General features: G+C 39.4%; 1 protein-coding gene across 1 annotated transcript; it reads left to right on the top strand.

The window, feature by feature from the left end:
• Window positions 1–2,373: 2,373 nt before the first annotated feature.
• Window positions 2,374–67,660, top strand: WT1 (WT1 transcription factor). Its single transcript, XM_070762262.1, has 8 exons — window positions 2,374–3,371; window positions 13,454–13,576; window positions 17,703–17,805; window positions 56,167–56,269; window positions 56,974–57,124; window positions 60,810–60,899; window positions 63,771–63,863; window positions 66,417–67,660. Exons 1-8 carry the CDS (start codon window positions 3,032–3,034, stop codon window positions 66,536–66,538), a joined length of 1,125 nt encoding a protein of 374 aa, XP_070618363.1. The 5' UTR covers window positions 2,374–3,031; the 3' UTR covers window positions 66,539–67,660.
• The last annotated feature ends 54,236 nt before the right edge of the window (window positions 67,661–121,896 follow it).

The following is a 121,896-nucleotide window of genomic DNA, read 5'->3' as shown; positions in this document are numbered from 1 at the left end:
CTACCCTATCCTGCTCTACTCTACTGAAGAGCATGTTTATGTAATAATGATGGCTAATGGCCAGCCATAAAGCCCTTATGCTTCTGTAGGCCTGCAGCAGATGGCAACATCTCCCACTTGAAGGCTAACAAAAAAGAAGAAGGTTGGACCAGATTAATCCGGGATAGAAGACCACCAGGAGTTCTTATAGCTAAAGACTAAAGAACAGGCCAAGATGGATGGATGGATGGATGGATGGATGGATGGATAGATAGATAGATAGATAGATAGATAGATAGATAGATAGATAGATCACACACTCACACACCACACCACATACACACAAACAGGAAAAAAAAAGCTAAATTGCTTTCGTGCTGTCACCAAGTAAAATGTGTGGGTGTTTCCATAGAATCACTAGGGATCAAGTTTGATTCCAGCTAGAATAACACTCCTTTGTGTGTATGGGGGTGGAAGGGTTGAAAGCAAGAGGAAAGACCAGATGGAAGAAAAAGTGGGATGAGATTAAGATTTTGTTGGTCGGATCTCTCCTGGTGTTCCAGGGAATTCGCCGAGAAAGTATTTTGACCCCGAGTTCTAACTAATTCCAGAACTAACCTGCCAGCCCACCACCCCGTTATTGGAGGAAGGGTCCTTATGCACTCAGGGGCGGGAGAGCCAAAAAGATTTCGGGTCAGCTCAGCTGCTTGGCAGAAGGTGAGCCAACCTAGTTCCTTTCTTACCAGCAAAAACTTTCACCAACCAGCAAATACTTTCACCAACCAACTCGAAACTGAGGTCCCACCACCCTGGCAGCTGAGGTGGAAGAATTTACGTGGATCCGGGTTCCTTTTACCGAGGTGGTGAAGTGAAGTTCGGGATGGGGCCTTGGCCGACAGAATGGTGGCACATTTCAGAAAGTATACTGCTCAAAGAAATAAAGGAAACACTCAAAGAACACATCCTAGATCTGAATGAACGAAATATTCTCATTGAATACTTCGTTCTGTACGAAGTTGAATGTGCACAACAGCATGTGAAATTGATTGTCAATAAGTGGACAGTTTGATTTCACAGAAGTTTGATTTGCTTGCAGTTATACTGTGTTGTTTAAGTGTTCCCTTTATTTATTTATCTTTTGAGCGGTGTATTTGGAAAGTGGGTTAATCTTTGCTTCCTTATTTCAATCTGGCTACATTTCAAACACGGGTGCCTGACCAAAGTTAGGCGCCCATCTTCAGCGTCGGTAAGCAAAGGAGAGATGGTGGTAACCCCTCTCTCCTCCCCTTTAGAAGCCCCTTGCCAGAAGCCAGTCACTCCTGGGGAATTCCTTCTCCATCCTCACCTTTCCCGCCTCAGAATCCCCGAACCTCCGAAGATCAGAAAGCACCAGAAGGCAAGGGAAAAAAAGAGAAACGGGATGGAAACTAATCTAGGAGAGAAGCAACGTGGGATTAAGGAGAACCCTCCTAACGCCGAAGACAATTGACCAGTTGGAACAGCTTTGCCTTCTACGTACACTGAGAGCATATGCACCGAAGACAAATCCCTTGTGTGTCCAATCACACTTGGCCAATAAAAAATTATATTCAAAAGTTGTGGGTGCTCCATCACTGGAGGTTTATTTTATTTTTTTAAAGAAGTGACCAGATGGCCCCCTGTCTGAAACGGTCTAGGGCAGAGGTCTTGGCAACTTTGAAGATTTGTGGACTTCAGCTCCCAGAACTCTCCAACATATCATAGCTGGCTGGAGAATTCTGGATAGTTGAAGTCCACAAGTCTTCAAAGTTGCCAAATTTGAGGACCCCTGTATCGAGTCTCCTGTTTTGGGGGTGGTGATGGTTAAAAGTTTTTTATTATTTTTCCCCACTTTAAATTCCTACAAATGTCAATGCATATATTTCACACATATCTCAAAAGGACATACATAATTACATATTTATGAACTAGTCTCTTTTATATTCATATTATTTATTAAATTATTATAATTTATATGCCGCCCCTCTCAGAAGACTCATATCAATACCCGTATGATCTAGTTAATACGTTTTCCGTCTGCATTCATGTTACTCTTTCTCCCTCCCTCCATCTCTTCCATCTCCCTTCCTTCCACTCAGCACCCCACATCTCTACCTTCTCGAAACCTACTTCCTCTCCCACCCTCTTGTCCTACTTTTGAGTGACTTTAGGGTTTTTTGGTTGAACAGAGGGTTAGACTAGAAGACCTCCCATGGTCCCCTTTCCAGCTCTGTTCTGAAGGAAGAGGGCTGTGCCAGGCCAGGAGCCGGTGGGCGAGGCTTAGCCTTTCCACCCCTGCGCCCCTGCCACGCTCCTTGGCCTGTGTGTGTGTGTGTGGGGGAAGCGGGTCCTCCGCCCCTCCTGCTCTTCTCTCCCCCCTCCAAGTCGCTGAGCGCCCCGGGGGGAGCCGCCTTGCTGCGGGAAGTGTGAATGCAGCGGCCGCGCGCGGCTGACTCCTCCTCCGTCTCGCGCCGCCGGTCCTTCTCAATTAGCTCAGCTTCGGGGGGCCGGAGGGTTAAAGCGGAGACCGAAGGGAGAAAGTTCAAGTGCGGCTTTTCCCATCGCTCCTGCGGGGCCTCCTCTTCCTCGTCCTCCGTCCGTGCGCCTTTTGGAGAGCCAGCCAGCCAAGGAAGGGAGCGATCGGGCGGCTCGGGGCTTCTTCCACTCCAGGGCTTCGAACCTGTTTTATTTCCTTTCCCCAGCGGCCAAAAGGGCGATCCTGGAGACCAACCTGGCCCTCTCGCTTCTGCCGGCGGCGGCGGGGCTGGAGCCCTCCGCTTGCCTCCCGCCCGCCGACACGGCCTCGCCGAAAGGCTTCAACTCGGCCGCCTGGTGTCTCCAGCCAGACCCGAGCCGGCCCCCTCCAAGCGCCTGGAACAAGTGCGCCGGAGCCGGCGGGGCCCGCGAGTGGTTCCCGGCGCCGCGGAGGAAAATCTGCGCCGGCGATCAGCTGGGCTCCGACGTCCGGGACCTCAACGCCCTGCTGTCCTCGCCGCCGTCGGTGCCTCCCTTGCCGGCCAACGGGAGCTGCTCCATGCCGGTCGGCGGCGCGACCCAGTGGGCTCCGGTGCTGGATTTCCCCGCGGCGGCGGCCTCGTACGGCTCGCTGGCCCCGCCGCCCTCGGCCTTCATCAAGCAGGAGCCGGCCTGGAGCTCCGGCGAGCCGTCGCACGAGGACCAGTGCCTGAGCGCCTTCACCGTCCACTTCTCCGGCCAGTTCACCGGCACGGCCGGCGCCTGCCGCTACGGGCCCTTCGCGCCCCCGCCGCCGCCGCCGCCGTCCAATCAAGCGCCCTCCGGCCAGGCGCGCATGTTCCCCAACGGCCCCTATCTGCCCAACTGCCTCGAGAGCCAGCAAGCCATCCGCAACCAAGGTAAGTCCAGGGGAAGGGAAGAGGGGAAGCCTCGGATTTTTGGGGGGAAGGGTGGGCACCCAGAGATGGGCTGCTAAGGTGGAACGGTGAGGGGTGCTCGCCCCCGGGGCTCTTCGGAGTGCTAGCGGAGCCCAGCCCAATTCTGTTACTGCACCTGGACTGGTAGCGAAATCGTGCGCGGACACGCAGGTGCGCCCATGGCGAAGAAGAAGAGGAAGAGGAAGAAGAAGAGGAAGAGGAAGTATTTCAAGAAGAAGAAGAAGAAGAAGTCTGGTCTAATAGTGTAAGGCGGGTAAAATAGTTTAAGTGAGCGATTTCACCACCTACCCAGGTGCAGTAGCAGAATTACGCTGGGCTCCGCTAGCACTCAGAGCCACGGGGCGAGCAGACGTCGCCGATCCACCTTAGCAGTCCATCTCTGGGGCCACCCGATGGCTTTCCGCCAGCCCGGGGCTCCCGCTCGCTTTCCGGGTGCCCGCCAGCAAGATGGGTAGGTGAGAGACTGTAAGAGATTTTCCAAGCCATCTCTGGCCAAACTCCTGAGCCTGAATGATGATCGCAATAACAATAGCATTTAGACTTCTATCCCGGTTTAACAACCCTCTCTGAGAGGTTGACAGAGTCAGCCCATCGCCCCCAATAATCTGGGGTCTCATTTTACCCTCCTCGGAAAGATGGAAGGCTGAGTCAACCTTCAGCCGGTGGTGAGATTTGAACTGCTGAACTACGGTGGCAAGCCTGGCGGAGGCGGAGGAGGGATGGGGCGGGGAACCTATGGGCCGATCTTGAGAAATCTTTTTTTAAAAAAAAATATTTAAGCCACCAAAGTAAGGAAGCAATTATAAAAGGGAAAAGGATAACTTCCAAAGGCGGCAAATTGGTTTAAGACCACTGTAATTAACCCTAAACCCTGGTGGCTAGGACGGCGGTTAATAAAGGGTGCCCCCCCCCCCCCAAAAAAAAACATTGCAACTATCTGAGACTAGGAATCAATCGTCGGTCCTTAAATATCCCTCTAGAAAACCGAACCGGAGTTAAAAGTTTTTCAATGCACGTGGCGTAGGGTTAGCACACCCGGAACGTTACTTTTCAGAGTACCGTAAAGGCTAAATCAATTGATCGGTTTGAATAGGCTTGCAAGTTAATGCTTCAGAGTTGGTCTTGGACTAAGCGGGTGGAGGAGATGAACATACAGTACTTCCCCGACCTTTGTGAAGTAAACCTGTGGATTAAAGTGTAAAGTTGCGAAAATGCTCCCATTCAATTTAATAAACCTGGGTTCCAAATAGATTTATTCAGGGATGCGCCATCTATTTACAATTTATGTTATAGGTTCCCATTGGACAGAGAGAGATATACATGTAGCAAACTCTTACGCTGATTAGCTTGTGTATTATAGTGTGCGTGTGTATTTCAGATATTTACTGCTGGGTTTGCTGCTTCTAAACACAACTCTCCCCGTGGAAATCCCTGATAAAACTACACTGCTAAAAAAAATAAAGGGAACACTTAAACAACACAATAGAACTCCAAGTAAATCAAACTTCTATCAAATCAAAGTGTCCACTTAGGAAGCAATACTGATTGACAATAAATTTCACTTGCTGTTGTGCACATTCAACTTTGTACAGAACAAAGTATTTAATGAGAATATTTCATTCATTCAGATCTAGGATGTGTTATTTGAGTGTTCCCTTTATTATTATTTTTGAGCAGTATATTTTGAAGAAAAAAAAAAGGATTAAGGACTGAAAGAGCCTTTTCTGTTCATATTCATTCCAACGAGTATGCAAGGGTTTACTGTATGTCTCTCCTATGTGGTAACACCCTTTTGTAACATTATGATTACTGGGTTTTCAAGCATTGAATGAATCATACCATCGCTCCACCTTCTCCTTTCGTAGTGGTATCTATTTGCTTCACAGCGAAATTCAGCCAAGCTTCAGGAAAAGAAACCCTTAACATTTGCAACTCTCAATTAAATGGGACTCGCTTCATTCCAGAATTAAAACCAGGAGTACACACACAACTATTAAAAGTACATTGTCTTCCACCAGGAGTATCAACAGCTCTAAACCTAATTTAGCAACCCGAATATTCTCCCTTAGCCATTAAAAGAACCCATTGAGTAACATGCTCCAGATTTCTGCTTAAAAGTGCAGGGATTATGTACTCAGGTAGTTGCTATTACAACTTTAATGTGTATGGAGTTTACTTTTAATAATTGTTTCACATATGGACTTTCCTGTTAGTTTCTGTTTATTTGTTAATGTCTTTGTGTATTGAACTTGATATTCTTTTGCAGATGTTACTTTAAGAAAGCAGGTACTACTGTTTGTTTATAACTGGGCTGAAGATAAAAAAAGCCATTTAAAAAAATTGAATCTAACAGTTCAGTTCATGTTAGTGCAACCAACTGTTGGAATAATTTATTTCAACAGGATGAAAGAATTGATTCCTGTGGAAATAAAATTTCAAGACGTTAGGGTGCATAGGTATTTGCATATAGCAATTAATGCTAAATGGATATTGATGGGGGTGGGAATATTAATAATTAAGATCTAATATGGCTTTTAATGCAATAAATGTACAGTGAAGGAGCACAGTCAAGACGGTATGTTAGCCCACCTATATATTTTAGGAAACTAAAACTACACAGTTGGAGTTAAATTGAAAAGAAGAAGGGGACGTTGTTCCCTGGATATAATTTTTTAACCCACAGAAGTTGCAAAAATCACATGCCAACATTGTTTTCTGAAATACTGTAATTTGGCTCAGTGAGAACTGTGCTGCAATCTGAGAATGAATGGCATTGATCTCAGTAAACCTAGGCTGGCATGTAACACCGCTACATTTTCAGAATTCTTTCCCAATAAACCAAAATCTTTTATGTTTGACACTTAGCATCACCATGCATTAAGCAAGTCTATGCAAAAACCCACTGGTGTGTGCTTCTTAGACTGTAATGGGACATTGCGCAAACAAAGTTCTGAATTCCTAGAGTAGCACCTTCTTAAAGAAACGACCGTAGAATAGAATAGAGTAGAACATAACGGAACAGAACAGAATAGAATTCTTTATTGGCCAAATATGATTGGACACAAAAGAACTTTGTCTTGGTGCATATGCTCTCAGTGTACATAAAAGAAAATATAGATTTGTCATTGCTGGATAAACATATGGTGAAATCATATTGCTTATTCCTACATAATGGAGGCAACTTGAGAGAGTTGTATCTCAATACTTTTGGTGTGAACCATAAAGGAATAATTTTGTGAAATTCATGAAACCACAAAATAACTGATCCTAGTAAAAATAATCTTACAAATTAAAAACAAATGATCCTTTTTTGATGGCGCATGTGCAAAAGAATAATATCATTAGAATATAATTCAGGCAATAATTTATTTCAGCAGATATATACCTAGTATTATTAGGGAGAAAACAGTCAATGATAACTTCCATAATTATTTGCATTTAATTTTTAGTTAAGCCTGTTGCAGCAGTTACAGGTAGATTCTGTACTGTTTTGGAGGGGCATAGTTGTGGGGAACAGTTTAGAGCAATAGAGAGAATAAGACATTTAAATAGCACATTGGTTTTAATTATTCTTAATGCTGCGCTTTAATATTCTTTCCATGATTTTCAATTCTTTAAACAATTTTTTAAATTAAACTTTAATGATTCTACAGATAATTTTTAATTGCATCTAAAATAGTGAAATGGTCGGTGTTTTTCAATACATTTACCTTTATTTAGCAAGTTACTAAATTGTGAAGGCAATTTCTTATTGGGAACACTATTTCAGAATTTAATTCCATTCACTAAATGGCCTTTTGCCTTCTTAATCCCATTGATTCCTTGCATTTGGTTAATGGTATTATTTTTTAAACCAACACATTCTAGGAATTCTGGAATGTAGCTGTAGACTCAGCTTATATTTAAAACAATGAAATATCTTTATTTCAGATGATGAGGATGCTGAATAAAAATTCATGTGTTTTTATAGCGTGGGACAAGAGGCGAGATCCCACTTCAATGCAAAACTATCAAACCTCTAAACTGTAATTGGAAGATTTTTGATATCATTAACTGAGTTGAATACAGTGAAGTCTCAAGGATTTTCTCTTATAATTCTCATGAAATTTTATTTATTGAATTATTTATTAATTAGATTTATAGGCCTCCCTTCTTGCGGACTCATTTTGTTTGTGTATATGTGTGTGTAGCACACTGCTCAGCTCTTCCAAATGTATATATATGATTTATTGACAATCTCATATTTGCATATGTGAGGGGCTACCTCACAGAGTTGCTTTGCATTTTATTTTATACTTATGCATAAGACTTTTCAAATTCTTTTGTGTTACCTTATCTCTTGATTGTTCTAATGATGGAGAAAGTAGCAAATAAAACAAAAGAAAAGAAAACCCCCAACATTTGCGTTTTCTTAACACAAGAAAATGCAGATTTTCTTATGTTGAGAAAAATCTTGGCTTGGCAGTTGTTCCCAAAGTTGAACTTTAATCAGAAGACTTAGAGATTTAGTTGCTGACATATATGCTGGTGTCATCGAAGAGCTGGGACTTAGCTTGATTTTAAGTTTGAAAACTTGGTCTTTCAAATTTTCTTACTCCAAAATCAAAGGGAAAATCTCCCACGTTCTTGATTTTAAATGGGTGGACTGAGAAATCCTTCAGCTCCTGTTGTGCGGACTTGTGCCTAACCAAACATTAGCGCTTTAGAGTTAGGCTTAAAGAGCGGAGAAAGAATCGTTTTTTAATTGCCACTTCGAAAGAGTAGCAATGGGTGAGAAGCAGGTATAATTTTAAAAGTCGTGAAAAAATGTCCTGATGGTTCCAAACCAAATACCGGGGAGGGGGAACGGGAGGAGAGGGAAAATACCGGGTACCCTATCTAGCGCGCACATACACACACACACACACACCCGCCCAAAAAAGAAATAAAAAGACCGAATTTGGGGATGTTGAGAAGTTTGAGTAATGAATATATATAACGTTCCCTGCTTTGAGTTAACCAAGGTTGAATGTTCGGTTTGAGGCGATTTGTACACTGCTAAAAAAAAAATAAAGGGAACTCTCAAATAACTCATCTTCGATCTGAATGAATGAAATATTCTCATTGAATACTTTGTTCTGTACAAAGGTGAATGTGCACAACAGCATGTGAAATTGATTGTCAGTCAGTGTTGCTTCCTAAGCGGACAGTTTGATTTCACAGAAGTTTGATTTACTTGCAGTTATATTGTGTTGTTTGAGCGTTCCCTTTATTTTTTGTGCAGTATATTTTCTCCCCCCACCGTGGGAAAGAAGTTACCTTGGCGTTTTTGCCAAGTCTTCTCCGGGAGAAAGAAGTCTTCTGCTTTGAACTTTTTTTTGCTAGGCTTCCTCGTCCCGTCTCCATCTCTCCTCTCTCCCTCCCTCCCCGCTAGGCAGCTGGATTCCCCTAACAATTGCACCCCTTCAGAAAAGTTGGCCAGATGTCCACGTTTCAATTATTTCCAGCACATTTTAATCAGCTCGGCCTCCGATAAAGCCCTAATTAAAGCGACCTCGCTATCAAAGGGGCCGGTTCAGCACGCCAACCCTCCTTATCGCATTCTTGAAGCTTTGGGTCATGCAACGCCGGGGAAATGGGGCCAAAACACCCGTTCTTGCTCCGGGCACCTTTTTGAAGGGCCACTGAATTGCCCGGGGGGGGGGGGTGTTAAAAAAGAGCTCCGGATCAAGAGCTTTAGCGCAATCGAGGAGCGTTGGGAGAGCAAAGAGGAGGAGAAGGAGGAGGAGAAAGAGGAGGAGGAGGAAGAGGAGAAGGAAGAGAAAGAGGAGGAGGAGGAAGAGGAGAAGGAGGAAGAGGAGAAGGAGGAAGAAGAGGAGAAGGAGGAGGAAGAGGAGGAAGAGGAAGATGAGGAGGAGGAGGGTGTGGAGGAGGAGGAGGAGGAAGAGGAGGAGAAGGGGGAGCCTTGGCTATGTGTGTGCGCGCGTTATGAGCGGAGATAGGGCAGTTTCGGAGTGCAGCTTGATGCCTGGAAGTGCAGGGGTTGGGCACCGGCCTGTCATCACTGTTCGCGGCCGAAGAGACAGGGGACGCTTAGCGCTAGAACGCGCCTGGCGCACGCTGCAGCTTTTCAAAGGCTCAAGGCCTCGCCAGCTCCTTGCTCCCTGCCAAATGCGCGACGGGTGGGAGGGAAAGAGGGAGGGAAGAGGGACGACAACAATCTCCTGGGCAAGGTGTTGCTAGCCCCCCCTTCTCCTTTACCCTCAGGGCAACGCGCTGGAAACTCCACTCCGTGGAAGGCGGAAAGGCAGAAAAACCTGAACTTTGTTTCCACTCTCTTCTGCGGACGCCAAAATAAAAGAGCCCATTGGATTTGGGGTTTTTGTTTTTTGGAAACGACCTGTTATGACCTGAAGCCCGTTTCCTCCTAGGCTTTTGGAAAGTGTTGAGTTACAGCAGCCCAATCTTAGATGCGCACTTTCCAAGGTTCACACGTTTCCCAGGCCACTTCGGCACAGTGGCTCGGCTTTGGTAGCAAAGGAAAAGACTCGGAGATTGAATTCCCCTTTCTTTGACAGCAGGGTCCCCTGAACTCGACAGGACTTCAGGGCAGACAGGTTTGAAAGAAATGCCCCCCCTCCCGGCGCGCAAAAAAAGAGGTCAGGGTAAATACACTTCAGATCAGAGGTGCTGACTTGAAAAAACTGAATGGCGAAATATCTATTTGGAAAAGTGAAGCGTGGTGCCTTGAACCCTGCTATATTCTAGGGTAGCAATGAAGCTGCGGAATGTAGGGGGATCCCCAGTGTTTTTGGATCAGGCTTTGCACGAATCCCCAAACGCCATAAACTCCACAGAATCCAAAAACATTTGGGAGAAGAATTACAAATGATGAGCCAAGCAACTTAACCTGAAAATAAAATAAAATAAATGAATCTATCGAAACGAGCAGATTTCTATTTTCAACTTTCCTTTCCTTTTAGAAATACTGTATCTGCAGATTTGCAGATTAGGTTCACTCCGGTGTGTTGAAATTCATAGGGGGAGGCCCAGACGTGGGGAAAAAAGTGAGGTAGACAAAAACGGTTTAGAGATTTCAGACAATGGAATTCAGCAGCCTTTACTTTTAAAAGTTAAGGAAGTTACATTGGAAGCGCCGCCCCGGTACTTCTCAATAAATATAAAGACCTTTAAGGAAAAGTGAGCTGATGAATTGAGGAGGTCCATAGCTTTCTTTTACCACCCTGCGTCTGGCAGCTAACGTCCCCTGCCAAAATTCAGACAGGATTACAAAACCAGAATAAAACAAAATTGCGAAAGGTTTCTATTCCTGCTGTCACCCGTTAAAAGATTTGCACGGGTTTTTTCTCCGGAAGTTTTGGTTCATTAGAAAAGTAAAAATAAAGACATTGGCGTCCCCAAGATGAGAATACTAGGACTAGTAACATATGAGGAAGAGGGGGACGTTTGAATTGAAGGGGGGCTGTTGATGAATTAAGAAGCGCAAGTCTACGTCTTTTAGCAAAACTCTCCTTTAGTTTTGAGAAGCTGGTGAACTAAATTGCATCCCGTGGGCATTTAGCGACGCAGTTATGCGAGGGATCCCCAATTCCTCTCCGCGCCCGACCCCCCCAAGTTCTCTTCTATTTTTTCAGTTTTGTCAAAAGTCCGATCCCTTTTTTAAAGAAGCTAAACGGCTTTTTTTTGGGGGGGGGGGGGGGGCGTGAGTGTTTGTCCGGAAAAGCAGGTTGTAGGGTTGCTATGGGGGGGGGGAAGCATTTCTCTCCCACCACCACCAGCAAAGCTACGACTTATTTGCTCCTCTGAAAAGCAACTATGGTGTATTTTGAATGTGCAAACCTATTCTCTAAAAGAGTAGCGACTTTTAAAAGTAACTGTGGAGTAACTAAACGTTCCGGAAGCGAAGCTGCCATAAAATGATTATTTACTTTTAAAACAAGCGTTCTGGGGCGGTGTTGGGAAAGTCAGGGGAGATTTCACAGGGGCTACGCTAAACAGTTCCCGGTCTTAGGGCAAAATGCTGATGCGCTGAGAAGTCTTAAAGATAATATTACTTTGTAATTACTTTTTAGCCGAAGTTGTTTAACTGGCTCCGCGTAATTAATGAAAGTTGGTGTCTAAGCGCTTGATTTACGATTCGCTCTCACCTTGAGGTCACATTGGGCGATTTTTTTTTGGTCTCCCTCCAGCCATCTGAATTCGCTCCTTACTTTTTCTTTTTAAAATAAGCTGTTTATTATTATTTGAGCGAGTGATTTTCGTCTAAAGTAGGAGGTTATTTTTCTCTCTCTCATTTAATGGGCTCTTCAGAAAGTTCGCCTTACAAAACAAGCGAGAAAAGCCAGCGAGAATGAGATTAAAGGGTAGCGTTTAACGTGTGGAATGGCAGGCAAGTTTGTCGAACAGATCGGTAACCGTCCCCCCGTCCCCCCCCACTTGTAGATGGAGGACTATTAATGGAAACGTTGCTTACGGGTTAAGGATTGGGGGGGAAACGGCCGACCCGGGCTTTTAAAAGACAGCCAAACCCCACGTGGATTCCGAACCTGGGGAAAAGACCTTGGAGACTTGTTGCTCCAAACTCTTGCAGGAACCAAAAAAAGTTTTAAAAACAATGGGATCAACATCACATACGCTCCGGATCCAGCAGTTTCTGCAGCTTTATCAAAGGAAGGCAGAGGCACTCGCAAACCCCAATTCCACGCTCGGAGTCATACTTTTATTGGAAAAATTAAAAAATTAGAAAGTTAAGAAAATTGTGTTTTTCGACTTTCCTAGAACATACATACATACATGCGTACGTACATACGTACGTACATTTATTTATTTATTCATTCATTCATTCATTCATTCATTCATTCATTCATTCAACTTCTATGCCGCCCAACCCCGAAGGACTCAGGGCGGCTTACAAAATAATAATACAAAAACAAAAAACAAAAACAAAAAAAAGAGCAGTGGAAGTGTGCCTTCCGTCCCCTGTCCTATTGTCTCTCCTATATCGCCTATATCTTTTCTTCTATTCCTATATCCTTTATCTATTCTTTCATTGATACATTTTATTCCTATATCTTATTCCTATATCCTATATCTTTATTCCTATATTTTATTCCTATATCTCTTCTATTCTTTTTCTGATATATTTTACTACGAATATATATGCAATATATATGTAAGGGGCGTGCATAAGTGCCCCAGTGTGCCTTTCGTCCCCTGTCCAATTGTCTCTCCTTTATCTCATATATCTTTTCTTCCTTTCATATATCTTCTCCTCTATTTTATCTTTTCTTCTATCCTTTTCTTTATATATATTACTACATGTCTATTCTCTTCAATGTGTATTGTGTATTGGACAAATAAATAAACAAAAAATATCCTCTATAACCTTCATTGTACATTGGACAAAATAAATAAATAAAAATATAACTTAATATCTAAAACTAACCCCATGATAAAAACCCGTTTATTATAAAAAGATATAATCACATGCATACACACCATTCATACAGTTTCGCCATGGAACTGGGGGGAGAGTTCTGGACAACTGGAAAAACTTTTTCCCTATCATCCTGGGGTGGGTTTGCTTGTAATTTATTACTTTTTAAAATAAAATAAGAAATGTATTTATACATATGAATGTGGACTTCGCGGCTGGTTGTTTGAAGAGGCGCCCATGCTTTGAAGGGACATCTTATCATCCACTTTTGATCTTTTTAAATGGGCAGTAACAGCGTCCTTTGCCCGGGCTGAGTTCGGATGTAAAAGGTAGGAGGCACTGCAGAAAAACAAGCCCGCCCTCGATTCAATGAGAACCCTGCCGTCCAGGCAGAGAGGGGTCCCAGGTGGGTGATTCTGAGTTCAGGGTTTTGGCCCCCTTTCCTTTTTTCTTTTTTGCAGAAAGAAGCCATCTGCTGCCGTTGCAGAGCGGAGCCTTCCTATTTCTGGCAACTCCTCGCCTCCTGCCTGTCTTGGAGGGACGTTGTTTGCAGGAAGGGCAATTCAAGGCCAGGCGATTCACAGCCCCTCTGTTGTTCTCTTGGCAGGTTACGGCCCGATGGCGTTTGATGGAGCTCCAAGTTACGGCCACACGCCCTCTCACCCTGGGGCGCAGTTTACGAACCACGCCTTCAAGCACGAGGACCCCATCAGCCAGCAGACGCCTTTAGGTAACGGGAGCGGAAAACATCTGGGCGAAGGAGAACCCATCCGGGTGGGAGAGAGAGGGGGAAGCTTGTTTACTACTCTCTCTCCCCCTCCCTCCCCTTTCTCTCTCCCCCTCCCTTTTTTCTCTTTTAGAATATAATAGAATAGAATTCTATTATTGTCCAAGTGTGATTGGACACACAAGGAAATTGTCCTTGGTGTATATGCTCTCAGTGTACATAAAGGAAAAGATACGTTTGTCAAGAATCATGGGGTACAACACTTAATGATTGTCATAGGAGGTCAAATAAGCAATGAGGAAACAATCAATATTAATAAAAAATCTTAAGGATACAAGCAACAAATTACAGTCATACAGTCATAAGTGGGAGGAAATGGGTGATAGGAATGGAGAGAAAAAACTAGCAGTAATAGTAGTAAATTACTACTTAGTAGTAATTTAAAGACTTAGTAAATAGTTTACTAATTACTAATTGTAAATTACAGACTTAGCAAATAGTTTGACAGTGTTGGCGGAATTATTTGTTTAGCAGAGTGATGGCATTCTGGAAAAAACGTTCTTGTGTCTAGTTGTCTTGGTGTGCAGTGCTCTGTAGCAACATTTTGAGGGTAGGAGTTGAAACAGTTTATGTGCAGGATGCGAGGGGTCAGTAGATATTTTCACTGCCCTCTTCCTCAATGGAAGGCAGGTTGGCAGCAATTGTTTTTTCTGCGGTTCTGATTATCTTCTGAAGTCTGTGAAGAGTCTTGTTGGGTTGCAGCACCAAACCAGACAGTTATAGAGGTGCAGATGACAGACTCAATGATTCCTCTGTAGAACTGTATCGGCAGCTCCATGGGCACTTTGAGCTTCCTGAGTTGGCGCAGAAGGAACTTTGACATTGGGGCCGTGCCTGTACTAACAGTTTATTTATTTAATTGGATTCATATGCCACCCCTCTCCGAGGACTCAGGGCAGCTCACAACATATACAAAAACAGAACAATAATATAAATCCAATTAAAAACAACCATTAAATCCAATTATTTATTTATTTATTTATTTGTTGGACTTGTATGCCGCCCCTCTCCGAAGACTCGGGGCGGCTCACAACATGTAAAAACAGTCACAACAATCCAATTAATTAAAATTTAACGATTTAAGAAAAGAAACCCCATATGATAACAGACACACACACAAGCATACCATGCATAAATTGACGTGCCCAGGGGAGATGTTTAGTTTCCCCATGCCTGACGACAAAGGTGGGTTTTGAGGAGTTTTCGGAAGGCAGGAAGAGTAGGGGCAGTTCTAATCTCTGGGGGGAGCTGGTTCCAGAGAGCCGGTGCCGCCACAGAGAAGGCTCTTCCCCTGGGACCCGCCAACCGGCATTGTTTGGTTGACGGGACCCGGAGAAGGCCCACCATTAAAAATTCAATTGAGCGGATTCAGCATGTCTGCGCACCTAATCTGGTTCATTCCTAATGGCAAAGAGCAGTTGGATAAATTGGACAGGGACAGGGACCGGATGTCAATAAAAGTGTAAGAATTGCAAGAGGCTTTGAAATCTCCCTGGGAATATTCTAATGCTGGGTTTTACCCCCTCGGTTGAGCCAGCAGAGTAACTTCACTGGCACTGAAGAGACCTTGCTCTCCCAGCATAAACTGCTGGTAGTCAAATGCAACCTGTGGATTGTTGAGTCAGTAATCTTTCATCAGTTGATTCAGCCTTCCACCCTTCTGAGGTTGGTAAAACGAGGACCCATATTGTTGGGGGCAATATGCTGATTAGCTTAGAGAGGGCTGTAAAAGCACCATGAAGTGGCATATAAGTCTCAGTGCAATTACTATCAGCAGATGAGTCCAATTTCCCTCAATATGATCCTCTCCAGGTTTTCTATTGGGACTTTCGGCTCCCAGAGTTTCTAGTCAGTATTGATAAGGAAGGGCCAAGGATGGCAGGAAAATACACTGCTCAAAAAAATAAAGGGAATACTTAAACAACACAATATAACTCCAAATAAATCAAACTTCTGTGGAATCAAACTGTCCACTTAGGAAGCAACACTGATTGACAATCAATTTGTGCACATTCAACTTTGCACAGAACAAAGTATTCAATGAGAACATTTCATTCATTCAGATCTAGGATGTGTTATTTGAGTGGGGCGGCATACAAATCCAAATAATTAATAAATTAATAAATAATTTTGGGGGGCATTATATATATTGGCATGGCATCAGAATGTGAAAGGAAGATTGGATTAAGTTAAACCAGTGCAAATGAGCTCTTATCTACCCAGAATTAGGACATCTACCATTGTATTCTAAAACTTTGAAACTCACATCCCTTATAGTAATCTCTTTACCTCTGGGTGAATCTACTTAAGAATCTTCCCTCTAACTTTGTTGCTTGTATATTTACAATTTATACTGACTGGTTCCTAAAATGATTGGATTGCTTAGTTGTACCCGGACTATCATTAAGTATTGTATCTTATGATACTTGATGAATTTATCTTTTCTTTTATGTACAATGAGAACATGTGCACCAAGACAAATTCCTTGTGTCTAATCACACTTGGCCAATTTAAAAAATCTAATCTATTCTGTTGGTGAATGTATCCTTTCTTTTATGTACACTGAGAGCATGTGCACTAATGATAAATTCCTTATGTGTCCAAACACACTTGCCAATAAATAGTTCTATTCTATCTACTTAAGTCCACTAAGTGCATTTCAATGAAATGACAATGACAATATCTCCAAAAAGTCTTTAGAGTTTCTAAAGTGTAGATCTAAGAAAACTCATAATTATGTAAGAATATTGTTGGTTTTGACATTGCTACTTTATTATATTTATAATCCAGCCTTTCTAATTTAAGGCAGTAACATAATGTTATTTTTTAATGTTACTGCTAAATAATTTGGGCACAGGTCTAAAGATTAAGTGTCAGTTTTAAGTACCATCAAAAGCAAAAGGGATTTCAACGGTATGTTAGCTCACCCATTCAGGAGCTTTCTGGTTTGCAGGATGCTTTGAAGCAAGGGGTAACTAACTGCATTGGGAATGGCTGTGTTCACATAGCACATTGAGTAAAACATGGTAATTCAGTGTGACATGGAAACCCAGCTATGGGGAAGGGTGCATTTGCTATGCTTGGTGCTCAGGATTTTTTTCCAAAGGGGGGAAAAACCTGCTTTGAGGCAGCTTTACAAAATTAGTTACGAATATCACTGCCCCCATATTAAAAACAGGAAACAAGTAATTGGGGGAAATAATTTTTAAAAATGGATTTATTTATTCACTCACTCACTCACTCACTCACTCACTCACTCACTCACTCACTCATTTATTTATTTATTGGATTTGTATGCCGCCCTCTCCATAGACTCAGGGCGGCTAACAACAATAATAAAAACAGCATATAAATCCAATATTAAAACAACTAAAAAACCCTTATTTTAAAACCAATCATACATACAAACAAACAAACAAACAAACAAACAAACAAACAAACAAACATACCATGCATAAATTGTAAAGGCCTAGGGGGAAAGAGTATCTCAGTTCCCCCATGCTTGACTGCAGAGGTGGGTTTTAAGGAGCTTACGAAAGGCGAGGAGGGTGGGGGCAATTCTAATCTCCAGGGGGAGTTGAGGGCCGGGGCCGCCACAGGGCTCTTCCCCTGGGTGGGGCCCAGGCTCTTCCCCTGGGCCCCACCAAACAACATTGTTTAGTTGACGGGACCCGGAGAAGGCCCGGTCCGGTGCCATGAAACAAGGCTCCCTCATCAGAAGGCCCTCCAATCACCTATTAAGTTTTGTCCAACTTTTTATTACCCCCACAAATTGGTGTTGGTAAACATGCCTGGGATAAACATATATCCATCCTAAGATAAAATGCAGGAAATAGTATAAGGGCAGACCATGAGGTCTTTTTCTGCCATCAGTCATCTATGTTTCTAAATACTGTATAGCCCACAAATGCTACAATTTGATAGCCTAGTGAAGAACTCCTTGCTGGAGCTGACCACCCTTTAAAAGGCAGCTTTAAAGTGACTAGAGAACACGGCCTCTCTGCCCCAACATGTGACATTAATCAGTCATGCGACAAGATTGTGATTTTTAAAAATGTTTTGTCTGCAGGTGACCAACAATATTCGGTGCCTCCCCCAGTGTACGGCTGCCACAATCCTGCAGACAGTTGCTCCAGTAGCCAGGCTCTTCTCCTGAGGAACCCTTACAATAGGTGAGAATCGTTACTCCACCTTCTTTTGCCTCTTGAAACTTGACTGATCAGCTTTTGGGGTTGCCCCTAAAGCTTTGCTTCAGCAAAGAGCTCCTTTTTCTCTTCTTTTTCCTTCCTTCCACTTGGCTTTATTCTACCTCTGAGAATTACCGTGTCACTACCTCTAGTTCTCTTTGAGAAAAAGGAAGAAAGAGAAAGAAATAAAAAACAGGAAACAAATAAAGAGAAAGGAGGGAAGGAAGGAAGAAGAAATAAAGAAATAAAGAAAGAAAATCAATGCTGGGAAGGGAGAATTAGCTCGATTGACTTACTAAAGATGAAAATATGTAGACAAAATTGTCAGACAACAGTGGAGTCTTTTTGGTACCACCAGGTTGTCCTCCTGATTATAACCAAATATTATTTTTGAAGGGATGATCCCATCAGACTAACGGAATAAACCAAGAAAAAGACATGTACATCCAAACATAAATAGAACTTGATTCTTTTTCTGAGTAGCTGTCAGTTGCAATATAGGCAAGGAATGATGGATCTTGGGGACACCGGGCTGGAAAACTTCATTGTAAACTTCACTGTCCCCATGAACAGCTCTCTTTGGTGTCAAGTTTTATCATGAACCCAGGCTGAAAATCTACACAATGTTTACTTCTTTAGAACTTGCCCAGTGGAATGACTGCCAAAAACAGATGAGGGTTTTGCCGTTCTACTCAATCTTTCTTTGCTCTTGTCCTCTGGTAGGATCATGTGAGTTTTTGAAAGAGAATGACACTTTCCAGAGCATTCACTGTGTGAAGTGTTTGCAATATATCATTCTGGTCTGCACTGGATTGAATGAGACTAATCTGGTTTAAGAGAAAAGTATTGGTGATGGAAGTGTTGATAGAAAGTTACAGAGCACATTCAACGGTTAATTAGCGAGCTGGAGGACTGACTACTTAGTTCCTTAATTTTTCTTCATTTTGGCCAGTCACAAAAGCCCATCTCCTGACACATGGGAGAAAGGGAACAATTGGGTGTGCTCCTTTCCACAAATACGGAAAGACAGAAAGAAATAGAGGTACTTAAAAAGTGTTAAGGGTATCTCTGATGTCCCAGAATTCTTGGGTTCTTAAATGAATCGGGACAAATGGCCTCTTCCTGCAGTTCCCACCAACTGTGAGAAAAGAGAACACTACTATTTTAAGTTTGTAGGTTGCTAGTTCAGAATGCACCATTCTTTCCTCTCTTGGATTGAGACCAGCACATTCCTGAAACCCTCAATTCAGAATTTATATCAGAGAGTTGTGGTGTGCAATGCATCTTACTCTCCTATAACAATCTGGGATTTTAAGGGGAATTTTAAAGAGAGGAGTGCAACTGTGGCTGAGAATATGATTGAGCGGACTATTTGTTACATGCATAGAATATGATTGAGAGGACTATTTGTTACATGCATACCTACCAAACTGAAGCTATCAAGCAGTTAGCTCCTGTCCTTAATGAGCTTTAGTGTTTGATCGCCATTCAGTTAAAAAGGAAAGCGGCACCAGTTAGTCCCGTCCTTGAGGCCCGCAGCCTTTGCTGTTTTGTTGGCTAAGACCATGGGGGAAGAAGGGGGGTTGGGTGGGGGTAGATCTTTTCCTTTATTTTGAGCTTGCTTACCAGCCAGAACTAAATTCTCTTCTCCCCCTCCCCTTCCCCCCACCTATTCTTAAACTTTTGGTGAACTTGGAACAATCATATGTCTCGGAAGCTGCTGAGAAATATTATGCACCAAACAAAGAGGAGCTCTTCAAAGAGGAACTATAAAACATAGTTTTATAGGCAGGCGCCCTCCATAGGAGTGGGGACTATACTTCCCAGAATTCCCAGTCAGCATAGACATGATAGCTGTAAGCCAGTGTTTCCCAACCTTGGCCACTTGAAGATATTTGGACTTCAACTCCCAGAATTCCCCAGCCAGCAAAGCTGGCTGGGGAATTCTGGGAGTTGAAGTCCAGGTATCTTCAAGTGGCCAAGGTTGGGAAACACTGCTGTAAGCTATCAGATCCTAGGCTGGAAAAGCTGCAACAGGACAACTGTACTGTAGAACTAGTTGTGTTGACTGTACTGTGTAGTTGTGTTAACTGACAAATAGCAAAAAGTCAGCATCTATCCTGTTCTCGAAGCCTACTCTTCCTGTATTAGAGAGTCTGCAGAGAGGGGCGGCATACAAGTCCAATTAATAAATAATAAATAAATAACTACGGTGATGTCAAGCATAAAAATATTAACCAATCCACCTTATTCATATAAGAAATCAACTTGAATAAGAGAACAGTACGAGACAAATATTATGATATCTGGACATTGTGGTACAAATGGAAAAGAATAAGAAAAATTGATTTACAATGAAAATTTGTATGATATTAGAATATACTGTATGTATAGGTATATAATCTTATAGTATACGGATAAGAAGGAAAAAGTTGGATGTTAACTTACTTGAAAAATATTTGGATTTGGATTTGTGCTGATGTTTGTTTATATGTTGTGTTTGTACTTTTTTAAATGTATAAAATTCTACACATACATGAGGGCAGAGGTAGGCAAAGTTGGCTCTTCTATGATATGTGGACTTCAACTCCCAGAATTCCTGAGCTAGGATGCTTGGCTCAGGAATTCTGGAAGCTGAAGTCCACAAGTCATAGAAGAGCCAACTTTGCCTACCCCTGCCCTCATGTATGTGTAGAATTTTATACATTTTAAAAAGTACAAACACAACATATAAACAAACATCAACACAAATCCAAATCCAAGTATTTTTCAAGATTATATACCTATACATACAGTATATTCTAACATCATACACATTTTCATTGTAAATCAATTTTCCTTATTCTTTTCCATTTGTACCACAATGTCCAGATATCATAATAGCTCAAATCTATTTTATCATTTATTGCCATGGTTAACCGATCCATTTCTGCACAATCAATTACTTAATTATTTCTCTATCTTCTGGTATTCTTGCATCATTCCATTTTTGTGCATACATAATTCTTGCTGCTGTCACAATATGTAACAGTAGATATTTTATGTTTCTTGAGTAAGGTTTCTTTATAATTCCTAACAAGAATAGTTCCGGGGTGAATTTGATATTGGATATTTTAAGAACCCTATTCACATTTTCACAAAATCTTTACACCAAACATGGTCTGTAGCAAGCTTTTGAGTTCTTTAAAACTTTTAATCGGGGAAAATTGTTACAAATCAGAAATGATGGGGAAGGGGGATGAAAGTCCAAAAGTTAAGATTCAGACTTTTATATCTTATCTGAATTAAATGACCCTGAATTCTGAATGCACAAAGCTGAATATCAGGTCAATGGGAGGCAATTCTTTGTCCTGTGATAATCAAGGCCAAGCAGGAGACCCCAAAAGAAGATAAGAACACAAAACACCTGAGATGGAAATGACTGTTTAGAAATTTGCAGGCAGATCCAAGGCCACACTGGGCTTTGCTTCATTAAACTTAATGAGCAACAGCTGAACTGTGGAGTTATCAGTGGTCAGCTGCAGAATAGATTAGTACCCTAGCATCTACAGCTTGGTGCTAAAAGCAATGCTGAAACAAATAGACTGGGAAAAGATGTTATTTAGGCAAAGCTCTGGCCTTGTCAGATTCCATCTTCCCCAAAATGGTATCCTTCAAGTGCATTTAAATTGTGCAATTCCTAATCATCACGGCCATGTGAACTGAGAATTATGGGAGCTGTGCCTCTCTAGAGCAGGAAGTCTCCACTCTGGTCATTAAAGGAAAGTTTAAAATAGTCTTTGCGGGAACCTCATTTTGTCCAAGCAGTTGCTAAAGATTTCTCTTATTTTAATTAGTGTTGGCTCATCTATAAATGAGCCAAATTACTATTTCTTAGCAGCTGGTTTTGCAAACCTTTCCAATCATAAGTCAATTCATTCATTCATTCTAAAACATTTATAGTCCCTTTTTCTCCATAAAGGTTTAGGTGGTCACTACAGTTATATGTTTATGTTTTTAGTCTTCTAATTTTTGTAACCTGCATTAATTTTTATTTCTATTTTTAATCTTTAAAACATTGTTTAAAGCAGCCAACAGTTCTAAACCTAGAGGTAGTATACCTAAAGATAAAGAGAAATAGCAGAGAAATGTAACAATGATGTTTTAAAGATAATTTATTTTTAAGAAAGCAACATTATATGTGAAAATATTTCAAAAATTCCCACGAGGTTGCTAAGCACAAACTGCTTCCTTGAAGAGGAGGAGTTCCAGAGGTTTAATACAGTGGAAAGATCCTTCAATTTGGTAAATTCCCTGAGTTCAGTGGAATTTATATTCCACGTGTTTGTAATACAGTATTGCTATTCTAAGGGTGTGGTGAAGTTAACAAAATGTTTAGGGTTTAAAAGTGTTGCAGAGCAATAAATCTGTCTTTTCTGTCTAATTATAACCAATTGTAAAAAACCTGTGAGAATTTACTGAACTTTGTTACATATTAGCATTATAATTGGTATAATCTGTAATCCCTATTTACGGTAATCTGTGGGTTGACAGAAGCCTGCTGTATATTTAGCGGCTTCTCTTATCTGCTCAGCATCACATAAAACCAGACTTAAAATTTCTTAAGTCTATAATTTAGAAGTTCATATAAACATTTGTTTTCTTTGTCAGATTTGCAGCAAAAATATACCACTTACCAACCAGTCATAATTTTAAAAAAATACATTTTTGACATTTACTGAACTCTTCTATATCTTTCTATGTTAAATTTCTCCTATTTTAAACCTTAATCTGTAGAAATAAAATTCTAATCTTGAAGTCCCAATTTCAGACTTCTGAGAAAGCTGAATTATATATCTTATATACATTTTGCCCTCTGGGCTCTGATTAGAACTCTTCAAATCTTAGCTTTTAGTGTTAATTCTTTGTATTTGATTTCCCCATGGCAAAGTAAGAACCCCCAAAAAGCATTGATGTCCCAGAATTCTCAATGAATGAATGAGGAATTATTTTTTCAATGTATAGACTTAAATAACTGCTGAAGTAACTGCTGAACCTCCATAATGCCTACTGACCTGAAGTTAGAACTTCAATAATTTCATAATATAGTTTTCTAAAGATAATGACGCTAGTCTGTGATACAATAAAATGTGGGATTATATTTTGAATGCTTTTTGATTTAAATTGAAATAAAAAACAGGATAATTTTTCAGTTTATACATATTACTACAAAGGACTTCTCAATAAAATTGAATGTGCAAATAAAACTGTAGAACAGGGTGGTGAATTATATTGTAAAAATGCTCAAAACACCATTCAAAAAGGTTAAATCATAACAGCCAGATCAAAGTTCATTAAATTGAGATGTTTCTTTACTCATCCAAGTAACTTCTTTAGTAAAAATTAAAAAATAATTAAGTTAGACAGAGACTCAGATGCACCAACTTTTGCCATAAAAATGATGGGAGTTTCTCCCCAAAATGTATTGCAAATGTAAATGAAGACTCAATTATGCAGGCCAAAAACACCAAAACACTCAATTAAATTTTTGCAACTATGCTTCAGAGAAACCCCTGCAGTTGTTACGGCAAGAGTTGGTGAAATTTCAATAATTCTAATCTCTCTGCTTAACTTAATTAACTGGATGGAATTGAGGGGTACTTCTTGCTTTTTAAATTTATTACATCAGTAGAATGAGAAGGGCTGCTTCCTCCTCTCTTTCTCTTTGCGTGTACCTTGTGGGATGGGAGAGGCTATTTCAAGGTCAGACAATATCAACCTATAACTAAGGAGAAATTGCCTGACAGTTTGAACAATAAATCAGTAGAAGGACTTGCCTCCAGAAGTTATGGATGATCCAACACTGGAGATTTTAAAGAAAAGATTGGACAGCCATTTCTCTGAAATGATATAGGGTAGTGATGGGGAACCTTGCTTTTCTTGAGTGCCAAAAGAGCGTGCATTCACACTACTGTGCATGTACAAGTGCCCACGCCCATAATTCAATGCCTGGGGAGGGTGAAAGTAGCTTCCCCCAATTCCCAGAAGCCCTATGGAGGCTGGAAATGGCCTGTTTCTCAACTCCTGGTGGGCCCAGTAGGTTCGTGTTTTTCCCTCCCCAGGCTCCAAAGCCTTCTCTGGAGCCAGGGGAGGGTAAAAATGCCCCCCCATCTCTCTGGAGGCTCTCTGGAAGCAAAAAGCGCCCTCCCAGAGCCTCTGTGCGAGCCAGAAATCAGCTGGTCGGCACACACATGCACATTGAACCTAAGCTAGGGCAATGGCTCGCATGCCAGTAGATATGACTCCACATGCCACCTGTGGCACCCGTGCCATAGGTTTGTGATCTCTGGTAGGGTGTCCTGCTTGAGCAGAAGGTTGGAGTAGAAGACCTCCAAGGTCCCTTCCAACTCTGTTTTTCTGTTATCTATCATATCTACCTCAATTTCTCTTTCATAGGGCTTTTTTTATAAGGTTTAATAATTCTTGTTGTCTATGTCAGCATTTGTTCCTCTTTGCTTGATTCTTTCTTTAAAGTATGATACTCAGAACAAGACACACTGCATACCATTGTAGAATTATTACAGGTTGCAATAAAATTGTTACTTTCTGTAATTTGAAAAAGAGGCTTTAATCGGCACAGCCTTTCTTGCAAGAACAAGAAGGCTTTATTTAAGACTTTAAAGGTTTTTTAAAAATATGTTAACTTTCCATATATATGTTTCTTAACTTCACTGGAAAAGCTTGTTTATTAAAGTCTTTAGAATCCACTGTTAAATAAAAATATCTAGGAATGAGATATATAAAACTGAAGCAACGTTGGATAATTTCCTCTCTTTTTTCCTCTGATCTTTGTCCCTGAAGACCATCTGTTTGTTTTTTGTCTTTGAGTGTGGAATGAAAGTATAGTAGAAGCACTATGGATAAATTGTTGCTATTGCCAAATATTATTATGAAATGAGACAGACCTTTTTCCTGCTTGTTCTTTAGCAGTGGTGATCTCTCTTGTAAGTTTGTTAATAAATCAAAGACTTTTTTTGCCTTGCTGATGACCAAACATTTATATCCTTAAAGTTGCTGTTTTAGACAAACATACTATCACTCATTAAAGTGATTAGAACTGAACCAGATGTAGCCTGTCCAAGAATGAGACTGCAGGGAAAAAATGCCCATGGTAACATATTTCTTATATATATAATGAAAGAACAACACTGTTAATTAGTAGAATTGATAGGATGACTTGAGAAACTATAATTGAATTTCCACAATATGCTTGACAAGTTTAAGGTGTTTACTTAATTTATTAACCCAGATAGATATGGGAGAAAGTTAATCATGTTGTGATATTTCAAAAATCTAGTCAACTAAATAGATTTTCAAGGAAGTTAAACAAGGGTGCAGACCCAGCTGAAAATTCAATAACTTCTATTAACACTATTTCATTTTATTACATTAAAATGACTTTTGCCTGCCAATACCTGGAGATGAAAATATATCTCTCAAACCCTGATTGGTCACAACCAATGTACCTTGTAATTTTTTTTCGGTGTGGGCGGAAAAGTATAGTGTCTGAGCGACAGTCCCTTTGGGACTGGGCGGCATAGAATAATAAATAAATAAATAAATAAATAAATAAATAAATAAGAAAAAAATCCCTTCTTTTTCATTAAAAGAAAATAATTATTTAAAAAAACCCAAAATCCATTACTATTAAAACTAAATCAACCAGCAAAACCAAAAACATAACTATTAATAAGAACAGGTGAGGGCTGGTTTTTTTCTCTCTGTTATTATTTAAGTGCTTTTACCATATGCTTTAAATGAAGAGTCACTTCTCTCTCTGTTTCTCTCTCTTTCCTGTCATTCTCTGCCTCAATCATTTTCTCATTTCTCTTTTCTCCCCTTTTTTCTATTATTTCTCTCTATCTCTTCCTTCCACTCTTCTCTCTCTCTTGTTTTCTCTGTCTCTCTCTTTCTTGCTTTCTTCCTCTCTCTCACTCTCTTCCTTCCTCTCTCATCTCTCTCTCTCCCCCTCTTTCTCTCTCTTCTTCTCACTTTCTCTCTCTTGTTTTCTCTCTCTCTTGCTTTCTCTCTCTCTCACTCTTTCTCTCTTGTTTTCTTTCTCACACTCTTTCTCTCTCTTGTTCTCTCTCTCTTGCTATCTCTTTCTCTCCCCCTTTCTCTCTCTCTCTCTTTCTCACTTTCTCTCTATCTTGCTGTCTGTTGCTCTCACTCACTCTCGTTCTCTCTCCGTTCTTCTCAGCGGTGACGTGCGCACGCCCTGCCTGTCTCACCTTTGCCGAGAGCACTTTCGTCCCAGGCTCTCAGCAAGGGGGTTGCAGGAGAGACGGGGCAGGCGTTCTCTCAGCTGAGGCCGGCAAAGGTGATATTCAATGTTGGGGGCGCACGGGTGGTTGCGCGCGCTCCCTATCCCCCTACTAGCCCACTCGGAATATTCAAAATAAGAAAAGCCTTTGCCGGCGAAGGTTTTTCTTATTTTGAATATTCCGAGTGGGCTAGCAGGGAGATAGGGAGCACGCGCAACTGCCCGCGCGCCCCCGACATTGAATATCACCTTCGCCGGCCTCCGCTGAGAGAACGGCTGCCCCCCTTGCTGAGAGCCAGGGACGAAAGTGCTCTCGGCAAAGGTGAGATGAGCAGGGCGTGCGTTCCGGGTGCGGGAGGAGCTGCGCTGAAAGGCAGGAGGTGGCGGAGGAGCAGAGGGGGCAGATCGGGCAGGCAGTGGGCAGCGCGGAAAGGCCGAGGGGGCCGGAGGCACCGTGGGGAGGCAGGGGTGGCCGCAGCTCCCTTCCCTTCTGCTGCTGGCGCCTCCCCGCCCCCCCGCGGGCTGGCAGGGGGATGGGGACTGCACGCCCATGGAAAAGGGCGCACAGGGGGTATTTTGGGGCACGCAGGCGCGCGGGCGCGCAGCCTACGGGGAATGGTGGTCACAACCCATGAGTCATGCCTACTGTTTTTTTCCTTGACTAATGAGGAAGGGGTCCTGTCATTATTCTAGTGTAAGGATGTCATACTGTGACAGGATTGGAGGAAGTAGCTAGGGACTCTGTTTTTTTTTCAAAATGGTAATTCTTTGCCTAAACTGCCAGGTCCATCAAAATGGAGGTATGATCTAGGTAGTGGCTCATTGAATTAAATGTAAAAACATAGTCTTCATCTGCTGAGAATATTGCATTGGTGTAAAATGGCCAGGCAGAAGAAAGGAAAGCAACGCTTGCTTTAAAAATTCATTGGGTATACTCTATTCAAGTTACGTTATGCATTTTGATACAGAAAACATGTTTGAAGCTGAAAATTTACTATGAGTCACACTTGCAAAGTCTTTAAGAGTGGAGGAGTTGCAGCTCAGATTATAGTTCTTTCTGCACCAAGGTCAAGAGCTTGTAGGCTGCAATAGAGGCCAAAACAAACTTTTTGTGATCTACTACTGGCTTCCCTTTAAGATATTTCCCTGCTCAGTATTAATTTTCTTTTATTTCATTCCAGCTAACATTAATTCTGCCTGCACAAATGTTTTCCTCTTCCTTATTTTATTTCTAAAAAAAAATCAAGTACAGTTAATCTCCAGTGATTTGGGAAATTCAAACTATTGCAATCATTTTCTTTTGAATTTAGTTCTTTTGAATTTTGCTTTAAAACAATTATTTGAAATAAGGGGCATCCTTCTCAAGAATGCAATTTTCTGTACTGAGAGTTGTAAGAAAATTTAAATTATATGTGAATAAATTACATAGTAGTTTTTAATACCTCTGAGATGCTATCATAAATAACCTCATGCAGTTATTTTCTGATCCCTCATAAATTAAAAGGCATAGTAATCTGGATTTTTTAATTTCTATTCCAGTTAATTTTCATTAATTGCAGTTAAAATATATGTACATGCACCTCTATGCATGTTTATTCAAATGTTATTCTACTGCTTTAGATTTATAATGGAAACTCATAGTTCCAGGAAATTTTTTTTTTTTTTTTTCCATGTACCAAATACAGCAAATATTTTTTGCTGTTCTTCTAGACATGGGGATTAGGAGATTTCTGAGCAGATAAAGTTCTGTCTTTAGTAGGTTTTCTTGATTTCCATTTTTCATTACACTTTATTTTTAGAATTTTAGGATTTTTCATATTCATTTACATGGATTCACAGCACAGGTAAAATCCAGCTGGTTCTCACCAGTTTCCGCAACCATTGATAAATTGCTTAGGCAGTTTGGAGAAAATAAATAAAAATAAACCGCAGGAGAGGGTTCCCTCCTCTCTTCAGTTAATAGCTCCCCTTAACAGTTGCAGTTGGAATGTAGCCATAAATACGGAATCAAATCAATAAACAACAAAAACTGACAGGATTAGGGCTGGGAAACCCATCAATCACCCATCTAGGGATGGGATTAACCTCTTCTCTTCAGGAAGAACGACAAGATTACAAAGATTTCCATTATAAAGAATATTAAGTAGCACTTGTGTGATCAGCTGATACTCCCTGGAGTTTCCCAAGACCTTTTATAGTTGCTGTAATGTTAGCTACTTCTTGTTTCTTCTTGGGGAAAAAGATACAGGAGCGGACAATGATGGACTTTGATCATACAGGCTGTGATCTGTATAATCTGTATAATCATACAGATCACAGCCTGTATGATCAAAGTGCATCACACTTTGGTCTAGCCAGCTGTATTGCTTCAGCTGTGAAGCACCCAAATTAGAACATACGGAATATATAATTCCCCATGTAAATTCTATACTCCCTATAAATATAGAATTCCCCAATATAGAGAGTTGGAAGGGTTAATGGCTTTTGGCTGCATACCCCTGCTTTCAATTAGCCTGAGCAGCTGCTATTAGTTTCCCACTCAGCTGCTGTGCTTGCTTTGGGGTAGATTTTTTTAAAAAAAGGGGAATGGTTGTTTTTAGTTTTCTGCATTGTTTTAGTGGTTCCTGGCACTATCCTTTTGTGGTGTACTTCCCTCAGTGTTTTTGAAAGCCTCTAGTGATTGGTCTCACTCTTAAGGAAATTTCTCCTTAGTCTTAAATTGCTTCTTTCTTTCTATCCATTGTTCCTTGATGTGCTTTTGGTGCTTTGGAAAATAGATTGACTGCCTCCTTTTTGTTAGAGCCCATCAAATTTCTTGACAGAACAATTACTCAGTGGAACAACTTGCCTCCAGAAGTTGTAAATGCTCCAACACTGGAAGTTTTTAAGAAGAGATTGGATAATCATTTTGTCTGAAGTGGTGTAGGGTTTCCTGCCTAAGCAGGGAGTTGGACTAGAAAACCTCCAAGGTCATTTCCAACTCTGTTATTCTATTCTATTTTAAGTAGTGGAATTTTATTGTGCTATTTTATTGTGAGTTGGATAAAGAAGAAATTTCCTAAAGGATGAGACCAATAAAGTTGGCCATGACCAAGCCATGACCACTAAGCCACATTCAGAACCGGTAGGGGAAATTTTCACATTTTACCACTGATTCAGAGATTGTAGTTTATAAGATTGGTTTTTAATGTTACTAGGGCTTTTAGATTAACTACTTAAATTAATTGTATTTAGGATGTTTATATTGTTTCTTTTATATGTTGTAAGCCGCACTGAGTCCTCAGAGAGGGGTGACATATAAATAAATAAATAAATCAATAAATCAATCAATCAATCAATCAATCAACAAACAATAAATAAATAAATATATATTGAAACCAATTTTTATGCTGGATTGAATACAGGGCTTCTAGCAGGGGTGAAATTCAGCAGATTCTGACAGATTCTGAAGAATCATTAGCAGAAATTTTAAGTAGTTTGGAGAACTGGCAAATATCTGCTTGGTACCAGAGTGGGGAGGCAATGTAGATTTTGCAGTATCCTTCAGTTCTAATTGAGCCAATATATCAACAGTAACACTGTGTTATTTGCACTTCATGTATGGAATGTTTCCCAATAAATGGAATATAGCTATACTGAGCCTGTATATAATTTTTGTTTTTGTGAACTGGCCATGCCTGGAGATTATTAAAATGCAGAATTTTTGATAGTACTGTCAGTCATGATAGTACATTGGAGAAATTATCTCCAAAAATATTATACCTCTGAACCCAGTGGTCTCTAAGCTTTGGGAGCTATTGGGCATTTGTGGAATTTTGAATCTATATTTTGGCCTATCTCATTAAATGACTGCTATGATACACCATTCACAGATGTTTTCTTTGTGCTAGAAAAAGCATAGAACATTCATAGCCATGTTGAAGCTTGAGGAAAGAAAATGGTCTCCACCATTATCCTTAGTGTTTTGCATGAGGTCTTACTGGCTCACAGGATTTTATAGGTTCTGGAGATAAAAATCTGAAAGTGAAATACATTGAAGTTCCAAAGAAAGGCAAAATAGGGTTGCCTCTTCATTATGAATTAATGGAAATATGGAACTTAAAAGCAAATTCTAAAGTATTCATATATCAAAAATAATTATAAATTCAGGTGTAAAATGTCACGAACAGAAGCAATCACATGCAGAATCACTGTTTCACACACAAGCCTGCACATTAGAATACTTCCTTAAAATTTTTGTAAAATGCAGACTGATTCAAACATTCATGCATGTAGAATTGGGGCATCCTATAAATTATGTAACTAAACAAAACTGCAACAATCCACAATTAATTTCCATAAAGATACATAGCTGTATTTCGTACAAAAACAAAAAAAAAGTATGAAGTGAATTGCCAGTTGCATGCAAAGCCAATATACATGCAATTATGTCACATATGAATACAGTGATGCCTTATCTTACGAACTTAATTGGTTCCAGGACAAGGTTCATAAGGTGAAAAGTTCGTAAGATGAAACAATGTTTCCCATAGGAATCAATGGAAAAGTGAATAATGCATGCAAGCCCAAAACTCACCCCTTTTGTCTTACGACGCTGGGAATCCCCGCCTCTGGACTTCTGAAGCTCCCGTTTTTGCACTGCTGGGATTTCCCTGAGGCTCCCCTCCCTGGGAAACTCCACCTCTGAGCTTCTGTGTTTTTGCGATGCTGTGAGTTTGCTGAGGCTCCCCCTCACTGGGATTCAAAGCAGTGCTGGCAAAAATGAAGGGAATCCCAGCGAGAGGAGCCTCAGCGAAATCGCAGGATCGCAAAAACATGGAAGTCCAGAAGTGGGGCATCCCAGCGGTGGCGGCTTGAATGAAAATAGTTCAGAAGAAGAGGCAAAAAAATCTTAAACACCGGGTTCGTATCTCGAAAAGTTTGTATGAAGAGGCGTTTGTAAGACGAGGTATCACTGTATTTACAAGGTATTGCTATAAATAACTGCAGCAAAACATGACATGGAGGCATGTTTATATATTTACCATATTTCATATACAAATAATTGTATCAAGATGTTGACTATTTATTTATTTAAATTTGTATGCCGCCTACCTCTCAAAGGACGCTGGGCGGCTTCCAACAAGAAAAAAATACATTTTAAGGGCAATTTAAAACAGTTAAAAACCTTTAACAATCATACATATCTTTTTGAGGTTGGATCTAAAGAGCCAGGTCTTTCCAGAAGACCAGTAGGGTGGGGGTGGTATGGATCGCTGGAGGTAGTTGGTTCCAGAGAGCTGGAGCTTCCACAGAGAAGGCCCTTCCCCATGGCCCCATCAACTGACACTGTCTAGCTGACAGGACCCAAAGAAGGCCAACCCTGTGGGCCTGTGGCCCTTATTGGCGGCTGGGAGCTGTGGCACATCCAACATAAATTTATGCGAAGACAAAACAGCACTCCATGTACGACTCCTAAACCAACTCTCTTTGAGGAGAAAAACCCAGCAGCTCTTCATAAATGTGACCGATGAATCACCTTAGTTTCTCCCATCACTCTATATTGGTTTACTTGATATATCCTAAACATTCCAACAAGTGTTTTTCTTTTAAGAAGTAAATACAGATTTGATTTTGGCATATTTCAGAATATTTGGCCTTAGGTAAAGGTTACTAATTAAATTTTAAACAATGAACTCCCCCCCCCCCAACATAACACACAGTGGATTTTCATAAAAATGACAAGAAGCCCGTTTCCAGAACTTCCAACAGGATACACTTAAGAAATATTTCGGACAAGACCCAAAATATTTGTGAACAATGCGAAGTCGGTGGCGTAAAGGAAAAGTTAAAATTAGTATTTGACCTTTTGTTTTTCTAATTGCTCAGATTATATCTCTCACCAAATAGTTTCTCCGTGCTGAAATTCATACTGACCAATAATAAAGGAAAGTACAGTATTTGTAGTTCAGGGTTGATATGAGGGGTCTTTGGTGCCTTCTGAGATTGCTTGTTTTCTTGCAGACGTTTCATTATCCAAACTAGGTAACAGCATCAGTGCTAGTCATCACTAACACTGATGATGCTTCCTAGTTTGGGTAATGAAATATCTGCAATAAAACACGCAAGCTCAGCAAGCACCAAGGATACCTTATGCTGATAGATAATTTATATTGACTCTATGATTAACTGTACTTATAGGCTTTTGAATGATTGAACGCTGGGAAAGTTTATAGGTATTGCCATTAATACCAGAGGTGGGCAGGCAGGATGGGGTGGAACACAATTCCATCCACGTAAATGAAGCTGCATGCCCAGCTCCAGCTGACCAGTGGCAGTCACTTCCAGGATTACAGGTCTTGGTTGAGCTCTCCTTTTTTCTCCTGCTGCTGTGTCTGCATCTGTGCTCCTTGCTTTTTCCCTCTTTCCTCCTTCCTGGCCTCAGACGAGCTTCCCTCTCTCAGCAGGGAAAAAGCTTCCCTCGCAGCAGCAGGGGAAAAAAAAAGGAGAGCTGAGCCAAGCTGAGCCGAGCCATGTCAAAGCGGTCTGGGCTGCGGTCTCTTTCCCCCTTGTGAAGCCCTCGCAGCTAAGATAAAAAGACATCATGTGGCAATAATAACCTTGTGTCTCTATCGGCTTTCCAATATTTTAAAATCCCATCCTCCTCCTCGGAAAGTGGCAGGGAGACCAGCACCAGCAGGAGTTGTGGGGGGCCCATTTCCTCCCCCCTCTTTTCTCAACCGCTCATCGGCACCCATTCGTCTAGCTACCCAGCCTGAGGCGGGGGCAACCCAGGAAGGAGAGTGTGGGAAACGCAAAACAAATTGTGACCCTAGTGAGTGACACTGGTGAAGTTGTAAGTCGAGGACTTAACAGTTCACTTGAATGATGATGATTGTTCAAGCCACTCTCACCTGGTCACATGGCCAGCAAGCCACTCCTACCCAGTCACTTGATCATCAAACCACACCCAAAGTGTGGCAGTAAAAATTATGGATGCCCATCACTGGAGGTTCCCATCATAATGTTTTGTGTGCGCACTTGAACGTCCCCTTGTGCAATTCTGCTTCCATGCATGTTCAATAGCTAGAATCAGGCCAAAACACAGCTGAGGAGTTGATTAGCTGTGCTTCAGGTGAAGGAATAAAGGAAAGTATAAAAGGGAGGCCCCTTTTTCAAGCAGCAGCAGAGGAAAAAAACCTTCAAAACAGTAAAATATTCTGAAAAAAATATGAAAAAAACATTGGCAGCATCCTGTGGGGTGGGATGACTTTGGAACTTTGAATCCAAATTGTCATTTCCTTTGGTAACTTTGAATAAGTTGATTGTCATTGGACCAGAAGTACCTATGAGACCGCCTTCTGCCGCACGAATCTCAGCGGCCGATTAGGTCTCCCAGAGTTGGCCTTCTCTGGGTCCTGTTGACTAAACAATGTCGGTTGGCGGGGCCCAGGGGAAGAGCCTTCTCTGTGGTGGCCCTGGCCCTTTGGAATCAACTCCCTTCAGAGATTCGAACAGCCCCCACCCTCCTCGCCTTCTGTAAAATGCTGAAGACTCACCTCTGTCACCAGGCGTGGGGATGATTACCTCCCCCCTTTGTTGTTTCTCTGACCTCTGTAGTATGATTAATTGGGTTGAGTGTGTATGAGTGCGTAGTTGTGATTTTATGATATTGATTATTTTATATAAATGTTTTTTGACTTTTTAAATTTTAATATTAGATTTGTAATATATTGTACTATTGTTGTGAGCCGCCCCGAGTCTTCGGAGAGGGATGGCATACAAATCTAAAATTATTATTAATTATTATTATTATTATTATTATTAAATCAAGCCCTCTCTGTAGTGCAATTTATTATTGAATTGAAGATCATTCTGTTTTCTAACTTATTTGTTCCACTTCTCTATGCCCAATCTATATAAACACATGACAGTGTACTTTGAGAAGATTACATCCAATTTGGTTTCTCTGTCATTATGAGTAAAAAGAATATCCCTATTAATGTCCAAGTTCTAGCTCTCTTCTCAAACCTGGCAGTTTTTGTGTCTTTTTGCTGATGACAAGATGAGTAAGTATATGACTTGATGAAAAAGCAGATTAAGGGGAAAAAAAAGAGGTTTTGTGGAGGAGGCTCTTATAAATGAACTGTCAAATGAAATAAAGTTAAAGGAAAAATCTCCTGCTGTAAATGCAAGGTCTGGCTCTTCTAATAAAAATCAAGGCTCTTGAGGAATTAATTACATCAGCATTACAAGAAGAATGCATGGAATTGCAAAATGTGGTGGCACAGACCAGCACGAGCTTCTGTTGGAAAAAGAAAACTGCAGGAGTGTCTTAACAATTTCTGAACTGATATGCAGGTCATTGTAGTGGCGTAATAGTAATTTGGATAGTCTAATGAATAATTGTATGCTGAGGTAATGACAAATGGTATTACACATACCTTGCAATTTAAGTCATCTAACTTTACTTTCTTCAGGTGCCTCTCTCTCTCTCTTTGTGTACATGTAAAAATATTATGACAAAATTTAAGCTCTCCTTGTAGAGATAATGATTTAAAACATATTTTGCTATGTTTTGCTATTGCAATTCAGAAAACAAGCTACATTAATTTACAATAAATGGATGGTTCATGTAAATATGTTTTTAGGATATATTAAACACATTAAGGTTTTTACGGAAATATTTTGTTTCATAATTAAGATCAGGATACAAATCAGTAGAGCATATATATATATATATATATATATATATATATATATATATATATATATATATATATATGTTTTCGTAGATTTTCACGGGTACAGGTATGACGGTCTTGGTATATTCGGGTTTCTTCCCGTGTAGGATTTGGAAATTTCTGGCGACGTTTCGATGAGGTCTCACTCATCATCTTCAGGCTGGTGTTTCTGTCCTTTTTCTCAGGCGAAAAAAGAAAAAACCTCCTCCCTTTTCCAACACTTCAAAACCACAGGACATGAAATTGATTTTGACAGTACCAAATTAATTTCCAAAACAGAACACTACAGCAAAAGAATAATCATGGAAGCGATCGAGATAGAAAAACATCCCCAAAATATGAACAAGCGGGATGATACCTCTCGCTTACCAGACATCTGGAAACCAGCCCTCAAACATATCCCAGCCACAGAAACCAGACTCAGGACACACATTGTAAAGCAATCAAGCAGCCTACAAGTTCTAACTACACAGGACATCACGCCTAATCTACAACCATTAACTAACCAGCATACCTCAGCTACATCAACGACCCCAATTGTTACCCCTCTGACTCACCAGGAAGTTTCTACACAGCAGGCAATTACTGAGCCATCAAACCACACCCAGCCACCAGTATTTATAGAAGGAATGCAGCTCAGGTCTCGCAGTCTTCGCCTGAGAAAAAGGACAGAAACACCAGCCTGAAGATGATGAGTGAGACCTCATCGAAACGTCGCCAGAAATTTCCAAATCCTACACGGGAAGAAACCCGAATATACCAAGACCGTCATATATATATATATATATATATATATATATATATATATATATATATATATATATATATATATATGTGTGTGTGTCACATGTTTAAGCTGAATTTGAAAATTAAGGGAGACTAGGATAGATCTATTTCGGCCTTATTTTGGCCTCATCAGCTAGCCATACCCACTGGGACTTGAACCTGCAACCTTTGCCTTGTAAGGCAGAGAATTATCCTCTAGGCTACAGTATCCAATCCCTTCAGCTCTGTACCAGGGAAGGGTTACATTTTGTGTCGAATCACCCTGGTATATTGAAGGAACATCACAGCTCCTTTTTTGCCTCTCAGCCCAATCCAGGGCCATTTCCAAGGCAGTTAATTTTATTGATAGCCGACAATTCTATCTGTATGTGTCACATGTTTAAGCTGAATTTGAAAATTAAGGGAGACTAGGATAGATCTATTTCGGCCTTATTTTGGCCTCATCAGCTAGCCATACCCACTGGGACTTGAACCTGCAACCTTTGCCTTGTAAGGCAGAGAATTATCCTCTAGGCTACAGTATCCAATCCCTTCAGCTCTGTACCAGGGAAGGGTTACATTTTGTGTCGAATCACCCTGGTATATTGAAGGAACATCACAGCTCCTTTTTTGCCTCTCAGCCCAATCCAGGGCCATTTCCAAGGCAGTTTATTTATTTTATTATTTTTATTATTTATTACTTAGATTTGTATGCCGCCCCTCTCCGAAGACTCGGGGCGGCTCACAACATGTAAAAAACAAATCATAAGCAATCAGACAGATTTAAAATATTTAAATATTTAAAAACCCATATGCTAACAGTCACACACACAGACATACCATGCATAAATTAAACGTGCCCGGGGGAGATGTTTCAGTTCCCCCATGCCTGACGGCAAAGGTGGGTTTTAAGGAGTTTACGGAAGGCAGGAAGAGTAGGGGCAGTTCTAATCTCCGGGGGGAGTTGGTTCCAGAGGGCCGGGGCCGCCACAGAGAAGGCTCTTCCCCTGGGGCCCGCCAACTGACATTGTTTAGTTGACGGGACCCGGAGAAGGCCCACTCTGTGGGACCTAATCGGTCGCTGGGATTCGTGCGGCAGGAGGCGGTCTCGGAGATATTCTGGTCCGATGCCATGAAGGGCTTTAAAGGTCATAACCAACACTTTGAATTGTGACCGGAAATTGATCGGCAACCAATGCAGACTGCGGAGTGATGGTGAAACATGGGCATACCTAGGTAGGCCCATGACTGCTCTCGCAGCTGCATTTTGCACGATCTGAAGTTTCCGAACACTTTTCAAAGGTAGCCCCATGTAGAGAGCATTACAGTAGTCGAATCTCGAGGTGATGAGGGCATGAGTGACTGTGAGCAATGAGTCCCGGTCCAGATAGGGCCGCAACTGGTGCACCAGGCGAACCTGGGCAAACGCCCCCCTCGCCACAGCTGAAAGATGTTGTTCTAATGTGAGCTGTGGATCGAGGAGGACGCCCAAGTTGCGGACCCTCTCTGAGGGGGTCAATAATCCCCCCCCCAGGGTGATGGACGGACAGATGGGATTGTCCTTGGTTAATTTTATTGATAGCCGACAATTCTATCTGTATGTGTCACATGTTTAAGCTGAATTTGAAAATTAAGGGAGACTAGGATAGATCTATTTCGGCCTTATTTTGGCCTCATCAGCTAGCCATACCCACTGGGACTTGAAAATATATATATATATATATATATATATATATATATATATATATATGAATATATATATATATATATATGTTTTTTTTATGTCGGATCACCCTGGTAAATTGAAGGAACGTCACAGCTAAAAAAAACATTTTATATATATATATATATATATATATATATATATATATATATATATATATATATATATATCCAAAACAAACACAAGCCCCCCAAATATATCTTAGATCTAACCAACCACTGTCTGACCAATACATACTTCATCTATAATGAACAAAGATATAAACAGATAGAGGGAGCCCCCATGGGATCACCCCTCTCACCTGTCATCGCCAACCTCTATATGGAATATTTTGAAAATAATGCATTAGAGCAATCTAAACACAAACCTAAACTTTGGCTGAGATATGTTGATGATACCTTTGTAATTTGGCCACATGGAAGAGAAAAACTAGACAATTTCCTCACACATCTCAATAGCCTACACCCCAAAATAAAATTTACTATGGAAACAGAAGCCAATGATCAACTTCCCTTTCTGGATGTACTAATCTATAAAAAACCCAATGGCACCCTATGACACACCATCTACCAAAAGAAAACCCATACCAACCATTATTTAAATGCACACTCCCACCACCACCCCGCACAGATCACCTCAGTAGCCAAAACTCTCATCACCAGAACCAAACACCTAGCTGACCATGAGCACTTAAAAACTGAATTGAACAAATTCAAAGATGTATTAATTTCTAACGGATTCGAAAGGAAAACAATCACAAACCTAATCAAAAAAAGAGACACCCCCCAAAAATCAAGATCAAGAACAGGCTAATGGTACCACCCTCATCCCTTACATCAAGGGCACCACAGACAAAATTAGTAAAATTTTGCACAAACATAAGATCAAAACTTCATTTGTCACTAACCAAAAAATAGCAAACATCCTAAGGAACCCAAAAGATAAAATCCGACTAGAACACCAAGGAATCTATGAAATCCCTTGCAAAACATGTGCAGCCACATACATTGGACAAACCAATCGAAGAGTGAGTGCACGCATTGCAGAACATAAGAATGCAGTTAAAAAAGAAGAAAAGACTTCCTCCCTTGTCCAGCACATTAAAAAAACAGGGCACGAAATTGACTTTGAAAAAACTAAATTACTTTCCAAAACAGAAAATTTATATAGAAGAATTACTATGGAAGCAATAGAGATTGAGAAACACCCCCTCTGCATAAACAAAAGAGATGATACGTCCCGCCTACCAGAGATTTGGAAACCAGCCTTAAACAAAAAAAACATTTCATAATAATCACCATGTCAATCCTTCAAGTAATTGTGATTCCACCAACCAATCAAATCACTAAAACATAGTCACCCAATCTATTTGCTACATTCAAACCAAATCTCCACCCCTAACACTATATATAAGGAAGAAATGGCAGTTGCAAACATTTCATATTTACAACAGCACGAAGCTTAAAACTTCAGCCTGATGATGGTGAATGTGATTTCACCAAAACGTCGCATAGACACTCAAAATATTACACGGGGCAAAACCCGAACTCAGAACAATCTACACACACACACACACACACACACACACACACACACACATATACATACATGTACATCCAGAAAACAGAAATATTCTTTTTTATCTAAACAGTGTATTTAGAAGCTTGTAAATATGTTTAATTCACTTTTTAGCCAGCAAAACATTTTTCCTGGAAAACGTCATGGAAAGAGAGATTTTTCAAATGATAACTTGTCTGCTCCAATGTTTGTAATGATGTGCTATGAATATCTATTAGGGTAATTTGAGCATCACTTTATCAATCTGCCTAAAATGTATTTGTGATTGAGATACATGTTCAGTTAGAGATGTAGAAGAGGTTAGTGTGGTAAGAAAGAGAAAGCCAAGAGAGAGAGAGAGAGAGAGAGGGAGGGGGAGAGAGAGAGAGAGACAGAGAGAGACAGAGAGAGACAGAGAGAGACAGAGACAGAGACAGAGACAGAGGAAGGGAGGGAGGGAGGGAGAGAGAGAGAGAGAATGAGAATTGTCTCAACTGTTAAAAAAATCTATTTTTTTCTTGCTCCATTTTGACTAGTACTAATACTTTTCGGATGATATTATATGATATTGCGTCAGATTAGCTAAATCAACTAATTATTTATGTAACAGTTTTTTCATAAAGTTTTAAACAATATGTTCTTCTAAAACAAGGAATGATGTTACAGATTTAGACACAATGAAACTAGTTCTTACTTCTTGGGAGTAAAATTACAGAAATAATTTTACACCTGAAATCAATTTAATAAAAGTATTAAAAAAGTCAATTGTGATTAGACATACAATGATTTTTTCTTTGGCATAGAAGCTATCAATGTACACGCAAAGCAACAGAATAATCATAGACATAATAATTCCAATAAGTCGGGGTAATAAAGAAGATAAGAAGATGGTATTCTAAAATCAGATGTGCTGCCCAAGTGATAATGAAGCATTTAATATAAGTTCATAATCTTTCAGCAATATAATTTACAAAGACTTCTACAAGTGTAGTATAACCTGTATATGGTCATAAACAAAATATTGGATTTAAACTGGATTCCACAAGTTACATGTTTTTTTAAACCAGAGCACTTTCTTTAGGTCTATCTATCTATCATCTCTCTATCAATCACTTTTCAAAGCCCCAGTTCTCCATAATAGATCTTCTCTTGATATTTTCTCTTTTTTCACTCTTGTCTTATTTTTCTAAAATTTATGAACTATAAATTATTTTTATAAATTTGTCTACAAATTTATAAAGTATAATAACTTTATTACTTTTGATTGCTTTTTGATTTGAAAAAAAATAATGTTACTTCTCTGTTAAACTAATTACTTGAAATAGATCATATAATTTTAGTACTAACTGGAAATATTTTCATAACAGTGACAATATATACCAAATGACTTCTCAGCTTGAATGCATGACATGGAACCAAATGAACTTGGGATCCACACTTAAGGGGTAAGATTACTATTTTAAAAAATCTTACACCATAAAATTAAAGCATAATTTTATGAAGCATAAAATTTTATGAAGCATAAAATATGAGTTACTTTTTATAATAAATGAAACAAGGAAATAATAAAATCCTGAAAGAAATTTGTCACTGATTATATCAGGCATTTTCAATTTTATAAAATATTTTTATGCTCAATATTGCTACATTTATTCAATTTTCTTAAGGCAATGAAAGGACAGTAAAATATGTTATATCAATTACTATATCTGCTTTGAAGCACAGATTTTTGAGAATATACTAGAGCACTATATTCCCTTTGTTTTCTAATACCTTACTTATGTTGCTGCTATTGTGTAATTATTTTGTTGGAGAATGAAAAGTTGTTTCAGTTGTTTTAGTTGATTTTTTAAGTGACTGTTGACTTACAATGCAATTTTATGTTCAGAAATAAATTTCATAATTTCTTTATTTCCACGCTTTCCTGGGGATGATATAGAATAGATTAATAACCTGACCATTTTGGGTTTTTGCAGTTTCCCGGCCATATGGGTTCATGGCAAATGATGATGAAAAAATTATTATTTGCAATCTGTGATTATATTGCATAATCATATTACATACATCCTTCAATATATGTATCAACATACATATATTGAAGGATGTATGTAATATAGTTATGCAATATATTTGAGCTTTGCATGAAATACAGAGATAAAACAAACAGCTCAGAATAAAAGCAGTCATTAAAACACTGCATGAGATGGCCTTCCCTGTTAGTTACCCTAAAACAGTGTTTCTTAAACTTTTCCCCCTCAAAACACTTTTAAACATTATGGAGGATCCCAAAGAATCTTTTGTTTATATAGGTTATATTTATCAATATATACCAGTGATGGCAAAGCTCTTTTTCCTTGGTGCCGAAACCGCACATGCACGTACTATCACATACGCACAAACGCCCACACCCATAATTCAATGCCCTCTGTCATCTGCACACGTGTGCATAACACCCACCATGCTGCCCCATCCACCACACATGCACGCACAGCCCCCTGCTCCCTTGTTTCCCGACTTACAGTGGACCAGGTAGGCCCATTTTTTTAACCCTCCATAGGCTTCAGAGGCCTTTTTGGGAGGTCAAAAACGCCCTCCCAGAGCCTCTGCACAAGCTGAAAATCAGCTGGCTAGCATGCACATGCATGTTGGAGCTGAGCTGGGGTAGCAGTTCACGTGCCAGCAGATATGACTCCGCATGCCACCTTTGGCACGGGTGCCATACAGGGGTGGGCTACTGCCCGGACAGGGGGAACACAGTGTGGCAGCGAAAATGGAGCTCCACCCCAGAGCACCCAATTTGCACTGAAAGATTTGTTTGTTTGTTTGTTTGTTTGTTTGTTTGTTTGTTTATTTATTTACTTATCCATCCATCCATCCATCCATCCATCCATCCATCCATCCATCCATCCATCCATCCATCCATCCATCCATCCAATACACAATACATATTGAAGAGAATAGACATGTAGTAATATATATAAAGAAAAGGATAGACGAACAGATATAAAAATAGAGGAGAATATATATATATTTATTTTTATTTATTTATTTTGTCCAATACACACACATAGTAAAAGTACATGATGAAGGTTATAGAGGATATACTTATAGTAAAATATATCTAAGAAAGAATAGAAAAGGAGATATAGGAATAGAACATATCAATGAAAGAATAGAAGAAGAGATATAGGAATAGAGGAAAGGTATAGGAGATATAGGAGAGCAATAGGACAGGGGACGGAAGGCACTCTAGTGCACTTGTACTCGCCCCTTACTGACCTCTTAGGAATCTGGATAGGTCAACTGTAGATAATCTAAGGCTAAAGTGTTGGGGGTTTGGGGATGACACTATGGAGTCCGGTAATGAGTTCCATGCTTTGACAACTCGGTTACTGATATTGAAAGATATTGAAAGAAAATGGGGGGCGTCCTGCATAAGCCACGCCCACAGCGTGGTAGTAAATATTTTGGTAGCCCTTCACTGGTGCCATCACTGATATGTACCATATTAAAAATTACAATTAAAACATTTGATGTCACTACCGCTTTTCAGGACCTTTTTGGTGGAAATTTAATATTACTTTATCTTGCAACATTGACCACCTCTTCACATCTGTTTCATGAATCTCTTATGTTTGAAAGATTTGTATGAAAGATTCTTTGTAGCAAAATTTAGCTTGGTGGCTTTAAAAACTGGATGATTTTCTAGGCATGGGAATCAGGAGGTTAGTTGGACTCCATGAGTTGTTGTTAATTTATTGTTGACTGCGTTTTATCTATCTGCACTAAATGTTTTCACATTATTTGTGTTCATTTTGTACTCAGTTTTTGTGTGATGTTGCTCTAATGACAATATATAGGGTTGCTTAGAAAGTAATGTGCCACATTTTTTCTTCAACAATTATTTATTGAATACAATGAAACTTACACACAAGAAAGAATGATGCTTCTTCTACACTCCCCATTTGTGAATGTTCCCAACAGTTTCTTTCTCCACAGTGCGAAATTCAATGATGAGATGCTGCTTGCAACGTATATCACTTATAGACGCCATTTCAAAACACTGCTGCCATTCCGCTATCCGTCTGTGCACTCCTGACAATTTATATTTGTACATTTATACATGCACTCCTGTCAATTCAAATAATGTATATCTAAAGTTTCCCTTTTGTACCATTATTGTAGGCTAAGAAAAAAAATGTGGCACATTACTTTCTGGGAGACCTTCGTAAATCACATGAATGAATGAATGAATTTCTCCCACATCCTCATAGTAGGACGAATCACACAACAGAAGCACATAATAACAACAAGCAGTTTACTTAAATGAAAGACTGATGTCTATTTTATATCATGCTAAACAATGACTTTTCTGCAATATAGTTATGGGATGATGCTCAGATATTTTTCTTGAGTACAGCTGTTCTGTTATTACCTTATCAGAACATTTGGAAAACTGGCTTATATTTATTTAATTTATATGCTGCCCCAGTCTGTTCTGACTCTAGGTGGCTCACAAATGAAACAATAAAGCAAAAAACTGAAACCACTATTGACACTATTAAAAAGGAAAGTCCAGAATGTTTTTTTCCAAAGACAAGAGCATTACCCACAAGGCCTTGGGCAGGGGGTCATTTTCCTGCTTCCCTTCCAAATTGTTTGCACTGGAATTTGGGAAACTGCAATGCAAAACTATAATTTAAAAATAATATCCTAACTGTAGCATATATTCACCGACTGGTCAAGTTCTGGACTATGTCTGGTTCAAAGTTTGATCACCTTAAAACAGTTTTCTTAGCTCTTTTAAGTGTCAGCACATCCCTAATCCAGCAACTAATTTTAAAAAAATGAAGGGAAAAGGCATACGTTATCCTAAGCATGGTTATAACAGCATCATCCTAGAGAGTTGACAGGCAGGGAGGATAAAATCAGGGATTTCAAAGTTTAAATTATAGAACCTTATCTTAGACTAATTCTGGTTTGGGTTGAAAATTGAGGTATCAGGGCTGTTATGTCTGCCCAATAATTGGGTACCGTTGTTCTATGGTTATCCTGTCACTTAGGGAAAGCCATTATGTTTTGGCGGGAGAATTGAATTACGTCTTTTGGTTAGTTGTACGTTGCCCGGGGTATAAATATCATGTCAAACTGTTGAATGTCGATTCCGTTCCATTGTGTGTATTCGTGTTCTAGCTAATAAAGTTCTGCTCTGGCTGGCCTCTGACTTATTAAGGGCTGTCCAGGTCCAGCAATTTAGAAAACATATGGAGGCAAAATTCTCATTTTTTCTAAAGGTTTGGGGAAATTCTTCACACACCCCTCTCCCATTTTTTTCCTGGCAACTGATACAGAAATAGGGGAGGTGGGAAATGGAAGGGGAAGGGTGTCCAAAGGTTTATCTAATCTGAAAAGGTGTTAAGTAGCTCAGTTGGTTTACACAGGATAGCAGGACACCCCCCCACCCCTACCCCCAAATATTTCTTTTTGGAACAGTCATGATGTTGCAGCTGATATCCTTCACACTTTTTGTTTTAATCTTCCTCTAAACTCTCTATTCTCTTTATACCATTCACATCATTTTAATGTGAATTCTCAACACTCTTACATCTTTGGCATATACTTTACCATCCCCTCCCATTTTCCTCAGCTTCCTCCCTAAAGAGCTTTGATGTCTCCTATGTCCCTACTATAGGGAGTTGACTTCAAACAAATCACTATTTGTCCAGAAATGTTTCCTGTTACCTTGGAAGCAGGAAGTTCTTTTTGAGGAAGCTGTATGATTGGTGAAATATTTGAGGACAGTATGTGGGAGCTGTTCTGGATAGTATTCTTTCTTCTTTTATGAAGTTTGGATCAAATGGGAAAACGAAGGTCATTGCAAATTGTCAGCAGAAAGATAATACAATTTTATTCTGGGCAGGCTAATGATATGGAGTGGATTTCGTTTTGTTTTGAAATATTTCATTTTTTATGAAAAAAAGTTAAAATGCAAAACTCCCAAAGTTTTAGCAGATTTTTACAAAAGAAATGTGCAATTCCAAAAGGAAGTTTAATAATAGTAAATGCACATTGGCAAATATCCTGTAGAAATGATCAATTTTTAAAAATGACACTGCGTCATATTCTTAACATTTTAAAGTTTTGTTCACATTTTTTTTAGCATTTATCTTCAGTAAGAGAAATCCTCCCAGTTATAAAAATGTTTAACAACTTACATTCCTCAACATCACAAAAGAGCTGGACTCCTTGGTAAGATATGGGAGGTTTCATGGAGTTCCATTTGAAGAAACACTGGGCAGTTGAGGAGCATCTCAAAGCACTGAAGAAATTGAATATATCCTTCTTGACTGCAAACTGCACTCTATAGAAAGGCCTACTTACTTAGAATCTTATTTAAAAACTAAAACTGGGCCACCCAGAAGAAATAATCTTTCTGCAGGAAATGAACCTGCACATCACTAGTAAGTCTGCAGTTCTTAATTTCAAAGATCATTTCGAACAGGACAGAATATTTAGATTAGATTGGAGTTGACATGGTCAAATGAGTTAATTAGTAAGCGAGTGACTGTGAGAAGAGACTTCCTATCCAAATAGGGCTGCAACTGGTACACCAGGTGAACTTGTGCAAAAGTCCTCACAGACACAGCTGAGAGATGTTGCTCTAACCTCAGCTGTGGATCTAGGAGGACTCCCAAGTTGGGGATCCACTCTGAAGGGGTCAAGATTTCCCCCCTCAGAGTAATAGATGGACAGGTGGAATAGTCCTTGGGAGGCAAAACCCACAGCCATTCCATCTTGTCAGGGTTGAGCTTGAGCCTGTTGTCACCCATCCAGACCTTCACAGTCTCCAGACACCGGCACATCACTTCAACTGCTTCACTGAATTGGCACAGGGTGAAATGTACAATTGAGTGTCATCAGTGTACTAATGGAAACTCACCCCATGTTGACGGATGATCTCACCCAGTGGTTTCTTGTAGGTGTTAAACAGTAGGGGAGAGAGAGCACCCCACAAAGGGGGATCTCTGCCCCCCCGAAAGTGACTGTGACTGACTAGAGAGATAGGAGAACCACCGCAGAACAGTGCCTCCCACTGCCAACCCCTCCAATCAGTGCAGAAGGATACCATAGTTGATGGTATCAAAAGCCGCTGAGAGGTCAAGAAGCACCAGGATAGAGGAGTGTCCTCTATCCTGGGTCTGCCAGAGATCATCCATCAGTGTGACCAAAGCAGTTTTGGTGCTGTAACTGGGCCTGAACTAAACTGATAAGGGTCTAGAATAATTGATTTCATCCAAGGACCATAGGAGCTGGAATGCCACCATCTTCTCAACAACCTTGGTTGGAGACAGGACGGTAGTTGTTCAAAAGAGCTGGATCCAGGGAAGACTTCTTGAGGAGAGGGTGCACAACTGCCTCCTTTAAAGGAGGTGGGAAGGACCCCTCCCTCAAAGAAGCATTGACCACCGCTTGGATCCAGCCTCATGTCACCTCCCTGCTGGCCGAAACGAGCTAGGAGAGACACGGTCCAATAAACAGGTGGAAGAGCTCACACCTCCCATGGCCTTGTCTACTTCATCAGTCATCACCAGTTCAAACTCATCACCAGTTCAAATTATTGCATATTTGTTTAGAACAGAGCACATGCACTATGAGAATTTGATTTATTATCCTTTTAGAAAAACTAAATAGGAAGAAAATACCGATAGTTACCTATAATCCCTGTATTAGTTCTGCAGGGCACTTAAGATTTTTACATAAAAGGAAGATAATTGTTTTTCAAAGATTTGTGTGTCTTGTATTAAATAAAATAATTTAAAAGTAATAGAGAAAATAAATGGTATTCCAGCATCTGTAAATGCTGACCATTAGTGCCACCTGGGAATCCCATGGCATGGATGGGAAAAAGGCAGAAAGAAGATTAAATCAAGATTAATTATCTGTGGAGAAGCAAATTTAAATATTTTGGCATATGCCAAGATTACAGAACCTGTGAAAAATCAGTGCTAGATATAATCTAATTGCCTGTAAAATATGCCAAAATAGTTATCTATCCTCTGTGATGAAAATATTTATATTTCAACTTCATTTGTCATGATCATAAGATATTTTGCAAAGATATACATCTTTTAAAAGACATTGATGGACTGCTTATCAAGGATTCCCAGGGATTTAGGATTTCAGATATTTTCTTTATTTTTAAAGTAGTTTTTGAACATTGACATTTTCCTTTAGGCTTAAATATGCAGTTCAGTTTCCCCCCCTCCAGAATTGTTCTCTTTTATATACTTGTTCAACTTTTTCATATAGGGTTCAATAAAGACATTCTCACACACAAATCATGTGTTAAAAGCTTTTCCTTAATTGATGGACATTTCTGTCTACAAATGGCAAAAAAGAAGAAAAAAGGACAGACATCAGTTGGAAACAGAAATATAGTTTTCGCTATCTTTTTGCTGCCATAATTTTTGCCCTCTTTATGTCAAATGGCTCACAAGAATCTCATAGACCCAAAGGAATCTTTTCATTTGTTTTAAAAATGAACAGCAGTATATTTCCTATCAATTGTTGGAAAGGTGGATGGCTATTGGAATAATCCAAATTACAATGAAGAAATAAATATTCATGATGCATGATGGAGAACTGAGTAATCACTGAGGCAACACCAGTTCTGTAAAACCCCAACTATTATGGATACTAAGAATGTTTGCAGTTCTCATTTTAATAAGTTGCATCAAACCCTTGTAGAAATCCTTATTATGTATAATTAATTGAATACATTCTAGTAACTATGTACTTTAAGAACAAAACATAAACTCTTTCAAAATAAAAGATTTTTGGCTTAAAATCTAATGTAGCTAAGCAACTTTCTCAGCAGTGGTCAAACAACTTAAAAGCAATCTGTTATTCTCGTAGAAATTTCCCACCCATCGATTTTTATTCATTATGTTTCTCATAAACCACCTTATTAATCAACTTCTCTCTTGTGCTACCCTCGGAAGAAATTAGGCATAATAAAGATCCAGCACCAAATACATTTATATATATTTTAGTAATGGAATTTCTATTCTTTATAAATTCATTTTTTTTAATTTTAAAAAAATGTGAAAATACAATAAATTACTTTTAATAACAGTAAAGTTTTAAGCAACCTAGTCATGAAAGTCTGCTGTAGTGGTTAAGGCATTAGGCAAGAAACTAGAAAGACTCTTGATTTCTGGCCCTTTCTTAGGCATGAAACCAGCTGGATGACCTAGGACTAGACATTTTTCTTGAACCCTAAGAAGGAGGCAATGGTAAACTGTTTCTGAAATCTTCCAAGAAAATGCAGGGGTTCATTCAGAGAGTGGGAAAAATATGAGGTAGAAGGAGTATTTGATAAGTTTGCTGGCTTGAGTTATTTATAAAAATAATATTGTAAGCTGCCCAGAGTCCTTGCCGAGTAGAAATCATATCAGAAGTCAATCAATCAATCAATCAAACAATCAATCAATCAAACAAACAAACACAAACAAACAAACAAACAAACAAACAAACAAAGAAACAAAAATATAATATAGATGAGATTAAAGTGAATGAATGAATGAATTAGTGAGCCAAGCAAAGTTGTGCTGGTAGAAGTGAGACAAATCATGACTTCTAGGTAGCTTTATGTATTTCATTCTCTTTATATGAATCGTTCTTGGAACTGTTAGAAAGAATAAAAAAGGGAAATTGCTGCTTAGATGCATGAAAAGAACTCTGCTCATATAGTAACTACTTTCACGCCCTTCTTGTTCTTGGGACCATTCCTGTCCAGAACTGCCTATGAGAATTAATGAAGGAATGGAATGAGGATGCAATGGTGATGTAGGTCTTCAACAAGCAGAGGACTACCTATATCCGCTGAAATGCCACCTCTTTATACAGTACAAAACACCTTGGGTTAATTCACATGCTTAAAACCAATAGCATCCTAACCCTATATTAGGCAAAGGGAACAACACTGATTTTAAACAATGAGAATATTTCAACATTTTTAATAACTCATTTTGCTAATATAGCTGCTTTAATATTTATATATTTTTTAAAAAAGATGATGGATATGTTAAGTATTCCAATAAGAAATATCTTAAGTAAACTGGAAACATTACACTTCTTTTCATTTGTCTCTAAACGAAAATGCCATTTTTCCTGTGCCTCACATTTTTTGGCTATTTATATATACAAGCATGCCAATTTCTTCTTTAAAATACTATAGCTTAATGTAGAGTCTGTTCTATGTAAACTCTTCCCACCCCCAACTATTTTTAAAACATTCAAGTCTGATTATGATGAATTGTTCTGTATTCATATTTCATGCTGATGTTTGCTAACTTGTCACCGTGTTCTTCAGAAATGCTTAGTGTAGCTTTATTAACTTGGGAATGTAGGCTATGAATCATATGAAATTTGCCAGTGTAACAAAATAACAGTGGTGTAACGAAGTAATTGAAAGTTTCATACTTTTCAGATCAGGAATTAATCTCAAGATTTTTTAAAAACCACACTAAAGTGATTCTTCAGAGTTGCTCTGCTTTTCATCACACAATATATTCTGCTTTACCAGTCACATATACACTATATAACATTATGATTAATTAATAATTTTAATACCTTCTGCCTTGACTTGAAAGGTTTTTAAGGGATTTTCAGATAGCTAAAGAGCCTTTATTTGACATTTTTCAGCTATTGTTTTTTGTTTCTTTCTTGTATGTTCACTGATTGTTAGAACATGAAATATGCATATTATATAATTCTCTCTCTCTCTCTCTCTCTCTTTCTCTCTCTCTCCCTCCCTCTCTCTCTCTCTCTCCCTCTCTCTCTCTCTCGGAGAGCACGTTATGTTAGCATTATAAAACTAAATTGTTTGGGCACTTAATCAGGGTTTTTTTAATGAGTCTTTAACCACGACTCACACATATTTGAATGTACAAAATTGGTGATGCCTCTAAAAAGTTTACTTAAAATGGAACATTTAGACTCATTTAGAGCAAATTGTTAATTGTTATTTCACATAGATGCATTGTTCAATTCTTACTTTTCAATGGAGAGTTTGGCTCCGGAATTTATTAAATCAACTTATAAGACAAATTCAACTCCATAAATCGTATCCAGTTCTGTTTATCTGGAATAGACATCAGTGGGGGATTCTTCCTACCTTGTGAAGGATTATAAGGTCCCCATGTCATTGCCCTGCCCCTCATCCATGCAAGATTTAGACAGTTGTCTGGCTAATATTAAAGATAAAGATAATGAATAAAGATGTCCATTCTATTCCCTATAATAGAACTGATTTTAAACATGCTGTATATAAAAACATAAAAATAAAATGATTCCACTTTGTCATTCATGATCATAAACAATAGAAGGTGGGGTATATCAGAGTTTAATACTTTGACAAAATCTAAGGTTTCTCAGTTAAGGTTATTGAAAAGTCACATACTTCTATTGAAAGAGGAGCTCTGCGTGACCAAAACCAGATGCTGAACCAACTTGACAAAGTTGGCTGAATAAAAGTTCAATTCTTCACCTAGTTCTCTAATTTCTACAGTATGCCATCCTATGAGGTTGCAAGCCAAATGGAGCCAAACCCCATTTGAACCCAAATTTGATCTCATCCCAGAGTAAATAATTCTTATGCTGTACATATGCACATATAAGACCATCTGCAGATAAGCCAAACCCAATATTTAAAGTATATTTTGGCACTTAAAATTCTTGGCTTATCTGGGATTATATAAAGTAATCATAATCGTAAATCATGCAATTGAAAAGAGACTTAGACTTATAGTTGACGAAAAAAGTGTACTTCAGCTATTTGTAGTTCAATGTCATAGAAGAAAAAGAAAAGATATACAGTGGTACCTCTACCTAAGAACGCCTCTACTTAAGAACGTTTCTAGATAAGAACTGGGTGTTCAAGATTTTATTGCCTCTTCTCAAGAACCATTTTCTACTTTAGAACCCGAGCCTTGAAAAATTTCCCAGAAAATTTGAGAGCGGTACGAAGGCCTGGCCAGTTTCCTGCCATTCTGCCTTTAATCCTGGCCATCTCGGGCTTTTCTGGGCTGCCAGAGGAGCCTTTTGGTGGCGCTTAAGGAGGCTTTGGCACTCCAGAGCGAACAAAGCATTTTCCTTTCTCTGGGCACTTGGAGAGGGAATAAACCACTTCGCTGTGGTGACTCCCTCGTGCTGCCTCCCATACACCCAGCGCGAGGTTGCTTTCTGGAGCATCTGGGCGTAAAGAGGCAAAAGGGGGCACTTCGCCTCAGCCGGATCAACTCAGCTTCAGCCAAACCGAGGAGTCATTGCAGGTGCTGGCTAAAAAGCAAATGAGCGATAGGAGAGGGGAACCCTTCAGCATGGGAAGGAAGAGGAAGCAGGTAGCAGCAGCAGCTTTTCGGTCAAAAGAGCGGGAGATTCCTCCCTCTTGCCCGCCTGGGTTTCTCTCTCTGGCACAGTGTATGGGAGGCAGCCTTGCACAGGGTTTATGAGAGGTGCATGCTCCTCCTCACCGCCTCAGAGTCTCTCTCTCTTTTTTTAAGCCTTAAAGTTTTGGATTTTTTTAGTCCCCTCACCTCACCTTTTTCCTTCGGCAGCGACTGTCCTCCTCTTCTTCATCCTCCACCCAAATTCCAAGCTTTTATTTCTTTCCTAATGGGTTTGCACACATTATTTGCTTTTACATTGATTCCTATGGGAAAAATTGCTTCTACTTACAAACTTTTCTACTTAAGAACCTGGTCACAGAACGAATTAAGTTCTTAAGTAGAGGTACTGCTGTATAGGTTTAGAAAGCAATTCCTGAGGGTGTGATCATGTCAATGGTTTGCCAATGAGACTGTAAATGACCAATTGATTGGAATGTAAAAATATATTCCAAGGCACCAGAACAGAAGCTTTAGTTCCTAACACCATTTGTCTTTCCCCATGGTCTTAGGCAACCAAAGGGGTCCTGACCCCCAGATTGAGAACCACCGCCATAGGATTTCAATATCCTGTTCAATTTCAATATCCAGGGATATTGAAACAGTACTACATGGATTATTTTATTATGGTATCCACTGGGACATCCACAATACAGTATTTGCATTTTATCCTTGTTTCCTCTATGAGGAAAACAGAGGACTTTCATATAAGCATCTTTTTTTTTCAGTCTTCAAATTCCCTCCAATACAAATTGTAGCAAAATACTAAGCAGCAGCAGTAATGAAAATAAAGCATCCCATAGTTACAACTCTGTTTATTTGTTGTCCTCCAAAGTTTTGTTTTATTTTATCATCTTTATTGATGTTTAATATTTTTCTGCCTCGTGTATCCCAGTGGCCGGTTAGGTCCCACAGAGCTGGCCTTCTCCACATGCCATTGGCCAGACAATGTTGGTTGGTTGGGCCTAGGGGAAGAGCCTTCTCTGTGGTGGCCCCGGCCCTCTGTAATGAACTCTTTCCGGAGATATGAACTGCCAGCTCCCTCCTGGTCTTTCATAAAGCTCTCAAGACCTACCTCTGCCGGTGGGCATGGGGGCCGTGAGATTGTCCGATACCGTGTATGATTGAATTGGACGAATGTGCATGTTTCTACATGGGGTTTTTAATACTTTCTAGTAATTTGTATATTTTTTATAGTCATTTAGATATCTTTACATATTGTTCCATTTATGATGTTGTATGCCGCCCTGAGTTGCGTTGAGAAGGGTGGCATAGAAATCTAATAAATAAATAAATTCCTGGACCTAAGCCATCATAAATTGCTATAACGATCATGATTATTTGAAAAAAATTTATTTGAAATTTTTTTTATTTGAATTTTTTTTTATTTGAAATTTTGGAGGCATGGCAGAACACATATTAAGAAAAAGATTTCTAGCCTTGGGAATTCAAAATTTCAAAAGTAAAATAAAATAGTTTGGCATATAGTTGTTGCCTTGCTGGAAGTAAAAGAGATCATTGACTTCTACAGGGAATAGCTCCCCATTTGGCTAAAGGTTAAGCCACAGTGCGTCTCCTAAGCTGATGTATGAATAAAATAGTTAGGACCCTGATTTGTAATCCTATCCCGTGGCTACAAGTTCTGCTCTTCTTGTAAATGTCATCACTTTCTCTGTCCTATCTGCTTATATCTGAGTCATGAGGTGCTGACAAAAAACCACTGCACTTAATGTGAAACCTGAGGCATTTTGCTAATTCCAAAGATATTCGTAATTACCAACTTGGCATTTAGCTGATAAGTAACCTGCACCTATGCAGCATGACTTTTTGTGACTCTACTATTTTTCTCTATTATTTTTTTAAAAAAATGTTTCAGTATTCAATTGTTAAAATATAGGTTACCAAAGTCATATTTTCTTGGAAAAAATAAAGGACAAACCTGAAAAGGGGGCAATGCTGAAACAGGTTCATAAAGATTAAAAAAAAAGAATAATTGTTTATATCTATAAATTTGCTTAATGATGAAAAATTTAAAAACAACAAAAAACTTTATGAACACACACATTCTAATAAAAAAAATTATATAAAACATTTACAAGACAATTCAATGCCCATGTCTTTCATATGAATGTGAAAAATGGTGCATTAAGTGGTACCAATTATACAAGTAAAATGACCAAAATAAAAGACAAAAGTTTTTGAGTTTTTAAAAAATAAATAAAATTAAAGGACAGGTTTCTGAAATAACGGACTGTGTTAAGCGTGAAAAATCAAAGCAGTTCAAATCAAGAGAAAGGTTTTTTGCAAGCTTTAAGTGTTCTACAACAGTGATCTCCATGCAAAAGTTTTGGTGGTCCACAGAAAAATTATTTTCATTTTTTATATTGCACTGAATCAGGGTTCCTGAAACTATGTCCCCTGGGCCGGATACGTGCAATGAAACATAGAAACATAGAAACATAGAAACATAGAAACATAGAAACATAGAAACATAGAAACATAGAAACATAGAAACATAGAAACATAGAAACATAGAAACATAGAAACATAGAAACATAGAAACATAGAAACATAGAAACATAGAAACATAGAAACATAGAAACATAGAAACATAGAAACATAGAAACATAGAAACATAGAAACATAGAAACATAGAAACATAGAAACATAGAAACATAGAAACATAGAAACATAGAAACATAGAAACATAGAAACATAGAAACATAGAAACATAGAAACATAGAAACATAGAAACATAGAAACATAGAAACATAGAAACATAGAAACATAGAAACATAGAAACATAGAAACATAGAAACATAGAAACATAGAAACATAGAAACATAGAAACATAGAAACATAGAAACATAGAAACATAGAAACATAGAAACATAGAAACATAGAAGACTGACGGCAGAAAAAGACCTCATGGTCCATCTAGTCTGCCCTTATACTATTTCCTGTATTTTATCTTACAACGGATATATGTTTATCCCAGGCATGTTTAAATTCAGTTACTGTGGATTTACCAACCACGTCTGCTGGAAGTTTGTTCCAAGGATCTACTACTCTTTCAGTAAAATAATATTTTTTCATGTTGCTTTTGATCTTTCCCCCAACTAACTTCATATTGTGTCCCCTTGTTCTTGTGTTCACTTTCCTATTAAAAACATTTCCCTCCTGAACCTTATTTAACCCTTTAACATATTTAAATGTTTCGATCATGTCCCCCCTTTTCCTTCTGTCCTCCAGACTATACAGATTGAGTTCATTAAGTCTTTCCTGATATGTTTTATGCTTAAGACCTTCCACCATTCCTGTAGCCCATCTTTGGACCAGTTCAATTTTGTCAATATCTTTTTGTAGGTGAGGTCTCCAGAACTGAACACAGTACTCCAAATGTGGTCTCACCAGCGCTCTATATAAGGGGATCACAATCTCCCTCTTCCTGCTTGTTATACCTCTAGCTATGCAGCCAAGCATCCTACTTGCTTTTCCTACCGCCCGACCACACTGCTCACCCATTTTGAGACTGTCAGAAATCACTACCCCTAAAATGAATGCTTGTGTTGCTGCAGAGAGTCTCTCCTTTTGGGGTCTTTTTGTGTGGGTTGGAGTGGGACAGAAATTTTGACCTCGGGTCTGCTTCAGCCTCCTGGTGCGGGGCTTTCGGTGAAGGCTGGAGAGAAGTGTTACTGGTGGTGAAAAACTGGAGGGATGCAGTTCAGTGAGACTATGTAATAGCCTGGTACTGGCTAACCATTTCAGCCCATTGAGCCTCCAGGCGCCAATATCTGGGCTTGCATTCCCTCAGGTCTTCCCTCTGCTAGGAAATCCTATGCTTGTAGTCCTTAGTGAGGTACTTCTGCTGAGCCTCCTTCTCTGTCAAATCCAATTTGAACTGAGCCAGCTGTTTTGCCAACTATTTCCCATGGTGGCTGCTTAGCTCCAACAACTGCTGTTGGGGCACTAAGGAGACTAGGTGAGCAGGCAAGGAGGGGTTGGGAGGGGAGGGGTAAGTAGAAGCCAGTGAGGTGCCCCTCAATATGAATGACATTGAGTTGACCAGGCCCACCCAGTCACATGACCACATGGCCACACCCACCCAGCCGGTCATTAGGCAGATCATATTATTTAAATTTAAAATTATGAATGTAGTGGTCCCTGAGGTCCGAAAGGTTGGTGACCCCTGTATCTGAACAATTAATGGTCAAATTGGGGAACAGAAAAGAGTCAATGAAATTCAAGATAGGTTTGACCTAGGTATCTTGTGAACACAAAGGGATTCAAGACTGATGATGCAATTGACCTCTCCTTTGAGCTTAGCCTGTTCATCTTCTACAGATCATACTTTACAGCAATAGCATTTAAACTTATATACCTCTTCACAATGCTTTAAAGCCCTCTCTAAGCGGATTATAGAGAGTAAGCATATTGCCCCCAACAATCTTGGGGGCATTTTACCGACCTTGAAAGGATGGAAGGATGAGTGAACCTTGAGCCTACTGAGATTTGATCTGCCAAACTGCTGGCAGCCGATGATCAGCAAAAGTAACTTACAGTACTGCACTCTAAGCACTGCACCACCGTGGCTCTTCTTATAATAAAGGGCATGTGGTCATTCTAAGTATAGGTGGACCAAACTTTATTGTAGCCCAAGTTTTTAGCAAAATCAAGGTATTTTTATGTATGTGAAGTTTGAACTTTAAACCTGTTGAAATGTTTTGAAACTGTTTTAGCATAAATGAAGAAATATTGCAAACCTTTTTCTAATGAGATTTATGAATTAAGTTTAATTTCCAACTTTTAACCTCTTTCTATTTCCAGCCATGCAACAGGATATGAAAGTGATAATCATGCAGCCCCGATGTTATACAGCTGTGGGGCCCAGTACAGAATACATACCCATGGAGTTTTTAGAGGAATTCAAGTGAGTATATTAAGGAAAGTATATAATTTTGGATGGATTATCTGGCTGCTTTGATAATAGCAAGGAAATGCTATATTTTATTTTTATTAGAATATAATATTTACTATATAATAACTAAATTGAAAATGTTCAAGTTATCTATTGCTGATAAATTCTAATTTGTCCCCTTTCGCTGAGAAATCTTCCAGATATTTTGAATTACAATTCCCATTGATTGCCAAATAACATTGGATCAAAATCATGATGGGGATTTATGGGTATTGTTGTCCAATACTTGGAGGCCTTTAATATAAGCAGCAAAGTAATGTGAAGTAAAAATGAAGGACTGAGCACTTTCTCTTGTGAAATGCTAGCACAGCGCTTATGGAATCCCAAATTACAATTTCCTTTATGACATGAAGCATCACAATTTCAGGATTTGACACTACCTATATTTCAAGAAAATTTAAATGTCTGTAGGAAGTGTTGTTGCAGTATAGTGGGGATGGGGTGGGTGGGTTTCCCCTCAACATTGGCAACTTTAATACTTGTGGACTTTAACACCCAAAATTCCCCAGCTAGCTATCCTGGCTAGGGAAGTCTGGGAGTTGAAGTCCACAAGTCTTAAAGTTGCCAAGGTTGGAAATCCCTGCACTATAGTTTTTACAGCTCTCATGGGCCCAGAATATATTGTATGTAAAACCCTCCTCTTTATGCCAACATAGGATATGCGGCGGATGTCTGGCGTGGCTCCAACAATTGTTAGATCAGCAAGCGACGCAAATGAAAAGCGACCTTTCATGTGTGTGTATCCTGGATGTAACAAGCGATATTTTAAATTGTCTCATTTGCAGATGCATGGTAGAAAACACACTGGTAAGTACCTTCATGGAGTGCACAACTGCCCCGAAGTAATTGCCTCATGCAGTATCTAATAACCCTTTCCATAGTAATGGAAGCCTTTCGAGGCCTTTCTGGGGCCAAGCATTCTGGGAACCTTTGGCGGTAGAATTGTCAACTTATTACTTCAGTGATGTCATGTACTCATGATAATGTGAGGCATGCAACTCCTTCCCCAATAAGATACAGGGATAATGGTATATAGGTAGTCCTTGACTTGCATCCATTCAATTAGTGACCATTCAAAGTTACAACAGCACTGAAAAAAGGTGATTTGTGACCCCTCCCATTTTTTTGCAGTACCTCCCTCTGTTCTGACCTATGATTCCTGATTAAACCTCTTTTATTTTAATGACTGGTAGTTATTTTCATTGCCAACCCAAACAAATGATAACAAGTCCAAGGGAAGTTGGATATTTTGGGGAAAGGTATATTTATGACAGTTGCAGTGTCCTTGGTCATGTGATTACCCTTTGCAACCTTATGTCGCACAAAGTCAGTGGGGAAGCCGGATTCACCTCATCATGTTACCACTGCAATAACATAAACACTGCAGTGATTCAGTTAACAACTGTGGCAAGCAAGATTGTAAAACAGAGCAAAATTCACTTAGCATCATGTTTGCTTTGTAATGGAACTTTGGGGCTCATTTGTGGTTACAGTTTGAGGACTACCAGTAATTTCATATTTGAATATTATAAAAAGATGTGGCCATAACATTAGGAAAGAACTACATGTATATGCATTTTTACCTACCTACCTACCTACCTACCTACCTATCTCAAGTCTCAATTTCTCAACTTATTTGATTTGTATGCCGCCCCTCTCCGAAGACTTGGGGCGGCTCACAACAATAATAAAAACAATATTCCAGCGAAAACAAATCTAATATTAAAAAGCACATACTTACCTACCTGCCTACCCATCCGTCCGCCCACCCATCCATCCATCCATCCATCATCTATCTACTGTCTGTCTATCTATCTATCTATCTATCTATCTATCTATCTATCTATCTATCTATCTATCTTGCTATCTATCTCTCTATCTTTCTATCTCTCTATCTCTCTATCTTTGTATCTCTCTATCTCTCTCTCTCTCTCTCTCTCTCTCTCTCTATCTATCTCTCTATCTCTCTATCTCTCTATCTCTCTATCTCTCTATCTCTCTATCTCTCTATCTCTCTATCTCTCTATCTCTCTATCTCTCTATCTATCTCTATCCATCTATCCATCCATCCATCCTTCCACCCGCCCACCCATCCATCTATCTGTCTATCCACGTGGATGGATGGATGGATGGATGGATGGATGGATAGATAGATAGATAGATAGAGTAGATAGATGATATCTATTCTATTCTATCTATCTATCTATCTATCCATCCATCCATCCATCCATCCATCCATCCATCCATCCATCCACACCGTCCAGCTGCTTGCTTCCAGCTTCCGGTGCTCCAGCATGTAATGCTCCAGTTTCAGCACTCAGTGCCGAAAAGGTTAGCCATCACTGCCCCAGTCTTTTGAATATCTCAGGATTTTTGGTTGTTGTTTTTTTTAAAATGGGATTTGTATATCACCCTAAATGAGTGAATGATATTTGCTTGTGGGGTTCTCATAGTGTCTGGTTCTTAAAATGGAGCTTCAAATTTTATAGGGTATAAAAATGGAGTAGCTGAATAGCAATTAATTAAAAAAAGAAGCAGAAAAAAGAATGAGTCATAAAATTTCCCTTATAAAGCAACTGATTCATTACACTTCCTGAAAATTGTTATTTTGCATAGTGTTACTATCTGTGGAACTCTGATGCACAAAGCTGGAATTTGTATCAGAGCTTATCACTGCTTCTGCAGAAATTCTGCTGATATCTCTGTTACCATTATGGTTGTTTACTAATACTCCCCTCCTAGTATTAATACTATTGACCCAGGTATAAAAAATTACTTTCTTTTTGGAATACCCAAAATAATATATTTTTAAAAATCTTTATCAATAATATTTCACCCATTTTTACCTATCATTAACATGAAGTAGCAATAATAATTCATTAGTTTGCAAGTGATGTATGACTGGAAGATTTTTTTTTTAAACACACAAAGTGATACTTAGTTTCAATGAACCTTTTCTTCCCAGCAAAACTCAGTTGTAAGCAAACCAAATACAATAACTCATCACTTTGAAGATAAAGTTTTTGTAACAGACTATCTGTGGTGAAAATAATAATTTCATTAAGTAACAAGATTTATATTAATGGAGTTTATTTAAAGTTATAACTATTTGAGGAGATATAAAAATGGCCATGGAGTATGCAAGTTAAACAATTGTAACTTTATTTCTGATTTCCTTTATATAAATCTAAAATTTGAACTTACTCAACTCATTTTATAGAGAATGCAATTCCTTTGTTGATTTTACTACATAGCTGATTTGCTGCTAAGAGGTCAGATTCTCCCACTTGGATTTCCCCAGATATATTGTAACTACAATTTTAATTAGAACTTGGGGTCTTTGTGTGTGTGTGTTTGTATGTGTGTCTGTCTCTGTGTAAAGCATAGTATGTGTAACTTATTTTAGCAGACAATTAAAATGAAGGGAGACTTAATTATCAGCAAAAAATATATTACATATATAGAATATAATTTGTCAGCTATAAAAATTAACTGCCTGGATGGCTTCTGGAGGAGCCAAGAGGCAAAAAGGAAGCAGTATGCTCCCTAGCTTATTTGGGTATACCAGGGTGATTCAACAGAAAACAAAAAAAGAAATAGATGGATGGATGGATGGATGGATGGATGGATGGAGAGATAGATAGATAGATAGATAGATGGATAGAGAGATAGAGAGAGATAGAGATAGAGAGATAGATAGAGATAGAGATAGATAGATAGAGAGAGAGATAGATAGAGAGATAGATAGATAGATAGAGAGAGATAGATAGATAGATAGATAGATAGATAGAGAGAGAGAGATAGAGAGATGGATAGAGAGATAGATAGATAGATAGATAGATAGATAGAGAGATAGAGAGATAGAGAGATGGATAGATAGATAGATAGATAGAGAGATAGATAGATAGATGGACAGAGAGATAGATAGATAGATAGATAGATAGATAGATAGATAGAGAATAAGAGAGATATAGATATAGATATACTGTATATAACATCTCAACTCGGCCCACAAAAAAGATGATGGCATTATTATGCAATTATAAATTTGCTGCATTCAGTTTTGGTTGCCATGATGTAAAAAGGATGTTGAGATATAGAAAGAGTGCAGAGAAGAACAACAATGGTTTGTTTCAGCTACTCTTGTTTCTTCCTACTACTCTGTAACAAACAAAGCCCTCAATTTTGTTTGTTTATCTAGAATCCCTAACACAATATCTTCAAGCTGCTCTGCAGCTAGCTCCGGTGAGAGAGAGAGATTGCCCTAAATGAAAGGGGCAATCCAAATCTCTGCTCACAATTCCAACCATTTATTTTTACATTAGAAAGTGGAAACATCATCATTTATTAAAAGATAAACATCTTCTCTAAAGATAATGCATCACACTATCTCTATATTACATGGGAGAATTGTTCTAGCATGTTAATTGAAGTTTTATTTAATGCCTAGAATGTTATTTGCTTCCTTCAAATCAACTTTTTTTCCCCTAAGGAGAAAAACCATATCAGTGTGACTTTAAGGACTGTGAACGAAGATTCTCTCGTTCAGATCAACTCAAAAGGCATCAAAGGCGACATACAGGTTTGTTGCATATCTGAGTTTTTGACATTTGTTGCAATTTGTGGTTTCCCTTATCAAAGGTATGTGAAATGGAATTGTAAGTTTTTTCTTTTAAGAGCACTAAAGGCTGGGACCATGACCTTTTATGTGTTTGTATAAGTTCAGAAATATGCTACAAAGAAGCAGTGCTGAATTTAGGTTGTGATTATATATATGCCCCTTAAAAATATAGTAATATTAGTACAGATCAGTTAGTCCATACCTTGGAAAGAGTGTTTGTGCCTTAAATGTGGTTAAATAATTTGATTGTTTATAACCATATGTGCTGAGCACAAGCGATTCTGAAAACTAATTTTTTGACCTGAAATGCTGGGAGATATTTATTTATTAGATTTGTATGCTTGATAAATAATGTGGGGAGGTATATTGGTTATATTCCTTGATATCTGAAATAATAGCTACGTAACAAATTTTAAATACATTTTTTTAGAAATGATACAGGTGATGCTTGACTTACGACTATTGCTTTAGCAACCATTCAAAGTTATGGCAGTGCTGAACCAAGGGACTTACAAGCTGTCCCTGATGTTACAATGCCCCATGGTCATGTGATCAAAATCTGGGTGCTTGGCAGGTCACCTGCACTTACAATCTCAGAGATGCTGCAACTTCTCTCCAGCCACCTATCTTATCCCCATCTTTGCCTTTTTACCCACTGATCTCTGTGGCCCTTGTCACCCTAGCTGCCTGTATTCTGCAGTTGTTTGTGCGGACCAGTTTCTGGTATGCTGGGGACCGGTGCTGGTCCATTGGCTGGGTTGAACTCTTCTGCTCTACATAACACACCATAATCCCATCGATATCCCATTTGTTTGGAAACTGCAGATAAGTTGTCAAACTTCATGAGTCACCAAATCCTTGCAAAATGTTCCATTCTGGTGCCACCATCTTACATGACAAAAGTTGTATCACATATTATTATTATTATTATTATTATTATTATTATTATTATTATTATTAGATTTGTATGCCACCCCTCTCCGAAGACTCGGGGCGGCTCACAACAATAAAAACAGTACAAATCCAATATTTAAAAGAATTTAAACCCCTTCATATAAGAAGCAATCATACATCTCACACAAACCATGCATAAAACAAAAACGGTCCAGGGGAATAAATTTCCCCATGCCTGATGACAGTGGTGGGTTTTAAGGAGTTTGTGAAAGGCAAGGAGGGTGGGGGCAATCCTAATCTCTGGGGAAGTTGATTCCAGAGGTTCGGGGCCACCACAGAGAAGGCTCTTCCCCTGGGTTCCGCCAGACGACATTGTCGCTGGGATTCGTGCAGCAGAAGGCGGTCCCGGAGGTATTCTTCCTCACAGTCCTACCAATACTTTGTGAAGTAACTAGAATTATTCAATGTACTCTAACTCAGGTCATCAATCCTAACCCAAATACATTGAACAGTATAAGCCAGTGGTTCCGAAACCTTGTTTTGGCCATGCCCCACTTAAGCATCTCTAAAATCTTGATCCCTCCCCCACGTGACATATAATTCTTATTATTCAAACAGTAACTCCTACTCATGTGGAGCAAACCTAAAAGACCAATAACTTGGTTTAAACAAGGTTCCAATTGCCCCCTTAAAAATCAAATTGCTGCCCTATGGGGCATGGGTCACAATTTGGGAACCACTGGTATGAACAGACAGCATAAACAAAGGTACTTCATGTTTTACAGCTTACTTTTGCACTGCAGTCTAATGAAATAGAAGCTCTTGTGCATGTGTAGAGGGTATAGAGAATGACCTTGAGGGAGAGAGGGAAGATTCCATTATCAAAGCAACAAAAATAAATATAGCTTATGTCCATGCAAAGAAGAATTTAAGAATAAGTAAGGACTGTCACTTCCCTAATTCTCAAGAAGATAAAAAAAGGAAGAGGGAAAGTATATTCAGAATTAACATGATTCTGATACTAAAGTCACTCTAATAAAAGTAGGACAAGTGGCATCAGTTTCTCACCCTGGTTTACCTTATAGGATTGACAGTTTGTTTCAAATAAACATTTTGAAATATTTTGTTCATACAGTAGTTTCGATAAAGATCACAGCTCTGGATAAACATCTAATTGTTCAAACAGAAATAAAATTCATTAAGTTGAATAGGGTTTAGGTAACTATGACTTCAACCATAGTACCTTAAAAAAGCTGATATTTTAAGAAATAATGAGAAAATATTTATATGCAACGACATGCTTGCATAGACATCTACAGATTAGGAATGCTTTATGATTTATTTATTTCATTGTATTTATATGGCTGCTCATATTTTAAAATAACTAATTCAAATAACTAAATTAAATAGTATGCTAACAGAGATTTGGAGCTCCTTTATGGACAATCATAAGTAAGCTTAAAAGAGAGGTAAGTAGACTGTGATTGATACGTGCACCGTTAATTTTTAAAGAATCTCTTAAATACAGAAAATAAACTCAGATTCCTTTAAAAAGAAACACTTCATCATGTGTACAGTTTTTAAAAAGCAGTTGGATGTGTGAAGAATGCTCTACTGAACTGAAATGGAAAAATAGGTGCACATTATTAAAGGACAGTTTCAAACTAAATTGAGAAATAACAACCACAATCACATGAAATTTCTTATTTTCAATTTTTCATTCTAAAGTGAATTTTTTTGCCAGAAAACAAAGCATGGTAAATGCACTAAATGGAGTTAAAAAGGACAAAGAAAGGTCAGATAGTTGAGTGGCTTGATTAATGCAACAGAAACATAGATGTGTAAAAGTCTTTGTTTCTGAAATTTAGAAAAAACGGATACTCTTATACCCCTGTAAAGGTACTAGAATCCAAGAATAGATTTATTTTATGTATTTAGGAGTCAAACCATTCCAGTGTAAAACCTGTCAGAGAAAGTTCTCCCGATCTGATCATCTGAAGACTCACACCAGGACTCATACAGGTAAAACAAGTGCGTATACTTTTTTCCCATTTATATATTCTTATTTATTTTTTTGAAAGTTAAATTATGATATTTCTAAGAATTATTCTGGGCATGTATGATATTGATATGTCTTAGCTATTACAGAGAAAATAATGCTTAGGGTGGTGGTGGGGAAACACTCAATTTTGGCAACTTTAAGACCAGTGAACGTCAATTATCCAGCCAGCCATGGAAATTCTGAGAGTTGACATTCATAAGTCTTAAAAGTTGCGAAGGTTGGACACACTTGGCTTAGAACAAAATCAAAAGTCGTGACTATTATCCTCTGGCAGAAGAATTAAGTTCAAATTACAGAGTTTACAGTTGTCCTAATCTGTCTTAACCCCCATTCAAAATAGGATACACAGACCCAAATCTTACCATGTTTTCCTGAAAATAAGATCCACCCTGAAATCAAGCTCTAGCCTGATTTTTGGGGGTCAGCCTAATACAAGTCCTTTAGTCAATTGAGGGATTAAACAGGGAATTGAATCCCTATTATTAAATATACATTTATGACACATGTACATAAATATGCATTTAAGACACAAACATTAATTTAAATCGATGATGGTTTAAAATATTTTAAATTTTACTTTTAATATTTTTATTACAAATCTTGTTTGTATATTATTACTATTATTGTTGTAAACTTTCAGGAGACTATGGTAATTAGTACCATAAAAAAAGTAATGTAAAGTCTTGCTGGCCATTTTTCCTTCAAGCAACCTTGTGAAACTTGAATATTATCAGTTAGAAATGGATATATCAATCTGTATAGTCTGGAGGACAGAAGGAAAAGGGGGGACATGATCGAAACATTTAAATATATTAAAGGGTTAAATAAGGTCCAGGAGGGAAGTATGGAAAGTGAACACAAGAACAAGGGGACACAATCTGAAGTTAGTTGGGGGAAAGATCAAAAGCAACATGAGAAAATATTATTTTACTGAAAGAGTAGTAGATCCTTGGAACAAACTTTCAGCAGACGTGGTAGATAAATCCACAGTAACTGAATTTAAACATGCCTGGGATAAACATATATCCATCCTAAGATAAAATACAGAAAATAGTATAAGGGCAGACTAGATGGACCATGAGGTCTTTTTCTGCCGTCAGACTTCTATGTTTCTATGTTTCTATATAATATTATATTAATATTAATTACATTATATTTATTACATTACATTACATTACATTATATAAATATATATTATATAACTATAAAGGTACTGTATAACTATAAGAGTATAAGATGCACCAGAGGAGTATAAGACACAACTTATTTTGGGGAGACAAAAATAGGGGAAAAATCCATCTACCAGGTATTCATCTGTCCTGCGTCCTTAGCCTGTTCAGCTTCAGCACATTATTTTATCCCCTGGTTGCTGAAAAAACCTTTTTCAGAGGGAGTAGGAAGGAAAACAAGCCTGCAAAGACTTAGGGCAGGAAAAAACTGCATTTGGAGGGAGTAGGAATAAAAATAAATGCTGCAAGCCAGGATGATCATTGGCACTGCGTTAGGGCTGAAAAAGCTTTTCAGAGGGAGTAGGAATAAAAACAAGCTTGCAAAGACTTAGGACTGGAAAAAAACTTCTTCAGAAACTGGGAAGATCGGTAGTACCTAGTTAGGGCTGGAAAAAAAGCTTTGAAAAAGCTACATTCAGAGTATAAGACACACCTAAATATTCAGCCTCTTTTAGGGAGGAAAAAGGTGCATCTTATACTCGGAAAAAATTGTCCATTCCAATTTGTATTTGTAGCATTGTTATATAGCTACGTTGGCTAGGTTACCCTTTACATTTTGCCATAGACTCTAGTTTATGTATATTTGTTCTTTCTTTCAGAAGCTTTTTGTAGTTATTTTTTACTTGAAATTTGTCACATTGCTCAGTCATACTCATATATAATGAATGGGCCATGCAAACATCAATTCATACCATAATATAATACATAAAATAATATAAACGTTCAAGCTAGGAATAGATATAATATTTAAGGAAAACATCTTTTTATAAATCTAAAAATAATGGAAATTTTAATTGAAAAAATAATCTACTGAGCACCTTCTATATAGGATATATAACTAGAAGTTTTCTGAACTCTTCAGAGTACGAAAATGTTGCAAACATATAGAACACATTTTTATTTAAAAGTGAGAGAATAACTCACCTTCTATTGGAATCTTTAGAAAGTTGAACATGAGCTTAATGAATTACCCTGTTGTCAAAAGATAGGCATCTACTTCAACTCTAAGCTGTGATGGCGCAGTGATTAGAATGCAGTATTATAGCCTAATTCTGCCCACAGCCAGGAGTTCGATTCTGATTTGCTCAATATTTCCATCCTTGTAAGTTTGGTAAAATGATGGGGGCAATCTACTGACATTTGTAAAACACCTTAGATAGTGCTGTAAAGCATTATGCAGCAATATATAAGTCTAAGTGCTATTGCTATTTAACCAAAGTTCTAGGAGGGGATAAAGCAATAGTATGTATTAGGAATATGATGATTATGTATAACTCTATATTTTGTTAACAGGTGAAAAACCTTTCAGTTGTCGGTGGCCCAGCTGCCAAAAGAAATTTGCTCGTTCTGATGAATTGGTCCGTCATCATAATATGCACAACAGGAACATGACTAAACTTCAACTTACCCTTTAGATGTTTTGTATGTTTTGCACAACCCAGATGGAATACTATGAACTGTTGCAAACATTTTCAGCTATCATCTCTTTGCTCGTAAGGAAATCTTCAGAGACCTTCAGCTTGGACTTTGTGGAATTTTCCATTCCAAACCTCAAATGGTTTAAATTTGTAACATTGTTATATAACTACATTGACTAGGTTACACTTTAAATTTTGCTATAGACTCTAGTTTATGTATATTTGTTCTTTCCTTCAGAAGATTTTGTACTTATTTTTTACTTGAAATTTGTCACAGTGCTCAGTCATACTCATACATAATGAATGGTCTATGCAAATGTCAATTCATACTGCAGTCCTATACAATATAAAGTCAAATTAAAAACCTCCACATTGTCCAAGGCAGGACAATTTTATTCTCTTGGGAGAATTTTTTACATAAATAAACGAATCCAAATCCTCACTTCCAACTCTAGAACTGTGGATGTAATATTTTAAATATAGATAAATAGATATAAGCAACACATCTGAGAGGTAAGGGTAAATGCATCTCCCACTGTGCATTGAGTTGTTGCATCTCACAATTATTTTGTGAGGTTGCCATGTATGTCTACGTTGAAAATAGGGGGCATATAGGGAGAATTGCCTATCTTGCGAGGCCCCTTCAAATTCCATTGAATATTTGTTGTGTGTATGCATCTGTGGTGCATATGTGAATGTGTTTGTGTGTGTATAAGTCAGATTGTGCATGCTGTTAACATCTTGATCTACACACAGTGATTTATCTGCATAGAGATGATAAGCTTATACTATATATGTGTATTCTTTCCCTGTGTAATTGGGAATTTTGCCTTTCCAGGATTCCCTGTCATATGGGGACAGCCAAATATACAGTCATGCATTCATATGTTGTGTTCAAATCCTGATTATGCATTACTCCTGACCAATTGCCATGATGCTCCTACGTATATTCAGTAAAGATCTGCCACCTATATAGTGTCAAGACTGATAATGAAACAATGATGAATTTTTAATTTATCTTATTTTTGGAAAACCCAGGAGCTGAAAGGAATTTTCTAGAACCTATTTATGGAAAAGCAACGAATAATACAGACTTCATTTCTAAAAGTTATGGAGGGATCATACCTCTGTCTGATTTTTCCCCCCTTATCCCATCACATTTGCGTTTATCATTCCTTTTTTGCCCTGATAAAAAAGTGGCAATGTATATAAAATCTTTTCAGTAAGTTGACTATGCAATCCTGTCCTGAAAATAACCATCACTGAACTCAATTGGACAGACAGCTAAGTCAATATACATAAAGGTGCTGTGAAACACCATGTTAAATAATACTATCATTCTGTGACATAACAGAATGTATTTTCCAAATTTGGAAATATCAAAGGATTCAATATTTTTTTTTGGTACTAAAAATGAGATTCTTGCACCAAAGTTGACTTGTTTTTATCAATAGGTGGCATGTAGAAAAATTATATGATTTTTTTCTCTCTTTTTTTGGTATTGTGAATTGAGAATAGGTCCTTGCACAACAGATAGTCATATAATTAAATAAATTTAGGATTTCTTTACCATGCAGCCATGCTGGTTATATGGCTAGCAAGTTGTATAAAATTAAAATTGAACTTAAGAGGCTGGTCCAGATTTTCCATTAACATATGGCTCTTAAGCTTAAAGAAAATAGCTCTTAAGTGACTTGAACCTCATTTAAATTTAAATGTGCAAGAAACCCCAAAGTAAAATTTAAAAATTCCCAATGTGAGGAAATATATTATTTCAGAATTTGAGGTTTATTATTTACTATTATTTGTTTGAAATGGTGTATATATCTCTATCGATAAATATATATATATATATCAAGTAATGTATTTGCTTTTAAATAATTAAATTTAGAAAGCAAATAAACATGAGATTTGTCAGGAATCAGAAATTCCTAAAACCTATGGATACCACAAAGACTGTACCTGTGTTGCTCACTGAGCTTTCAAATAAAGCCCATTTAAAGAGAAACAAATAAGCGTCCAACAGATGTTTTATTTCATGGCATTTTGGGTTTCAAATTTCTTCAATAAAGTTGACTTCTTTTGTATATAAAGGAAAATCAGAGTGACCACTAGTTAACCTGTTTAGGTCTTGACCACAATCTATCCTTCTCACTGGGGAATTGTACTGACAACAGTATCATATTTCATATTATGTTGTAGAACTTCACTTTTTCCCCAGACACTGATAGTACTTCTTTAAGAAAAAGACTCCAAAGCCACAATGGTTTAATTTGCCTTCAGTAAATTATTTCTACTATTTTGGTGCAGACTTCAAACGCTTTCAGTACAAATTTACAGTAGCTATGCCAGGATAGGCATTTCAGTTTATTCCCTTTAAAATCATAACCCCATTCTACAATCCTCACAAAACTGGGTTGCTGTACTCTATATTGTTAATCACAAATACATTTTTATTACAAAATTCTTCTAGTGAAGCTGTGCTGTCACATGCAAAATGAATGTACTGTGAGTTTAATCCTAGTAACATTTCTTAATTATAGTTTTATTTAGAAAGAATGCATAGATCAATATCTCCTAGTCATTTTTATGAAGAGCATTCAACGCAAACCTGTCCATTAGATATTAAGACAGATAGGAAGTTAGAACTTCTATTATCCCAAACAACTTCGGCCGATATTCTAACCTACACATTATCTTGATACAAGTACTGTATATGATAAATACTATAGTAATTTGACAACATGAATATTTTTGCTGTAGGTAGTAAGGTATAAAAATGAGCAGAAAATATATTTGAAACCAAACCATTGGATTTTACCAGGCAGCAAAGATAAGTTTGGCCATATGGCTTTAATTTGTTTTTATCTTAAATTTAACCTGTATAATTTTTTTTAAAAAAAATATGATGACAACATTTAATTTTCCCATACTCGGATATAAAACAAAAAGCACTAAAGCGAAGTGGCTTAATTCCCTTCATTGAGTACAGCTGCATCTTCTAGGATAACACAACAGTTAATTCTTCAAGTTGTCTTTCTTGCTTGGGAATTTAATCACTATTTCAAGGGAACTGTGACTCATTTGTATCAGTCAGTTTTATCTTTTGCTGTCAAAAGACAGCGTGCCTCTGGAGAAACTCATAGCAAGAATGGCAAAAAAAGGTTTGGAAAAAGTAGGCTATGTATGCACACATTTTATTATTACACACCTACTACTTTTCAGCCAACTTCATCACTTCTATTAAAAACTGAATAATCAGACCATTCCAGTCTTTACGTTCCCAATCCAAAAATAAAAAACCCTAAAACAAAGAATAAATAAAATAAAAATAGGATATGGGGAAAGGGATATTGGGAGAAGATTCTCTCATAGTAATACAATTGCCTAGGTAGACAGAAAGCCCTTGATTGTGTTTACATACCTATACAGTATACAAACACACAACCTAATTACATGCTCTAAGTTAAGTATCTACTGCTTCAACATTAAACATCTTAATGAAAAGTTCTGACTTCAAAGGAATGTAGAATTATTCAAAAGAATATAATAGCTGCTTATTTTACAAAGCACTAGAAGGCAAGACAGAAAATAATGGATGGAAATTAATCAAGGAGCAAAGCAAGCTGGGATTAATGAGAAACTTCCTTAACAGTGAGAACAATTAACCAGTGGAACAGATTGCCTTCAGTAGTTGTGGATGCTTCATCATTGGATGTTCTTAAGACAGATTAGAGCTGGGGTGGTGCAGCAGGTAGAGTGCTGTACTGCAGGCCACTGAGGCTGACTGTAGATCTGCAGGTCAGCGGTTCAAATCTCATCACTGGCTCAAGGTTGACCCAGCCTTCCATCCTTCCGATGTGGGTAAAATGAGGACCCGGATTGTAGGGGCAATATGCTGGCTGTGTTAAAAGGTGCTATTGCTAACATGTTGTAAGCCGCCCTGAGTCTAAGGAGAAGGGTGGCATAAAAATAGAATGAATGAATGAACAAAACAAACAAACACATAAACACTAGTGTTGGGTGAACCTGTTGAAGTTCAGGTTCATCAGGTTCAGATGAACTTGCCGTCAGAGTTTGGGTAGGTTTGCCAAACCACAACCCGAACCCCAACCCCAACACCTCTGGCCTGGTGGGAGGCAAAGTGCTGGAGGGTGTGTGTGTCAGGCTCCATCAAGCAGGCGATGGCTGGGAGCCGCCGAAAATCCCTGCCCCTAGTTGTCTCTCATTTCGGAGGCTCCTGGCCATCGCCCGCATGATGGAGCCTGACACCTCTCCCACAGTGCTTCAGGATCCCGGCCGGCAGCTTCAAGCGGGTGGTGGGCGGGAGGGGGAGGTGAGGAGGGCTCTGACTCAGATCTTGAAGCTGATGGCCGGGATCCTAAATAGCCTGCTGGCAGAACCTGCCTCCCCACCCCTCTGGCCTGGTGTTAGGCGAAGCACTGGGGGGGAGGTCAGGCTCCGGGTTTGGAGTCACCCCTCCTGCCCCCCCAAGCTGAGTCGGCAGCTCAGAGCCATCCCCACCCCCTTGTCCTGCCCACCGAGGTGTTCGAGCGAACCTGGACATGGACATCTGAAAAAGTCCGGCTTTGGGTTTGGTATGCCAAACCTCGTCAAGTTCAGCACGGAACCGAACTATGCAAGTTTGGTTCCCCCAACACTAATAAACACATAAATACATAAATAAAGAAGAGACTAGACAGCCAACTTGTCTGGAAAATATAGGGAAGTGATGGTGAACCTTTTTTAGTTCGTGTGCCAAAAGCAGTGTGGGTGTGGCTGCGCTAGCATGTGTGCATGTGCCCACATCCCTTCCCTCCCCCCCATGCATGCACACACCATGCTACCCCCTATGCATGTGCACAGGCCTTTCTGAAACCTAGTAGGTGAAAAAAATGCCAAAATGGGCAAACCGGAAGTCCGGGAAACACACTTCTGTTTTGCCATTGTGCTGTTGTTTGCACTCCGGAGGGTTCAGGGAAACTTCCTAAAGCTCTGGAGTGCAAAAAACCCAGAAAAATGGGCAAACCGGGAATTTGGAAAATGTACTTCTGGTTTGCCCATGGTGCTGTTTTTTGCACTCTGGGGCTTCAGGAAGCTTCTCTGAAACTTCCGAAGTGTGAAAAACAAAACGGCGTATTTCTGAACTTCCAATTTGTCCATTGGGGGATTTTTTTTGCCTCCAGGGCTCCAGGGAAGCTTTCCTGAAGCTTCCGGAGGACAAAATGGCCTTTCCCAAGGCTGAAAATTAACTGGCCAATGCATGCATGTGCGCTGGAGCTGAAACATGGCAAAATCTCACATGCCCTCTGATATGGCTCCTTGTGCCATAGGTTCACCATCACAGGTATAGGGTCTCCTGTTTGAGCAAAGGGTTTTCTAGAAGACCTCCAAGATCCCTTCCAGCTCTATTCTGACTAGTATAGCGCAAACTTTTACCATTTGTAGGAATATTTGAAAACATTTATACTCTAAGCCAGTGTTTTTCAACCAGTGTGCCGTGGCACACTAGTGTGCCGCGAGACATGGTCAGGTGTGCCGCGAAGAAGGAAGCTCAGCTTCTGGTCTCACAACTTTTTGCTGAGAGAGAGAGAGAAAGAAAGAGTGAAAGAAAGAGAGAAAGAAAGCAAGAGAGAGAGAAAGAGAGAAAGAGAGAAAGAAAGAAAGAGTGGGAGAGAGAGAAAGCAAGTGAGAGAGAGAAAGAGAGAGAGAGAGAATGCAAGAGAGAGAGAGAAAGAGAGAAAGAAAGCAAGAGTGAGAGAGAAAGAAAGCAAGAGAGAGGAAAGGAGAGAGAGAGAGAGAGAGAAATGAGCAAAAAGAGGAGGAAAAAAGAGAAATGAGAAAATGATTGAGAGAGAATGAGAGGAAAGAGAGAGAAACAAAAGAGAGAGAGAGAGAAGTGACTCTTGATTTAAAGCATATGATAAAAAGCACCCAAAAAATAAGAGAGAAACCCCCCCAGCCCTCACCTGTTTTTGGAAATGGTTCAAGAGTATGTACACACACACACACACACACACACACACACACAAGAGGGGGAGGAGACAGTGATGGAAAAAGAGAGGAGAGTGAGAGTGTCATTTTGTGTCCTTTTGGTTGGTGGTGTGCCCTAGGATTTTGTAAATGTAAAAAATGTGCCGCGGCTGAAAAAAGGTTGAAAATCACTGCTCTAAGCCAAACACAGTTAAATAAAGCCCATTTTTCCAATTCAGCTTGATTTCCTTTCTACTTAAAAACAAAATCACATTTTCAGATGATGTATGAATGCATCACTTCCTTGAGACACTTTCAACACAAGACCCCTGAGAAGGAAAAGCAAAAAAAGAGAGATCTGTATTTTCAAAAACAAATGTATGCAGGCATCCACTGCTCAAACCCTAACATAATATAATTAATATTAAAACGTACTTTATCATTATCATTCGGCACTCATTAAATCCATTCTTGTATGAAATAAATCACTCCATTCTGTGTCAGAAGTTGGCAGTGATCTTTACTTCATGTCAGTTATTTGCAGAGTGGCCATGTGTCCTATTTTACAGAAGATGGTTTACTGTTTGAAGACTGCTGGGTCATCCACAGGGAAGGCAGATTAGGAGCACTGATTGTGCCAAGTCCTTCCTTCTCTCTAATAAGGGATGAGACTATATCAAGTCCCTCACATTATATACGAATGAAAAGAGATGTGGCTTTAATTACATATTTGAGAGTTCCGTCTTGATGTTTTTGATCCACTTTACAGATGTATGTATTGAGTGTAAGAGGCCATCCCTTTGCTTGAAGTCAGATGTTCAACCCTTGTCCATTTTAAAGACAAGGAACTATAAGACTGAAATGTCGAATTTCTGGAATGCTCTAACAACAATTGGTTCATGATTGGCTCAGTTAAAGGCTGCAAAATCTTTTACTAGCGCAGTGTGGGTATGGGTTATTTTGTGGGTGGTGGCTTGCCCACCATGTGACCAGGTGGGAGTGGCTTGACGGTCATGTGACTGGGGTGGCTTAAAGGTCATGTGACTGGCTTAAAGGTGGCCAACTTGACGTCACTCACATCAAGGGTTTGGGTTAGGGTTAGGGTGGCTGGCCTCTCCTTGCCTCAAAGAGATATAATTTCCCCTATTTACTATTACTGAACATCCAAAATATACTATTTAATTCTATGTATATATGCCATATGTTTACATACAAATTACACACTGGCACACAAAAATATAAATTATCTACTATATAAACTGTATTTGTATGTACACACACAGAGACAGGCACAGCTCTTCTAAAATTATACACATCCAACCTCATTTAATGCGATAGGAAAAACATATCCAGAACTTAGAAGGGGGGAAAAAAGGGGGGGGGGGAATCAAAATTTTCCTACCGGTTCTGTGTATCTGACCAAATTTTTTCTACTCCACCTGTAGGAGCCTGTCACTGGATTGGATGAGGCAGCAGAGACAAAACTCACATAGACACAGTGAAAACATCTTACTAATACTGTATTTTCTATACAGTGATCCCTCGATTTTCGCGACCTCGATCTTCGCGAAACGCTATATCGCGATTTTTCAGAAAATATTAATTAAAAAATACTCCACTCTTCTCTCTCTCTCTTTCTTCCTCTCTCTCACTCTCTTCCTTCCTTTCTCATCTCTTTCTTTCTTTCCTTCTCTCTCTTTCTCTATCTGTCCCCCTCTTGCTCTCTTTCTTTTTCTCACTTTCCCTCTCTCGTGCACCGAGCGGCGGGCAGGCGAGCGGCGGGCGGACGAGCGGCGGGCGAGCGGCGGGCGAGTGGCGGGCGGGCGGGGCGGCGGACAAGCGGCGGGCGGACAAGCGGCGGACAAGCGGCGGGCGGACAAGCGGCAGGCGGGCGGGCAGCGGACAAGCGGCGGGCGGGTGGCAGACAAGCGGTGGGTGGACGGGCGGGCGGCAGACAAGCGGCGGGCGGATGAGCGGTGGGCAGGCGGCGGATAAGCGGTGGGCGGACAAGCGGCGGGCGGGCAGGCGGCGGACAAGCGGCGGGTGGACAAGCAGCGGGCACGGCAGCAGCGAGGAGCCGAAGATCGGGGTTTCCCCGCCGCCCACGCAAAGGGGAAACCCTGATCTTCGGCTCCTCGCTGCTGCCGTGCTGCCGAGCAGATCAGCTGCTGGGCGGCCGAAGAAACCTTCCCTGGGTCTTCCCCGCCGCACACGCAAAGGGGAAACCCCGATCTTCGGCTCCTCGCTGCTGCCCCGCTGCTGAGCAGATCAGCTGCTGGGCGGCCGAAGAAACCTTCCCTGGGTCTTCCCCGCCGCCCACGCAAACTCCACCATCTGCGCATGCGCGGCCATGGAAAAAGGACGCGCATGCGCAGATGGTGTTTTTACTTCCGCACCACTATATCGCGAAAAATCGAGTATCGCGAGGGGTCTTGGAACGTAACCCTCGCGATACTCGAGGGATCACTGTAGTTGCAATGCAAGTACAAAATGAAGTGTATATATCATATATATATATACTCCCTTGTTATTTTTTTTCCTTATACATTTCTTTCTTTATGGTGATCCGTAAGTAGCTCCTCCTTATAGGGTGATGTTCTGCAGGCAATAGTTTTCCTTCTGATACTTCAAGGAAGTGAAAGCTAGACATTGAAATAACAGCCCAGACCCAGAAACAATATTGATGATTTTGAACTTTGGTCTTTGGAGAAGACTCCTGAAAACTCCATGGACAGCCATGAAAACAAACAAAGGGTTCACTGAATGAATCAACCCAAGTTTTCACTCAAGGCACACATGATCAGGTTTAAATTGTCATATTTGGACAGGAAATAGAAGGAAAGAGAATCACCAACAGCAAGACAGATGAACTCAATTACAACCGAGAAGGAGGCAGCTTGTTAGAAAAGTGTCTAGTTAGGTAATTCCTGAGAGCTGAGATTGACTTGACAGCAATAGCAATGTGCTTCTATACCGTATTTTTGGAGTGTAAGAGACACCTTTTTCCTCCCTTAAAGAGGCTGAAAATTCAGGTGCATCTTATACTCTGAATGTAGCTTTATTCAAACCTTTTTTACCCAGCCATAACTAGGTGTTAACGATCTTCCCAGCTCTTACCTTGCAGGTTCTTTCATTGTTACTCTTTGCAAAGAATGTCTTTGCAGGGTTTTTTCATTGCTCTAACTTGCTCCAAATGTTTCTTTCCAGCCCTAACCAGGTGCTAACGATGTTCCCAGCTCTTACCCACTTGCAAGCTCTTTCATTGTTACTCTCTCTGAATAAGGTTTTTAAAAGCCCTAACCAGGGATAAAATAATGTGCTGAAGCTGACCAGACGAAGGATGCTAGCCGGATGAATATCTGATAAGCAGATCCTTTTCCCTATTTTCCTCCCGAAAAACTGAGATGCGTCTTATACTCTGAAAAAAACGGTACTTCTTTCCAGTGCTTTAAAGCCATCTTTAAGCGGTTTTAGAGTCAGCACATTGCCTCCAACAATCTGGGTCCTCATTTTAGGGACTTCAGAAGGATGGAAGGCTGAGTCAACCTTTAGCCCTTGAGGGTTGAGCTCCTGTCAGTGACCTGAATTAGCCCTCAATACTGCATTCTAACCCCTGCACCACCATGGTTCTTTTTGGTTTGATAGCACATAAACAATCAATCAACACTTTTTAAATATAGTAATTTTATCAGACTGTAAGATTATAATTACAGTAATAAAAGCTATTGCAAATTGGAAAAAAAGAGATAGCATTAGGAACTACATAGTTGTTTTCCTCCTCACTGAATGAGAAGAACCCATTCAGGTTGTAAGTGTAATATGGTATATAGTGTAGCATTGGAGAAGTGGAACTGGATTTTCAATTTTGTACGACTGGCGTAGGTGGGCCTGTAGTAACTGCTATTTGCACTATTCTGCCAAAAAGCAAAAGGAATCAATGTTAGAACATATAAAATGTTGGTTCTAGGAGCCCAGTCAGATTTGAATCATATTAGCAGAAAAAAAGTTAAATCTATCCTATAGCTCATGACAGAATTTTACTTAGGTTAAGTAAAGTAATTAAAAATATACTTAGATTTTTAAACGATAGGTTTTTTTGGTTGCAAAATAAACAACATATTGCAGTTTTTAAAGGATCAATGGGAATTACCTCAGTATAAATAGGGTTATCACATGTCCAGCAAATGTAGGACATTCCTCCCTTTTGTTCTCATGTCCTCTTTGAGCAACCAAACCCTTACATCATATTGGTCTTATAGCACAGATACCTTAGGTTTGGGTTTTCCTGTTTTTCAGGGAGACTGTTTTACAAGTGTAGTCATTCAAAAGTTCTTTTTTAAAAAAACTAATCATATATTATCTGCTTTCTCATTTCCTTCACTTGTTAATGGAGTCAGTGGCCTAAATTTACATTATTTTCTGATTCTAGCAGTCAGTTTCAATCCAATCTCTTCAAATCAGCAGTTCACATGATTCCTCACGATTCCTCATGTGATTCTATTCTTTCTTAGATATATTTTACTATGAGTATATCCTCTATAACATTCATTATGTATTTTACTATGTGTATACCCACTAAAACCCTCATTGTGTATTGGACAAAATCAATCAATAAAATCAATAAATAAATTTCTGTGAAAGCACATCACAGTTGTGTGGTACAAACAATTAGTTTTGGGTAACAATTTTAACCACTAGATGGCTCACTCCCAAAGTATTTTATTCAGCTATACATTGCTGAAGTTGAACAGAAAGGATTGCTTAAATATTATTCTTACTCTAACTCTTACTCTTACTCTTACTCTTACTCTTATTCAGTTAATTAAATCTGTATGCCGCCCCTCTCCATAGACTTGGGGCTGCTCACAACAATAGTAGAAAACAATGTACAATACAAATTTAATATTTAAAAACTAAAAACCCATAATTTAAAAAACATACACACAACATACCATACATAAACTATATAGGCCTGGGGAAGATATCTCAGTTCCCCCATGCCTGACGGCAGAGGTGGGTTTTAAGAGGTTTACGAAAGGCAAGGAGGGTGGGGGCAATCCTAATCTCTGGGGGAAGGGTCGTGGCCGCCACAGAGAAGGCTCTTCCCCTGGGACCCGCCAGACGACATTGTTTAGTCGACGGGACCCGGAGAAGGCCAACTCTGTGGGACCTAATCATCCACTGGGATTCATGCGGCAGAAGGCGGTCTCTGAGATATTCTGGTCCGATGCCATGAAGGGCTGTATAGGTCATAACCAACACTTTGAATTGTGACTGGAAACTGATCGGCAACCAATGCAGACTGCGGAGTGTTGGTGTAATATGGGCATACCTAGGGAAGCCCATTAAATAGTAATATGAGCAAAAGAATCTCGCTGTTTTATTTATTAAATTTATTTATTTATTAAATTTGTATGCCGCCCCTCTCCGCAGACTCGGGGCAGCATACAAATTGTCACAAGCATGAAAATACTGGAAAATGTAAACGCGCAAGTTCACTAAATGAAAAAACAAACAAAGAGATGAAGTAACCAAATTATTTGCAAGTGATTTGCAAGTTATTTGTAGTGATGGTGAATCTTTTTGACACCGAGTACCAAAATGGGAGCGTGCGCAAACATCTGTGACACCAAGTGCCAAAAAGGACCGAATGCTGGCTGGGGAATTCTGGGAGTTGAAGTCCAAATATCTTCAAGTTGCCAAGGTTGGGAAACACAGATCTAGATGAGCAGGCAATGGGAGCTCACCTTGTTGGGCAATTTTGGGCTTGTGATTTTTGCAATGTAGAGAACTTCCTGTGCATCCTTCCTCAACACAGGTTTTCCATTTTTAATCCTTTAATGAGTGGCTTGATCAGCATTGTTTCATTAATTTAAACCTACTCCGACTTCATTGAGATCGTTGGGAGCTCCCTGTTGCTAAGGATTTATTTTTCCTTTAAAGGTTAAAACATTTCCCCCTCTTAAATGTCACATTAGATATCAATCTAAGCAGAGGGGAAGATAAAATTATATCACAAGACTAATTATTCCATGGTCTGCTCCAAATGTTTCTGCAAATTGAAATGTTTAATGTGAAAGAAGGGGTACGCTATTAATATACGCGAAACAATCTCGGCAATATTTCCAAAGTCTTCAGACCAATTGAAAGCCAGATCTGGTCTTCATATTGTTGTGTTTGGGCCTGGGCCAGCCGTTGCTCCCACAGATGGGAGAGACACGGCACAAAGTGAATGTGAAAACCTGCCTGACAGCCAGGAAGATGTGGCAAACAGCCAGGAGGACGAGGCCACTGGGACACAGGATTCAGCAGACAGCCCAGGGGATTTGACCTGCAGTCCCTCAGACAGTCTTTCCTCCCTGAGTTCTTCTGCAGATCAATATATTGATCTATGTAGCCGAAGAGCTATGCAAAGAAGGGATCGCTTTAAGGAGTATTACAAATCATTATAGGAGCACCTGGGCTGGGTGTGGTTCCCTTAATGAGGGCTAAAGGGATAAAAGGGAACAAAGGCCAAGGCAAACTGTGGCTGTTTATCTGTGTTGTTTTGTGGTTCCTGCTTCGAAGTTTCTGTGCCGTTGGAGTTTTCTACCCAGCTTTTTCAGACAAGTGGGAGGTGAAAACTCTGGGACTTGCTGTTTGCTTCAAAGATTCAAAAGGACTCCTGAAATGTCTTTGCTCATTCCAGGTTGTCTTTGTTTGTTTTTCCCTGTGTTTTTTGTATGCGGCTGAAGTAAGCCTTGCATTGTTTTCGGACATTAAGAACTGTTTTTTGAGTAAGCTATTTTTGTTTATCTAATACAAGTTTGCTGATTAGCAGAGCACGTGTGTGTTTGATTTCTTTTCATTGGACTATTACGCATTGCCGAGCCAGTCAGGCAGAACACATATTATATTCCTACTTTCATAGAACAACCTGAAACTTACTTTGCCCTGAGTTCCAGAGTACAACCAAAATCTCTTCTCCACATAATAAAAGAAGAGTCATCCAGAAGGGCAAAATCTTGCTTTGGTTGAAACAGAGGTGAAGAGTCTTGAGACAGCAGCTACGAGACGGTTCTTTATTAAGCTCTTTTTGCAAGTGACTATCAGCTGGAACGCGTCTCAGCTGGGCAAAGAAAACCGGCTCTATTTATACAGTTTTTCTTCCCGCTCAAAACGAGCTGTCAGCGCCTTAACCAATCAGGCGCAAGCTATTAGCATACTTTCCCTGGTAACAGTTTCCACAGACATAAACAGAGTATTTAACACGAGGGTATCATAAGAAACCCTGAACTCCAATTTTGGTTTAATTCTCCTTTAATTAGTCCTTGTCTGATGTTTTCAGGAAGGGGAGAAGTACCCATTAACTAAACGCACTGATCTCTTGTCCTGTTTTGACCAAAATGCAGGAGTTCCGTGCAAATCTGTTGCTGACTTCCCTTCGAACTGTGATCTGTGACACCGCAGGTCAACACGCGGGACAAACAACAGTTTAAAACTTGTCTGAGCTCTATATACATTCCTGATATCTGTTCCAGGCAGAACTCAAGCTGCATGTGGAAATACTGTACCATGGGCCAAACTGCCATAAATCGCTTGTATGTAAGCTTATCTATCTGAGCTCCATTGCAAGAATCCGTCAGGACAATAGGAGATCTGGTGCTGAAAAAGAAGGCTGGGGGATTTTCTGGCCAGAGATGAGGAAGTCTAGTTGCTGCTGAACTTTTGCAACTGATAAAAGGCGATGTCTGCTGGCAGTCTTCATTTTTTAACTAGGCCATCTGCATCCAGTCAAGAATAACTTGACTTTTGGCAAACGCCATTCATCAGAACTGGCCCTGCCGCAACTTTCTCTTGAGGAGTAAAACAACACAAAAGACGCAGAGATGGTTAATATACTTCTCCTGGAGTCGAAGGTCAATGCTGGCATAAACAAACCAGTGTCATAGTAACACACAGAAGCATTGAAGTTTCCCCCAAGTGTTTATATGGCTGATGCCCCGTTTCTCTTTTTTTATCAGTGGTTGTTATCATTTATTTAGCTCTGCTTTAGCTGCTCCATAAATCTTTAAAGCAGTGGGGCTCTTTTTATTTTTGTAATTTTTGTCATCTTTCTTATCTGCTTTTATCACCTGTTTATGTGCACTACATTTGCTGCTGCTGGCGGTGCTTCTGCTGGTGATTAAAGATTGGCTCACTCTTCCATCCCCTATCACTCGGTCAACTTTAGAAAGCCTTCAGTGAAATGCAACATGGGAGATGCCTTTTGTGCTTTGCATGGAAGAAATAGTTTGAAGAAGTAATTCAGTTCTGGAGACCTCACTTACAAAAAGATATTGACAAAATTGAACGGGTCCAAAGAAGGGCTACAAGAATGGTGGAAGGTCTTAAGCATAAAATGTATCAGGAAAGACTTAATGAACTCAATCTGTATAGTCTGGAGGACAGAAGGAAAAGGGGGGACATGATCGAAACATTTAAATATGTTAAAGGGTTAAATAAGGTTCAAGAGGGAAGTGTTTTTAATAGGAAAGGGAACACAAGAACGGGGGGGGGGGGCACAATCTGAGGTTAGTTGGGGGAAAGATCAAAAGCAACATGAGAATATTTTTTTTTACTGAAAGAGTAGTAGATCCTTGGAACAAACTTCCATCAGACGTGGTTGGTAAATCCACGTTAACTGAATTTAAACATGCCTGGGATAAACATATATCCATCCTAAGATAAAATACAGAAAATAGTATAAGGGCAGACTAGATGGACCATGAGGTCTTTTTCTGCCGTCAGTCTTCTATGTTTCTATGTTCAGAGGGAGGTAATGTTGATGAAAGTTTGCAGAATTTAGGAACATAGGAAGATGTCATTGCTTTCTATTCTCCATCTATTATGTCCTGCACAGTTATGGAATATCCAAATAACCATATTGCTTTATAGTAAATTGCAAAGGGGCAAAGAGTTTCCTAGCTCAATGCCCCAAAATTAAGCTTGTGAGAGCCTCTCACTCAAACCCATTGAATTCTTCCTATGTAGAACCTCCCTTGAAGTGGTTCTCTTGACTCTTCACCATCTCCTTTCCTTTAATCTGTTCCTTCAACTGCTTGTGGCTTTCCTTTCCTTTTCCTGTGTTGAGACAAGTTTCTTTTCAGAATATAGGACATAAAATAACAGAGTTGTAAGACACCTTAGAGATCTTCTAGACCAGTGGTCCCCAAACTATGGCCCGGGGGCCGGATGCGGCCCGCTGAGGCAATTTATCCGGCCCACGGCAGCCCACGACATTTTATCAATAGATATAATAAGCTCCCAAATCTCCTGTCAACTCACCGCGGTCTGCTGCTGAGCGAGGAGGTGGTATAGAGGCAAGGGGCGGGCAGGATAGGAGCGAGATAGAGAGAGAGGGAGAGAGAGAAAGAGGGAGAGATACAAAGAGGGAGAGAGAAAGTGAATGAGTGAGAGAAAGAAAGAGAGAAAGAGAGAGGGACAGAGAAAGAGAAAGAGGGAGAGATAGAGAAGAAGAGAGAAAGGGGGATAGATGGAAAGAGTGAGAGAGAGAGAGAGAAAAGAGAAAAATGAGAAAATGATGGAAAGAAAACGAGGGAGAGGAAAATGAAACAAATGAGAGAGAAGGAAGAAAAGAGAGAGGGAAGAGAGAAATGGAGAGGAAGGAGGGAGGGAGGGAGGGAAGGAAGAAGGAGAAATGGAGGGAGTTTGTTGATTTAAGTTTAAATTTACTTGTTAATAAAGAAGTATAAATTACTTTATTACTTAATTATTTAATTACTTCTTTATTTTAAATATTGTATTTGTTCCCATTTTGTTTTTTACTTTAAATAAGATTTGTGCAGTGTGCCTAGGGATTTGTTCATAGGTTTTTTTTATAGTCCGGCCCTCCAACAGTCTGAGGGACAGTAAACTGGCCCCCTGTGTAAAAAGTTTGGGGACCCCTGTTCTAGACCCTAGACCAGTGATGGCGAACCTTTTTTCCCTTGGGTGCCAAAAGAATGTGTGTGTGCACTATCGTGAGTGCCCATATCCATAATTCAATGCCTGGGGAGGGTGAAAACAGCTTCCCCCACTCCTTGGAGGCCCTCTGGAGGCTGGAAATGGCCTGTTTCCCAACTTCTGATGGGCCCAGTAGCACTGTTTCCTGTAAGCTGTGCGCGCCTGCCGCGTGTACCCCAAAACGCCCCCTGCGCACCCTTTTCCAAGGGCGTGCACGGAGCCACAGCCGCCCCCCCGTGCCTCCGTTCCCCTCTCACCCCTGGCTTGTCGCTGCTGCCTCCCGCTCGCCTGATCCGCCTCTCTTTCTCCTCCGCTTCCCACCTTGGGGCGTGGCTCCTCCCGCATCAGTAATGCCCGCACCGCCACTCTCGCAGTCCCTTTGCCGAGAGTGCTTTCGCGGTTCCCCCCCCCTATACCATGATTTTTCCCGCCCGATGACATCATATGCCATCGCCAAACTTTCGTCCACCTTTAATAAATATATTTTTAATAAACTTTAATAAATAAACATGGTGAGTAATAATCTAAATGATTGCTAAGGGAATGGGAAATTGTAATTTAGGGGGTTAAAGTGTTAAGGGAAGGTTTGTGATACAGTTCATAGCCAAAAATAGTATATTTATTTCCGCATCTCTACTTCGTGGAAATTTAACTTTCGTGGGCGGTCTCGGAATGCATCCCCTGTGAAAAGTGAGGGAACACTGTATTCCTGCAAGTATTATGTTGATGAGAACTGGATGCAATATTCCAAGTGTGGTCTTACTTAGGTTTTGTAAAGTGGTATTAGAATTTCATAAAAAAAAATAAAATTGGTACTAGAACTTGAAATATTTCCTAAAGTTTTTTAAAAAATCTCTAAACTTTGTTATGGGTTTTCAAAGGTTGGTGACACTTTTGTTTTCTGAATAAAGGGTATTTGTTACATGCTGATGTATGGAGTAAATTTGCATATTTGCCGCTGATGTAGTGGTGGCAGAATAAATGGCTATCACTGGCCAGCCAGGTTTCAGGGAAGCCCTTAAAAGTGGCTTTCCTGCAGCTCGCTGGCAATTCTATCCTAGTACTAATAAAGGTGCTGAACTATTCTTTGTCTCGATTCTTCATTCCTGCACATTCTAACAGTATTGTTTAGTGCAGTGTTTTTCAACTAGTGTGCCATGAGACATGGTCAGGTGTGCCGTGGGGAAATTAAACATGGGTCCCCAAACTATGGCCCATGTGCCGGATACGGACATTTATCCGGCCTGTCGCCAGCCACCTCCATCTGAACATAGACATTCCGCTCACAATCCCTCCAGCTATCAGCGACAGAAAGAGTGGAGGCACAGGGAACGCTCACTGACCAATCACCTTCTAAGATTCATCCCAACCACTAGTGATGAACCAATAGCAGGCTGCCTCTCATCCACACCCAGGAAGGTCCCCCCTCAGGCTGCCGCACACTTGTCATTGTGTGGCCGCTGCAAGTAGTTGAAGCTGCTACTCCTCCCCATAGTCCCAATTTCTAGTCCTGGTCAGGACTGGAGGTAAATGTTGCCACCACTAGATGAAGCCTCAGCCTCAGCTGGTTATATCTATCGTGATGGTGTATATAGATATTTGACCTTTTTCTTTTTGTAAGAGGCACCCGCAGAGGGTGATATACAATGCATCACAATGTTATCTATATTGTATATGGCCTCTTGAAGGGTCATCTTCTTAAATGACATTTTGTGTCATTTTGGTTGGTGGTGTGCCCCAGGATTTTGTAAATGTAAAAAATGTGCCGCGACTCAAAAAAGGTTGAAAATCACTGGTTTAGTGCATATATGATTCTAGGACTGGGGCCAGTCAGTTGTTTTTTAATAGCAAAAAATAGGACACAAACTTCTCAGCAGTTTTATACATGTCATAATGTTTTTGGCATTACTGAACACTCATCGTTCATTCGTTTATTGGATTTATGTTATGTTTTTCTGCTCTGGCAAGTACTCAAGTCAGCTAATTAAATTAAGAAAGAATCACAGAGGTAGAATGTTTAAAAACAGATTGAAATCAACAATAAAGTAGGCATTAATGTTAATAATGAAAAGCTTGATAAAAAAAGATAAACATCTTCTGAACATTAAGAGATTCTAAATGCTTACTTACTCTGTAAGCAGAGTAGGAAAATGTGTTCTACTATATGCCAAAAAAGATGGGCTTTTGACAATAACATCTTCAAAAGAACTTTTCTTGCAGATCATAACAGCCTGGCAGGTTTACAGCAGGACAGATGGTCAGATAAAATCAGGCCATAAGCTGTTAAGGCCTTAAAGATAATATCAGCACCTGAAACCGTGCCTAGCAAATAACTAGTGACCAAAGCTGATCTTTTAGCTGAGTATCTTATGGTTTTTGGAAAGTTTATTTCTTCAATTTATATGGTGACCCATTTTGCACTAGCAACTGTGAGCAAGAATAAAAGCATCGATATAACCATAAATAAAAATGCACAGAAACAAACAAATGACAATGACAACAATAAAAATGACAAACTTACATGGGCATGGCTTAAAATGGGAACCATCAGGAAAGAAATGGAAGGTTTAATACTCGCTGCTCAAGAACAAGCACTACAAACTAACGCCATGAAAGTGAAGATACAAAATTCCACTGAAAATTCAAACTGCCAATTTTGCAACAAGAAAGTTGAAACTGTTTCACACTTAATATGTGAATGCAGCAAAATCCCAGAAAGTTAGATATGATCGGGTTGTGAAATTAGTCCACTGGTCATTATGTAAAAAATATGTATTCGAATATCCATGGCACAAAGTGGAAAAGGTTACTGTAAATGAGACGGTGAAGATCTTGTGGAACTTTTAAATACAGACAGATCATCATTTGGAACACAACACACCAGATATCATTTTTGTTGATGGCTGAAGAGTGCAGTTTATTGTTATTGCTGTACCAGGAGATGCCAGAGTCAAAGAAAAAGAACGGGGAAAAAATTGTGAAATATCATGACCATAGAAACTACATGTTTATGGATGAAACATGTAACAGCAATACCCATTTCACAAAACACATCAAGAAATTGCAGCATCCTACAATAACACTAGCAGAACTGCAAAAAACTGCACTACTCGGAACAGCATATATTTTAAGAAGATATTTGGTTGATACCTAGGATGCTGGCAATAACCCGTATCAACCATTAGCATCAGTCAGTGGTATTTGTGAGATTTTTTAAAATGTTCATGTTGTGGTTAACTCTGGCCCAGCTCCTGCCCCAAGGACTGTGGATGTGGGGAGACATCCACATGCTGCAGGCCTGTTTTGCCCCCGGTGGAATCTGCTGATGAAGGCTCCTCTGACCAAGAAGACATGAGTGACAGGGAGGAGGAGAGTGGGGCAGACAGCTCAGAAGGAGATCAATTATCTAGCTCCTCCTTGGATTCAGAGCAAGAGTTAATGATACAGCCACGCATGCGGAGAGCAATGCATAGGCAGCAACAACTGAGAGATTATTATCAAAGAAAATGAGGCCACCTGTGGTTGGGTGGGGCTGTGGTAATTAGTGAGGCTGCTATAAATAGCAGCCTGTGGGTTTGGCCATTGTGGAGGATTATCTGATCGTTGTGTTTTGTGACTGCTTTACTGACTTTGACCTTTTGTGTGCTGATTTTTCCCTGCTTTGAAACTAAACCAGGGCAAAGTGTGTTTCACTTTGTAACAGAAGAAGGACTGTGAATTGCCTTACAGCTGCAAGCTAAGTATCTCAGAACTGATAAGGGACTTCTACAAATTACCAGTTTGTTTGGAGACCAGTGCTCTTTGCTATACCACTTAGTTTAAGTGAATTTTCATTATAAAGAACATTGTTTTGAATTTTCAAATGTGTGTGTGTCTGAAATTTGTACCTGTGAATTTTTAGGAGGATTCTAGCAGAGAGCCCGACAGAACAGTTCAGTTGACTGAGTTTATGTTTAATGAAAAAAAGAGATAATGATAATGATGATGATGATGATGATGATGATGATGATGATAATAATAATAATAATAATAATAATAATAATAATAATAATAATAATAATTGCAAGACAGTTTCATTCGAAAACTCTGCAATAATTTCTTTAACACCCTCAAACAACAACATCTGGCTTATTCTAGGTCTTTGGGATGGATAAAATGTCAAACCCAGTCTAAACATCTGGCTGACTATGTGAACAACCATAAACAAATAATAATAATAAAAACATGGTGCCTAATACAATCAATGTGCCTTCAGCCACTTAATGACTTAATTGCTGCTGTATATTTTGCACTAAGTGCATCTTTCATATGCTTTTCAAGGTAGCCTCACCTGTAGCTAATTGCTATGGTCAAGACTTAGTGACAGAGGTCAATGCATAGAGTTAGGACCTCTCTACACAAGGGCTTTTCAGCAGTTCAAAACCACCATTTTTTCCTGCCCAGTCATAAGATGTTGACTGATTACAATACTTGAGCTGCATAAATCCAGAGATTACTAGATGGCAACAAAGAGCTACATAAACTTCTACCTGACCCAGACCATCCAGTACAAAAATCTGGTAAAAAATCCAACCAAACACGCCAGGCATGATGTATGTGTCTGAGTGAGATGGGGGAGTAAGCAAATGATGATAGTGTGTGAGGAAAATATGTCCAATAGAATTTTTATAATAGAATAGAGCTGGAAGGGACCCTGGAAATCTTCTAGTCCAACCCTCTGTTCAAGCAGAAGAATCTATGCTATTTCATACAAGTGGCTGTCCAATCTCTTGTAAAAAATCTCCAGTGATGGAGCACCCACAACTTCAGGAGGCAAGCTGTTCCACTGGTTAGCAATAGCAATAGCACTTAGACTTATATAATATTAATATTAACATTAACAGTAACAGTAACAGTAACAGTAACAGTAATAGTAATAATTTATTAGATTTGTATGCCGCCCTTCTCTGAAGACTCGGAGTGGCTGTTTCATAGTGCTTTATGGCCCTCTCCGAGTGGTTTACAGAGTCATCCTATTGCCCCTAAAATCTGTGCCCTCATTTTACTGAATTCGGAAGGATGGAAGGCTGAGTCAACCTTGAGCCAGTGAGACCCAAACTGACAAACTGCTGGCAGCTGGTGATCAGCAAAGTGCTGTGCAGTACTGCATTCTAACCACTGCGCCACCACAGCTCGTACAGTTAATTGTCCTCACTGTTAGGAAGTTTAGGTCTTTTGGAAGATAAGTTGGCCCCTCTTCTTTATGTAAGCTCCTCAAATACTGGACCACTGCTATACTGTGTGTGCAGGGGCAGGTTCCTCTTACCTTCCTACTGGTGCACTGTGTGAACATTGTGACATTTTGTGTGTGCGATCCCTCATTGTGATCATGCACACGAGCGCATCCCTTCACATGATTTTGCTTCTGTGCATGCACCAAGGGAAAATTTTTCTTCTCCGTATGCTCAGAGAGCAAAGAAACCCTGTAAATAGGAAAAAAAGATAGCGGCACGCATAGATCAGCAAAGACAGCACTGGAGCTGTCGCACACAAATTGTGTACTCGGTGAGCCACTATCAGAGTGGCGCATTGGACCACACCAGTAGGAACTCATCTCTCTCTCTCTCTGTGTATATATAAGGGATTGGATACTGTAGCCTAGAAGATAATTCTCTGCCTTACAAGGCAAAGGTTGCAGGTTCAAGTCCCAGTGGGTATGGCTAGCTGATGAGGCCAAAATAAGGCCGAAATAGATCTATCCTAGTCTCCCTTAATTTTCAAATTCAGCAAAAAAACATGTCACACACACACACACACACACACACACGTATATATGTCACATGTTTTTTTTGCTGAATTTGAAAATTAAGGGAGACTAGGATAAATCTATTTCGGCCTTATTTTGGCCTCATCAGCTAGCCATGCCCACTAGGACTTGAACCTGCAACCTTTGCCTTGTAAGGCAGAGAATTATCTTCTAGGCTACAGTATCCAAGCCCTTCACCTATATATATATGGTTTTTAATGTCGGATCACCCTGGTACGTCACAGCTCCTTAGCCATCCTAATCTCCCTTAATTTTAAAATTTCAGCAAAAAACATGTGATACACACACACACACACACACACACACATATATTGTGTATCTTTGCTAGTCTATGCGTACCACCATCTTTTTTTTTTTCAGGGTTTTCTTTGCTTTCTGAGCATGTGCAAAAAGAAAATTGTTTCTCGGCAATTTTCTACTTAAGAACCTGGTCATGGAATGAATTAAGCTCATAAGTAGAGGTACCACTGTATATACATACAGTACCTTTATTTACGAATTTAATTCATTCCATGATCAGGTTCTTAAGTGGAAAGTTTTGTAAGAAGAAACAATTTTTCCCATAGGAATCATTGTAAAAGGACAGGGAGGGTGGAGGCCCCTTTTCCTCCCAGAAGATTCCTAGAGAGGCCCCATGGAGGCTTTTCCCCGCCTTTTCTGGCCCTGTTTCCTCCCAGGAGATACCTAGAGAGGCCCCATGGAGGCTTCTCCCTGTCTTTTCTGGTTACAGTTTCAGAGGCTCAGGTTTGCAAGTGGAAAATGGTTCTCGAGAAGAGGCAAAAAAATCTTGAACACCTGGTTCTTATCTAGAAATTATCTAGTTCTTAAATAGAGCCGTTCTTAGGTAGAACTACCACTGTACTGTATGTCTGTATGTATATAGAACTGTCCTCAGAATTAACATAAAGAAAAGGGTGTGTTGTAGCATTTTGAAAACAGTCTTCCTTAGAAACAGCATTGGTTTGCTAATTTATCCAAATTACCTTAAATAAAGGTTAGATTCCTGTCACCCTCATCACTACCATTGCAACTACTATCCTGTCCTAGAGTTTCTGCTGTAATGAGCGGCACACCAGAGATTGCCTTCCTCCTTATTCTGGCAGGACAAACTACTGGATATAAACAGAACAAACTCTGCTCTTTTCTAACACTGAAGATGTTATTTAGCAAGGTAATGAAATATCTGCAAGAATACAACCAGGTTCAGAGAATACCAAGAACCCCTCATTTCAACCCGGAGCAACAAATATTCTCTTCTACTGCTTTACATTAATATTTGTTATAGGAATTTTTCTTATAAAAATAGGAAATAATAATACCTTATGAAAACCCCTCAGTGCTTTCAATTAACCATGCCGTTTGAAAAACATTATTCAGTAAAAAAAAATCCTTGAAGGTTAACTACTTTTTAAACACTTTAAATAATTAGCTTATAAATGAATCTCATAGTATTGAGATTTTCACAAAAGGCTTAACAGTTGTCTGGAAAAAGACACACTGGTGATTCAATTGCTTTTCCTTTCTCCTGAAACGCCATAGTAATTTGTGGGAAATAGACTCTAGATAAGATAACAGTAGTGGACATAATGCAAGAAAGTCCATCAAGTACAATTTGACATGTTGTTGATTCTTTGAGATGTTGTGATGCAAATTACCTTTAAGGGATAAAAGCTTTACTGGATGAGTGGCTGGATGAGTAAGAATTGTCTTACTAAATCACTGGAATAGTAGGTCATTATCACTGATAGTGGAGACAGTCAACATCTGTGTCCAAATGCTTAGCCAGTGAACTGAAAGAAAGCATGCATGTGCCAGAGAGAAACAAAATTAAACAGTGAAGCAATGCTTTCTAAGTTGTCCAACTTCCGGGTCATATTCCCTCCTCCCCCAGCCTGTTTTTTGGCGTTAAAAAAATCTACTCTGTGCTTAGTATCAGTGTATATGGGATGTTGTAATCTATTTCTACTTCCTTTCCCGCTTGCAAAGTCTATTAATTTTATATGTACTTGCAAACTATGTTAGTGTTGGCAAACTGATGTTAAAAATAACAACAAAAACATCCCCAAGTGTACTAAACAATTTGCCTTCCAGTTGAAGAGTTTATGCATTTAAAAGGGTTAGTTTTTTAAGGCCTTCAAGTAGAGCTCAGCTCCATGATGTCTTCATTGAATTATCCATGCATTTTATTTTTTTTTCAGCTACAACATATCTTCCATTAACTTCCAAGATGCTTTTTCAACTTGTTAGTCTAGCCAGGATTTTGGATTTCTGATCCTATGCTATCTAAGAACTAACCAGTCAATCTCTATTTTGAAATTTTGAGAGCACTAATATTAATATCTTATTGTTGAGTTTCTATTTATTTTGGGGGGAAATGACATTGAAGAAAGTTTATTTTACAAACTTTTATATTTTGTTCTCAATCTCATCTCTCGTGGCTCTAGGAAGCAGACAATGCAGGTTACTCCTGAAAAACCTTGCGAAGAAAACTGCAAGAACTTGTCTAAGTAATTTCCAACACTGACTTAAAGTCACATGCATAAAAAAGAAATAATAATTATATGTGCTGAATTTCTAAGACGGACTAAAGTAGCTGCTGAATTAGTTCCCATGTTTGTCTGCTGACATCTGGTTTCATAATGGAAGCGCTCCATTTCCTTGATCATACTTGTTGCCCTTTTTTGCACCTTTTCCAGTTCCATTATATCCTTCTTGAGGTGCAGTGACCAGAATTGTACACAGTACTCCAAGTGTGGTCTCACCATTGATTTGTACAGAGGCAATACAACACTTGCCTACCTATTTTCGATTCCCTTCCTGATCATGCCAAGAATGGAATTTGCTTTTTTTTTTTTTTTTACTGCTGCTGGGCACTGGATTGACATCTTCATTGAGCTGTCCACCAAAACCCCAAGATCTCTTTCTTGGGTTGTCTTAAAAAGCTTGGTCCCCATCCGTTGGTAGGTATAACTGGGATTCTTTGCCATGCTCTGAGTTATGGAAAGGGGGTGTCATTAGGGCTCACCTAGGTCGGGACCTCTGACTGGGGAACTGGGGTGAGCCTTCCCACATGCCAAGTGGTGTGGCGGAGATCAAGGGAAAGATCAAGGGGAACCTTCCCCTTGCTCAGAAAGGAGCTTCGCCCATAGTTGCTTTTAAAGGTTTTGACAGGGATTCCGCCCCCTTGTGTTTTCTTACCTCTGCAGGTCTTTTAAGAATTGGATTATGCATAACAATACAGTGACCCATTTTAAAATCCAGTCTTGTGTGTGTGTGTTATTTGGCTTCCAAGGCAAAAGGCAAAAAGGCAAAAGGGGCGTGCATAAGCGCACTATTGTGGCTACCATCCCTGTCCTTCTGTCCTATTATCCCTTTTATCACCTCTTTATACTTTGTTATGTTAATACAAACTATAATTCTATACTTGTATGACAAATATACAAACAAACAAACAAACAAACATGTGGGAGATTTAGAAAAAAGTAGATTAGAAGAAATATTTAATGCATTCATATAAATCTAGGATAGGCATAGCATAGGAAATGTAAATAGCATTTTTTTCTTCTTCTCTTGCTATATAATCCAGAGCTACCCATTGAAGCTCATATGGAGAGATTCCAGACTGATAAAAGGATCTTATTTACACAATGCATAAATAAACTTTTAACTGATGTGGAGGTGACCACCCAGTCTATTGTTTTAAACTAGACAAACAAATGGTAGGTGTAGCTATCAATTTCTATTTAGTCTTGATAGCTATTAATTGCCACCTGGATCAAAGGTAGTATATCTTAAATATCACCAGATTCGCAGGATGCTGTCACACTTTTGTCTTATGAGCTTCCATACTATCTGTTGACCACAAGGCAACACAGAGTGTGTGATTAGATAGGACTTTGGCTTGATCCAATAGGCTTTTTCTCATGTTCTTATGATCCAAGCAACACAAGCCTAGCAAATTTAGAACATAGGACACCAGAAGCATAATGGAAGTGTCCTTTATCATTATTTTCTGGTGTTGTCGTTTATATTTTCACAATCTGGAGGGAAGACATGTTTTACATAAATATTGTAAGATTTTCAGTGTCTTCTCTCCTAAATAGTTTTCAGTTATGTTCAGGAATGCTGAATTGTAGTGATAATATAATTCAGAGAATCCTGCTCTCAGGAACCTTCCCATCCATGCCAGATACTATCATACTTTGATTAAGAAGACTAGCTGATTCATAAATTCAGTGCTAAAATTAATATGGAGCTTTAGCTCTGCGTTATGGTATATAAGGAAGTGCCTTATATTGTTTACAGAGTTTCTACTTCTGGAATGAAAAAATGCACCAGCAAGTACCATGCAATGATTTCACCTCTTGACAGAAACCAAAGAGATTGAACTGAGACATGATACATCTGCTTTACGACTTTTAATTGCCTTTGTGTGACCCAGTTCATACCAAGCTCTCTCAAAGCAGAGGCCCTTGCTATGCCCCACTGGAATAAATCTCGATCAGAGATGCTCTGCTTAAGAAAACACCACCACCTAAAATAGCAGCACTATTTCTTCTTCACATAAATCTTGAAGTGCTTATGGGTGACCTGAGAAAGTGAGATGGTGAGAATTCCGCTGCCTGGTCAATGGTTTGTTAAAGGTTTTTTTTGGGAAAGAAGAAACCAATTACTAGACACAAGATTCCTTCAGTAATAAATTACAGGAACTTCCATCTGCAAATAGCTTTGGGGGCACAATTCTCATTCACTTCAACAGATTAAGTCAACTGAAGATAGGGTTGCAGATGGCCATTTATTGCAATCTGCCAGATTGGTTCCCAGAGTGTATGTCTTGATAAACGAAATCTTTAATAGTTTTCTAACTAGAGGAAAATGTAGGACTGGGTGTACCTGTGTGGCCCTAAATTTTATATCAATACTGAGTGTATTGCATGGTATAATCATTGTTTGAAAATAAATAATTGAAGATCATATTTGTGATTATTAAGGTTTGCCACTTGGTTTATTTAAATTTGGTAAGCTGGTAAAGAAAATGTTGGTAAATAATGAAGCAAAATTAACAGCAGCTCATAGGACTCAACAGGAGGTTTATTTAGGGCCCCTAAAATAAAAGGCTTTTCTTTAAAAATAGGAAGCGTTGTCAAAATTTAGTCAGTTTTTAAAAACAAATTATTAGTTGAGCAGAAAGGCTACAGTTCAAGAAATTCAAGGTGAGTATTTGATTGAGTATACTACTAAATGAGAATTCCATTTGATCTCAACTCCTCGTCTTAAACAGGATCTTTCTATTCCATTGAACGTATTTAGGATTATTATCATCCAAAAGTAGGATCATGCATCAGCCTGAGATGATACCCAATCCTGTCAATTCAAGGTTGCTTTGACACATAGTTTTCTGTCAATTTCTGTTGTTTATTGACTTTATTCAAGGCATGTGTCAGCTGTTATCACAACTAAGTAGTCTGTTAAGTGGTTCTTGGCTGTCTGCCTGGAGCTATTAAGTGAAGAGAGAGGGAAAAAGCCTCTCTTGCACTTTATTTTCGAACTGCACAAGCATAATGGTTTGGGTGAACTGCTACGAACCAGCTAAATCCCACCACAGGATATACACAAGAACCCTGGTGGTACAGTGGTTAGAGTGCAGTACTGCAAGCTACTTCTACTGATCACTGGCTGCCAGCAGTTTGGCAGATCGAAACTCAGTAGGCTCAAGGTTGACTCAGTCTTCCAAGGTCAGTAAAATGAGGACCCCGATTATTGGGGGCAATATGCTTACTCTCTGTAAACCGCTTAGAGAGGGCTGTAAAGCACTGTGAAATAGCATATAAGTCTAAATGTTATTGCTACACACACTCGTAAACTAGTGCTTACTTAAGTTTTCTCTCTTAAGTTTAGTTTAATATCACATACTCATTGGCCTCGGGGGTGGCTTTTTAAAAACTGTAAAATACATTAATTGCATGTATTTCTCTTCTTTTTGTATTTTGTAGCTCATTAAACTACAAGGGAGTGTGCAAGTTAGTCTATTAGTAATTAGGCAGTATCATTGGAAAGTCTGGAAGGATAGGAATCAGGCCAATTGCTCCGGCAAGGAATTCCTTAGAACTTTGAGAATGCTATGCAGTAATCTGTGTTTGAACAAGTGGTTATAATGATTTTTTTTTTAAAAAAAAACTTGTTGGAAACCTCTGCACAAATTTTGTCACTGAATTTCCCAGGGAATGTCAGACTGTTCTTTACAAGTCCATCATGCCTTTATTAGAGTTGTGTATGAAGTAGAAAGTACGTTTTGTACTGCACATGTAGCAATTAAATTGTAGCTCAGAATTTTGACTGAAATGAACTTGTATCGTGTCAGTTATTCTGAGTTTCAGCTGTGGGAAATTTCTGAAAGGTCTTATGACAGGCAAGCCTGCTGCATGCCTCTCTGTTCTTCTACACTGGCTAGGTAACAACACCCACAAATTGTGCCCTTTTTCTCAGTCTCTTCATCCTCACCATCTTCTAAACCACCATCAATTCTTCTCCCCCATTTTCTCAGTAATTTTGTTTCCCTATTTCCCTACTTCTGCTATCCATCAAAATTTCTTAACTTCATCCCATTTTTCCCACAGTTTTTCTCTTTCTGCCCGCAATTGCAACCATCAATGATGTTTTCATCTGTGTTTTTCATCATCCTTTCAAAGTATCTTCACCGTAACATTCATATCTTGGGTCTCTAGGGATCCACACGGAACACCTGTACTTTGATTGGCACATGGTCTACCTAAAAGGATTATTCCTTGCATGGAACATATCCATTAAATGTTTTGAACATCCTGAGCATTTGTGCTTTTTTCTCGTGTTAGATCATGGGAGTAAGAGCTCTGATGTTTACTTATATAAGAATCAAGCTGAATTGGTATCAGTTCCACTAAGTAAACTAGACCAGGAAATCAACTCAACTAGAAGGCTAAAAGTATTTTTATTGAGATTGACTATAAAAACATATTGTTATTGTTATTGTTGTTGTTGTTGTTGTTAATTAGATTTGTATGCTGCCCCTCTCCATAGACTCGGGGCGGCTTACAGCAATAATAAAAACAATGTATAACAAATCTAATATTTAAAATATCTAAAAACCCCTTATTTAAAAAGCAAGAAATACACACAAACATACCATGCATAAACTATATAGGCCTGGGGGAGATGTCTCAATTCCCCCATGCCTGATGGCAGAGGTGGGTTTTAAGAAGTTTATGAAAGGCAAGGAGGGTGGGGGCAATCTTAATCTCTGGTGGGAGCCGGTTCCAGAGGGTCGGGGCCACCACAGAGAAGGCTCTTCACCTGGGTCCCACCAGACAACATTGTTTAGTCTATGGGACCTGGAGAAGGCCAACTCTGTGGGAACTAACCGGTTGCTGGGATTCATGCGACAGAAGGCGGTCCTGGATGCCATGTAGGGTCCGATGCCATGTAGGGCTTTATAGATCGTAACCCACACTTTGAATTGTGACTGGAAACTGATCGGCAACCAATGCAGACTGCGGAGTGTTGGTGTAACATGGGCATGATTGCTCTCGCAACTGCATTCTGCACAATCTGAAGTTTCCGAACACTCTTCAAAGGTAGCCCCATGTAGAGAGCATTACAGTAGTTGAACCTTGAGGTGATGAGGGCATGAGTGACTGTGAGCAGTGACTCCCGATCCAAGTAGGGCCGCAACTGGTGCATCAGGCGAACCTGGGCAAACGCCCCCCTCGCCACAGGTGAAAGGTGGTTCTCTAATGTGAGCTGTGGATCGAGGAGGAGGCCAAAGTTGCGGACCCTCTCTGAGGGGGTCAATAATTCCTCCCCCAGGGTAATGGACAGACAGATGGAATTGTCCTTGGGAGGCAAAACCCACAGCCACTCCGTCTTATCCGGGTTGAGTTTGAGTCTGTTGACACCCATCCAGACCCTAACAGCCTCCAGGCACATAATCTTGTACATCTGATTGTTCCATATCCCTTCCTCCTTCTTATAGTTTATGAAATTGGGAAGGTGTTTGTTTGAGCTCTTTGTAATGTCATCTCATTCCAGATTTTATAAAAAACCCAAAATTCTTAAGCCTTTTTTTGCTCAAGAACCTCAAGAGTGAAGGAGGTACCCTTGAGTCACCACAGACACATACATGGGAAGCAACTTTCCCAACTTGGATTATGTTTGTAAAATTGATCGGGAATTACTTGCAAATCTCCTTTTAAATTGAATCACAAAACACTGGAGTGTCTTCTTAGACGTTCTATCACACATACTGGTTTTCTCATTTTGGAATGTAATTTATACAATAGGGAATTGCAATGGACAAGAAACTAAGTGTGATATTTGGTTGGTTTTGCTAAAATATGATTGATAGTAACTGAAGTGTCTAAAAAAGAACTGTTTCCATTTCTCCTAAATACTTCCTACATGTCATGAGCTATCTTAGGAGATATGATTAAAAAATGTAATGTGTTTATCCAAAGAAATAAAGTTTTTTTCTCCAATGTTATCTTCAATGTTATTTTTGCTGAATAAAAGCTACTCATTCCCTTTAATATAAAGGGATCAAGCATGATTCAGCTATCAAATATGTACTACAAGGCAATAGGAAAATACGTATATCTTAATGAGAGCCTGCACTAATCTTTCATCACAATGTTTGCTCTTTTCCCTGTTATGATATATACAACGTGTTCTCAGTTTTAGTGGGTGACTTCTCTATCTTCTTTAATTTCTTAGTATACATTTGATTACTGTAGATATGTATGAATCAGAGGTGGGTTTCAGCAGGTTCTGACTAATTCTGGAGAACCAGTAGTGGAAATTTTGAGTCATTTGGTGAACCAATAAATACCATCTCTGACTGGCCCCACCCCCAGCTATTCTCTTCCTCCTTATTGGGAGGAAATAGGGCTTTTTGCAGTAACCTTCCTGTAGAGTAGGGAGGGAATGGAGATTTTGCATTATCCTTCCCCTGCCACACCCACCAAGCCACACCCACCAAGCTGCACCACGCCCACCAAGTATTCATTCATTCATTCATTCATTCATTCATCCATTTGCTTTTTTTATGCCGCCCTTCTCCTTAGACTCAGGGCAGCTTACAACATATTAGCAATAGCACTTTTTAAAAACAGAGCCAGCATATTGCCCACACAATCTGGGTCCTCATTTTACCCACCTTGAAAGGATGGAAGGCTGAGTCAACCTTGAGCCGCTGATGAGATTTGAACCGCTGACCTGCAGATCTGCAGTCAGCTTTAGTGGCCTGCAGCACTGCACTCTACCTGGTGCACCACCTCAGCTCCTTGAATCTGTCCAACTGCCATGACTTTATTTTGTGTGCTGTTGTTTTGAGATGCGGCCTTCAAAAAGAGGAAACTGAAAGATCCAAAAAACTGCAGACTACTGATGCCTTTAGCTTTATATAGATGTACTTGTAAATATCTTGAAAATAAAGGATAACTCTCAAACATCATCAAGTCAAAAAGAAATCTTCCCATCTAATCTCATTTTAATTGGGTAATTTGCTTAATAGATTGTGAGAATGCTGCAGACACATCTTGGCTTCAGCAACAGATTTGTCAGAATATTCCATGACATCAAATGTAGATTGGATGGCAGGACACTTGTGGGTATATGGCTGACTTGAAAATTATGGCCGAAGAATATTAATCAATCATTTCTCATTGAACTGGAGAAAAGTCAAATGAGTGTCATATATTATTACTCCTGGATCTTCTAATGTACAAGATGGCATTAATGGTTTGGGATTAGGTGAGCATTGAAGCTAGACATGCACCATGTTCTTCCTCAGGAAACAAAAATCAAATACAGTGATACCTCGTCTTACGATCTTAATTGGTTCCAGGACGAGGTTTGTAAGGTGAAAAGTTTATAAGATGAAACAATGTTTCCCATAGGAATCAATGGAAAAGCGATTAATGCGTGCAAGCCCAAAACTCACGCCTTTTGCCAGCCGAAGCGCCCATTTTTGTGCTGCTGGGATTCCCCTGAGGCTCCCCTCCATGGGAAACCCCACCTCCAGACTTCTGTGTTTTTGTGATGCTGCAGGGGAATCCCAGCAGCACAAAAACGGGTGCTTCACTGGCAACAGAAGTCCGGAGGCGGGGCATCCCAGTGGCAGTGGCTTGGGTTTGTAAGGTGAAAATAGTTTGGAAGAAGAGGCAAAAAAATCTTCAACCCCAGGTTTGTATCTCAAAAAGTTTGTATGACGAGGGGTTTGTAAGATGAAGTATCACTATACATTGCTTTAGAAAGGTAGATACTGTACCTGGCTTGGCAATAGTACTTGAGGCATGATTGCATTGCTTTATTCATGGTCAGAGACCAAACATCTTTTATACATTATCTACCATTAAAGTACAAGAAAAAGTAGTCAGGAAGGATAGACAATAGGCAAAAAACCTGAATGATATACTACGATGAGTGACATAGGTCCAAAGGATATATACGGGAACTTTCTGTGTCAGGATATTAGGCAACATTTTCTTTTATCTGTATTTTGCCATTTAGTGAAATTATTTCCCTTTAAACAAGCATTTGATATTAGGTTTTTGTCTATTACCTGCTTTTGGCTTGTAAATATATTTTTGTAATTTTAATGCTTTGGTTTACGAACCACAGAATGTTAAAATAATATAACTGAATTCTGAATTCAGTTTTGTTATTAAATTTTACTCAAATGTTGATATTCAAAGAATATACTCAATACACTGGGGCAATCAGCTATTTTTAGGTACTCATTGTTGACTTAAGTTGACTTGGCTATGGTCCAAATTCAACATTAAGTAGGCAGACATCCACTCACATAATTGGAGTTTCCCTTTCCCTCTTCTTTCTTGCACCCCTTTGGAACCACAACTTTTGAAGCAGAAAGGGAGAAGGCAGGAAAAAACGGCATGCAATTTGAGTATTTCGTTGCTACAGCATTCTTTGCCTGGTTGGCTTTTCCTATCCAGGGAAAATGGGTTGAACTTGCAAGGAAGAGTGGAGTGTATGTCTAATCTCCAAAGCACCTGAGGGCAGGACCAGAAGTAATTGGTGGAAGATCATTAAAGAGAGAACCAATTAACCAAGATAAAATTTCCTGGCAGTGAGAACAATTCAGTGGAACAACTTGCCCACAGAAATTGTGGGCATTTTAACACTGGAAGTTTTCAAGAAGAGACTGGAAATCCATTTGTCCAGAATGATATAAAGCAGGGGTGGGCAATTAATTTTGCCATGGGGCTGTATGAGAAATTGGGATGGTTTTAGAGGGCCGGACTAATATAATTAACTCAGTTCTACCCAATACCCAAAACCTGACCTAAACACCCAGACCCACTCTACAGACCCCTAATTCTTTGCTTTACGGCAACGCGGTGCACCACAGTCACTGCGCTGGAGTGTTTTGTGTGGTTTCTGTGCTTGGCCGCTCTTGGTAGGGGATCGGGGTCTGCTCCAGTGCAAGGATGAAAGAGCTCACCGCGTCTGCCGGGACTCCTTCGGTTCCTGCTTTTCTCATGGTTCATCAGGAAAGCAGGCACCGGAGGAGTCCCGGCAGATGCGGCGAGCTCTTTCATCCTCGCACTGGAGTGGACTCTGACCTCCGTGGACTGGTCATAGATAGCAGGTGGGCCGGTCACAGACAGGGGGCAGGCTGGATGCAGCCCGCGCACTGCCCCTTGCCCAGGTCTGGTATAAAGTCTCCTACTTAAGCAGGGGTTTGGACTTGAAGACCTCCAAGGTTCCTCCCAACCGTGTTATTCTATATTCCGCATGGGTGCAAAATTTACTCTATGGAAATAAGCTGTTCTGAATGATAATTCTTGAGACAAGTTTATTTTACTTGAGTACTTGCAATAATACACATTGTAGTATAAAGAAACCTCAACGACAAAGGAAAACCAGTGGTTTTAGCACCACTCCTTTGTTTAGTCAAATGAGGGTGAGGAAATGTCCTGCAGTTTCCTAGGGGTTCATGAAAGAATGAAGATTGTGGTATGTACAACTCAACCCATTTCAGTATGTAATTTACTAAATTACGGTATAAAAATACTTTGTGATCTCAGTTTGATCTAGAAAACCAGGTTATGGCTATTTTCCCAAATAATAAAAAATTAAAAGTACCCCATCACTTAGGTTTGACATCTTAGTGTTTATTGAAGTGAAGCCAGAGTCAGTTCCAAGAGGAATATACCCATGTTATTAGGATATAAATCAGATGTTTGATGTATGTGCCTGTTAATTTTTCCAATGCAATTGCAAAAAACAGTAAAAAGCTAACGTTTCAGGACAGGGAGGATATTCATAATGTATAGAAAATCATACTCCAAGACAAGCTTGTTTGCCTTATTGTACCTTCAATGGTGTCAACCCTGCAGGGCGTCTTTTTCTTTGGATCTTCATGGCTGCCACACTTAGTACTGTGGGAAAGCGGGAGGGGGGACTGCAGTTGTGAAGGATATCTAGCCATAATAACATTCCTTTCTCTGAAAGCCAAGGACATTCGGCCTGCACCTGGAGTGGCATGATTGGGAGGCATCTCCAGTTGAGTCGGTGCATTGTTTGGTCCATGTGATGGGCATGTGGATGCAGGGGAAGGGGCATGGTATTTGTTTTGGGTGGGGGAAACCCAGAAACTTTCAGATTTGCATTTTCCCAGATATGCCAATATGACATCTCTAGTAAAATGGAAATTTGAGGAACTTGAAGCCTCAGTGTCTTCTTTGGTTGGGGATGTTACTTGGAACTCTGACAAATGGATCGTTTTATCTGTCTGTCTGTCTGTCTGTCTGTCTGTCTGTCTATCTATCTATCTATCTATCTATCTATCATCATTTTATTGATTGATTGATTGATTTATTAGATTTGTATGCCACCCCTCTTTGTAGATAATCATCATTATCTATGTATCTATGTATCTATGTATCTATGTATCTATGTATCTATGTATCTATGTATCTATGTATCTATGTATCTATCTATCTATCTATCTATCTATCTATCTATCTATCTATCTATCTATCTATCTATCTATCTATCTATCTACCTACCTACCTACCTACCTACCTACCTACCTATCTACCTATCTACCTATCTACCTATCTACCTATCTACCTATCTACCTATCTACCTATCTACCTATCTACCTATCTACCTATCTACCTATCTTTTTTTGGGGTATATATTTTTTATTTTTTTCCTCCACACCTTACAGAAATACAAATTCACATAGCTTCAAATTAGAATACAATACAATATAGTATCAATTGCCAAATTCTTAATCAACATTCTTAATTTTTTTCTGTTTTGTTTTGGTATACATCATTTATCTTGTGCTACCTATCTCCTTTTCTAATTTTGTCATCTTCTATCTATCTGTTTGGATTTCTAGGCCACCCTTCTTCTGAGGACTCAGGCCGGCTTACGTAATAAAGTCAATGCAATACAAAATCTGAAAAACCCAATAGAAAACCTAAAAATAATATAAAACCAAGTCTAAAACCCCACATAATTAAACAGCATTTAACTAACATCCATTCATGATCATTCATTCCTTCTGTCAGCCAGAGCTGGCCCCAAGCCTGCCAGCAGAGATGTGTTTTTAGAGTCTTATGAAAGGCCAGGAGGGTGGGGGCAGCACGAATCTGTGGGGGGAGCTGATTTCAAAGGGTCAGAGCTGCCACTGAGAAGGCCCTTCCCCTAGCCCCCACCAGGCAAAATTGCTTGGCTGACAGGACCCGGAGAAGGCCAACTCTGTGGGTTTGAACCGGTCGCTGGGATATATGAAGCAGTATTTATTTATTTATTATTTATTTATTTATTTATTATTTGGATTTGTATGCCGCCCCTCTCCGAAGACTCGGGGCGGCTCACAACAAGTGAAACAATCATGATAATCCAATTAATTAAAATATTTAAAGATTTAAGAAAAACCCCATATACTAACAGACACACACACAAGCATACCATGTATAAATTAAACGTGCCAGGGGAGATGTTTAATTTCCCCATGCCTGACGGCAAAGGTGGGTCTTAAGGAGTTTACGGAAGGCAGGAAGAGTAGGGGCAGTTCTAATCTCCGGGGGGAGTTGGTTCCAGAGAGCCGGTGCCGCCACAGAGAAGGCTCTTCCCCTGGGGCCCGCCAACCGACATTGTTTAGTTGACGGGACCCGGAGAAGGCCCACTCTGTGGGACCTAATCGGTCGCTGGGATTCGTGCGGCAGGAGGCGGTCTCGGAGATATTCTGGTCCGATGCCATGAAGGGGTTTAAAGGTCATAACCAACACTTTGAATTGTGACCGGAAATTGATCGGCAGCCAATGCAGACTGCGGAGTGATGGTGAAACATGGGCATACCTAGGTAAGCCCATGACTGCTCTCGCAGCTGCGTTCTGCACGATCTGAAGTTTCCGAACACTTTTCAAAGGTAGCCCCATGTAGAGAGCATTACAGTAGTCGAACCTCGAGGTGATGGGGGCATGAGTGACTGTGAGCAATGAGTCCCGGTCCAGATAGGGCCGCAACTGGTGCACCAGGCGAACTTGGGCAAACGCCCCCCTCGCCACAGCTGAGAGATGGTTTTCTAATGTGAGCTGTGGATCGAGGAGGATGCCCAAGTTGCGGACCCTCTCTGAGGGGGTCAATAATTCCCCCCCCAGGGTAATGGACGGACAGATGGAATTGTCCTTGGGAGGCAGAACCCACAGCCACTCCGTCTTATCCGGGTTGAGTTTGAGTCTGTTGACACCCATCCAGGCCCCAACAGCCTCCAGGCACCGGCACATCACTTCCACCGCTTCGTTGACTGGGCATGGGGTGGAGATGCAAAGCTGGGTATCATCGGCATATTGATGATACCTCACCCCATGTCCTTGGATGATCTCACCCAGTGGTTTCATGTAGATGTTAAATAGCAAGGGGGAGAGGACCGACCCCTGAGGCACCCCACAAGGGAGAGACCTCGGAGCCGACCTCTGACCCCCCACTAACACCGACTGCGACCGGCCAGAGAGGTAGGAGAACAGTGCCTCCCACCCCCAACCCCTCCAACCGGTGCAGAAGGATACCATGGTTGATGGTATCGAAAGCCGCTGAGAGATCGAGGAGCACCAGGACAGAGGATAAACCCCTGTCCCGGGCCCGCCAGAGATCATCCATCAACGCGACCAAAGCGGTTTCCGTGCTGTAACCGGGCCTGTATGCGGTCCCGTAAGTAATTACACCTTGATCCTGCACAACATTTTGATAATTTTCTCAGAACCAGGATGCAACACATTTAGAAGGTAATTGGGTTGTTATTCCATTGAGTTAAATCTTGGATAAGTGAATGTGAAGAAGACATAAAAGATTAACATAGCCAGCATTTTTATTATGCAGTTTAGTTGTATAAAAGGCAGCAGACCCTTGGCTGACCATACAATTGAAGAATATTGAAAGGGAAAACTTTTATTTCAATTCCAGGAGTTGTTTTGAGGGAGGAGGCAGAAAAACGAGATATCTGGAAATTAAAAAGTCTTATCAGGAAACAACAAACCCATGTTGCCTGAAGGCATTGTACTATGCAAACTTGAGTGCCACCTACTGGTATTATAACACCTATTTACTGGAGATGTTCCCAGAACCTTTTAACAAATTTCTTTTCCCAGAAATTGGATTGGATTGTCTGAGAGCTTTCTCTGTGATTTATGAAAGTGCTCAAATTGGTTTTTTATTACTCTTATTCAGATCAAAACTCTTACTAAAAGAGCCTAAAAGACAAAAGAGTTCACCAAAAATATTTTAAGTTACTCCCATTGATTTAGTTTCAAATTTATCCCATTCTTCATTATATTTTCCCATAAATCAATGGAATGTAATTTAAACAAAAATGCAGGAAAACAATATTACAAGCCACTTAAATACACATTACAATACATAATTGGAATGAAAATTAATATAAAAAATATAACAAGATTCCCAGTGTTGTAAAATGTTGCATGCTCATAATTTTATTTAAAATCACAACATTAAAATGCCTGAAGAAATGACATGCCAACTTTCTGAAACTGGCCAGTCAGTCAGATCTTTAGGATTTTCCACCTCAACTCCTATTAATTTTTTTTAACTTTTCTATTGTTCAGGGGCCCTCTTTCTTCTAAAGAAGGCATCCACTTCTCATTGCAATAATCCTGATCCTTTTTATTTCAATGTTGCGCTCATTTTTTTGGGAAAATCTTTATTATCTTCCAATTCTAAAGGAAACCAAGATTGTGTCTTTGTTTTAATGCTGCTTTATATTGACAAGACTCTACTAAGGAAACACATTCATAAGTGTTATGTTGTTGGGCTACGCTGTTTATAATATATAATCTTGATGATGTCCAACTCCTTTTTTTTCATGTGTAAATGCCAAAAAGGTATGGCATTCCTAAAAAGGGACTGAAGAAAATAATATTCAATATAACTTAATATAAACTCAATGAGCATAGTGAGAGGAGACCAAGGATAACTAGTTGGAGCAGTGAGTGAGGCAGAGCACAGGTAATCTGTGAATTATTGGATTGTGGGTCTGATGCTGTCTGTGAAAGTAAAGCAGAGGTGATGGTTAGGATACCTTTTAGCAATTCAGAAGCAACAGTACTTTTCTGCCCTTAATTGATTGTGAAGATGTTATATAGCAGCACTATTTAAGATGATGTACAGTGATCCCCCGGGTATTGCGATCCCGATCATTGCGAAATGGCTATATGGCGATTTTGCAACCCGGAAGTAAAAACACCATCTGCGCATGCGCACCCTTTTTTCTATGGGCACGCATGCGTAGATGGCGCCGGGCAGATCAGCTGCTGGGCGGCTTCCCTAGGTCTTCCCCCTCTTGCTGGTGGGAGGGCGAGCGGCGGGCATCAGTGAGGAGTTTCCCCACCGCCCACGCAAACTCCTCGCTGCCGCCCGCCCGCCCTTCGCCCGCCCACGCCGTTCATTCTCGCCGCTTCCCAGGTGAGTCCTGAAGCGAATTGGCTTCAGGACTCAGCTGGGAAGCGGCGCGAGCGAGCGGCGCGAGCGAACGGCTTGTCCGCCGCCTGCCTGCCCGCGCGCCCTTCGCCCGCCCACGCCGTTCATTCTCGCCGCTTCCCAGCTGAGTCCTGAAGCGAATTGGCTTCAGGACTCAGCTGGGAAGCGGCGCGAGCGAACGGCGTGGGCGGGCGAAGGGCGGGCGAGCGGCAGCGAGGAGTTTGCGTGGGCGGTGGGGAAACCCCAATCTTCGGCTCCTCGCTGCTACGGAAGTAAAAAGACCATCTGCGCATGCGTAGATGGTCTTTTTACTTCCGCAGCACTACTTCGCGAAAACCCGATCATTGCTAGGGGTCCTGGAACGGAACCCTCGCAATGATCGGGGGATCACTGTACTGCATTAGGGACAATGGGTAGAAAGAGCTGTGATGTATTAACTTTTGTTAATACATCTCCTTAAATATTCCTGAGACTGAATATTATGAAATCTGGAATAGGGTCTATATTTGGTTGAATAGAAGAAATTCTCAATGAATTCAACACTATGTAAATTTATTATCTTGAAATGTATATAAATAGAGATATGAAGTAGGTGTTTTCTTTCCTTTGAAATGATCTAATTAACAAAAGTGTTTTCTTATTATGGAGACTACTATTTTGAGTGGAGTGATTGGAGCTCCTTTTTTTGTTATGTGTTTTATTTTATATTTTTATGTATGTATGTCTTGTTTTGTCTTTGAAAATAATAATAATAATAAAAAATTCCTGAGTACTAACTCGGTGGGGTTGATGGGAATAGGGACTATGCCTCCACCCTCTGGACAAATAAATAAACAAATAAAGCAGATAGGCTCTCTAGCTTGAGTTCTACCACTCATGACCTAGACTCATGTCATACTTGGCTTCTTCAGAGAGCTCTCTGTAGGTGTGTGTGTTTGTGTGTGACAGAGGTGGAAGGTGGGGAGTGGGGAGAGAAAGGAGAGAAAGCCTATGAGTATATAAGTGCCTGGATCTGGAAATGGTCAGTGTTTCCTTGAAAGAAAAAGTGATATCAAGTTCTTCAGTGAAGGCACTGATGCAGACCCTCATGATGGGACCTTCTTGAATTCGGCTGTTTTGAACAACCACAGACCAGTGTCCAAACTTCCCTTCTGAGGAAAGATTGCAAAGAACACACCAGACTCCATTTTCATGATGGCCTAACAAAGTTGATTGTTGGGACACCTTCCAATCAAAGTTTAGGCATGGCATGGGCCTTTGGGAGTGACTTTGGTTGAGCTTTATTTGGGGAGGGGTGGGTTTCCGGGTCGCCTTGTTTTCCTTCTCAGTGCTGTATGATGCCATCAACCATAATACATTTCTGGACTCTCTGTAAGATTTGGGAATAGAACTACTGTTTCTACTCAGTGCTATTTGGTGTTGATGAGGGATGAGAGGCCAGTCCTTGTAGGGTATCACAGTATTTTTACTCATGATGTAAAATAACATAACATGGCTGCTCCTTTTTATAAGCAGTGTGTGTTATTACTATGTACAAAACAGTTGAGTTTGCAATATATAAACAAGCTAACAATGAATGTTTGTTTGTAATGAAATAGTATAGCTTTAAGAGGTACTGTTGCAAATTGTCATAAGAGGGAAGCCAGAAGTATGATTCTCTCTCTCTGTTCTCTCTGCACTTTCTGCTGATTCACTGTAACTGATGTAGTAAACTCTGTGTGTTTGATGATAGTTTGATGTATTTGTAAGTTATGTATGTCTGAGATGTAAGACAAAGACAGTAATATTATTATTGTTCCACATGATTCTTGACAAATGTATCTTTTTCTTTTATGTACGCTGACAGCTTGTGCACAAAGACAAATTCCTTGTGTGTCCAATCACACTTGGCCAATAAAGAATTCTATTCTATTCTATTCTATTCACTCCACTCCACTCCACTCCGTTCCATTCCATTCCATTCCATTCCATTCTATTCTATTCCATTCTATTCTGTTCTATTGTACTGAGAGATATTGACTGATTTGAATGTGTATGACTAGACTGTTTAACTTGACTGTGCTACTTCTAAAAGTAAACATTATTTTATATGCTATGTATATTTTATACACAGTATCTGTCCTGTATGACTGAATAATTGTTGAAATCTCCTGGATAGCTGCTGGAATCCCACGTTTTCCTCTGTGCATGTCCTTGATAACTCAAGAGTCGTTCTGCACACTCCTTAGCAGTGGACATATGACTTCATGAAGGAATATGAAGGGATGCTTTACACAGACCTCTGTTCCAAAGACGCATTCCTTCAAAGTTTTAAAACTTCTGAATTTTGCTGCTCTTTCAATTGGTTTTTACTTTCAAATGATCTGAACCCATGAATTTGTATGGCATTTTTAAAAAGTGCATGATCTGGCCTGGTTAATTGCCCTGGTAGCTTGACAAAGACTGAGAGAATAGACTGTCTGCCCCTCTTGCTTTTTAACCCATGTTTTGTTGCAAGATCTTGGAATCCATGGAATCCTGAATACAAATTTACTATTACTGATACTCTAAGTCAGTGTTTCCCAACACTGGCAACTTGAAGATACCTGGACTTCAACTCCCAGAATTCCCCAGCCAGCATTCGCTGGCTGGGGAATTCTGGGAGTTTCAGTCCAAATATCTTCAAGTTGCCAAGGTTGGGAAACAGTGCTCTACGTAGATGCAATTTAAAGCCAGAGGATCTTGATAGCAGTAGAAAGAACAGACAAAAGTGTAGCATTGACCAGAAGACACCTGGTTATATTTTCTTCCACTTAATGAGTTTCTGGACAGAGAATGAGTTTGGGCTTTAAGCCTTTTTCACTTGGACTCTTCGGAGAAAGAACTGTAATTCATATCTTTATCTACAGCTTGAAAATGAACATCCTTCCATTCTTATCATAATGTTTCTGTTTTGTAAAACATTTTTGATACTCAGCCATATCCCTCTTGGCAATTGCAGCCCTGTTTGATTGTATGCTGCAATGGATTACCTTTGGACGTCTCCTTCTTTTCATGATTACATGGCAGAGGTTCTCTTAACTCGCCTATAAGCGAAGAGCCCTGCGTGTTCTCTTCCAGCTTAATTGATAGCAAAGGAGAATTCTGGTAAGTCAGCTTTAAAAATAACAGGGAAATCTGGTCAAAATATTATGTTCGCCCATTCAGATATAGCCCTAGGAAATGATGCATCAAAGGAAACAAGGGCTAGCTTACACACACTCTACTGACAAGCTTGATGAAGCTGTGGTTGAAGAAGTCACAAATCCGTCCTGCAGCGCAGGAGAAAACACAGCTGGTGGTACATGCTACTTTCTTTACAAAGGATGTAATGGCTCACATATTTAGAAATATATAATCCATCTCTATGTGCAGTTGGTTGTAGCTCAGAAAATCGGGGAACTAAGAATAATCTATCACTTATTCTGAATAGGGGGAAAGTGGTGCTAACCCTTTGCAAAATACCCCTAATAGCTTTTTGCAAAAACTGCATGTTCCCTGCAAGGCATGCTTATTTGTGTATGTATCACTATGCCATCTTGATAAGATTCCTGCATTCTCTGGGCTTTGTGCATAATCTTCAGCAGGCTTTGGGAGTTTACATACAAATTCAGAGGTACCCATATTTTTTGCACCTTAGTTTGGAGGGAGGAAAATAGGGGGGAGATCTGACTACCCGGTATTAAACTGGCTAGTGTCCTTAGTCCGTTCAGCTTCAGCACATTATTTTATCCCCTGGTTAGGGCTTAAAAAAACCCACTTTATTCGGAGAGAGAAACAATGAAAGAGCCTGCAAGCAGTTAAGAGCTGGGAACATCATTTAGCAACCCATAAGGGCTGAAAAAAAAAGTTGTGGGAAAAAGTTACATTCAGAATATAAGACACGCCCTTATTTGGAATAAGCAGAGCATTGAAAAATAGCTTGCAAAGATTTAGGGCTGGAAAAACATTCTTTGGAGAGAGTAACAATGAAAAAGCCTGCAAGGTCAGAGCTGGGAAGATCACTAGCATCTAGTTAGGGCTGGGGAAAAAAAGCTTTGAAAAAAGCTACATTCATAATATAAGACACAGCCACATTTTTAGCTTCTTTTAGGGCTTCTTATACTCCTAAAAATATGGTATGCACACCATTGCCTGGAAACTAAAATCAATGACTACAAACACATTCAAAGGGGTGTGTATGAGCACACCAGTGTGTCTACTGTCCCTGCCCTAATGTTTCCTTTTATCCCATAAATTTACAGTGAATTTGTGCACCAAGACAAATTCCTTGTGTGTCCAATCACACTTGACCAATAAAATTCTATTCTATTCTATTCTATTCTATTCTATTCTATTCTATGCTATGCTATGCTATGCTATGCTATGCTATGCTATTCCATTCCATTCCATTCGGAGAGGGGCGGCATACAAATCCAAATAATAAATAAATAAAATAAATAAATATTCTATTTGTATGCATTTCATGTATTTATAATCATGTTTATACTTTTATCTATTATCTACATATGCCTGACAAAACAAACAAACAAACAAACAAACAAACAAACAAATAAATAAACAAACACATAAATAAATAAAAATAAAATACTATCTTCTGAGGCTAAAGGTGAGCCTATGCAAGGAAGGATGGAACATTTAATTAATTTGTTTATTTATTTATTCGGTTTTTTTAATGCCGCCCTTCTCCTTAGGCTCAGGGCGGTTTACAACATGTTAGCAATAGCAGCTTTTTAAAACAGAGCCAACATATTGCCCCCACAATCCGGGTCCTCATTTTATCCACCTCGGAAGGATGGAAGGCTGAGTCAACCTTGAGCCGGTGATGAGATTTGAACCACTGACCTGCAGATCTAGCAATCAGCTTTAGTAGCCTGCAGTACTGCACTCTACCCACTGCCCCACCTACAATTTTCTACAATTGTAAAAAAAAGGGGGGGGGAGCTGTTAAGTGCGTGCACATATTAGATAGCTGTGCTCATGTTACACACTTAATCATACGGGTTAAATATCTTGTACTCACATTTGCTCAACATTTTAGGTTGTGTCAGTGTTAACTATATTGTGGTTCAGTACATTGTACAAATTCATCCCAGTTGGTTAGAGGATTCACTACAGTATTTGATCTAGAAAATGGATGAATTCTGTAACCAATGTGTATTGTGTCAAGGAATTCGTCCACTCTAAGTGAATATCTACTTGGATGACCAACACTTCCTGAAAACACCATCAGTTTGCCTCAGAAGCTGGAAACTTTGACTCAATAAACATTGATGGAGTCAGTTTTCCATGAATTAGTTTAAGAATTACATAGCCATCACCAGAGTGACAATAAATCTTAGCTCATCTCTTCTTTTTCTCCAGGTGGTCTTCAGGTATTCAAAGTTTGAACATTTCTAATTCAGACCAACACATTGCAAAGGAGATTCCCAGCAGTGTTAAATCATGCTAAGTCTCACTGCCAGCGCAAATTCTCTAAACTCAGTACTTCAGAGTGATCCGCCACATGTGTTATGGTTTCCAGTGGTGGAGGTCAGAATTCTTCACAAAACTTGTTTTGTTTATGTTGGACAACAAACACAAAATAATTCAAAATTTGGGGGTGGGGTGGAAAGTAGAGCCAATTTAAAAAGAAATGTAAGGTTTATCTGAGCTGGATGAAATAAGCTTGCTGGCCCATTAGTAGAAAGTGGAGTTATTGGCAAGCTGGACTTTCTCAAAGCTTTCATGAAAACTTTGAAGCGTGGATAGTTTTGCACTGAAGATCTTAAATCTTTGTGTAAGCCATGAAAAAGAGGGAAATACAAAATATTTCATATGGAAGGTGGTTTATGATAATCTATAATAATAAACTTTGAAGGTTGTAACTAAATCAGCAGTTTGGAGCTGCAGTGATTGGAGAAGAACATTTCCTTGTGAATGTTACATGACTTGGAACATTCGTTTCTTTCCCTGTTTTTACTGCACATTCATATACATCTTTTGACAAGTTGTCACAGTGAACTATCAAAAAGCACAGTCCTTGTGCTCTCATTAATTAAGTTTGTGAAACCAATTGTAAAGAAATATAGACAATCTACACATTTAAATTAACCTGAATCCCAATAATCATAAATGGAAAAAATGCCTATATTTAATTTTGGAGGATTTCTCTGTTCCCCATGTTCCAGCTCATATTATTCCAAAGTCTCTGACCTTTCGGAAAAGCTTCTTGTGATATGATATTATGATATGATATTGTGATATGATATTAAGGGGCGTACATAAGTGCACTGGTGTGCCTTTCGTCCCCTGCCCAATTGTCTTTCCTTTCTCTCACTTATATATATTCTCTTTCTTTCATATATGCTCTCCTCTAAGTTCACTTTTACCCTTATATATATTACTACATGTCTATTTTTCTTCCTATGTATTTGTGTATTGGACAAATGAATGAATAAATGAACGAATAAATATTGTTGGGGATGGGGATACGATGATTCCTTCTCTTTTCCCAGTGACTAAAATCTAAGGGTGAAGCAGGGGTGGGCTTCTGCACGGACGGGGGGGGGGGAACGCAGTGGGGTAGCGAAAATGGTGCTCCACCCCAGAGTACCCAATTTGCACTGAAAGATGTTGAAAGAAAATGCAGACTGTCCTGCATAAGCCATGCCCACAGTGCGGTAGTAAAATTTTTTTATAGCCCTTCACTGGAATGAAGTCTAATAAATTGAATAGCATGAATTTATGCTTTCTTTTAGCTCAGAATAAGCTGTTAAGGCAGTGCTTCTCAATTATTTTCAGTTACGCCCCCTTCCAGGAAGAAGTAAACATTTCATACCCCCAAACTCTGCCAATGCGTGTCTCGCAGCCCACCCCATCTGACCTGCCACTATACCTTTTTTGGTTCAATTGCCAAAAGGGTGGAGCGCAGGGAAGGGAATTACACCCACAGTGAGATGCACATCCTACCTGGCACTTGTACTCCGTCGTGTATCTCAGCGTTGTGTCCAGGACAACCCATTCTAAAAGAAAATGTCTCTCAAGTTCAAGAAGTTTGATTGAACTCACAAGACATTTTCTTTTAGAACAGGCTGCCCTGGACACAACACCAAGGAACGTGATGGAGGTACCTGTAAAAGTGTCAGGTAGGATGTACGTCCTACTTCCTGCGGCCAAAAAACGCAGCACGTTTCCTGGGGTTGCACACCCTCCTGGCATCTCTTCGTGCCCCCAGGGGGGGGGCAGCCCACTATTTGAGAAACACTGTTTTTAAGGGAAGAAGGACAATCTGAAGGAAATTACAGTTCCGATATTTGCTATGAACCACTAGGAGGCACCACATGGTCAGTTCCATTCTTGTTGGAATTTATCAGGCTTAAATAGGCCCCATATATTAGGCATTTCATATTGCATGTTCAAGCAATAATGGTTGGTTGTTTCTCTTCAGTTCTTCAGTCTCCTTTCCTCTGAATTTTCCTCTGCTTTTTGTTTTCAAGTTCACCTATCTCTATATGCAGGGTAGTCATTAGAAAAAAACTATTTGACATTTTTTTTCTTACAGCAGCTCAGAACAGGGCTGCTGGTTATTACTATTTGTTCACAAGATTTTTTTTTAAAGTCAAAACAAGATTACAGATTGCTATTCCATGAAGCATAGAAATGCAAGGGAATTTCATTTTATATCCTGGATCTGACAGTGATAGATCCTTGTATTTAATGTAGTTTATGAGATTTCAGTTCTAATGAAGACTGCTAAATCACATAGTGTGGTAGACTATGGAATATTTTGAGGGTTAAATATATTCTATATTATCATTTTTTTTATTCATGTGTTTATTACATTTCTACACTGTTTAACTCATCCAAGTAACTCTGGGCTGTGTACAATAAATTATGTCACTGAAACCCATCTAATTATATTTTGTGTGAAAAATACAACATGATGGGAATGGATACTTGGTTACCAGGAAGATTTCCTTAGAGGTGTCACATTACATCTCTCTCTCTCTCTCTCTCTCCCTACCTCTCTACCTGTCTATCTACCTATCTATCTCAACCTACCTCTCTACCTGTCTATCTACCTATCTATCTCAACCTACCTCTCTACCTGTCTATCTACCTATCTATCTCAACCTACCTCTCTACCTGTCTATCTACCTCTCTACCTCTCTACCTCTCTACCTCTCTACCTCTCTACCTCTCTACCTCTCTACCTCTCTACCTCTCTACCTCTCTACCTCTCTACCTACCTACCTACCTACCTATCTACCCACCCACCCACCCACCTACCTACCTACCTACCTACCTACCTACCTACCTACCTACCTACCTACCTATCTATCTATCTATCTATCTATCTATCTATCTATCTATCTATCTATCTATTGGATTTATATGCTGCCCCTCTCCGAGGACTCGGGGAGTCTCACAACATATTTTTTTATATGCGATACAAATCCAAATCCAATTAATATGAAACCACTAATCTAGACTAAAATCCCCATTATTAAAAATCAATCATGCCCACTCAACAACAACATACATGTCACTCGTCACCACAACAACACAAGAGCACACAACAGATTTAAACTTAATATTAACCGCTCCAAACGTGACTGTAAAAAATATGACTTCAGTAACCGAGTTGTCGAAGCGTGGAACTCATTACCGGACTCCATAGTGTCATCCCCAAACCACCAACACTTTACCCTTACATTATCTACGGTTGACCTATCCAGATTCCTAAGAGGTCAGTAAGGAGCGAGTACAAATGCACTAAAGTGCCTTCCGTCCCCTGTACTATTGCTCTCCTATATATCCTATACCTTTTTTCTATTCCTATATCTCTTCTTCTATTCTTTCATTGATATGTTCTATTACTATATCTTCTCTTCTATTATTTCTTAGATATATTTTACTATGAGTATCTCCTCTATAACCTTCATTATGTATTTTATACCCACTAAAACCCTCATTGTGTATTGGACAAAATCAATAAATAAAATAAATAAATATAGCTCCGCATGCCACCTGTGGAATAGGTTCATCATCACAGGTATAGGGTTTGCTGCCTGAACAGTGGGTTGGATTAGACGTTCTCTAAGGTCCCTTCCAACTCTTATTCTGTCCTATTGGTCTAATTATGTTTACTTTGAAATTATAATTTTTAATTACATTGTTGCTACTCTTATCATTATCATCAAATTGCTGTTCATGGTATGTATGAGGGTCGCCCAGAAAGTAATGCACCACATTTTTTTTCTCAGTCTGCAGTAATGGTACGAATGTGAAACTTTAGATGTACATTATTTGAATTGTCAGCAGTGCGTGTATAAATTTTGTGTTTATTCAGAAAGATACCGTAGCTGCAACAGTGTTTCGAAATGGCATCTGTAAGTGATGTACAGTATGTTGCACAAGTTTGAGGACTTTGGAACACATCACTAAACAGGGTTGGACAGTGTTGCCCCACCCACCCTACAGCCCTGACCTAGCTCCCTCAGACTTCCACTTGTTTGGGGTATTAAAAGATGCCATTCGGGCAGACATTTTGGGGCTGATGAAGAGGTGATTCACACAGTGCACAAATGGCCCCATTACCAGAAGAAGGAGTGGTACCAACAAGGCATACACACCCTTGTGTCTCTCTGGAGGAAGGCCATAGAACAGGACAGAGATTACATGGAAAAAATAGGGAGTGTAGAAGAAATATCATTCTTTCTTGTGTGTAAATTTCACTGTGTTCAATAAATAATTGTTGAAGAAAAAAATGTGGTGCATTACTTTCTGGGCGACCCTCGTAGAATAGCATAAGGAAAGCAAGTCCTTATTCCAAGGACTGAAAGTTTTGACCTAGGCAGATAAAGATCAAGACGCCTTCAAGCCAAGCTTGACACTTAGTAACTTTATGAACCCAGATAACAGTTTTCTTGACACAAAACAAACTTACAGCTGTTGGATTTCCTAAAGCTCTTTTATCCATGTAACAACCAGTTCCAACACTAGATCAGCCAAAATTAGATACTGTTATTTAGCATATAACTGTTCCTCTAGAACTGTGATCAAAGAAACTTCTTTTGCAGAAGAACAATTTCTAGGACAATTTTAATAATGGAATTCTTCTCTGGCAATTCCAGTAGCATCAATATTAATTCTTTTGCTGTCAGACTTTACTTCCATGATCCCAAGGCCTTCAGCAAGATTAAAGAACAAAGGTTTGGGACTCACTTGTGGTTTGCAGGCCAGGGCTTGGTTGTTTCTTAGGCTGCAAGAATCTAGACTGCAAAAATCTGGACTGCCATTTAATGACAGCCAATGTATTGGTCATCGCATCTAGTAGTTATCTAGATTCTGGCAGGCCACGTTCTATATGCCTACCTCTCTGTGCATTGTGGCTTAAAGAACTGGGAGGTTTCAACAGTTTGGAGAAAAACAAGACTATAGACAAATATGGTCCTGCATATTCCAATTAGTTTAGCTTTAGTAAGGAAGGAAGATCAAAACCACTGGAGGAAAGCCAGAGATTTTGTGAAAAAGATGAGCTGGAATTTGAGAGATAAAATCATACTTATCCAGATATTTAGGGAGAAAGTTTCAAGTATAAAGTTTAGCACACCAAAAAACTAAGTTTATAAATCTTGAGAAATTATTACTGTTCTTGTGCAGGACCAGTTTAGGGCCAATTTGTGTCTTAATCACGACAACAAGAGTGCACCTTGATAGAGATAGAAAGAAATGTTATACCTGATGACATTTTCAAATTGAACTTTAGCCACTCCACCACACCAAAGAAAACAGATTAACATTGAATGTATGACAAATAAGATCAATCGAGGAGGAAAAATCAATGAAAGTTGACTGTAGCAGTATAAGTGTTAAAGGCATGATAAATGTGATCATTTTGTTCTGTCTCTTTTTCCTTGATGCCCTAAGCATGTGTTTATTTTACTAAGTGCCTAAACCAGGGCTGTGAATCCAGAGTTGTAGTAGCTGAAAATGAAACAACAAAAAAATCTGATTTCCCTTGTAGGTGAATTCAGGTCAGTGTAGTTCATTGGATATTTGCCACAGCAAGTTCTTCCCCTCATGCTTCCATCCATTATTCAAGTCTGAGGTTGAAAGAGTTTCAATAGTTTGATACATATATCCAGTGAAGGACTACCAAAAATTTTACTACCACACTGTGGGCGTGGCTTATGCATTTTCTTTCAACATCTTTCAGTGAAAATTGGGTGTTCTGGGGTGGAGCTTCATTGGGGGGGGAATGCAGCTCCATTGCGTTCCCCCCATCCAGGCAGTAGCCCACCCCTGCATACATCCCTTCCCCCCACCCAATCAAAAGAAGACCCATTTCCCATAAATCATTCCTTTGGTGACTGAAGAGAAAAAACGGTGGTGATAATGGTATTAGTGGTAAAAAGCTAAAGCTCTTTTGTGTTACCTTGGTAAAAGTGACTAGTTTGTAGGTCAAAAGTTATTAACTTTAGTGAATCAACTTTAATGGCTGTGTGGACCAATCAGACTGAGAGATTAAAAGCAATCCACACAAAATAGGGCATATCATTTCTGAGAATTGGAAGCTGATGTAACTTTTGCTTCCCTTTAAAATGCAGTGTTTCCTTATGTAGTAGTAACATATAAGGCAAAGTTAATGCAATCTTCCAGGCTTATAGCAAGTTGGCACATGTCATTATCAAAAGAAAATACATTGCTATTATCCAAGGAAGAAATATTTGACAGGTTGCCCAAACAAATGACTAGAGAACAATCAAGAGAGACCAATTGCCTTGTTTTGGTTATAGTTGTTGGGCGAGAGAAGATGGAAATGTAGAACTGCCATATGCCAAGTCTGTCCACTGGAGTTGCTAGTCCAGTCTAGTAGACTTTGATGAACTGTCTATCACTGCAGGACTTTACCAACTGTATCTATAGATACTAATGACTTTTATGCATCCAAACCCATGTGCCCTGCTTTAATCTCCTTGACCCAGTAGATATGATTGTAACTGGTTGCTTGCATCCTAAGATTTTTTATTAATATTGATTGTTTCTTGATTGCTTATTTGACCCCTATGACAATTATTAAATGTTTTACCACATGATTCTTGACATATATATCTTTTTCTTTTATGTACACTGAGAGCATCTGCACCAAAGATAAATTCCTTGTGTGTCCAATCACACTTGGCCAATAAAGAATTCTATTCTGTTCTATTCTATTCTATTCTGTTCCATTCTATCCGAGTCTCCAGAGAGGGGCGGCATACAAATCTAATAAATTAAATTAAATTAAAATTAAATTCTATAAAAAAGATATTATACATGGTTATTACAAATCTATACAAACAAAATAAATAGGCAAAAGTCTTTGGCTGGTGAGACTCCAGCAGGGCAAGATCTAGAGGAGGCATGATAACTACTTCCTCCTCCTCTTTCCTTGTATATTCTTGCAAGTACGGGGTGGAAGGTGCTGCTCTCTGAACAAGGCATGATAACCATATCCAGCAGTGGTAAAATCAAAATATTTTAATACTGGTTCTGTGGCCTGGTGGGTGTAGGGTGTCCTGGTGGGAGTGCTTTGGTAGGCATGGTGGGGGAAAGATACTGCAAAATTTCCATTTCCATCCCACTCTGGGGCCAGCCTGAGTTGGTATTTACCAGTTCTATGAACTACTCAAAATTTCCACTACTGGTTCTCCATAACCTATCAGAACCTGGGATTTCACCCCTGCTATCTAGGTATTTAGAAACTAGAAGAAAGAGTAACGCAACTCTTTGATTCTATTTTTGGTCCTATCGTTAAAAAAAGGAAAACTATTCCAAGTTAGTGAAAAAAGCACATCATTCTAAAACTTAGAACCAAGGTTAACTGTGGCCACACTATTTTATTTATTTATTTTATTTATTTATTCGACTTCTATACCGCCCAATCCCGAAGGACTCAGGGCGGCTTACAATAAATGAAATATAAGAAGTATAATCTTGTATGTATTGAAGTACTATAGCTTTAAGGGGTAGTGTTGCAAATTGCCATAAGAGGGAGCCAGAAAGCATGATTCGCTCTTTCTGCTCTCTCTGCTCTTTCTGCTGATTCACTGTGACTGATGTAATAAGCTCTGTGTTGTTCAATGGTAGTTTAATGTATTTGTAAGCTGTACTGTATGTCTGATATGTAACACAAAGACAGGCTTGTAATATTATTATTGTATTGAAAGATATTGACTGATTTGAATGTGTATGTCCAGACTGTTTAACTTGACTGTGCTATTTCTAAAGTAAACACAACTGAACTTTATTTTGTATGACTGAATTACTCATATGATTACTCATATCTCCTGGATATCTGCTGGAATTCCATGCTTGGTTCTGCACACTCCTTAACAATCTTCTAGCAGGGTGAAAGAAGTGATAAGACAACCAGGAAGCTATCTTAGAAAGTTAACAAAGACTTTTCATATTTGAAATAAATCATGTGCTTCTAAATTACTTCTCTGGCACTTGCCATTTGTAGCCTTGAAACATTTACTTGAGGAGTAGCTATACAAGTAGATTTCCTCCTGCTCGACCCTTATCAGCAACTGAATGTCTTAAAGCAATATTTGTATTCCCCTTAGATGTAATTTTCAGTTTTGTCTTTTTGTGTTCTTTCTCCTATTGCTGGAGAGATTTATATGTGGAAGCCAGGATGCCTGCGAGTTGACTTGTCCTCATACAAATTTCTCAAGAACTGCTACTTTTGTTTTACAGAGCCATAAAACATATGAGGAGACACTTGGGAATAAACAAATGTGAGATCATTTGAAGTTGAAAAAAAAGACATGACAAATAGGTAAGACAAATCTTTTCCGCTCATGAGAAATGAATGAAAAGACAAGAAAAAATGAAATAACTTTATATATCAAATTCACAATACTGTACATATCTACAGTACTGATTTCTAGTTCCGAACAGACTGAATTAAAAATAGTTCTCATTCTAATTTGATTTTTCTTCAACTAATGTTTTTTTTATTGTTCCATCTTAGATATGTTTACTCTGATAATTAAAATTTTGGAGTAACCTGGGATTTCCGTGGAAAATCTACCAAATATATAGAAAATACTGCATGCTTGCATGATTTAAGTGCCTCCATTTTTGTGATAAAGATTAATTTTATCTACCTCTCCAATCTGCTGTTAGATTGTGCAAAACATTCAAATTCTGGAAATCCTTCCCATTGGTCCACCTTACTATCTTTCTATACCTTAAGACTCAGTTTTACTTTTTGTAGCTTCTCCACTCTTAACTTTTAAGATTAAAATCCAACAACATTGATCTTATTTCTGTTATGTTTGCAAGTTGTTAGAATAAATGTGATTGCTGATTGGAGCAGGGCGACCAATAAGAAGCCTGCTAGCGCAACCAATGGGAAGCCTGGGCGCGACCAATAAGGAGCCTCCGGGCTCAACCAATAGGAAGCTCCAGCGTGAAGTCTTGAAATATTGTCACCAATCCCTGCGCTAGTAACAATGTATATAAGGTGCGGTTTTGACCGCTTGTTTTTCTAAGTCGCTACCTGCCTGCGAGCTGGTCACTTTAGATGTTCCTGATTATCAAACAAAGAGCTGTTATCCTTTCATCGGCCTCTAGCCTCTGATTTAACAATTTCCTTTCCACTCTCCTTTTGTTTCTGAAGATTTTTGATCATCTTAGCTGCTAAAGAATTCTTAGAAACTCAAAAACCTTCGAATACTAAAGCATTTTTTCACAAAAAACCCCACGTTGGCATTTTTATGATCCCACAATGCCAGCTGTATTTGAGAACTAAGATGGATTAATTGCAATAAACCTCTATTTCATTATGATTTACTTATTAGTAATAACTTATTATGATTTGTTACGTGTCAGGATTTGGCATTTTTATCCACTTATTGAGCCCTTCCCAAAGAGTTAGGATAGGCAGATATTGTTATTTGATGGTATTAAAGATATTATTACAGGATGTAAGCTATTCCAAATAAATCTGCTTTTTGCAATTGACTGGGGGTGATTTTGTTTTTGTCTATGATTAACAGACTAACAGATTTGGGCGCTCCAGATTTATTGGGATTGCTGTTAATATTGCTACTGTTGGTACTATCTTCATGGTTTGTTTTTTTTTTTGCCACAGTTAAGGTCTTTTTCTCCAGTTCTTTTTCTTCTCTTCTTCCATCTTCATGTACTGTATTTTTCGGACTATAAGATGCACCAAAATATAAGACACACCTTAGTTTGTGGGGAGGAAAATAGAGGAAAGAATCTGCTTACCAGGCATTCATCTGGCTAGCGTCCTTAGTCTGGTCAGCTTCAGCAGGTTATTTTATCCCCTGGTTATGGCTTTAAAAAACTTGATTCAGAGAGAGTAACAATGAAAGAGCTTGCAATCCAGTAAAAGCTGGGAACATCATTAGCACTTGGAAAGAAATATTCAGAGCAAGTAGAGCAATGAAAGAAACCCTGCAAAGACTTAGGGCTTGGAAAACATTCTTTGCAAAGAGTAACAATGAAAGACTAACCCACAACATTTTACTCTCAGACTATCCACAGTTGACCTCTCCAGATTCCTAAGAGGTCAGTAAGGGACGTGCATAAATGCACTAGCGTGCCTCCCGTCCCCTGTCCTATTGTCTCTCCTATATCTCATATAGAATATCTACTATTCTTCTATTCTAATCCTCTTATACTACTCTCATAATGTCCTTCTATTCTCTAATTGATACCTTCTATTCCTAAATTTTCACTTCTATTCTTCCTCTAATATATTTTACTCAAGTATAACCTCTATAACCTTCATTGTGTATTGTTGTGTATTGGACTAAATAAATAAATAAATGAATGAATGAATGAATGAATGAATGAATAAGCAAGCTTGCAAGCTGGTAACATCGTTAGCACCTGGTTAGGGTTGGAAAGAAAGTTATTGGGAGCAAGTTAGAGCAATGAAAAAAACTTGCAAATACTTAGAGCTTGGAAAACATTCTTCGCAGAGAGAAACAATGAAAGAACTTGCAAGGCTGGAAAGTTAGCTAGCACCTAGTTAGGACTGGGGGGGGGGGATGCTACATTCAGAGTATGAAACACACCCAAATTATCAGCCTCTTTTAGGGAGGAAAAAGTGTGGCTTATACTCAGAAAAATACAGTATGTATGTATGTATGTATGTATGTATGTATGTATGTATGTATTAATGTATGTATGTATGTATGTATGTATGTATGTATGTATGTAAGTACGTACTATATGTGTGTGTGTTTCTTTATTTTATTTTATTTACTTTATTTAATAAAGTTTATATGGCTTCCCAGTGACGCTGGGCAGCTTACAAAAATATTGCCAGATCCACTTTCCAGACTTTTTTTTTTCTCATTGACAATTGTGGCAGATGCTTGTCTGTTTGAACTCTAAAGTCTCAGACTGCTTCATTTTCTTCATTTTCTGTTGTTTTATCTGTTTCGTGATCCCAGCAATGCTTTCTTGCAGGGAAATTGTACCACTCTTGCTACTTTGTCATGCCATGTTAATGGGCTGCTTTCATAACCCATTAAAATATAGTACAGTTCAAATAACA

The sequence above is a fragment of the Erythrolamprus reginae genome, chromosome 1 (assembly GCF_031021105.1).
Source record: "Erythrolamprus reginae isolate rEryReg1 chromosome 1, rEryReg1.hap1, whole genome shotgun sequence".
NCBI classification, from domain to species: Eukaryota; Metazoa; Chordata; class Lepidosauria; order Squamata; family Dipsadidae; genus Erythrolamprus; species Erythrolamprus reginae.
This window is presented reverse-complemented; position numbering and strand designations above follow the sequence as displayed.

What these genes read in the sequence shown, in the direction of transcription:
- WT1 (XM_070762262.1), top strand. Translation starts at nt 3,032, where the DNA reads ATGCCGGTCGGCGGCGCGACCCAGTGGGCTCCGGTGCTGGATTTCCCC. An exon ending in GAGTTTTTAGAGGAATTCAA is followed by an intron (nt 56,270 to 56,973) that starts GTGAGTATATTA and finishes ATGCCAACATAG; the next exon opens with GATATGCGGCGGATGTCTGG. An exon ending in GCATGGTAGAAAACACACTG is followed by an intron (nt 57,125 to 60,809) that starts GTAAGTACCTTC and finishes TTTTCCCCTAAG; the next exon opens with GAGAAAAACCATATCAGTGT.